The following is a 134,932-nucleotide window of genomic DNA, read 5'->3' on the forward strand; positions in this document are numbered from 1 at the left end:
GCAACATATGGGGAAAGCTGTAGGCTGGCTGCCAGAACTAGATGGCGGGAGAAAGGGCCTGCAGTACAGCATCCTCTCGCATTTCTGCATTGTCCCGCTTGGAAAACTGGGCACCCGTGGGGCTGGATGGGGTGGGTAGTTGTTCCGTGCAGCGAGCAGCAGTTCCTACTTTGTTCTGACTGAGATTTTGCTCTTCTGATTCCACTCCTCCCTCCAACCGGTGCTGGGATTGCCTCCCACTCCTATCGTTGGGGCTGCTCTTGGACAGATGGGTGCGTTTGCTGGCTTGGACTGGGTCCAGTGAGGGCGAGCAGTTATTTGAAACCCTCCTCTGCTTTGGTCTGCTGTAGAGTGGCAGCCGTCTGGCCAGAGGAAACACCTCGCACAGGAGATTTCCCGTCGTCTTTGCTGTTCCTTGTTGCGGGCATTCCTGAAAGTTAATCAGGGTGAAAATTGCAGTCAGTCATGTCTGGAAGCCACCAGAGGCTAATCCCGGAGCGCTGCAGATTCGAGCACATGGGTAGGAGACAGTCTCTTTATGTGTGGGCTGGCTGACTTGCTGCCAGCGGAATAGCTTGCTTCTGGTTTTTGTCACCCTTGGGCGTTAAATCATTCCCTGTTTAGGTTTTTCTGCCTCTTGCTCCACTACAACAGCTCAGAAGGAATGCAGGCTCCTTGGGTTTACAGAGGATCCGCTGGGGTGTGTTCCAGCACAAAGAGCCCTGGCTAATGTGGTTTCCCAGGTCTCCGGCTGGTGCTGGTGTGTTTGAAATGCTCCCTGTCTGTTTGAATAGCTTTCTCTAGGTGTGTTTGCCAGTGGCTGTTAGCTCAGAAAGTGAACTTTCCGGTTTGTCTCTAATGCGTTGGCTTCTTCCCAGTGCATAGATGTGGATTGTGGAGGTTCCAGCACCAAATGGAGCTGAATTATTCATGTCTGACTGTGTGTGTGCAGCATTCCCCAGTGGATAACTGTCTCCCTGAAGAACCTCTGCTCCAGGCCCTCTCTTAAAATGCCTTGTTGGCAGGTTTCCAGCCTCACAGGTGACCGCATGCCTTTTCTGTTGTGTAGGGATCAAGCCTGCAATGGGAGGAGGTGAGGGGAAGACTAGCTGTGGCTGCATAAGCCTCTTCACTGTTTTCTGTGATTCTGTGATTTCTTTGTCTCTTATCCTTCTCCCAGAGGAGGCAGAGTTTCTGATGGGCACCTAATGGGGGCAACTTGCCAGGAACCAGAGGGCTGTGCATAATGGGCATCAGTAATCAAGTTGTAATGAGAGTCTTCCTGAGTATGGAGGTGCAGCCTGTGATGAGTACAGGTCCCGGCATGCACCGCTTGCTCTGCCTCAGAGCGTGTGTTGCAGCCCGGACCTGTAGTCTGCACAGGCTGCATTCTCTGTGTCGGTAAAGGTGTCCACAGAGCCAGACTGTTAGTGTCTCCTGATGTGTGTACTGGAAATTCCATATGTCCTCTAGTTCAGTTGTCAGCCAGCACAGTGTGAGGGGTGGACATGATCAGCGCCCCCTGAAGTTCTCTGCTTTGTCTTGTTTACAGGGGTTTTCTCTTCTTTCTCCGTGCTGGGGGACAAGTCCTGCCTTCAGTTACACTAGTACAATCTCATGGGCGTCCGTTGGGTTGCATGGGTGAGGCAGAGGGCACAGTGTGCATTGGGTAGTGTAGCTTGAAAAGGAGCATTTTCATGTGGGCAGACCTGCCCCTGCTGGGCACCAGCTCATCAGCTTTTGCAGGCTGCCATAGATAAATTGCCAGTGGCTCCTAGTTGCTTGGCTGCTGTGAGTCTCACTGAGTGACTGACTCTCTGAGGGCTATGTGTGCGTTCATTCCAGCTCTGCCCTGAATCTGTGATACTCTTCTTAGGCTGAGAAGCCACATCAGTGAGCTGGCAGCTCTTCATCGATGGGTTGCTCCGTTGGAGTGGGACCAAATCACTTACCATCTGATGGCTAAGGTTAAGTTGGAACCTGGAGGGTAGAAATTGGGGGGTGATTGGGACTGAATGATCGTGCTGAGATGGAGAGGGCTGCTTTAGTTTAGCTGTCAAGTCATTCTGTGTACATAAGAGATAGTGGTGCAGGATAGCATAAAGGGATCTCAGGCCGTGTGAATTGCTCCTCTGGGGTGGCTCTAAAACATCCCTGCTGTTGGATGCCGGGGGAGATTTTCTCTAGTGAGTGAGGTGTCTTCATCTCCCTTTCAGCTGGGTTCTTGCCTGCATAGCACTTGGAGTTACTTTGCTTTTCCTACCTTTAAAAATACAGTTGAGAGGGCATAGAAATGAATCAAGCAGGAAGCTCTCTGATCCCATCATAGTGGCCAAGAGCAAAGCACAGGCTATGGAGCTGTACATGCACTGTCCTTATTGTAACATGGCCATGTGAACTACAGGTCCCAGCATGCAATGCTCACTCTTGGTTACATGGCCTTACCCTCGCATCAACATGGAGTGTTGCATGCTGGGACTAGTAGTTTTTACAGGCTGCACCTCAGTATCAAAAGGAGGGGGGACAGCTACTGTGTGATTCATCTGTGAATCAGGTGCAGTCCCTTGGAGTCCAGACAAACTGTTTAAGAGGCCGTTGGTGTAGGGTAACTATTGGGCTCCCTGATGGGGAGGCTGGTCTGTATTTCACCAATAGTGCCCCATAGCCATCATCACCCAGCAAAACCTTGGTCTGCATGTGCCGTTCTGCACGTGGGAGGAACAGAGGCTTTTGGGCAAAGGTCTGTTACTATATTTGTTATCTCTGAAGTGACCTGGTGGGATATCGTGCCCCCGGTCCTTGGGCTGATCCCATCCCCAAGAGGGGCCTTTGTGGCCTAACAGCTTGGGCAGTCAAACTCATTATTGGCCTTGTGCATCTGGACAAAGAAATTGCTGAGGGCTGGCAGTACAAAGGCGATTCTCTGCACGTGGCGCCTGTGGTGGCCAGGAGCTGGGGGCTGGCAGGGAGGTTTTGTGCCGCTTTGGATGTGAAGAGCTTCTCCTTGTTTTGGAGGGAGGCTGGGGGGAGTGAGGTGAATTGATCATTGCACATCTCCGTCCCTCCCCCAAGCTGATCTGTGCAGGGAGCAGCCTGTTTGTGATCTCAGCTGGAGGAACAAAGCACAAATGGCACTATCTGGCAGGGATGGATCGGGAAAGTGGCTCTAGAGAGGCAGGTAGATCTGAGCAGCTGGTGGGTTAGAGCTGAGGATGCTGACTGTTGTGCATGCTCCAAGCTGGGAAGTGGGTTACCCGGGGTGGGGTGGGGGGGGCTGGGGCAAGGGAAGAGGGAGGGAAGAACACACATGGCGGCTTTTGAAAGCTGTTAGTGACTCCAATGCTTCATGCAGCGTTCTCCTGATTCTGCACTTTCTCTGCCATTGAAACAAGAGGTCAGTGCTTTTCATTTCCAGCTCGCGTGTTAGCCCCTGGCTCCTGGGGTTAAAAATCTCTGTAATGACCTGTCAGAGAGTGGATTATTAGGTGTACAGAGCCAGGGATGCTGTGGGGAGCAGATGGAAAATGGTCTGGCTGCTGCAGCCCGTCTGATGAAAGACTCCTTGGCATTTTTACAGTGTTTGTGTCTCTGAAAACGCACCACGAAGCTGCTTTCCAGGCTCCTGCCTGCTGGGGTTTAAAATAATGTATTTTTTTAAGTCACCTGCTTTTGGAGTGTTGCTCAGAAATAATACAGTGGATCTGTGGGCCGTGTGCTCAGCAGGAGGAGGAGGAGGAGGACAATGGCACTCAAGAGGAGCCGCATTGAGAGGGGCGGCCAAGGGTTTCTCAGGAGAGCCTGGAGAGGGGTTTGCTGGGGCTGAGAGCCTGGCTGCTGGGAAGAACACTGTTTCATGTGTTAATTATGTCTGGTAATGCAATTGCCACTAGCTACTTTCCATGAGTGACTCGGGGGCTTTTTCTCCCCTTGCTACACAATTGCTTCCAGGGAAATGTGCAGTGCAGAGGTCTGAGTGTCTGCCTCGCATTCTAGGGATGAGGGAGAGAATGCTAGGTCTGAGGGGGGGGGGGCAGCAGAGCGTGGGCATGTGCAGTGACAGCTTCCTGCATGCAGTGCTGCTAGTGCCCCTCAGACCTGATCTCAGCCCTGGCTCCTACACAACACTGCCCATGCCCCTCAGTCCTGACCTGCAATCCCCCTGCTATTCCAGCCCTGAGCTCCCCCTACCTCTGCTGCAGTTCTGCCAATGCCCTTCAGTCCTCACCTGGAAGCCCCCACTCCTCTTCTGGCCTTGGGCCTCTCCTGATCAGTCAGTTGTGCTGGGTATTGTGTGGTGGCTTTCGAGTGTGGGAGCTCTAAAGTGAGCTGACATGTTGTGGTCTGTCACTGGAGATCGGAGGTGAGCTCTGAGCTCTGGGGACAGAAATCTAGTCCCTGCCATTTGGCCCCGGCTGATCCCGGTGGCTCTCACCTGGCTTTAACACTGTGCTCATTCTGAGGCTAGATGTCGGATTCCCACCAGGGCACTAAACTTCCCTGGTAGGTGACTCTGGTCTCATGCTGCACAGTGTGTGTGGGGCACACTGCTCTGATCAAGGTTCCCAAATGCCACCCCTGGCCCTGGGGGGCACAGAGGGGAGGGGTCTGCCTCCATCCCGGGGCTGCGTGCAGGGAGTGCTCAGTAATTCAGAGGGAAGTGGCAAGCAGGGAGCGAGTGAGTAATGTCTTGTTGACGCTGAGAGCTGTGACCTGCCGGGGCCTGTATCGATTGAGGGAGTGGTGCCAGATGGCGGCTTCCACAGGGACAGCCAGGGTGCTAGGGCCTCTTCCGAGGAGTCCCGCGTTGGGACCCTGTGAGGGGCCAGCAGGATGGCGTGATGGGGCTGTGGCAGCCAGAGGGCAGGCTGGTGAGTTTCATGTAGCAGATCACTTTTCCAGGGCAGTGTCTGTGGTGGGGGCTGGAGGGATGGGGTGTTGCGGATTGTTCCCCGCACAGGCAGTGGGCTCTGGTCAGCTTCAGTGTCTGAAATTGTGTACGTTCATGTGAGTGTTTCTTTGGGGTGAAACAAGATAGGTGTGGGCAGCTGTGCCCATGGGCTCGCGTGGGCTGGTAATAGAGCACAGGCCCCTGCGTCTGTCATGGGGTGTGTTTGTGTGAGAGAGAGAGAGAGTGTGTGTGACAGCGTGTGAGGGCGAGTTCAGCTCCCTGTGTCTGTGGTGGTGAGTGTGAGTGACCGTGTGTGTGTGTGTGTCTCTCGAATGCAGGCTTCCTGTGTGTGTGTGTGTGTGTGTGTGTGTGTGTGTGTGTGTGTGTGTGTGTGTGTGTGTGTGTGTGTGTGTGTGTGAGAGAGAGAGAGAGATGGGAGACGGGTGAGATCAGGCCCCATGTATCTGTGGTGGGGTGTGTGTGTGTATGTAAGAGAGGGGGTGAGTTCAGGCTCCGTGTCTGAGGTGTGCATGTGACTGTGTGTGTGTGAGTGGATTCGGACTCTGTGTCTGGTGGTGGGGTGTGTGTGTGGGGAGTTCAGGCTCTGTGTCTCTGGTGGTGTGTGTGAGTGAGAGACAGCGTGTGTGTGAGAGTTCAGGCTCCGTGTGTCTGTAGTGGGGTGTATGTGTGTGACAGCGTGTGTGTGGGGAGTTCAGGCTCCGTGTGTGTGTGTGTGAGAGAGAGAGAGAGAGAGAGAAAGAGGTGGGGGGGAGTTCAGGGTCCATGTGTCTGTGGTGGTGCACAGGTACCTGTTGAGCCCCTGTAGTGGTGAAGGTGTGTGTGCCTGTTCCAGGAAGATCACTCAAACAGGCTTCCTCGTGCTGCTCCGTGTAACACCTGTTCTTGCTCTCCCTTTCAGCGATGATGCCCTCACCTGGGCAGACCCTGACCACTGGAGGCCTGAGGACATAGCTGCAGCTGCTGCCTGGGATCCAGAGGCGTGGAGGCAGGGAAGAGCCTGGAACTCTGAGGTGGGCTGTGAACTCTAAGATGTCCTTGAGCAGCGGAGTTTCCGGAGGGAAAGGAGTGGATGCGAACCCTGTTGAGACGTACGACAGTGGGGATGAGTGGGACATTGGAGTAGGGAACCTCATCATTGACCTGGACGCTGACTTGGAGAAGGACCAGCAGAAATTGGAAATGTCGGGCTCCAAAGAGGTGGGGTTGCCGGCGCCCAACGCTGTGGCCACGCTGCCTGATAACATCAAGTTTGTGACTCCGGTGCCGGGCCCTCAGGGCAAGGAGGGCAAGTCCAAATCCAAGAGGAGCAAGAGTGGCAAGGACAGTGGCAAGCCAGCCCCAGGAACCTCTCTGTTCACTCCAGGCGAGGGGGCCAGTGGCAAGAAGGAGGTTCAGGGACGCTCTGGGGACGGCGCCAGTTTGGGCGGCTTGGTGGCTGCTGTCATCCCGAAGGGCACTGAGAAGTCGGCCAAAGCATCTCGCAGCGTGGCCAGCTCCAAAAAGGAGAAGGAGGGCAGCTCATCCAAGAGCAAGAAGGAAAGGAGTGAGGGTGTGGGGGCTCCATCAGAGAAGGAGCCCAGCGTGCTCCAGCCTCTCGCCCTGGCTGTGAGGGTGGGACAGTACGATGCGGGCCAAGGGCCAGAACCTGCTGCAGCCGAGCAGCTCGGGAATATAGCTATTGACACGGGAGCTGCGCTCAATCCTTTGGGAGTTAAATCAGAGATGGAGGATGGGGAAAGTGAGTGCCGGCAGCCGAAAAAGGTCAAAGCAGAGAAGGTAAGAGGCAGGCGAGTTGCCACCCTGCTGGGGTGGGGTGGAGGGACATTGCTGTGGAGAACAGGCAGCCTACGCAGCCCCATGTCTGCTCCCCATTCCAGTGGAGCGGTGCTCTGTACATGTTCTTCCCCTAATGCTTTGCCAGGAGCAGTGGGACTGCTCCCCTTCAGCAGCAGGAGATGGAGGCAGTTGCTTCCAGTGTCCTCTAGAATGCACAGGACTTGCTGCGTGTGCTACACTAGGTTCTGGTGAGCTGTAACGGGAGGAACTGGGAACAGCAAAACGTAGGCTGTATTTTGGGCAAGTTGCTTGCCAGCAAGATGCGTTGGGCCATGAAACGGCTCCCTGGGCCAGGGGTGGAAGCTGGTTCTGGCCTCTTTAAAATGGACTGTACAGTGAAGAACTGTCCTTCTTAGCCTCTGGGAGATGGGACTCTCCAGATCCCCAGTCCACAGCTTTGAGTCGCAAGTGTTTGAGATGAGGGAAGAGCATCTTACCATCCACTGGTCCTGTGTAGGATTGTTACTGACAGTCAAGGTCTGGTGTACTTTGCGGCAAGTGGGAAAGCCAGGGTACATAGTTTGTGTTTTGTCAATGAGAAGAGGATGCAACTCTTTGCTTCCCCCTTTGTGGGAGGGCTGAAGGTGGCTTGAGCTCCTAGCTCCCCAGGAATCCTCAACAGCCATGAACGGCATGCCTGAATGCACCAGAACCTGTGATACTGGAGAGCTGTTCTGGGCAAATGGCTGCAGTTGAGGTCTGGAGCTAAGTAGGCTCTGCTGCTGCTGGTACCACATGGGTGCTGTGCTGCCCTGGTCTCTGCTCCTCCCACAGATGAGCTTGGTTAATTGGTAACAAGGTATGCCAGCTTGTGGTGGCTTTGGCTTGGGGTGTTTGGGTGCAGGGCTCTGCGCTCTCCATTCCTCCTGCAGCCGAGCGGGGCAGACGGACTGGCTCTCTGAGCTGCCTGATTGGCCGGGGGCGCTCTGTGCGGGCTCACCTTGTGTGGAGCTGGTCCCAGCAGCTGATGTATAAATTGATTTCTCTATAATTACATCAGTTGCAGCAAGGGAGATGATGTCCATATGTAAGTGTTAATAAGGATAGAATTTGTCCCAGGGTGTGGCAGAGAAGCTGGAGCTGGCCTGCTCTTGTCCCTGCAATGCCGGGTGGGGTCATGGGGCCTTGTTCTCCCTCTACCCAGGCCTGCAGTTTGTACATTGGCCTAGTGGTACCGGTTGTCATCGTCCGCGTGTGGGCATCAATATGTCTGTGGCTATGGGGAGTTTTCCATGTTAAATGCTATTTCGCATTGGCCTACCCTTGTGGCAGCTTTTAGAGATTATCATGGGTGAGCTGGCAGGGCTGTGCTGGGGGTGGGTGGGTATTGCCCCAAAACTACCCCCTTCTCTTTCAGATCAGCCTTAGGTGCTAAGATTCTGTTGCTGCTCCTGGCAACAAACACGTCTGGCTCTGGAGCTAATCCGTCCACAAAGTGGGGCTGTGGAAAATTGCGGGCTCTCTTCCTGCGCAGTTCCATGATCCTGCTGCCTTGTTCCTGCTCGTATGATCTTAGATTGCTGTGACACCAGTGGGAAAGCCGCTTCCTCTGGCTGCCATATGCAAGTAGTTTAACTCTTGAGTGGCCTTGTCCTTGCAAGATCTCTAGTGCAGAGTGCAGGATGAGCTGATGCAGCTCTTTGGAGGCATAAGACCATTCCAAGACCTGGCTCTAGAGGCTTGTCTGCACTAGACAATTTGGACATTACCACCACTGCTGCAACCCTCTAGCACACCCATAAAGCACCACATGGCCGCACACAAGCACTTGCAGTGGTGGTGGCCAAGCCTGTGCACCACCACTGGGCTTGTGCTGTCCCTGAACATCCCGTGGAAGAAACCGAATATGGTGCAGAAAGATCATATAAACCACACGCTTCACACGCCAGCTCCAGGGAGCGGTGCCATGGTTTGTAGACCAGGTGCAATGGTCCCAGGCCTGGCAGTGTGTGGAGGAAGTGCTGCGTGTGGGTTCAGTGTGGGCACTTGGAGAAAGAGGCCCACTGGAGTGAGTTGCAGTGCTCCACTTCTAGCGTGGCTGCAGCCTCCAGTCCCCAAGCAGGTGTTTCTGCTGATCAAATCCATGCTCTCAAAACTTGACTATCTTCTTTCAGGAGCCAGGTAGAATCTGTGTGCGTGGGGGGTGGGAGCAGCTAACGCTAGGTGGCTGTGAGAGCTGCTGAGGCCCTGCCTCATTTGAAGGGCTTTATGGAGCAGGCTGCTTGGTGCTGCTGCGGAAATAAGTCCCAGGCAAAACCTTTAAGCTGGAGCCCAGCTTATCAATGCCTCTGGTACTGAAGGATGGAAACGTAAGTGACCTACCAGGGGGAAAAGACATGGGGTTGTGCCCTTTGTCATGTCCCTCTGATGGATTAAGCGGCCTAAAATGTTTCTCCTGCACTTTTTTTCTGATTGTTTCCATTAGGAGTTCAGCCTTTGAGTCTGCTTGCAGGGAATCGTCCTGGTGAAAAGCTCGTCCCTCTAGACGAGATTGGCTGGGGACACAGGCAGGAGCAATGGCTGTAAGACGGGATATTTTACTGGGATAGCAATGTCAGTTTGGGGGGAGGGGGAGAGGGTGTTTACTGATCTAGTTATATTGGTACGGCCCCTCAAGTGGGTGCATTTATATCCACATAGCTCATTCCCCTCCCATACCGGGATAAGCGATCCCAGTATAAACGCTTCTAAATGGCTGTAACTGCATCCACACTATGGTGGGGTAGGGGCTGTAATTAGAGTTAGTCTTTTGGCTGTAGACAAGGCCTTGGAAGCTGGAGTTCCATTTTCAGAAGTGACTTAGGTGCCTCAGTCTCTGTGAATGTAGGTGAGTTTAGGCGCCTAGGTCATTTAGGGACATTAGAAAATTCTACCTGGTCTCATTTGGCTCAGACTTGCCAGAAACTCCCCAGTGCAAGGCCTCAGCTGTGAAATGTTAGATGGTTTTGTTTAGGTTTGGCATTGCTGGAGGGAGGGTAAAACACAGAGGCTTAGAATGGGAGGTGCAGAGACAACCCTTAAAGCTGGGAGTGTGGGTGGACAGATGTCTGGGCAGCCTGCTCTCGGAGTCCCATGGCTATGAGTAGCTTTCCCTGGCCAATGACAGTCCGTGTGAAACAGGTTTGGCCCAGCGATTGTCAGAGGCTCATGTTCTGTGGGGTGAAGGCTAGGGCTGGGGATCCTATGGACGATGAAGGTCTTGAAAAGAGGGCTGCAGACAGCATGGGGAGAACATGAGAGGGCGCCTGCTCCTGAGAGAAGGGAGTGTGCCCGCGATGGACGAGCAGGGCCTCGGGAACTGGCTGTCCTCAAAAGCTGCAAAGTTTTGCAGTAAAAGGGCTTGTTCTGAATCAGTGTGTCAGGCTCTGTGGAGACCGAGTGGAGAGCAGAACCGACTGAGGGGGGGACTGGTGGGTAGCAGGAACGGGTACGTGTTCCTACCGGAGCCCTGTGCAGCTCCCTGCATAGCAGGGGCAGGATTGGGAATGTTATATTGCCCACTTTGCAGGATCAAATGAGCCCAGGGGTGCTCTCCCAGCATCCTTTGTGTCCCCACGAGCCGCAAGTGTGGAACCTTTGTTTATTCTCCCAAATGTGCACAGCCCGGACAGGGTTGGGGTATGGTGTGCTGTTATGGTGTGCTCTGCCCGGGCAGCAGCCAGCCTTCATGGGCAGGCCTGGACAGCTTGGGAACGCATGGTTGTTCTTGGGGAGAGGGTTTACCCAGCAGAACAGCTGTGCACAGTGAGAAATGGCCTGCAGGCTCTGAGGGGTTGTTTGCCGGGTGAGCTGCCGCCCAGTCACTGGGGATGGCTCGCTGGGCTGGGCTGGGAAGGGTAGTGAATGACGGATGTCTGTGTGGCGCTGCTCCTTCCACCCTCCCTTTACTCATCATCTGTCCATGGCAAGCCCTTGCCACTCTCTCTCTGCCCCTGCTGCCGTGGCTGGCGGCTGCTCCAGTGCAGAGCTCGCTGCTCTGTCTGCATGGAGCCCAAGGGGGAGGGGGAGGCGCATCCTGGCAGATGCTGCCTGCTGCCATTGTCAGCGCAGCCCTTTGGAGCTGCCTCCTTCCTTCTGCTCCCCTCTCCACACGGGGGATGGGGTGGGAGGGGATATTGAGCATTAAACAAAAGCGCCTCCCAGCTCTGCGCTGCTGCCCTGGCTTTGTTTTGATTGAGAGCTTGTTGAGCAGGATGAGTGGCCAGATGTGACGCTGCTGCAAATGAAGAAAAGGCAAACATCAGCGGCTGGGAAGTCCGCGCTAGAGAAACCCCTTTCCATATTGTGTGTGGGGTGTGTATAGGCGCAGGGTGGGGGCTCATCACCCTTCCCTTCAAGGCCTGTGGTTACGGGGCTGCAGATGGATGTGCCACGCCCCCCCCCCCCAGGTGAGCTCCCATGCTGTCAGAGCTCAGGTGGCATCTGCACTAGCCTTCTCCCCCCAGGTCCCCCACCATTGCTGATACTGAAGGGATGGGGAAATCTTACAGTGGGGGAGAAGCTGGAGTAGGCAAGGCCTGTAATACGTTAGCCATATGAACACATGGCTGAGGCTCAGCTGTGCCATTGCACGATTCCCTCTTGCCGGCATGGGGCACCTCCGTGTTCAGGGGCTGGGGTGGGTGCGTCTGTTTTGGGAAGCTGAGTGCCCATCTTACAGGAACAGCTAGCAGGGGTGCACTGGAGGGGACGTAGCTCCGTTGGGTGAATTTCTCAGTTGTGCAGTTGGGAACGGGCTGGCAATATTAGCGTTAGATGGTTAGCTGCAATGGTGCTAAGCAGCTAGCTTGGAGCAGGCTTCCTTGACCCATGCCCAGTCTACACTAGGACTTCCATTTGTTGAACTGGCGGCCTCAGGCAGCTGTTCTGATGCAGGCAGCTTTTCTTTCTAATATATACACACAGGCAGAAAAGGTGCTTCCTGAACATGGCTGTAAAGCTTTGTTCTTGTCTACACTGCCAGGAGTAGCCATTTTAAAGGAGAATGTAGCACAGATATTAGCAGCGGCACTCACAGAAATGTTTCTGTTGATACGCTCTTGCCCCAGAAATCCACGTGTCTCGGACATTTGTAACAAGGTGCCAAGTGTGGATGCAGATGCAGCTCTGTCACCACTGAGCTTGCTGGACCCGATTGAAAATATTGCACAAGCTCTAATGTGGACAGGGCCAGACTGAGACTGGAGAAGAGCGAGAATCCCAAATCCCAGTCTCTTTCCCAGACTTCCTCCCCTAAAAATTCCCACCACTGATACCGGTTTTGTTATCAACATGGGCTGCTGGTGCTTTAACTCCCATGATCAGATCAGAGAAGAACTGCTAATCACTTCCAGGGAAGCAGCGTAGTGCAGAAGGCTGTGGAGTTGTATCCTGCAGTCCTGTGGTGGTCCCTCAGCTCATCCTATCAGCAGGTGAAGGCCACTCCTGCCTTGGCCCTTTCTGCTGCTATATATCAGCAGCCTTCAACTACTCACCATCCTCTGGGTGTCTCTTAGTGCCCTTGAGACCTGCCCTGCTCTCCTTCACTAGCTCACAGCAGTGGCAGGAAAGCAGCGTAACAGAGTCAAATACCTCTCAATAAGAGTTTCCAGGTTCCCTATTCCAGCCAACTCCCCATCCCCATCTGTGTGTCACCGGTAGGACTTGATGTTCCACTGCATGTGATGGGCTAGTTATTCCTCTGAACTGCGCTCGAGTACAGGATGGTTCAAATGGCTTCTCTGCTCCAATCCCCACGACTCCCTGGAGAACCAGGCTGGTAACAAAAGAAGCAAATGGGTTCTCTATCCTGCCAAGTACTAGGCTGCGGCTCCTCATCTGTGTCTGTTCTGCTCTGAGTCCTGGAGGTTGCTGTGTCTTAGTGGGCACTCTATAGCTAGCTGGGCTGGTTGCATATCCTGTGGGTTCCAGAAAGCGCTCTGGAATGCACTCATGTTTAGCTGCTTGTTTCTGAGGCATCTTTATATTAACGGCCCTTAGAAATGCTCTTTTAGCCAAGCTTTGGTCTTGCTATGTCCATCTAGCTCTGAATTTACTTAGCAACAGTGCTGCAGTATAGCGTTGATGGTGATATCCTTAACTTGTCCAAGGCATTTGACTTGGTATCGCATGACATTTTGATTAAAAAATTAGACTGATATAAAATGAACATGGCATACATTAAGTGGACTGAAAACTGGCTGATAGGTTTCAAAATGTAACTGTAAATGGGAAATCATCATCAAGTGGGTGTGTTTCTGTTGGGATCCTGCAGTTCTTGGCCTATGCTATTTAATATTTATCACTGACCTGAAGAAAACCTGAAATCAGCACTGATAAAGTTGGCAGATGACACCGAAATTGGGGGAGTGGTAAATAATAAAGCAGACAGGTCACTGATACAGAGCAATCTGAATCATTTGGTAAACTGTGCAGAAGCAAACAATAGGCGTTTTAATACAGCAAATTTATACATCCAGGAACAGAGACTGCAGGCCACACTTACAGGATGGGGGTTCTCTACTGGGAAGCAGGGACACTGAAAAAGATTTTGGGGTCATGGTGGATAAGCTGCTGAACATGAGCTCCCATCGTGACACTGTGGCCAAAAGGGCTAATGTGATCCTGGGATGCATAAATGGGGAAACCTTGAGTAGGAGCAGAGAGGTTATTGTACCTCTGTATTTGGCACTGGTGTAACCGCCGCTGGAATCCTGTGTCCACTTCTGGTGTCCACACTTCAAGAAGGATTTTGATAAATTGGAGACGATTCAGAGAAGAGACAGGAGGATGATTAAAGGATTGGAAAACCTGCCTGATAGAGAGAGACTCAGAGTTCAATCTATTTAGCGTAACAAAGAGAAGGTGAAGAGGTGACTTGATCACAGTCTGTAAGTACCCACATGGGGAGCAAATATTTTATAATGGGTTCTTAGTCTAGCAGAGAAAGGTCTAACACGATCCAGTGGCTAGAAGTTGAAGCTAGACAAATTCAAACTGGAAATGAATTCAAACCACAGAACAATTTACCAAGGGTCATAGTGAATTCTCTATCACTGGCAATTTTTAAATCAAGACTCGGCTCTTTTGCTAAAAGATAGTCCCTAAAAATTATTTAGAGGAAGTTCTCTGGCTTGTTCTATACAGGAGGTCCGTCTAGGTCATCACAGCGGTCCCTTTGGCTTTCGAATCTGAGTGTTTCTATATGCCCTTGCTTTGCAAATTGCCCTGTGTAATGCAAAACCAAGACAAAAACAGAACAAAGCATGACTGCCCCATGCTCGTTAATATACCTTTGAGGGACCAGGTTAAGCAGATTAAAGTTGGGGAATTTGTAGCTAGGCCTGCGTTGGATCAGGCTGTGTTCTGAGTCTCCTGCAGAAACCCCGAGTGGTGGATGGAGTGGCCCTTTGAGTTTGGGATGCTCTCTTGCCAGCATCCACCGGCAGTTTGAGGTACCCCCGGTGCATGGCAGAGCAGCGGCGTCCATCCCATGTTCCAAACGCATGCTCGTAATGTTGACTGAGACTTTGAAACCTGTTGGCACAAGCAGCCTTGTCACGTGATGGGCAGTGACTCTCGGGCTGCTCTGTTAGGGGACACATGCAGCTCTCAGTTTAACAAACCCCTTGGAAGCTTGAATCTCAACTCTCTTGTATATTTCCCCGCATTGCACGTGTGCACTGGCATGTCACTGTCAGTTTGTTGTGGCTGAAGGGCATTCCCCTCTGGCTGCGGGATGCTTGTTCACAATGGATTAAGGGCACATGCTTGCACCCAGAAGATTTGGTCTCATGGTGACTTGGGAGTGCGTCCTTGTCCCCAGGGGAGAGGAGGTTGGCCTTATGGACATTTGGGGTTTCTTAGTTATGCCTGTGGGCTGGGAGCTCCTGGTGATGGTTGGGGGAGCTTGCTGACCCTACTGATGGGTGCCAGTTATTATGTGATAGGCCTGATCTACCAAAAATGTAGACAAATGTGATGGCCTCCCTGATAGGAGTGAAAGCCCTATTTTGAGTTCCCCATGCTGCTTTTGTCCCTTGAGCTGTGCTTGGGGAGAGGGGCTGTGCTTTTGGGGGACTGAGGGCCAAGATTTTTCAGTCTGAGCCGTTTCCCACTCCCTGCTTTGTGTAGATCTCTGCTCTCTTCCCAGGGAATGGCAGTTGGAACGGCTTTCACAAACCCAGCCAATCTGGCCAAGCAGGCAGGGCCAAGGGTTTCCGGGAGGCGTTGGGGAACATGTATCAGCAGCTGCTGGCTCGTCCCAGCTCCTCTCACTGTGGTTTCCCTCTTCTAGCCACGGTTGAGTAAGCTGCCTCCAGAGCTGCTGACAGGGCCGCGTTTGGAGGCCTTGGAAATTACACTGTTCATTTCCTTATCATTCCCTGACCTGCAGTGCAGAGCCTTCTGGTGCAGGAACAAGGCAAGAAAGCGGCATGCAGCCAACATGTGTCAGGAGCTACAAAGGAGGAAATTGGACTTGCTCACTTAAAACCATGGGGTTAGGCTTTGATTTTTGGCTCCCACCGAGAGGTTATTTCTATGTACTGCTTTTAAACTGCTAGATGTGGCAGGCTGTGGATTTCAGCTGATCCCACCTCTGGAGTTTTATAAGCAAGGAAGGCAGGGAAAATTGCATCTCTCTCATGTTAATTTCCCAGTTGTGCAATTGGGAATGGGCTGGCAGTATGTGCATGGGGAAGGGTAAGTTAAAGGACCAGCGCATCTTAATAGGCATTTATTCTTTACTGCTGTACCCAGTTAAACTGTCGTCAGCCCTGCAGTGTGGTGCTGCCTTTGCTGGAGCAGCAGCCTGCACCCCTTTGGGAACAGGGATTTGGGGACACCCTTGAGGGCGCTGGCGCACAGAACAAAGCTGACTGGCAATGCTGAGAAAAGGGATCAGTGTTTGCCAAGAGGGAGAGTGGAATGTTGCATGCAGTGGAAAGGAGGATAAAAGAGGCGTAAAAGCTCCTTGTGACTAAGTTTACGCTCTGGTTCCAAGTTGCTTCCTCTCCTTGGGGCAGCTGTAAATCTGCACCATATGCATGCTTTGCAGCTCCCTGGAGGAGTTGTGATTAGAGATTTGAATGAAGGGTCCAGCTTCCTAGTGTGTGACTCGGCCTCTGACTCTCCACACCAAAGGAGATTTCCCAGCCAGTGGGGACTGTTGGAGAATGGGTCAGATTGTGAGTCTGAATGGCTTCTGTGGCCCCTCAGTGTTCTTTGCTTTGCTTCCAGTCTGGTGGTGGCTGTGTGTTTGCTTAAGGACCCCATACCATGCAGGGCACATCTGTCTGACTGTTTCCCTAATGCAGGCAGCCCCTCCCATCCCTCTAGCACTGGGAACCCCAAAAGACTTCAGAATGAGACAGGTTGGTCTTACAGTGTTGCGGGGGAGCAGGAGGAATATGCCAGGTCTCATCTGCCAGTGACTAAATCTGCTCTTGGAGCCGTGCTCCTCAGGGACCTTGGAGTAGTTCCCACACTTACTAACGGAGACACAGCCTCATCATTGGGTGCAATGAGCATGCTGGTTCACCTTTCTTGTTCTTAGCTGAGCCGATGGAAGGGCTGTGTTCTGTTTGGGCCATTGTTGCCAGGCTGGGTTGCAACATAAAGAGTGGTGCTGGTTTGGGGGACTTGTGATCTGATGACCTATAATCAAACAGCATCTGAGTGTTTGGGAAGCTATAACAAGGTGTGTAGAATGGGGGGAGGCCTGTTAAACACTCACTTGTTCCACGGAACAAACTCCCGTCTTTCCATGCCCTAACACAGAGCTACTTCTGCCGCCGGGGCACGGGAGCATACTACTTTCCTGGATTCTCCATTCAGCAGAGTGCCTTACCGTGTGTGTCTGGGAGGATGGAACAGCAGCATAATGTACAATGCCTCTTGGGACTCTGCTGTCTTTGTTGGTGGAGACCAGGTACTTCAGAGGAGTGGTGCGTTTGCTGGGAGTGGGTGGCTTACCTCATGCTTGCCGACAGAGCAGGGTCTCTGATGCTGGCTTTGGAAAGGACTGTGCCTCCTTCCAAACAGCAAGCAGGTCTGGGGGCCTGTGTAAGAAAGTGGCCATCCCCCATTGACTTGGTGGGAGAGAGGAAGCGATTCTCGAGCGCCGGAGCAGCTGCGCTAGAGTAGATCCTAGCTCATTTTGGGGGATGGGGGAAGCTGCCACCTGGATCCCGCTTCACAGAAAGGGGACTCTCCAGTGGATCATGTTGGAAGGAGAAACCTCTTCCTTACCCAGGAGATGCTCATCTGTCCTTTCATCCTCTGAGGCTGGTTCCTCTTGGGCCAGGCTCCTCTTTCTCCAGGCTCACTGCAAGCACAAAGCCTACTACGTCCCCTGATTCCAGGTGTTTGCTAGGCTTGTACTAATGCAATTCTGTGGGTCCTCTGCTCCAGGCCTCTCATCCCCAGACACCAGTGGAGGGGTGCTGTGGGAGAGCCTGGTGGGGAGGGGAAGGTGGACCTGGATTCTTTACTAGGGGAAGGAGAAGGCCACAAGCCCCTTCCATGTCTGGGAGAAGGGGTGGTGCGTGGAGCACAGCTGGGATTGGGAAGGAGGCAGGAGAGGTATAGGAGACCCCGTGGCAGCGGGGTGTGGCTGTAGTGGTGGCAGGGAGAAGAGCTGTGCCAGGTCACTCAAGGAGTGGAGGGGAGGGTACTGTCTTGTAGGGAGGTTGCAGTGCTGAGTTGGGGGGCCTCTCGCCCCTTTCTGTGGCAGCAGCGTCCTGGGGATGGCCTTGCTGCATGGGGGGAGCTTGGAGTGGGGCTGCTTCAAGAGATGGAGTAACAGCGTGGGCGGCACAGCACAATATCCGTCACGGGAACTAGTGCCTAGAAAAGCTCTCCTCTTCCACGGGGACTTGCCTGTTGGGGCCCTGGTTGAGGAAGAGGCAGAAGCCGCTGCTACAGTGTTTGCTTTGGAAGGGGTTGTGTTTGGCTTTTGGTAGATTGATGTTTGTATTGGCTTCTGTGGGCTCTGGGGGTGTGGGTGGGGTGCATGGAACTGTGAGAGGGCCTGACTCTGCCGTTGCGGATAGATTTGCCTTGTGCAGTTGGTTCCTGTGTGTTTAGTTCTTGGCTGGCTCCTGTATTCCCATGGCCCTCCCAGAGTTCCCAGGGACTGCTGAGCTGACCAGAAGAGCTCTCTGCTTCCTCCCCCTTCCCACTGCACTTGTCCAAGGAGCTGCTTGCGATTGCTTTCTAGGCCAGTGGGAACTTAGTGCTGCGTGGTTCTCTCCTTGGTGCATGGCTGGTCAGACAGTTCTTCCTCCCACCTTTCCCCGTTGCAAGCAGGGTTCTCCTGTCTCTGTCTCGTCCTCAGTGTTGGCTGCCTCTCAGCCAGCTGGCCTGGTAGGAGAGAACTAGCTCTCTGATCTCATAAAGGGCTTGGGCCTGTAGGGCTAAACCCACATGTGCTGGCTGGAAGCAGAGCCCTGGTGGGGATTTTCAGACCTGGATGCAACTACTTAACCACCCATTAACCTGGGGACGGGGGGGCTGGGCAGCCCCACTGATTTCAGGGAGTAGGTTTAAGAGCTTCTGTGTGATGCCACTGGGGAGAATTAACCTCATGTGAGTTGGAGGAGCAGGGCATGGAGCCTGAACTGGTTTAAAGTCCATGCCGGCAGGTGCCTGTGCAGAGGCAGTGCTGGAGACTCCTTTGCCCTGCACAAGAAAGGGGCAGATGTGTGGCCATTTTATCTGGCGTCGCTTTCCCAGGAAACCTCTGCTGTGGGTGTCTTTAGTCTGGCATCAGGATGAAGGACCTATTGACAGGACTCGGACTCGTCTTGGGTGTCATGGGGGCAGGTTCCCAATAACGACTCAGAGGAGGAGCCAAGAACTGCCTCACTTTATTTCTTCCTCGGGTGACTGCCCTCCTGCATATCCTCCTTCCCGGTGCCCAGCAGAAAGCTCTGTCTCTGGAGTAATGGTCTTGTGCTCTCGTTGGGATGGCCCCCGTCCCTTGGAGTTGCCAGTGTGTCCTGTGCTGTGAAGGCCACACTCCCCGCACCTAACAATGTCATGCTCTACTGCTTGATTTCCCCCTTCTCTTTCCTTCGCCGCTGCCTCTGCTCTTAAGACTCCTCCCGCTCTGTGTTTCTACCCTGGTGGCAGCAGTTCTAGTGTCCAACGCTAGTGATGCTGCCCCTGAATGCCAAAGGCTGAGCCGCTGGGTGAGGATTGTGCCCCCAGATGCAGTCCTATGGCCTGAAACAAACGCTGCATTGGCATGACTTGGCTTTTCCCCAGGCAGCTAGCACCAGGAGTATTTGGGAGAATGCCTGGGATATGCCACTGGATACCCGTTGTGTTAGCTGGGCAGCTTGCGGCTGTTAAACCCTGTGCTCTATGGGAGCTGGCACTAGATGGCCACGAAGCCTATGCCCAGCCCTACGAGATGTCCAGGGCTCTCTGTGTTAGGCAGAAGTCACTCTGCTTGGAAGGGTGAAGGCTAGAGCTTGCCACGTCTGAAACTCGCCTGCAGCGGCTCACCAGTGGCAGGTGTCTGTACAGCCTACCCTTGCTGCTTCCTCCTTTCTGGTTGGCAGTAGAGGGCTGTTGCTAATGGTGGTGGCCTTGGCTTCTCATAAAACATTCCCGTTTCTGTTATCTATTCAGTCTCTGATCTGAGGGCTCGAGAAACCCACTGTACCCAGTGATACAGAATGCAGCCAGACTCGCCTTATTACACACACTGTCCCTGCTGGCTTATCGACCAGTGGCTCGAATTCTGGCCGTTATATGACAGGTCCCAGAATGAAGAAGCTGGTTTCAATGTGAGAAGCCCTGTTACCTAGTGCTTAGAGCAGGAGACTGGCTGTCCGCACGCCTGGCTTCTGTTCCCAGTGCTGACGTGCGTGCTTGAGTAAATCCCTTCATCTCTCTGTGCCTCCGTTTCCTGCTCTGCAGTGTGCAGTGAGCATCCCAGTGCCCCCTGTGGGGCGTACGGGGCTTGCTGAATGCTGGGGAATTGCTTTGCAATCATGATATAGGTGGGTAAGGCATTACTATAAATACAAACATGTCTTCCTTTGCCAGGCTGGAGAGGAATTGAATTCCAGGGAGCCGGCTCCCACAGTTAGCTATGGAAATGAACTGTTGTGAGTGTCCCCAGAGCTGCTCTCAGTCTCCCTGCTCACTTCTAGTGCAGGGCCTGCTCCAGTTATTCTTACTCCAGTGAGCTGCCTTCACCTGTGTCTGGAGCAACGCCTCCCCTTTGTGGCACCCTTGGCTGTGGCTTGCTCTGGAGTGAACTGGGTGACTTGTTTGTGGCTGGCTGCCTTTCTCAGGCTATCCTCCTCTGCATAGCTCCTTGGCTGCTGGGGTGGCTGGGAAGCTGTGTCCTTTGGCTTTGCCTCAGCAAAACAGTCTGGGTGTAAAGTGTGACCAGGGAGATCTCTCCCGCTAACTCTTCAATGAGAGGAGGTGGTGGGGAACTTGGACTGTGGCTGAACAGCTTCATCAGCTGCCCCTCTCATCCCAGCTTCAGTAGCCAGGAACAGTCATCCCTGTGTTGGTAAAGGGTCGCTTGCTCCCTCGGAAAGGACCCATTATCAGAGCTTCCAGGGACATGCTGGAAGTTAGAGCCTAAAGCATGTTAGCTTTGGGAGGTGCTGTGAACTCCACTCCTCGTCTTGATCTGCACAACAGCTCCTCGGGGGTCTCCACACCCTCTGCCGTTTGGACCCAATGCTGGAAGAGCCTGTGCTGTGCATGTTCCCAAGCGTGTGTGTAAAAGAGGCTGGGAGAAGGAGACGTTATTTTTGTAACTGTTCCTGTCACTTGGCTGAGTAACTGAGGGTGGAGGGGTAGGAGAGAGCGAGAAGGGGGAAAGCAGACTGGAGACTGTGATCCAGGCCCTAGCCTTGAGATGAGGGACAGCTGGGCCAGGCTTGGCCTGTGAGGAGGCATAGGGAAGATCCGTTTGGAAGTCTGAAAGGTTCCTGTAGGGAGAGGACTGGCTGCATGCCAAGACACTCTTTGCGGTAGTAACTGACTCAGAAACAAGAGCTGGCATGTGTCTCACGTCCCAGCTGCGGGGAGACAGGCAGATCTATAGGGTGCCTTGTAAGTAGAAGGGTGTTTTAGTGTTTAAAGGGCTGTTGGCTGGCCTGTGGCTCGGAGGGAGGAAGGGAACCGTATATATATCCTGGGGCCCAGAAGTGTGCTAACAGGAAGGCTGCTTCTTTGCTTAGCATTACCATTTCAAGGTCCAGGAACTGCTGAGGTACGTAATGTTTCATGGCCTTTCCAGGGCTGGCTGTTAATATTCCATTCTGCCCACAGGGCCAGGGAGCTGGGTTGAGCTGCTGCATCTCCAGAGCGGGGTGGGGAGCCCTCGAGCACTAAAAGAAACCAATGTTTTCTCTGTAACCCTGCTGTAACCAGCATCACTGGCCTGTGACTGCCAGCGCTGAGAGCTGGAATGCCTGGCCTTGGGGAGGGTAAGCTCTGTCCTGGGGCACGAGGGGGCTGCTCTCTGCAGCCATTTCTGTGTCTGTGCTTCAGAGATCAGATCCTGCTTTTGACAGTACCTGTGGTGTTTGCAGGTTTGGCTTCTGGCCATCAGGGGTCCTGACTATGTCCCGGACTCACTGGGTGACCTGGCGTAAGTCACTTCCCGCTCTGTGCTGGTTGCTCTATCTGTGGTAATCATTTAATGATTGCAGATGCTCTGTGCAAGTGCCAGCTACCCAAGTCCTGTTGTCAGCCATGCTCAGCTGTTCTCTCTAGGGGTGCTCCTCGGACAGCGGTGGAAAGTGATGAGACGGAGGTGAGCTGACTTGTCTCTGGGTGCACCAGGTGCAAGGCCATGCTGGGATCAGAACTCAGCACCGCCCATCTCCAGCCCCCTGTTCACTGCACTCTGTGAGATGGACATAGCCTCCGGGGGCAGGGTCGCTGACTGCTTGCGCTCTGGTAGTGTCTTTCGGGTAAGGATTTCAGAGTCCTGGATTGCCTCTGCTCTGGCAAGGACAGCCTGGCACTGCTGGGGTCGGGTGTGGTTTTATAGCTGCAGAGGCTGGTGCAGTTACAGTGAGACTCGTGCAGGGTTCCCATTGCCCTCCTTCCATTGAGGGATATAAATCTCCTTAGAGTGCTGCAATGTCGCTCAGAGGCCTCTGTAGCGAAGATGCCAGCCCACATGAGAGATTGGAGCAGAAGAGGAACATGTCAAACACTTACAGGGGAATCACCCTCGTCTCATTGGTGTCTTTGGGCTGCTCCGATCCCTGCAGCCAAACACCCTGAGAACGGAGGAGCCGCTAAATCCTTCTGCTGCCCACTCCGTCATTCAGCCTTTCCATCAAGTTATTCCCACATCCCAAGTCAGTAGCAGGAAATGCCTGCTCCTTCCTGAGAAAGTGCTCCTGCCTGAGAAAGCGCTTAAGGATTTGTCCCTTGGTGAGGATTCAGGGCAGCCTGGAGATGGAGTCTGGCTTCCAAGCTTACCATGGCATTATGGTGAAAGCTCCCGTTAAGGCTGCAGCAGACTACTGGCCTGCACGTTTGCCTGGCGAGAAGTACTGGTCATCTTGGATGCTGCTTCTTGGTGGTGGAGTTCCTCTTCCCTTTGGCCCTCTAGATATTTTGGGGTGTAGTGTAGGTATAATGTGAGCATGTTCTTTAGGCTGCTGAGCTTTGGGAAACCAGTGCCCCACAGCCTGGGAAATCTCTGAACGGAGAGGAAGGGCCTGCAAGAACCAAGCAGAGTGTCTCAGCGTGATTCGTCTCTAGGTTCTCATAAAATGGTGAGTATCTGCCAAAGATGCTCCAATTGAACTAGGATCCTGAGCTACTAGAAGGGGAACCAAGGGTGTGTTCTCAGGCAGGGAAACTGCCTCCTCGTCCTGGGGCTGTACTTGCATTTGTGACTGCATCATTCAACTGGGCTCAGTTCTGCCCAGACTCCACTTCCCTGGCTTTGTTTGGTCATGGCACAGAGGATATGGTGTGCTGGGGGAGCACTTTGGTTGTGATGAGCATTACGCAGCATGTTCCAGTATCAGAAAGGGCTTGATAGCTTCCTGAACTTATGCATGCAGCAGTATCAGAACCGGGGTCTTGTAATCTTCCTTACCACAGGTCACCCCCATTCTAAGGCTGGCAGGAGGCAGTGCCCAGGGATCTATCTTAGGGTGTGTTGATAGGTCAGGGATTGGAGGAATCATTACCAACAGGACCATTAAGAACAGTCTCTCTGGGGAATTGATGGTCTATTAAGGGAGACAGAGAATCTCTTTCCATTTGCCATTTGTCCTAACGAGCGTGTGCTGGGAGACACAGATGCCCAGCCTGTGTGTGGTTATTAAATCTCCCACTCAGTGCCGATATCTGATCTTTGAAACGCAGCGTTTCTCAGTTTCTAGGAAATCAAATAAAGGAAAAACTACTTAGGAAGATTTTAATCAAAACTTGGCAGAAGAATTTAAGGAAATCCAAGAAAGCCTCTGAGAGACAGACTTCACATGACTGACTTAGATTGTGGATGAAAGGAAGTTCAGAAAGCGGTGTCAGGGCCTGGGCTCTAAGTGATTGGGTGGGTAGGATTTCAGCTTCTGGCATGTTAATCTGATTATGTTAGTGTTCCTGCCCCTGCTTGCCATGTGATAGAAACAAGAAAACAAGCCTTTTTCCAGAGCAGTGGAGACTGGCTGCCAGCTAGAACTATGAGGCATAGCCTTGGGGGCGGGGGCTGGTGAGGAGAGGCACCCCAAATCCCTTAGAGATGGCCAGCCAGGAGTTTGGGGGGAGCTCTCACCTCTTTAAGTTGTTGTCCTGTGTGAGGGGGCAGGGGGCACCTTACACTTGGCTTTCCAGGAAGCAATTAGGAGTGATGTTGAGCATTATTGGCTATGGGGGATCTTGGTGTGGGGGTTCCATGTTCAGCAGACTATTGGAAAACACATTGGCTCAAAGCCAGGAGTTTGATTGTGACTGCAGACTCTGTAAAGGGTGTCCCCTTACAGATCAGTTTGGGAACCCTTGTTTATGTCACTGTGACACTGTTCATTGTGTAAATGGCTGTTCCAAGCCCTTGTTTGTAGTTGATCGTGACTTTCCCAGAATGTCTTTGTGGCTGAAGTGTCTCATTCTTGGTCTTGGCTAAGCTGTGACTCTGTCAATTTTATTTTGGAAAGTGATTGAAAAGCCATTGAGCAGCCTGAGCCATTTGACCATTTAGGGGCAGGAGGGATGCTGCAGCATTTTTCAGATGCCTCTCCTACAGATGGGTAACCCAAACGAGCTTCTGTTCTCAGACCAGGTCTGGACAGAAGCCTGGTTCAGGAGTGTGGGCTTTGCACTGTTTGGGAGGCGGGGCGGGGGAGGAGGGGTAGGGGAGGGTACGTTGTGGGCATTTGCTAATAGCCTTCTGAGTCTGCCTGTACAGTTTTCCTATTGATGTACCAAAATGGGATTGCTTCTCAAAATGCCTTTTCACCCAGGAGAGGGGTAGGTAAGGGAGTGGGGACTGCTCCTGTATACCAAAGAAACCTTTGCTATCTGACCTCTGCTCAGTACCTTTTCCTGTCAGGCGCTTGCTACTATAATGATGGGCAGAAGTATAAACCCCGAAGATAGCATCCGTCCTTAACTTTCCAACTTGCCATCTGCGTTGGGGCTTATGAAAATATAAAGCAAGCAGTATAACCTATGCAAAGACTCTTGCATATAAAAAATGCTTAGTTGGGTGACCGTATGCTAATCAAAGAAGTCTCAGTAAGTTGCTGTTGAAAGGACAGTGGCTGAATGTTTGAAAGAAGGTGGCTCAGGGCTTGTCTACGCTTGAAATGCTACAGCGTCAGCGCTGCAGTGCAGACACTACCAACAGAAGGGGTTCTCCCGTTGGCATAGGTAATCCACCTCCCTGAGAACTGGTAGCTAGGTCAACGGAAGAATTCGTCTGGTGATCTAGTGCGGTCTGCTCCAGGGGTTGGCTTAACTGTGTTGCTCAGTGGTGTGGATTTTTCACACCCCTGAGCGATGTAGCTATGTGTAGATCAGGCCTCAGTAAGCTTGATCTGATTTTAAAGGGGGTCAGCAGGCTGCAGCCTGGTAATATACATTGATGTTCAGCTTACCATCTACATGCAATGAGTTGCTTTTTGCTGAATGAGGACAATGAGACTCGGTTCCCATGAGTTAAAACACGGAGTAGCTGACATAATGTGTAGCTGGCATAGTTCTGGGGCGGTGATGAGGGTATAGTGATGGCTGCAATGGTGTTTCCCTTACTTATCTTTAAAGTAAATTGTATGCAAAAAACCAGCAGTAAGGCTTTGCTTTCAGCCTCTCTGAAGTCGGGATATGCAGAGTTAAGATGACCACAGACAGCCTTAATTTCTCTGATCCCTTCCTTGGGTGCCTTTCAGCAGTATTTTCACTACAAGAACTCACAGCTTCAGGCTGTGACTGTGCTTGGCAAGTACAGTGCAACGGAAAGGAACTGCACTTTTTCCTGAACTAGAAATGTATGTGCGTAGCGTGCATTCTTCCCACATGTTGTGTGCTCATGAAGTCAAGTAGTTTCTTCATGCCCTATGCCAAGGGGGCAGACTTAGAACTGCTGTGGAGAGCTTGACTCTTTCCTGGCCTCTTCAGCCTTGCACTATATACAGTAGTTCCTTTACATAGAGGCAGGGAAATTGCCACATCAAGTCACCCCATGGCCTGTCTAGTACAGAATTTGTCTTCCATAATAGTGATCAGAACCGTGCTTCAGAGGGCAGTGCTAATGCTAGACATTTAAGGAATTACCTGGAATTCTCTATTTGTATGGTGGCTGAGATATGGCCTGGAGGCTGAGGGTTCATGTCCCTTATACTTATCTAATGTAAATGTTCATAAATCTAATCCTTTATTTAATCCTGCTAACTAGTTTGCAAACCAGTGCATGAAATATCTAAGGTAAGGCCTGTAGTTTCTTCCCTAGTGCTCAGACACAAAGCCTCAGGAGCACTCTGGGTAAGGAGATGCAAATAGGCACAGCAGGTGTCCAACTTGACTTCAGAATCCTGCACTCAATGATATCTGCTGAGTACGTGGGAAGAGAACCCAATCCTCAGTCGTTCCCTGTTTCTAGCTTCATTACCATGCAGGGTCCTGCTCAGAACAAGGAGGAACATTGCATGCTGGGACCTTAGGAAACTACACCTCCATAGTAAAGGTGAGAATCATAGAATCATAGAATATCAGGGTTGGAAGGGACCTCAGGAGGTCATCTAGTTCAACCCCCTGCTCAAAGCAGGACCAATTCCCAACTAAATCATCCCAGCCAGGGCTTTGTCAAGCCGGGCCTTAAAAACCTCCAAGGAAGGAGATTCCACCACCTCCCTAGGTAAAGCATTCCAGTGCTTCACCACCCTCCTAGTGAAATAGTGTTTCCTAATATCCAACCTAGACCTCCCCCACTGCAACTTGAGACCATTGCTCCTTGTTCTGTCATCTGCCACCACTGAGGACAGCCGAGCTCCATCCTCTTTGGAACCCCCCCTCAGGTAGTTGAAAGGAGTTATCAAATCCCCCCTCATTCTTCTCTTCTGGAGACTAAACAATCCCAGTTCACTCAGCCTCTCCTCATATGTGCTCCAGACCCCTAATCATTTTTGTTGCCCTCCACTGGACTCTTTCCAATATTTCCACATCCTTCTTGTAGTGTGGTGCCCAAAACTGGATACAGTACTCCAGATGAGGCCTCACCAATGTCGCATAAAGGGGAACGATCACGTCCCTCGATCTGCTGGCAATGCCCCTACTTATACAGCCCAAAATGCCATTAGCCTTCTTGGCAACAAGAGCACTGTTGACTCATATCCAGCTTCTCGTCCACTGTGACCCCTAGGTCCTTTTCTGCAGAACTGCTACCTAGCCATTCTGTCCCTAGTCTGTAGCAGTGCATAGGATTCTTCCGTCCTAAGTGCAGGACTCTGCACTTGTCCTTGTTGAAGCTCATCAGGTTTCTTTTGGCCCAATCCTCCAATTTGTCTAGGTCCCTCTGTATCTGATCCCTACCCTCCAGCGTATCTACCACACCTTCCAGTTTAGTGTCATCTGCAAACTTACTGAGAGTGCAGTCCACACCATCCTCCAGATCATTAATAAAGATATTAAACAAAACCGGCCCCAGGACTGACCCTTGGGGCACTCCGCTTGAAACCGGCTGCCAACTAGACATGGAGCCATTGATCACTACCCGTTGAGCCTGACGATCTAGCCAGCTTTCTATCCACCTTACAGTCCATTCATCCAGCCCATACTTCTTTAACTTGGCGGCAAGAATACTGTGGGAGACCATATCAAAAGCTTTGCTAAAGTCAAGGAATAACACATCCACTGCTTTCCCCTCATCCACAGAGCCAGTTATCTCCTCATAGAAGGCAATTAGGTTAGTCAGGCACGACTTCCCCTTGGTGAATCCATGCTGACTGTTCCTGATCACTTTCCTCTCCTCTAAGTGTTTCATAATTGATTCCTTGAGGACCTGCTCCATGATTTTTCCAGGGACTGAGGTGAGGCTGACTGGCCTGTAGTTCCCCGGATCCTCCTCCTTCCCTTTTTTAAAGATGGGCACTACATTAGCCTTTTTCCAGTCATCCGGGACCTCCCCCGATCGCCATGAGTTTTCAAAGATGGTGGCCAATGGCTCCACAATCACATCTGCCAGCTCCTTTAGCACCCTCGGATGCAGCGCATCCGGCCCCATGGATTTGTGCTCGTCCAGTTTTTCTAAATAGTCCCGAACCACTTCTTTCTCCACGGAGGGCTGGTCACCTTCTCCCCATACTGTGCTGCCCAGTCCAGCAGTCTGGGAGCTGACCTTGTTTGTGAAGACAGAGGCAAAAAAAGCATTGAGTACATTAGCTTTTTCCACATCCTCTGTCACTAGGTTGCCTCCCTCATTCAGTAAGGGGCCCGCACTTTCCTTGACTTTCTTCTTGTTGCTAACATACCTTAAGAAACCCTTCTTGTTACTCTTAACATCTCTTGCTAGCTGCAACTCCAAGTGCGATTTGGCCTTCCTGATTTCACTCTTGCATGCCTGAGCGATATTTTTATACTCCTCCCTGGTCATTTGTCCAATCTTCCACTTCTTGTAAGCTTCTTTTTTGCGTTTAAGGTCAGCAAGGATTTCACTGTTAAGCCAAGCTGGTCGCCTGCCATATTTACTATTCTTTCTACACGTCGGAATGGTTTGTTCCTGCAACCACAATAAGGATTCTTTAAAATACAGCCAGCTCTCCTGGACCCCTTTGCCCTTCATGTTATTCTCCCAGGGGATCCTGCCCATCTGTTCCCTGAGGGAGTCAAAGTCTGCTTTTCTGAAGTCCAGGGGCCGTATTCTGCTGCTCTCCTTTCTTCCTTGTGTCAGGATCCTGAACTCGACCATCTCATGGTCACTGCCTCCCAGGTTCCCATCCACTTTTGCTTCCCCTACTAATTCTTCCCTGTTTGTGAGCAGCAGGTCAGGAAAAGCTCTGCCCCTAGTTGGTTCCTCCAGCACTTGCACCAGGAAATTATCCCCTACACTTTCCAAAAACTTCCTGGATTTTCTGTGCACCGCTGTATTGCTCTCCCAGCAGATATCAGGGTGATTAAAGTCTCCCATGAGAACCAGGGCCTGCGATCTAGCAACTTCTGTTAGTTGCTGGAAGAACGCCTCGTCCACCTCATCCCCCTGGTCTGGTGGTCTATAGCAGACTCCGACCACGACATCACCCTTGTTGCTCACACTTCTCAACTTTATCCAGAGACTCTCAGGTTTTTCTGCAGTTTCATACCGGAGCTCTGAGCAGTCATACTCCTCTCTTACATACAGTGCAACTCCCCCACCTTTTCTGCCCTGCCTGTCCTTCCTGAACAGTTTATATCCATCCATGACAGTACTCTAGTCATGTGAGTTATCCCACCAAGTCTCTGTTATTCCAATCGCATCATAGTTCCCTGACTGTGCCAGGACTTCCAGTTCTCCCTGCAGGTTTCCCAGGCTTCTTGCATTTGTGTATAGGCACTTAAGATAACTCATCGATCGTCCCTCTTTCTCAGTATGAGACAGGAGTCCTCCCCTCTTGCTTTCTCCCAGGATCCCATTTCCCCACTTACCTCAGGGCTTTGGTCTCCTTCCCCCGGTGAACCTAGTTTAAAGCCCTCCTCACTAGGTTAGCCAGCCTGCTTGCGAAGATGCTCTTCCCTCTCTTCGTTAGGGGCAGGTCCTATTGTAGAAATCTGTGCACAGTGCTGTAGTTACCCCTTTCATAGATCATTGGGGATGGTGCGAGCAGATGACTCTTTCAGGTGGCTGCGAGCAGAAAATGGATACAGCGTGGCACCTCATTGTAAAATCATCAGGGCGGGAAACCAAGAGTGATTGCCATATCACATGGAGCTGTTGTGCAGCATGCAGACCAGGGATGAGACTCTGATAAATTGTGTCTGCAGCGGCTTTAATCGTGACACAACCATCGATGAGCAGCATTTGTGTGCCCACGCCCTCATGCTGCCCAGCTGCATGGATCAGTGCACAGTGGGACAATCTGGACAGCTATGTTCTAGAGCAGGGGTTCTCAAACTGTGGGTCGGGACCCCTCAGGGGGTCATGAGGTTATTACATGGGGGGTCGCGAGCTGTCAACCTCCACTCCAAACCCCGCTTTGCCTCCAGCATTTATAATAGTGTTAAATATATAAAAAAGTGTTTTTAATTTATAAGGGGGGTTGCACTCAGTCTTGCTATGTGAAAGGGGTCACCAGTAAAAAAGTTTGAGCGCCACTTTCCTAGAGCCTTAGGAGCAAACCGGGCACTGTGAGGGCACCTCGTGCAGCAGCACTGCGGGTTATCTCGCTGCACGGAGGCTGGGAGAAAGGACCAGCCAAGCTGGGCACACAGGCACCAGTAGGGGGTCCATCTGTGCTGCACAGAAGTGTTAGTCTGGTTCCAGGGCAAATGCTGCTAGCTGCCATGGTTACTGAGCATGGGGTGAGAGGAGCGCAGAGTCACTAACTGGTTACAAACTCAGGGATAATCTCGCACATGTGGGGCCTACTCTGAATGAGAGAATCCAGCGCAAGTCTGGTGCGAGGCACTGTGTGAAGGGAAATGTCCCACTGAGTCCCGGCCCTGGTGGTGCCTGTGGGGAGAGAGGTCTGGGAGAGCTGCTTGTCGCAATGGGAGTTGGCAGCGTGATCAAATGGGAGGAGATGGAACCTGGGTGAGATTCACAGGCAGCCCCGTAGAGCTGGACAGCATGAGGCAGGGCCAGCGAGCACAGTCAGGTGGCACCAGCACCCAGGGGATCCCTAGTGTGCTAACTGTTCTAACGCAAAAATGTCTCTTCCCTAGCAAAGCCCTAGTGCAATGGGGGCAGGGCTTGAACTAGTAACCACAGGACTGGCCAGGAGAACGTGTGGGGTCTATAGCAGGGCCCTAGTGAGAAGGCCATTAACGCTGCTGTCCCCACCACACACACATAGGGGCTCTTGCATGGGGTACATGAAGCTCCCCATTAGGACACTGCCTGGACCCTACTCTGGGTCTCTGTTTTGTGAGTGTGTTGTGTCTGCTGGATGGCTGAGGTACCTCTCTGCCTTTCTTGGCTGCTGAATGTAGAACCCCTGCCCTGTTGCTGCGAGGAATCTTCTCTTCCTCCCCACAGCTGCTGTTAGGGGAAGTGTCTGCCTTTCCTCTCCCATTCCCTCTCAGCTGCCAGGGGGAGGAGCTTCACTGAATCCTGCCCCAATTCTGCCTTCTGAAGCTGGGGAGGGGAGAGTGGAAGCTCTCCTCTCTCCCCCCTAGTTTTTCCTTATTCCCACTCTTTCTCATGCTGTGATGTTTGTGGTCTCACTGGGGATCTGTTGTAGCGTGCAGCACCTCTGTTACTGGAGATACTGCACCAGACAGAAAGAACCCCATGTGGCTCTCAAAGCCCAGAGGGAGTTTGCAAATTTTTCCTTGTAAAGTGAACAGATTGGATGTGTAAGTGACTGTGACAATAAATACGGAAGGTGACTTGCAGATTAGAATGACACTGTAAGGATGAGGATCGTCTTGGGCCAGGCAGAGCTTTACAGGTAGCCCGTAGGTTGCTCTCCCCCAGCCCCATCTGCAACAATGTGGGTTACCTTCTAAATGCCTGCTGACTGGAAGTGAGTCATCCAGCAGCAGGTCTCCAGATTGCGTGGCCCCCCAGTGCCAGTTACTGTTACCTCTTGGTATCGCAGAGAAATGCAGGATGGCCAGCCATTCCCCCACACATCAGTGAGGAAGGACTAGGGAGAATTGCTTCTATTAGATGCAAATTGGCGGCACTGGGAGACCAAATCCTATTTCTCCTGACTAGTGAGGATGGATTAAAAGCTTGGTTGCATTGATGATCAGAGCACATCACCTGAGACCCACAAGGAGAGCTCTGTCTCCCTGCAAATGCCACCGGAGAGCAGACGAACTGGGTGCTTTGCCCCCAGCCGCCATGTTGGTAGATTCCTTCCCAGGCTCTGCTCACCAGATGCTGCTCTGTGGGAAGGCTGCATGTGGTGAACTAAGCACAGCTACAGAGAGGCTTGTGGTAACCCTGTTCTCTTGTTAGCTACATTTGAGAACCAGATTGTCACTGGGTGAATAACTGTGAAGTGGGTGGTTTTGTCTTGGAGTAATTCCAAACTTCTCTCTCACTTCCTGTTTCCAGACTGAATTGATCAGGCTTCCTTTCTCTTCTTCAGCACCCCTCCCCAAGGGGAGCTGTTCTTCCCCCCTGCTGGAACTCCACCTCCACGGACTCTCCTCTGCCTGTTGGCTCTTGGCTTGTTGGGAAAGCACAGGCCTGGACGGAGGGGTTGGGCCCAGAAGAGGGAAGGCGGAGGGAGCTTGCCCAGCCGCATATGTGACCCACCCTTGCATATCAGCAGTGTACAGTGTACAGGAGTTCCTCTCCCCCCCCCCCCCCCCCCCCCCCCCCCCACACACACACACACACACACACTGCCCCAGGCACTAGGGAATCTCTTGTAACAGCCCCCTGGGCATTGGTTAGTATTTGATTTTGCCCTCCTGGGAGCTGGAAAACTTTCTTCCAGTGTCAGTGGAAGAGTTTGGTGAGCCCTCTCCCTGTCTGGGGTCCCAGAGCACCCTCTCTGCATGCCCTGGGCCACGAATGGGGTAGGAATGCTGCTCCTGGTGTTTCTGGGCCGTGACCCGGGGAATTCCATTGGGGCCTCTGCCAGTTGATCCATTTCATTTTACTACTGGGAAGCCCAAACTCGTTGTAATGGGAACAGGCGTGGGGAGCTGTGGTTTTCAAGGGTGCAGTTTGGTGTGGAGAGCTGCCTTTCCCAGCTGTTCTCTCTTGGGACCGCTGTGGTGCAATAGAAAGACTCCAACATGCACCCCTTTCCTGGGCTGCCCCCAGCTCCTGCTGCCAGTGGATTTGTCTTCAGTAATCCCTAGTAAGCTGTTAATCTGTATCAGCACTGATAGTTATTACAGCGGCAGATAAAACTCAGAGCTTCATACCCGGCAGGGTCCCCATGCTCTCCAAAACAAGCGGTGTGGCTGTGCCATCTTCTGAGGGGCTATGCTGGTCTGCCCCAACACCTGGAGGTGGTGAGGTCTCTGCTACCAGCAGATGGATTAGCCACTGACTCTGGAGGAGGCATCCCCTCCTGGTCCATAGACTCTGCCATGCCTGATTAGATTATTGGTCCACCTAGTTTTATGTTGGCCCTGGCCCCCCATGTGCTGGGGTCAGATGGATCACCCAGCCCAGTCCCTTGCTTCTGGCAGTAACCAGTATCTCGTGTTTCTGAGGAAGGTGAGCCCCCCAAATGCAACAGGACAATTGCATGCTCCTCTCCGTGGGACTGAGTGGGGAACATCCTCGCTGGCAGGAGATCTGCTTCAGGATGTGAGCTGGAGGCTGGAGCCCGTGTCCGTGGGTTAGCTGACATTGCTGCAAATGTTGTGACCTGGGTCCTGGTGCGTTTACCAACACTTTGGGCAACCTAGTTCTTGATAGCCTGGCCCTGGACAATGGACAAATGTGATGCCTTCCTTGATCAGAGGAAACTGCCAGAAGGAGAACTATAAAATGTAACTAACAAGAAATAAACGTAAAACCATCTGCCCCTGCAAACCAGGTTCCCCCGCAGCCCAGCCACCCTGCCTGCACTCTGCTCTGTTGCTAGTTTTGTTGGTGTTTACAAGTTCAGTTGTAAGCTCCCCAGGGCAAGGACCTTTTTTCTCTTGCCTGTCCAGTGCCCTGACACACCTGTGGCACTCTACAACCTGCTATGTCATATCCCAGCACTGCCCAGCAGGGCGGGGACTCTGCCCAGCAGGCTGCTGTGGCACTCGCTGGCCAGTAGATAAAGGCTGTTAGCACCTCGGAGAGTTGCACCCCTGATTGAGTTACTGGCCATGTGCTTTCCATGTGCATAGCAGGCAGTGCACTTAGGTTCTTGTTGTCTTTGGTTCTCTCCCATCCGCCCCCACAGCTTCTCCCCAAGTGCACAGGTCACTATCAGGGTTTGCCCACAGTTCTCTCATCAGCAAAGCCACAGCTAATCCTTCCCTTAAATCCTTTAAGCTGTCAGCAAACAAACCCTTTCTTAAACTTCTGGCACACAAGCCCTGTGCCGGGAGGGAGCTTGGCTCACAAGCCCCATGTTTTGTTCAGCTCTTGGTCCCCCTTCCTGCCAGCACTTGAGCCTTGCACCAGGCCATCCTGGCAGAGCTGAATGCAAAGGGTTGGTCTGTTGCAGCATGGCCCAGGGTGATGTGCCCCGTGCAGAGAGATGCAGGCTCCTTATTGCCTAAGGATAAGTTACCTGAGTGCCTTGCTCTTCCAAGTAGCAGGGAAAGAGATTCCTTACAACGGTTAAATGGGGCTGAAGTCCCATCCTTTCTGGAAGTCTCAGAGCTCCCTATTGCAGAGATTGCAGGGGTAAGCTTGCATCGCTGTTGCCCAGCAAGGCAGCATGGCCCAGTGAATAGGGTTCAGGAGTGAGGAGACCTAGGTCCTATTTCTGATTCTGCTTTTGACTTGGTGTATGATCTTGGACGAGTCATTTCATTGCTTTGGCTGGAACTTTCAAAAGCTGCTGGTGAGTTTTGGTGCATCATTGTTCAGGTGTCTGATTTTTCTGAAAGGGCCAACCACCCGCTCTCTGAAGATCCTACTCCTCTAAGGCAGCTCTTGTTGGGCAACCAAAAATTGAGGCACCAGAAATCACTAAATGCTACTGAAAATGTAAGGCCTTTATGTCTTGGTCTCCACATTGGTACAATTTAGCTTCCTTTGTAGACTGCTTTGAGATCTGTGGATGAAATGCTTAGAAGTGCTGTGATTTGTTATTTATATTTAGTTTCCAGTGCTGTCAGTTAAGCACTGTGAACAGTCTCCTAAATTTTCCATGTGCCCCCCATCTAGGAAAAGAGCAGAGATCTATCCCAAAGAATATAAAATGGCACCTTGTTTAGAGCAGTGTCTCTCAACCTTTCTAAACTACTGTACCCCTTGCAAGGAGTCTAATTTGTCTTGCGTACTCCCAAGTTTTACCTCACTTAAAAACTACTTGCTTACAAAATCAGACATAAAAATACAAAAGTGCCACCGCACACTGCTTCTGAAATATTGCTTACTTTCTCATTTTTACCATATACTGTAATTATAAAATAAATCAATTGGAATATAAATATTGTACTTACATTTCAGTATAAACAAGTCATTGTCTGCATGAAATTTTAGTTTGTACTGACTTTGCTAGTACTTTTTATGTAGCCTCTTGTAAAGTTAGGTAAATATCTATATGAGTCGATGTACCCCCTGGAAGACCTCTAGTTATCCCCAGGAGTATGCGTACTCCTGGTTGAGAACCACTGGTTTAGAGCATTTGTTTCTGGTGATATATCAGTGAAACAAAATGAAGTGAAAAGGTTAGGGTAGATCTCTTATCTCAGTAAATTAAGCTGTGCATCCAGGACCTGGGGAAGCAGGTACCTGCTCTCCTCCCCTGCTGCCCTAGTGCACATATGTGGGTTACCTGGTGGGCCGCAGACACAACTGCTAAAGGGTGGAGCTCTACAAAAGCAGAAGTGGGTAATAACCAGAGGCCAGCTTCTCCGGATGGAGAGCCAGCTAGGGACATGGACCAAACTGAGTGTAACCTCCCTATGGACACCTCGCAGGGAGAATACTGCCACATGCATTAGGAACTGCCCCTTCCTCCTCCACCAGGGGGTGGGGAATTGGGTAAGATGAGCCTGCTACAGCCAGGATGCTCAAGCAAGGTCTGCTGTGGCTTGGAAGCACTTCTGCTGAGCTGCACAGGGAAGTCTCTGCGATCTGTGAAGGTCAGGTAGTGGGGGAGTAGTTCTCTATTACAGATGATCCACTCAGCAGAGGCATCACCTAGATGACTGCTCCCTACATCCAGTTGTGAGAGTAGCCAGATGTACAGCACACTTCACAAGTGAACAAGCTACTGGCATCGTACGCTGGCTAGGAAGCTCCTGGAGTGGCCTTCATGGATGCCTCCCCCACCTTTTAGATGTTACCAGCGCCATTAGTGGAGCCCAGTAACTCTGTGAGCCAGTGCTCTCTAAACCAAGATGGCTTTGTTCAGTAGCCACTGGCTGAGATGGGTGGGTAGTTTGTCATCTTTCCTTGGCAGTTGTCAATCTTGTCCAACAGTTCAAACAAGATTTGAAAGGAAATGCTCTGAGCCTCAGTCCCTCCCTCCCCACCCTCCAGCTGTTCATGAGAGCTAGGGAGAGGGCATGTGAAGAGGGAGGGGGAGGTTTGGGAAAGCAGCTGACCATTTTTTTTTTGCATACTACCGATTTGTTGACTAAAAGTGCTGCAGAAGTGTAAATACTGCCCGCTGACTCTGTTAGTAGCTGGAAGGTCGATTTTTATTTTGCCCCTTAGCGCTGAGTGTCTGCTTGTCACACCAGGTATGCCGCTGCTTGGTTCCCTGCCTGGCTGTGTGGCAGCAGTGCCCATGAGACAGCTCTCCTGGTGCCAGAAGTTCAGCTGAGGGCAGGGTCGGTTGGCATCCAGTGAAGCAGTCCCTAGAGCAGCCTGCTTACGCTGCGAGGGCAGTGCTGCTGTTAGTGGTGAGCCAGGCCTTGCTCGGGGATGAGGTGACTGCTCTGGGCTCTGTAAGCGCTCTCTGCCTGCATGGAGGCCAGGTGGGGCCGAGGAGCGGCTCTGGAGTTCCCGTTAGACATCTTCTCTCCTTGCCAAGAGGGCGAATGTGGAGTAGCCTCTCTGGGTGACTTTGTTAATGCAGGCTGCCAGGCTTGCTCACCTGCCACAGGCAGGCAAAGGCTGAATAAAGCTAACCTTGTGCATCGCTACTCTTCCGCAAAAGAGCTGGCTGACCTTGGCTCGTTGGTGCGGCTTTGCTGTTGGCACTGCATCTCGCGGAGTGTGACAGATAATCAGCCTGGCTCACAGCCCACCTATCAATAGGTGACCTGGGCTGGCATGTCTTCCTCATAAATCATCACCCTGCTGCTCTTAGTGTAATAATAATGCTGTGATCTCCTGGGGCCTCTCATCCAAGGATTTCAGCGCCCTTTGCAAAGGCGCTGGAGCATTATTGTCCCTACTGGACATGGGGATGCGGAGCCACAGGAAGCTGGAGTTATTTACCAAGGCGCGTCATGACAGCCCTGACTTCTAGTCTCTGCTCCAGCCGTAAAGTCTGCTGCTTCCCAGAGGGTGTTAAGCCACAGTTCGTAGGAGGCCTGCCAAGGCACTCCGGGCCCTGTATGGAGCAATAAAATACCCAGCCTCATGGAAGGAGCCCACCTCATTGAAGTGAAATCCACCCCCAAGAGAGACTGAGCAGGAGGGTAAGAACTGAGGGGCCATCGAGGTCCTTCTGAAGCCTGGTCTGTCTTTGAGGGGGCAGTGGGGTGAAGAGAGGAGAGAGCTTCTGGAGGGGCTTTGTAGACGTGAGGAGCAGTGGACTGAGGTGGATGTGAGGAGATGAAGGTTCATACCCTAGGATTTGATACAGCAAAGGGGGAGAGTGGGATCCTGAAAAAGCAGGTGGTATGTGAGCATGGATCTCCATGAGGCAGAGGAGGGAGGTTGCTCCAGCGTAGCCAGGGCCTACACGCTCATGTCAGGATTGTTTGTAGCCTGATGGAAATGTCCAGGATAAATCCCCACTTATCTGGAGGCTGCCTGGGGTCCCCCAACTTTCTGCATTGGACAGGAACTTGGAGACTCTTGACTGGTTGGAAGGAGGGGCAGATTCTCAATGGGTTTCTAGAATGTTAGAAAGTGAGGATTGTAATAAACGCTCAGCCCCCTGGCCTGGCTGCCCTTGTCTCCCTGGGAGAGTACAAGTGTCTTGCTTGATGGCACCACCGAGAAGAATTGGGCAACTCCTCCAGAGCTCAGCAGGGCCAGTGACCCAACCAGAATCAATAGCTTAGTAGAGATGAATTGTGATTGGTTAAACAAACCATATGATGCTCTGTAGATGAGAGGGGAGGGGGCTGCTGAGGATGTTTGGTGGCGGTTTCACTGTAGCTAGGTTGATGGTGGTAGCTCTTCCCTAGTGCTTAGGTTTGGGAAATCCTGAGCTCCCTGAACTAACGCCCCAGCCCTGGGTTGGTTCTGAGCTGTCGTTCTGCAGTGGCAGGCAGTGACCCAGCTGGGACGGATCTGGAAGGCTGGAGGTGGGATTGTTGTGAACACTACAAGCTGTGAGTGTTTTCCCACTACTAAAACCAAGGGAAATCAAGGGAGTAAAATGACCTGGCAGCTTCTTTATGGTTGCCAGTCAGGCTGTCCCTGCAGGCTTCTAGGAAAACAACCCCCACCTGCAGCATAGCTGAGCTCAGACTTTTAACAGGCCACTTCCTGATCCAGACAGATTGGGGCACTTCTCAGAAACTGGCCATGGGCCTAGTGCCCAGCAGCTTTCAGTGGTCCTGAGCCTACTTCCTCTGAGGTCAGTGCAAGCTTCGCCATTGACTCCACCAGGAATGGGCTTGGGCCCAATGTTTAGCGGGCCCCAGGAGGCTCCACGTACCATCCAGTACTTTGTGCACCGTTGCTGTGAACTGCTAGGCCTGAAGGAATTAAGGAGAGCCCAGTGTAACACGTGAGTACCTTCCTTACCTTTCTGTGCATGCCACTGAGGGCAGCATGGAAATAATCAGTGAGCCAGGCTGAGCAGGTGGAGTGGTATAAATATTGCATGTGCCGTCTCCCAGTGCTAATATAGGAGCATACGTGCTTGTAATGCCTAAATTAAATGGGGATGTATCAGCTTTGTCTTCCCTTTATCTTGATAGGCCTGTGAATGAGTTGAAAGCCAGTTTATGCTGCTGATTGAACTGCAGTGGGGTTTGTGGGGAGGGAGCGCAGTCAGGCCCTGAGCTTCCCAGGCACCCACACAACCTAAACAGAGCAAGTGTAGCCATGCCAGTCCCAGGGCATTAGTGAGAGAAGGTGGGTGAGGTCCTGCCTTTTATTGGACCATGGAGCTCTTCTCTGTTTAGCTCCTAAGTTTCTCTCTCACCAACAGAGGTCAGAGCAAGGACTGTCAGTGCTTTTGTACCAGAGTCACCCCGAGGTCAGGAAGTGAGGCTGCCTGCCTGCACTAGGCTGGGGCATGGGAACACCACTGCAGAGAGAGTTGGCTTTGCTTGGGAGGGAAGCTGTGTAATGCTGGAGTGAGGAGTCACTTAGCCATGAGGGGGAGGGTTAGCTGAGGACACAGCAAGCCAGCTGGTGGACAATTACCACAAATGCTTCCCTCATCTGTGTCTGACTTCCTTCCGCCTGGCTCTTCCTGCTGGGAATCTGACACGCAGTTACCGTGTGATTTCCCTTCTTTTAAGGTTTTCTCTCCAGCTGTCACCGCTGCTGTGCGAAGGTTTTTCTTTGAGCATTCGCTCCTCGTTGTTAGCGATGCCAGGAACCTATTGGATAGTTTGGCCCCCACAGAGGCCATGTTCAATCAGAAACTGGTACTGCATTCCATCTTCTCCTCTCAGGACAGCTTCAAGAGTGAACTCTGGCCATGCAGCTCCTTGTGGTGTGAGCTCAGCCATGGGAATTGCAGCCCCTCACAGAGATCTGTTAGCTCTTGTACAGAGTTGGGCTTTAATCACAAGGATTGCAGCACCTTTCCTCCAAGGGAATTCTAGACACAGGCCAGAGCCTTCAAACCTGGGGGCCTCAAGTGCATGCCTTGTTGAGTGCCTGCAGCTCCACTGAGAGACAGAGCAGGGGGCCTCTGGGCCAACCCCCCTGGACAGAAGTTAGTCATCCAGGTCCCCCCTTCTCTAGAACCATTGAGAGGCTGGGGTTTGGAGAGGCCCCAGCTGCGTGGCATGCTAGAGCCTGTACAGCTGAAGGGGAGGCGGTGCACCTGGGCCTGGGGTGAATGCCTGAAGTCCCAGCACTGGGGGTGGAATTGTTGTACTGAAGACCTTTGGGAGCCCAGGGGGTGAAGGTAGCTGCTGTGCTTGGCCTGTGATTGTTTGTGAATGAGGCAGGCCAGGCTTGTTCTTGGCTGCACAGCAGCAGGAGACTTTGTTCCCAGCATCCACCTCAGTCTCTCTGCAGGCTCTTCCCTGGGCATTGCTAATTGCGTGTGCGTGTGCGTGTGCGTGTGTGAGTCTGAGCAGACCTGCCGTGCCTCGCTGCTGGGGGTCGTGCCCCACTTGCCTCAAGTGCTTCTGAGAGTCCCACTTGACACGTTTCTGTGGGAGGAGGGGTTGGGGGTTGACCGCTCTAAGCAGGAGGAGGAGCCACTCCTGGTGCTCTTGATGCTGCGCTGGAAATGCTCTGGGAGTTCAGGTGCAGCGGGTGTTGCTCTGTCCAGCAGCAGCAGCTGCTGCTGCTGTAAATAATGCTGCTGTCCTTGGGGAGAGAGTAAATTGTTTCCCCTGTCTTGCTTGTGTCCCTTTCTCTCCGCCCTGGTGCCCTGTCCCTCCTCCCTCTCTCTTCCATTAATTGCTTAGTGATTGCTGATGCAATTAAAACAAGATGTGTCTGCAGCCTCTGAGCTCCGCTGTCAAGTCCCCCTCTAGGGTTTTCATGTTCCTGCTAGGAATGGCTGAGCAGCTTATTCAGGAGGGGGTGGGGAAACCTGTGGCTGAGCACTGCTGCTTTCCAAAAGGCATCTTGTGCGCCTGGATTGAATGTTCTGCATCCTGATCCCTCCTGAGCTTCAGCAGTACAGGCCGTAGGATCGAGCCTGCGGAATGGTGCGTGTTAGTGGTCTGTGATGCGGTGGGTAGGAGAGGGCAGGTGAAGTAGCTGGCCTGCAGCTCCTGAATCATGAGGGTTTTTCCTGGCCAGAGGAAGAGTGGTCCTTACCCCACCCCCAAAGCAGGTGGCAGTGGGGGTGTCTAGCTGGACTCCAGCCAGTGTCCAAGGGCGTGCTAGGTTTGTACCCTGCCTTCATCTGGAGGCAAGGAGGAGGGTGGAATCTCGGCGCGCCAGCACAGGTGGCGTCTGCGTTCTAACACAGCTCCTGGGAGAGACCCGGACCGGGCTGAGCTTCCAGAGTGGGATGTGCACATGTAACAAGTGCGAAGTGGACATAAGCCTGGGCGTGATGCATCCTGTTGCCCTGGGTCGAGGGGCCCAGATGGAGGAAGGTCTGTGGCGATGCAAGAGGCTCACAGACCCCACTTAGGCCTGTAGCCAGGTAGGACAGCCCCAGCGTGTCATGAGGTACATGTCTGTGCTACCCTGTCTTCCAGCCCTGGTGCTAGCAGTGGCATCTGCACTAGTGTAGATGAGGCTCTGATGTCTTCAGTGCTACCATGAAACCACAGTGCTGGAAATGCTGCTAGTGCCGGCGCAGCTGCAAAGCGGGTCCAATGCTGCGTAGGCTGGGCGAAGCTGGGGAGTTCAAGGGCTGTGAACAGGGAGGCTGCTGGTCTCCCATCCCCGAGGGAAGTGAGCACATGCCAGGGCTGGGTGAGTTTTTGGCCAGAGGGAGAGACGCTTGAGGCCAGTTGCTCTGACTGCTGGAAAGGCAGGGAGTAAAGCTTTCCAGGCCTGGAGTGGCAGTGACTGCATCGTGGATTTTGCATTGCAGGCTGCTACACGGCTTCCTTTAACCTCCCTTACATGTGTCTGATGAAGTGGGCATTCACCCACGAAAGCTTATGCTCCAATACATCTGTTAGTCTTAAAGGTGCCACAGGACCCTCTGTTGCTTTTAACCTCCCTGTTTTATTTGTGTCACGACCTTGCATGGGTCACTGCCTCTCCAGCCGAGCTGAGGCCTGGGGCTCTTTCCTTGTGCTTCAGCGGAGTGTGTCTTGCAGCCACTTTGAGCGGGGTCACTTGATGGCTGATAGGAGATCTTGTGAGACTTGGTATCATTCGGATAGCAGCCCAAGCTGGACACCTGGTGAGTCCTGGTCTGCCTATCCAAGGAAGGAGAGTGAAAGGCAGGAACCATAGGATACTCTAGTCTACAAGAAGAGCACCCCATCTTATTAAGCTCCCAGAAAGGCAACTGCGGATGCTGCTGGCACAGAGGCCAGTACAGGCTGTCAGGTAGCCAATTTTATTTCCCCTTTCTATATGGGAATAGGGAAGCTGCTCCTTCCTGGCGAAACAGACATCCCATCACTGCATTATACCCCTGCCTCTGCACATCTCCCCCACCCTGATCTGGCCACACCCCACACCTTGCAACCTTCCCCCCTTCCTTCTCTTGCCCTACTCCCCCTGCAGTACCTGCTTTATCTCTGGCAAGCTCACCATAGTTCAGACTTCCTCTCCTGCTCCTCCCCCTGCTGGAAGCCTGGCTCTCCCCCTCCATAGCCTTGCTCTCAGGGAAGTCCCTCCTCCCACCCTGTGCTTACAGGTGGTCAGGAGAGGTAGTGTGTTGGCAGCATTAGGTTCTTGCATCTCACCTCTCCCCTTCTAAATTCCCCTCCCTCTTCATGTCACTGTCATCCAACGCCCCATTGGCTCCTGCCCACTGTGGTTGTTGTAGCCACGTGGGTCCCAGGATATAGAGACACAAGGTGGGAGAGATAATATCTTTTATTGGGCCAACTTCTGTTGGTGAGAGAGACAAGTTTTTGAGCTATGCAGAGCTCTTCCTTAGGTCTGGGAAACTTAAGCCATGTCTACACTACCAAATTGTCAACCTAAATTACATTGGCATACAGCTGCCGCAGTTATTGCATCGCTTGTGTGTCCACACTATGCTTCTTGTGTCAGCGGTGCACGTCCTCACCAGGAGACTTGTATCGATGCTGAGAGCAGAGCTATTCCACTGTGCAACTCACCCCCATCCAGTGCAGGGTGTTTTGGGAAGTTTTTGCAATGCCTCGTGGAGCCAAAATGAGTCGTGCAGGGGTGACTAGGAGCATGGGTTCAATATCCCATAATGCACTGTTCTGTATCCCATAATTTCATTTGCATCCCATCATATTTCACGCCTCTTCTCAAAATCTCTGCAAACCTGCGTGTCCCTCCTTGCTGTCTGCCATCTGTGACAGAAGCCTGGATCCTGCACAGCTCTGCACCATTGTGATGAGCGTTGTGAGCCCAGAGGGCCTGATCCTGCAGTAGTTGCAGAACTGGAAGAGGAGCTGCAGGGAACATGGTGATTCCTTGGAGGTTAGATTGTGGGACATAGAAAGAAACAATTCAAAGTTGTTGGTGGCGTTCACAGAGCAGCTGCAGACCGTGGAGCACCGCTTCTGGGCCCGAGAAACAAGCACTAACTGGTGGGATCGCATTGTAATGCAGGCTTGGGATGACGAGTAGTGGCAGAACTTTCGGATGCGCAAGGCCACATTCCTGGATCTATGTGCTGAGCTCGCCCCAGCCCCGAGAGCCACACTGACAGTGGAGAAGTGAGTGGCGATTGCACTGTGGAAACTTGCAATGCCAGATTGGTACCAGTCAGTCAGCATCAACTTGGAGTTGGGAAATCCACCTCTGGGACTGTTGTGATGCAAGTGTGCAGGGCCATTAATTGCCTCCTGCTATGCAGGACTGACTCTGGGCAATGTGCAGGACATAGTGGATGGCTTTTCAGCGATGGGGTTCCTGAACTGCAGTGGGGTCATAGATGGCACGCATATCCCTACTTTAGCACCAAACCACCTTGCCACAGAGCAAGCACTGGTAGATCACTGGAGACGCTTTACTGACATCAGCGTGGGCTGGTCAGGAACGGTGCATGATGCGCTCATCTTTAAAAACACAGGACTGTTCAGAAAGCTGCTAGCAGGGATTTTCTTTCCCGACCAACGGATTACCATTGGGAATGTTGAAATGCCAGTCGTGATCCTGGGAGACCCAGCTTACCCCTTCCCCCATGGCTTGTGAAGCTGTACACCAGCCACCTGGACAGCACCAAGGAGTGCTTCAACTACAGGCTGAGCAGGTGCAGAATGACAGTTGCCCCTCAATATCCTCCCCTCTAGCCTCTCATCCTTCCTGTGGCCCCCAATCATCACTGCCATGATGCTGCAGCCACCTCCTCTCAGATTTACTCTATCTCCCCCACTCCCAGTCCAAACTCATTGATCTTGCCCATCGCTTCAGCCATGTCAACCTCAAGGGGGTTGTCTTGTCTCTGCCTCAGAGACCCTGCATCACAGCCTTTGGCTGCATCTTGGACCTGGTGCCCTGTCGCACCTGTTCACCCATTCGCTCTTAATGACCACTGCCTTGACACCCTCTATCACAGGTGTCTCTGCATCTCCTTCTGTGCTGTCCCCAGGCCTGGAACACCCTCCCAAACCCTGTGCACCAGGTCTCCTCCCTCACCATCCTTAAACCTCTCCTCAAGCCCACTTCTCACTTCCGCCTTCTGACCTACAGGAAGTGGGGAGGCGGACACAAAAGGACTGACCCAAGGAGATGTGCCCAAGGCTTATTGAATGGGATGTAGACTGTACGCTTGTTGGGGCAGGGTCTGGCTCTTCAAGTGTTGTGAGGTGCTTGGCAGGCTTCAGGACCTGGGATAAATAATTGCTTTGGCCCCACTCACAGAAGGATCTTGGCATGCTTTTCAGACAGGTGACTGAAGCTTGTAGCCACCATGGGAGGTTGGACACTGCAGGGAAATGACTACTCTGAGATCACACAGTCACTGTCAGAGCTGAGAACAGAACTCACATCGCCCGACTCCCTGTGCTGTAACCACTGGACCACATGTCCTGTCAAACGTAGGAAACACCCATAATGTTCAGATCTCTCCCCAGAACAATGCACTGGCAGGTTTTTGTGTTTGTTCTTCGCACTAGCTTCGAAATAGTTATGAGCAGGGTGGATTGATTTAAATCAAAAAGCAGGAAACCTTGAATTAAATCATCTATTTTAATCCTATTTTACTTTTGGACTTTATTTTCCTAAAGAGAGGTTGTTTCTCATTAGCTGGTGTGATTTGGTACTCTCCGATAGCCAGGACGATATTCTGTATCTATATAAATATATTTAAGCAATTATGTAGCTGAACATATTTTTTTTCAGATTCTTAATCTTTACTTTGTTATGTTAGAAAATGCTGAATGATGCACTTCTTATATATTAGATGAGGATGACAAATTTTTTACCCATGATGTGTGTCATGTTGCATTTGGTTGGAAATTGGAATTAAATGAATGCACAAAACCAGCATTTTAAAATTGTTAAATAAAACTACCTTAAATATGTCAGATACGTGAGAGAGCAAAATATGTTTTGCAGTTAAAAACTAAGCAAGTATAATTTGTAGTTAGTGAATTGAACTGATTGTTTCTGGTCATCATGTCCTTCAAGATTTTAGAACGTGTAGATCTCATCCTCTCTCACCTAGTTTTTAGTCACAGATTAGAAGAGGAAGAAAAGCTTTTCTGCTTTTTCAACTTCCAACTGGTTTCTTAACTTTGAATGACCTAGTCATTGAACTGAACTAATTGAATATACTGACTGAGATGAAGAAAATGTTCTCTCTGCACCTGCAGAAGAAGCTACTACTGTCAAAAGCTGGTTTAGCCCTTCAACAAACTCTAGTTCTAGGTGCTTAACCAGTTCAGTGGCTTGATGTTACTTAAATCTTCAGCAGCAAACATTTACTGCTTGAATATTTAATTGAATTGAATTTAAATTATGTTAATAGATATTAAATTTAGGGCTTAACATAAGTCATCATAATTTTAAGTTTAATTGTAAATAGTTTATTTAAAAAAAGGTATTTAATTGAACTTAAATCTGATTTAAATACAAATTTATTTATTTTTTTAAAGAATCATGGCTTTTAATCTATCCTGCTTGTGAGTAATGACAGACGAGGAGCCTGCCAAACCTGCTTCAGAACCTATATCCAATACAGCCACAGCAACACAGACAAAGCAGCCCATTAGTAAATCTATACATGCATTTGTTACTATCTAATGTCGATGGCTAGACCTATTCCTAGCTTCTGATTCTTTTTAATCAGCAGAACAGTACTTTTAGCCAGTAAGCCTGTCTCTGAAGCCATGATGGATGGGGGGCAGGGAAGGTGCAGTAGGAAAGTGGGAATACCTCACCACAGAATATCCCTCCCCTTGTGAGCTGGATAGAGCTGCTTTCTCTTAGGGCAGTGGTCCCCAAACTTTTCACGTCATGCCCCCACTTGCCTCTGTACACTCTTCCCTCCCTCCCCCCCGAGCCTTGGTCAGGAACCGGGAGTGGGTGAGGCATGGGCAGAAGTAATGGTAATGGGTCTCAGGCTGGGGGCCGGGAGTCGCAGCTTGGGGTGGGACAGGAGAAGAGCTGGCAGGAGAGCAGGGCTGGGTGGCGCTCGCTGTGCCCCCCCCCCCCGAATGTTCCCTCCCTGCCCCTTAGGCGGGCGTGCCCCACAGTTTAGGGACCTCTGTCTTAGGGTATGTCTACACTTAAAACACTGCAGCACTTCAGTGTGGACCCTACCTAGGCTGATGGGAGGGGTTCTCCTATCAGCGTGGAGTGGCAGTGGCTAGGTTGCTGGAAGAATTCTGTCTGCGAGGGACTTAGTTCAGTTTAACTATGCCATTCAGGTGTGTGGCATTTTCACACCCCTGACTGATGTCACGAAACTGACCTAATTTTCTAGGGTAGACCAGCCCTTAGCTTAGACCATATCTACAGCAGGGCAATGACCCATCTCTGACAACCACCATTAGCCCCCAGCCGCGAGGTGCTGCAAACCATCTACCAGTTGAAGGCATTCTCAGTGCTGTTCCAGAGAGCCTGATTGAAGACTTGGGACGCTGGTAGTGCTCTTCTCTGCCAGTGCCGAGAATGGGTTTGTCTCGTTTGCACTAGCAGCTAGGGGTGGGTTTTTCAAAAGCATTCTGCTCCCATTCGTTTCAGGGTAGACCAGTGCTGAGCACTTTTGAAAACCCCACCCTGAATGGCCTTCAACTCCACATGGGCTGGGGGCGAGGCAGTTCATTGCTGGCAACCATTGTCAGTGCAGGCTCAAGTCCCTTGTGTAGCCAAGCACCGCCTGGGGCAACTGGCTCTCATCCCAGCAAGCTGCCTGGTGTCACGGAACTACCTCTTGGCAGTCTTTGTGCCTTTCTACCATTAATCCAGACTCTGCGCTTCCTGTGGATTTTCAGTTAAACAAACCCTGCTGCCTCTTCCACTGCAAGGTTTGGCTGTTGAACTCCCTACTCCAGACCTATCCTGTGTTCCGGTTTCCTCCCTTGTGAAGCGAGGCCAGGGAAGCCAGTGGAGAGCAGGGTGTCCCCATGCAGGGTGAGCCCACTAGAGCAGCAGTTTGTCCCCGTATGCTTGTCCCCCGGGATGCAGGCACTGAGCACGCTCGTGAGCATCAGCCTCCTGTGTTCAGTGTCTGTGACTCATGTGATAAGTGCCTTTCAGATTCTAAACTCCCTTGGGCAGGGCTCATGCCATCCTCTGTCCTGTAGAGCCAGGTATGCTGCTGGCACCCCGGTAATGTTTAGCCAAAGGGGATTGCCTTGTGATCCAAGAGAGAGGTTTAAAGTTCAAGTCCCTGGAACCACAGCTTCAGATCCCGGCAGGGTCATTGCCCTTCACACTTTTGGGTAGAGAAATATATATCCATGTAGCTTACAGCGTGGGCCTTGCAGAGGAGACCTTAATAATAAAGGTCCTGTCTGATTTGTAGGGGTATTAAAGATCCCAGAGCACTTCTCGGGGAGGGTTTCCTGTCCGAAACATCCTGCTGTGGTGTGGGCTGGCTGCTACCCTCTACCCAGAGATGACTTAATTAGTGTGCTGCAAGCAGGTGATCCTCTGAAGGGGCTAGAGAAATGCAAGCTCTGATTTGGTCAGCTGTGTGGGGCTGGGGGTGGAGGGGCAGTATGTTTGCATCAGGGCTATGAGGCAGAAATGTTACACCTTTTACAGTGCCAGCCGCCTCCAGGAGCGTTAGCCGAAGGCCTTTCTACACTGGGGTGCTGCACAGTCTTACGCGTGTGCCTGGTAGAGCTACCCAGTTAAAAGAATAAGCTTCCTGGCTGGCTTAGTGGTCAGTGATCTGCACTGCCAAACTGAAGAGCGGGATTTGGTCCTTGGTGCCTGTGCCCAGAGGGCTCGGAGTGCTGCATCAGGGCATCTGCCGGGGGCGTAAGGGGATCTTCATTGCTTGATTTTGACTGGGGAGGGGGCACAGCCCAGATCGCAGTGGGCTGTCCCCCCCCAACAGGGTGTAACACTGGCCTGTGCCTAGCACAGAGGAGCCCTAGCTCTGACTAAGCACGGGGGGTTGCTGGTAGGATTCTGCAACCACTGGCCTGTCGCAGTTGTCAGGGGTATTCTGAGATCTCTAGGCGCGAAAGAGCTTTTGTAAATGACATCGTTTGGAGGAAGCTCACAAAGGGAAGTATTCAATGATGGAATTATCCCAGAGCCGGTCGAAAGTATAAAGACTGGAATCCAAAGAAGACCAGCCACAATGGACCAAGCCAGGCCCTCAGTAGGGATCAAAGGACAATAAACATGTATGTGGGACTCAGTATTGCCCAGGAAGGAAGGTAATATGGCTGTCTGTTTAGTTCTAGGGCAGTGAGTTTATCTATGGATGGGATGTCCCATACTGTTACACCAGAGGTTTATAGACAGGACAGGGGGATTATGCCACTGAGCAACAATAGAAAATCTCCCAGCCAAACCACTTTATAGGCACCCTCTACATCAGAAGTGGACAAACTACGGCCCACGGGCCCTTGAGCTCCCGGCCAGAGAGGCTAGTCCCCGGCCCCTCCCCCGCAGCCACACGGCTGTGCGGGCAGCACTCTGGGCGGCAGAGCGGCGCGCTCCTGCGGAGCAGAGCGGCAGCTTGTCTAGCTCCGGCTGGGTGGCGCGGCTGCCAGACATGCTGCTCTGAATGGCATGGTAAGGGGGCTGGGGCCGGGGGGTTGGATAGGCGTGGGAGTCCTGGGGGGCCTGTCGGGGGGCGGGGGTGTGGATAGGGATCAGGAGATGGGGAACGGGGGGTTGGATAGGCGTGGGGTCCCAGGGGGCCTGTCAGGGGGCAGGGGTGTGGATAGGGGTCAGGGCAGACGGGGTGGGGTACCAGGGGGGCGGTTAGGGGCGGGGGGTCCCGGGAGGGGACAAGGCGCAGGGGGGTTGGATGGGTTGGTGGCTCTGGGGAGGCATTCAGGGGGCGGATAGGGGGTGGGGGCCAGGCTGTTTGGGGAGGCACAGCATTCCTTACCCGCCCTCCATACAGTTTTGCAACCGCAACATGGCCCTCGGGCCAAAAAGTTTGCCCACCCCTGCTCTATATACTCTGGTGCTGCAATTTCGAGTGCCATAGAAAAGCTTACAAACTAACTACCCAGGCTGTAACCCCTTGCCTAAAAGGCAGGCCGGAGTGTTGGTTCAGAGCGCTTGCTCTGAGGCCAGGGTTCTGCAGGCTTGGGGTGGTTGGTTCCTGGAGAGCACTGCTGTGCTATTTGTGAGAAGGGACCAGAACTTTCCAGCCAGACGCGCTCGTCTGAGTGGCACGGTAAGGGGGCTGGGGGGTTGGAGAAGGGGTAGGAGGTTCCGGGGGGGCAGTCAAGGGACAGGGAGCAGGGGGGGTTGGATGGGGCGGAGGTTCGGGGGGGCAGTCAGGAGCAGGGAGAAGGGGGGGTTAGATGGGTCAGGGGTTCGGGGGGGCAGTCAGGGGACAGGCAGCAGTTGGATAGGCATGGAAGTCCCAGGGGTTTGTTAGGGGACAGGTAGGGGGTGGGGCCCTAGGGGGGAAGTTGGGGGGTGTCTCCGGAGGGGGCAGTTGGGGACAAGGAGAAGGGAGGCTTAGATGGGGGTGGGGTCCCGGGAGGGGGCAATCAGGGGACAAGGACCAGTGGGGCTTAGATAGGGGGTGGGGTCCTGGGGGGCAGTTGGGGCAGGGGTCCCTGGAGGGGGTGATCGGGGACAGGGAGCAGGGGGGTTGGATGGGTTGGGGTTTCTGTGGGGGGCAGTTGGAGGGAGTGGATGGGGGCAGGGTGGGGCTACCCTCCCTCCCTGTGGAGTGTCCTATTTTTTTAATGTTAAAATATGGTATCCCTACCCTTCCCAGTGCAGCTCTCCATTCACAGCAGGCTGCAGCATGAGGTCTCAGCTTCCTCACTCCCTCCCCCTCTTTCCTGTTGGTAGTGGCCAAGGGAATGCTGGGAAATGTAGTTCTTTCCCTGCTCCAGGGCTGGCTCTATAGGCAGGGAGCTAACCAAGGAACTACAGCTCCCAGGGCCCCCTGTTGGTTCTCAGCTCCCATGCTGGATCCCTGCCGCCCCTGCAAATGGGCTGCCCCAAGCACGTGCTTGCTTTGCTGGTGCCTAGAGCCGCCCCTGGCCACACTGAAGCACAGTTGCAGCACTCTGCTGTGAGGCCTGTGTAGACAAGGCCTAACCTTCCACATAGCCTCTTGGACAGATGCTGTTCTTGGGAATAAATTCCCTGACCTTCCTGGGGAGGGAGATGCTCTGGGCTGGGAGGTTTCAATATAGAGCTTTGTCTGCTGGTGGCCCTCATAGGGCTAGACTAGAGTCTTATGTGTGAGGGGTACTGAGTGAGGAAAAAGGGGGTCCCTGGCAGGGGCATGGAACCTTTCCCACCTCCAAGGAAGGATGGCTCTAAACCCCAGAGTGCCAGTTGGGAATGGGCTACCTGGCAAACATAAGAACAGCCATACTGGGTCAGACCAAAGGTCCATCTAGCACAGTATCCTGTCTTCCGACAGTGGCCAACGCCAGGTGCCCCAGAGGGAATGAACGGAACAGATAATAAAGTGATCCATCCCCTATCACCCATTCCTGGCTTCTGCCAAACAAGAGGCTATGGACACTAATAGCCATTGATGGACCTATCCTCCATGAACTTACCTAGTTCTTTTTTGAACCCTGTTATAGTCTTTGCCTTCACAACATTCCTCTGGCAAGGAGTTCCACAGGTTGACTGTGCATTGTGTGAAGAAGTACTTCCTTCTGTTTGTTTTTAAATCTGCTGCCTATTAATAAGAGAAAGGAAGAGATTAACCCAGCAGTGAACTCTGCAGCTCACCTCAGGAAGGCAGGTGCTGGGTCAGAGCATGTGCATTAAACAGATTCCTGGTGCTTACTCCCTTGCAGGGCACAGGGAAGTGTGGGGCGGTTGGGCTTTACCTGCATTGTAAGGGCTAGTCCATTATTCAGGCAAGACGGGATTCCTCGCTGCTGCCTCTGTTGCTAGCTCTGAGCCCTCAGTGCTTCAGGGTGAGTCTCCAGGTTTAATTATCTGTGGAGGGACAATTAGCTTGGAAAGCCCTGGAGAGCCAGTACTGTCTCTCCGACCCTTCCCTCCACACCTCTCATTAAGGGAGGAAAGCCAATCTGAACTGAGCACAGGTATCTGGAGTGCGCATGTGGCAGGAGGGAAGCTGCAGGAGAAAACACACAGCCAGCAGGTAATTAAACCAAGCGTTTGCTCCTTGTTGACTTTCTCTCTCTGAAAAGCTCCTTGCGTCAGTGGAGAGCAGCTGTGTGCAGAGCTGGCAGTCTCTGCAGGGGGCTGCTTCTGTCTGCAGTGGGGTGCTTCAGCAATCCAGCAAGTTGCGCTCACCTCTCTGGCACTGAGGTGGTTCTGCCAGCCTGCCTAGGGTACTTACAGTGCATCCCTAGCTGTGCCAAGAGCCCCTGTGTTTACCCCACAGAATTGGATTTGGAGCAGAGTGCTCCAAGAGCAGACGTGCCCATTCAGGGCTAGGCACTCACAGACGTGCTACGTGGACATACTCCTCGGTGCAGCCTCCTGGCGTCTGCGTGTATCTTTGGGCTTAACCTGAATTAAGCAGTGCGAGCTGAATGCAGTAGGTCTCTGGTAAGGAGAACAGTACCTGGTCAATCAGTGTGTGCAGTAGGGAATGTGTTTTATACTAGTAGTGGGAGGGCTTGTCAGGCTTCCGTTTGACACCTTGGAGCTGGGTTTATAACTGGCCAGGGACAGATGAATTGCAGCTGATTTTACATGCAGAACAATGTTTGGTAGGGTAGGGTCTCATACATTTTCCTCTCAGGCCACGTTCATTCAAATCAGCTCAGCCAGTGAAACCTATTGCACTTGAGGGGAGGCTCATCCTCTGCAGGGCTGTTTGTCCAGTGGTCTGTCCCCTTGCACTCAAACGACTATCTCTGTATCTATGTCTGGCCATCTTGTCTAACAATGGGACTGCTGCTTCCTGCTAGGTTGGAACAGAGATGATATTATTTGTGTGAAGGTGCTTAGTTAAACTTGAAATGAAAATTCAGGTTTCAACTGGGAAAAATTAACATTGAAAAACAGCTCAGTAGGGTGCTGGGGGAAGTGTCAGACTTACTGGTTATTAATGTAGCAGAGTCTTTGTCTTATTTTAGGGGGTGATGGTTAGAAACTCGCTTGGTGAAGTTCACTAGAACACAGCCACGTTCCCTTTTTGGTTTGACTGTCAGCAGCATCACTGTTGGTGCACCCTCTTCCACATCCATTTATACATGCTGTCTGAATGCATATGTATAGCCCCTGTGCTTGTCTTCCAAGGTACAGTGGCTGCTGTTCAGGACAGCATGTACCAGCTGTTCTTGTCTGGGGGTATCTGACACGCTGTTTCCCTCTACTTAAAATAGGAAGTGCTATACTAATGTGGGTACCACTGTGTGGTATTTCCTGTTCAGCATGTCAGAGATCTCTGTGTAATGACTGGTAAATACTGATTCTTTGATGGCAACTACTTCCTGTCTTGTTAAAATTGGGTGTTAAGGGTTAGGCTTCAGCTCAGTGTGAAAGTGGAAGAGCTCTCATTTTGAAATGTTTGTTTCCATTCTGTGACCCATGACTATTCTTTGGGTGTCCCTGGGTTAGGGGGTGAAAAGCTGTAGGAAACTTTGATTTGACTGGAACCAAACTCAAATTTCTAGTTGTGTAGGTATTAATGGAAGCTGTTCAACTGCCCACCTTTGTTTGTGGCTAGTCCATCTAGACAAGCGACTTAAACTGGGTCCCTTGAAAAGAGCAGCCTGGAGAATTTTGCAAAGCAGCCACTCTAGGATTTAATCCATTGACTTTACAGCGTGCAGACAGGAAGGCACTGTGCCTGCTTAAAAGCCTGTGCTTTTAATCTCAAGTCTGTTCTCTCCCCTTAGACCTGCTAGAAATGCATCCCCCTCATCTCCGCTCTTCCCCGCAGTCTGGTTGAGTAGGCAGTCTGCAGATAACAGGCCCTTGATAGGGTGAGCTACAGCCTGCCTTTGCTCTAGCTAATTTATATCCCCACTGACACTCAGCTTCCCTATTAGCAATCGATTCTGCACAGTTGGGCTAGTTGGACTGTTGGTGGCTGTCAATTGTTAGCATTAACCCACTGAGTTGGCTGGACTAGTGAGACCCCCTCGAGCACTGAGCAGTGTTTAGTTCCCTGTCCCTGGGATTTCTGTGCAGTGGCTAGGCACAAGCTCCGTGCTTGGTGATATTTTTGTGCCCAGTGTTGCCTGCCCCATCAGCTACTCTGGAGGCATCAAGAGGGATTTGATCTGAAAGAGAAAATGGAGAGCCTGGGCCAGACACTTGGCTCTCACCTCCTGAGTCTAGGATTTAAAGCCAAACTGATGTTACATGATATGAGTTTGCTGGTCTCCGCTTAGGCTCTGGTGTGGTCAAGTCTCTTGTGACTCCTGTCTGTTGATTTAAAGATAGTCTAGGGCAGTGGTCTCCAAAGTGGGGTGTGCGCACGCGGATCCTTGGGGGTGCGCGGCAGGAGGAGCGCATTTTTTTTTCTCTTTTCTTCGTCAGGCGGGAGTCCGAGCGACTTTTTTTTTTTTTTTTTTTTGCTTTGGCAAAAATGGTAGAGCCGGCGCGGCAGGGGGTGCAGGCTCAAAATTTTTTTTACTGATCAAAAAAGTTTGGAGACCACTGGTCTAGGGCTCTGGGGCCAGAGGGATGGCAACATGTGCAGGATGCAGTCCTTGAGACTCCCCCAGCTCTGAGCACCAGGGCTGGGGTTAAAGGCAAAGAGGACACGAGCTTCCACAAGGTGATGTTCTGTTGTAACCGTTCCCTTGGGGGAAGAGCCTCCTAGTTCATGTACACAAAAGAATGAAAATGCTGAAGGGGCAGGCAGCAGCCAGCTGCAGTTTGTAGGCAGGGAGCATGTGCAGCGTCTGAGCACGTCTTGTAACAGGAGGCAGGAGGTGCTGTCCTGAGAGCGTGGGGGATAGAGACACGTTGATCTGATTCAAGTGAACAAAACCATCCAAAACCCACCCTGAAGAGAACTTCCCACCCAAATCGCTCATCCCGCAGCGCTGCAAACCTTCCACCTTCAGCAGACAGCAACCAAAGCAAAATGCCAAACCAGCTGGCTTGCTGTCCGAATGCTGCTGTGAGTGTAGCAATCTACAGCCATACAGCCCCCTTCTCCCTTTGTTTCTGGTCATTTTATTTGCAAATGTGTGCACCTCGCACCCTCCACCTGATTCCTGTGGACATGTGCCTGCCTGAGGAGATCAGTGTATTAGCTCAGGCATGGTGGGGGTGGATGAAGTGTGATCCCAAGATGTGCTAATTGGTATGTAAAAATCATGTTCCTTTTTAAAAAACATACATTCCCAAGCAGAGTCTGGACCAGGGATGGAGCTGCTGGAGTGCTGGCTGGAAGGCATGTCTTTGAGGGATGAGAGAGAGAGAGGTGTAATGTGTAAAGTGTCAGGGAGCTATTCCAAGTATAGGGCACAGCCTAAGAGAAGTAGTGAGTCTGTTGGAGAAGAACATAGGTCTCTTGAATCCCAGCCCTCTGCTTGCTCTTAGAACACAGCTTCTCTTAGCTGTGTGTGGCCGTATCTGGAAGTCACACTTGTGTGGGGTATGCACAGGACTCCCCAGTACATCATGTGATTCAGCTTATTTCTTGCTCACCCTCCTTCCCTAATCTCCCAGTCAATCAGACAGAGCTGGCTTTGTGACTGGAAACCAATAGAATCTCGCCTGGCAACTTGAGCAGAACCTACAGAGAGGAAGAGATAAGAGAGCAAGCGGGCAGCCTCCTAAATACGCAGCCTGCAAGGACTGGAACGTGCAAATCATACCAAAATTTGGCTCTTTAATATTTAATAGATGGAAGGAAGATGTCTTCTCTCGCCTGAGGGATAAATAGATCTGAAACGCCTTCTAGACTTCGCCGCTTATCGCATCTGAAATACACACGTCTCCCTGCAGCTCAGAAATTATCCATCTCCTCGTTCCTAGCCATATATGTATATGGGGTGTGTGTGTGTGTGTGTGTGTGTGTGTAAAATACCTTTCAGTATGTTTATGCTGCACCTGCACAGTGTACTAAGAATTCTTCACACACAGGACCCAGAGGAAATCTCTCTAATTTGCTTATAGATCTGAAGTGTGGGGTTCACACACAGTGTCTGTATGGGGAGGATGCTTCGCTGTCTAAGATGTCAGGCTGAACGCGGATATCAGGGGATCTCCTATTGCCCATTAAAGCCAAGTTCCCCCGAGTCGTTGTCATGTCATAGGATCTCTGCCAGGTGACCTGGGAGAGACAGCTTTGTTCATGAGGATTTATTTTAAATGTCTTTTTATTAACGGTTTTTCTAGCTCTTCTGAGAGGCATCAGTGTTGAGCACCGATACTTGGCACCTGATGCCCTAAAGCCGCCAGTCTACAAACCCTTAAATACATGTTGTTTTACCCAAGGGCTATCAGATTTCTTCAGCAGGGAAGCCATATTTAAAATACCCCGGCTAACCAGCCTCCCTTTGTAACATAAAATAATACGTCAGTTGGGGGATTTTCTTTTGTCCTCCTCTCCTTGGGGTTTATGCTCCCCATGTCCAACCACAAAGGCATGTTGCTTTACTGTGATACCACAAAAGCAGTTTCAATGGGATTCTGGATCATGGTTATGATGTAACATGGAAACTCTCCGAGGGTTCCAGCAGAGAATGGTCTTGCAGAAAAGCTGCCAGACGGAGACTTGGGATTCCAGGATCGATTCCGAGCCCTGTGCCTGAGCTTGGGTAAATCACATGATCACTCAGTTCTCCCTCAGTAAAACGGCAGTAATAATCCTTCCCTGTCTCACAGGGAGGGTGAGGATAAATCCATTAGTGCCTGCAAGATGCTCAGCTGCTGTGGTGGGGGCTAGGGGGGGGGCAGAGAAGCCCCAAGATACAAGTAGGACCATTCCGCCAGTGTATTTTAGGATTTGTCCATTGTTCTCTATAAATGGGCAGGTGACGAGGGCTATTCCTTGGCCCAGCAGATTGCACGGCCACGAAGTTTTGCCTAACTTCCTTCTGAAATACTCCCTTTCTTAATTCCACCCATTTCTCCTATTTACCTCCTCCTCGCATCATCCTAAATAATTCCCTCTCTCCTCTGGTGTTTACATCCTTCCTGTGATATAGATTAGGATCACATCCCCACTTAGCTGTTGCTTAACCAAGTTATCCATATTTAGCTCCTTTAATCTTCGCTTCTAAGTCAGTCTCTTCAGCATCCTTGTTATTTCTGTTCCTCTTCTCTGAACTCCCTCAAATTCGTCAATATTTTGGGTAATGAGGGGTCCAGAACTGAATGCAGGCGCTATCTCCTGAGAACCCCCCGGAGCAAGGCTGCTTGTTCTGTGCCGTGATGCTCAGATTGCATTGGCCTCCCCCCCCAGTCTGTCCCAGCAGTATTGCTTTCTAGGTTATTCCCACCCAGATGTTAGTGAGTGGTTTAGATAGAACATCCTATTATTTCCAGCCCTTGATCCTGGTCACTCTAGGTTTCGATAGACTCTACCACTGTTGGCAAATCTTCGCAGATCAAACTGCGGTTGAGGAGTGCTTGGCTTGGCTGAGGCTGGGTGAAGCACACAGCGGTACTCTTTGCTACCCCTGATCCTGGGGCCTCTTTGCGCTGGTCCAGTTGCCTGGTGCAGACTGCTCTAACCCGGGCCGGCTGCCTGCAGCCTCAGTGGTTTGTTGTGGGCTGGCAGAGAGGAGGGTTAAGGCATGGGGAAGTGCTAGGCATAGGGCTAGTCTACACTGACAATGCTAAAGTGCTGCCATGGCAGCGCTTTAACGTGGCTTGTATGGTCGCGGCAGATCACTGGGAGAGCACTCTCCCAGCGCTGTAAAAAACCACCTCCACGAGGGGCATAGCTCCCAGCGCTGGTGCACTGTCTACACTGGCGCTTTACAGCGCTGAAACTTGCTGCGCTCGGGGTGTTTTTTCACACCCCTGAGCGAGAAAGTTGCAGCGCTGTAAATTGCCAGTGTGGACAAGCCCATAGTCTCTTCCCTGGCATTGGAGCTAGTGCCAGCAGCTCTGTGCCAGCTGAGGATCCCCCTTGCAAAGGGAGATTCTTGGGGGCTGCTTTGCATTCATGGTGCTGCACAAAGGAGTGGGTGTGCAGCCCAGGGCTGGGGCGTAGCATCACCTGCAGGTGTCATTGATGTACAGTTTACTCCCCCTTTCAGATCAGGAATGGAAACAATAAGTACGATTGTCCCTAGCCCCAACTCCTGTGGTGCCCCATGTGATACCTCTCCCCATACATGCCAGCTCAATGTGTCACTGCTCAACATTCGCCTTAATCCCATCTCCTGTCCAAGTGACGGTGCAAAGATCCACCTCAGTGTAATATTTCAGCACAATCTGTATCAAAGGCATCTTGAACACCACATACTCAGTCCACTGCATTCCCTCCACACACCGATTTGATAGTTCTATCAATAAAAGCAATGCAGGGTGTCTGGCAGACTGACTTTATAACCCTCAGTGCAGCCTCTTTCTCCTGGGGCTTTTACTCTCTGGAAATCTAGTGGCCTTTGTATCTGCAGTTATTTTACTAGAGGGTAGGAGTTGGATTTACAACAGAGAAACAGGACCACTCTTCGTGTGCCTTCAGAGCCAAGTTTGCCATTCCCACATCAGGCTTCCTTCAGCTTCTGCAGCTTAGGAGGCAGGACCAGGCTGGTCAGTTGAAGGGCAGTGGACACAGGCTTAGCTCCACTTACGTGAGAGGAACTCCCTGCTTATCTTCTCTCCTTGTCTGAAGACGAAATGTTCCACTCCCTCTTCTCCCATCGTGTTATCTCTGCTGTTGTCTGTCACTTCTCAAGACTCCAGTAATGGACTGAGTTCATTAGCTAGTGCCCTACGGTATGGTATGGCCCCTCGGGCTGACTTGGGTGTGCTGCAACTATCCAGGGATCCAGATTTCTAACCGGTAAGACACTGGGCTGGATGGGTAAGGGGCCCGTGGAGCTGTTGACCAGTAGGTCTGACTGCAGGCCAGGTGGTAGGCTAATCATTGGCTCCTGTGTATGTGATGGAGCTGGTTCGCTGCCCATTTCTTAGGGGATGTGATCGCCTCCCCAGACACTATTACCTTTGGCACTAATTGTCCCCCTTGCAGGGGCTGAGGGCTCCAGCTGGGGGTGTGGGCTCTGGGGTGGGGCCAGGGATGAGGGGTTCCCTGAGCTCCTGCATGGTGCTAATTAGGCTGTTGCACAGCCATGCAGCTTAGAGGGAACTTAGGTCGACAGACTCGGGCTAGTGGGGCTCAGGCTAGTGCTCTAGAAATAGCTGTACAGACAGCGCTTTGCAGTTGTGGCTCAGATTCTGAGACCTAGGGAGTGGAGTGTCCGGCAGCAGAAGGGACCCTCCTTCATTTGGTGCCTTGTAGCCGTAAATGCTCAGAACTTGTAAAGCCCCCAGTTAATGCCCTCTTCTCCCACCAGCAGGGCAATGCTAGGATGAGCCAGCTGTGGGTGAGCAGCCTGTGTGTGTTGGGGCAGGCCGATCAGGGCAGAGAGAGAGGGTTGTGCTGTGTTCTCTGTAACATAATGGGACCCAGAGCCGTCTGTGAGCACAGAACGTCCAGCGAGCCCTGCCCTGGTCTAGGAGTTATCTGCATTTGCTTGTGTGTCCTTTATACCCTGTTAATCCTGATGGAGATTTGCAGTTCAGTTTTGGACTCTTCATCTCCAAAAAGCCAGCCTGTAGCTTTTTATAATCCTGCCTGTACTTAAAAGGGTGCTGTGCTCTCGCTGACTGCTTGAAGGTGAGCAGAGCCCAGAGCAAGGTATCTGCCAGAGGGGCGGTGCTTTCTGAGCAGGGCTTAGGAGGAGATTTGTGCAGGATGCTTTAATCATGGCAGGAAGCCTGCTCCTGGGGAAGAGCAGCTCTGTGTGTTTGCCTGTTAGCTCTTTAACTGGGGTCATCGTGGAAGCACTTACAGAGTGTAAGGGGATCGGGCTTTAACTTTCTATTCAAGCGTATTATCCTCCTCCTTAAAACAGAGATTAACTGCTTTCCTCCCAGCCTCCCGGGAGTTACAGGATTGCCAGCATTTCTTCACTTGCTGACCAGTTGATCTGCCTAAAGGAGATAGTGAGCCCCGTTGGGAAATGCAGCTTGTCCCTCCAGGTCAGAGGGACCCCAGTTCCTGGTGACTGTCAGTGCCTGCTGCTTCTGGAGTTAGCTCGATTACCAAAATTATTGTTCATCATTTGTGTTAGAGCAGTTACTAGGGGTTGGGACCCCATGGTGGTAATCGCGGTACAAACATGGAATAAGAGTGTCCATGAAGAGCTTACAGTCCTAGTGACCTTGCAAGGTTTCAGCAATGCAGGGACTGTCTGTGCCACCTGGGGTTTGGGTTTATCTTTAGTTTGGCTGGTAACGAGCTTTGAATTCTTAGTCATTTCTGTTGGTGACCACCGAGCATTAGCGCCCTTCCAGCGTGGTGTAGATGAGAGAGGCTGGATCAGTACGAGTGGAAGGGTCAAACACCCTCTGGAAACCCACCCCTAACTTTCTATAAGATCCCAAAACTACCAAAGCCATTGGAGGAGCAATCAGTTTGGAGCTGGAGACATTGGCTAGAAGGTGCTTATAAAATTATCTAGAGCAGGGGGTTCCAGACATTTTCCCCAGAGGCCCCTATGCAGCTGCACTAGGCCCTGTGGCCCACTAACAACACTTCTGGAGGAACGTTATTAATTTAATTATTACAAACATATGAATGATACATACCAGCAGGGGGCCAGAACTTACAGGTTTGTCTTTCCCCTTCCGAGGTGCAGCCTGAGGGCAGGTTCCACCCCTCCTCCCACAAAGCAGTGTACCCCATTGATGCCCAGCACCCCTTCCCTTGCAGAGCCAGGGGCAAAAGCCCTGACCTCATCCCCCCCCCCCCAAATCAAGCCAAAGCGCCATGTTCCCCTCTTACCATAAGCTAGGTCCCCCTGGCCTCCGCCCCCCAGGGATGCTGGTAGGGGGTGACTGAAGTCCCTTGGTGTTGCCTGTCACCGGTGGCAGGCATGGCACATTCCGCTCCGCCCTGGGACTCCACAGCTCATCCTGTATGGCCCGGTTCTCCTCCAGCTGGGGAGAGACGGGAGGGCAGAGAGAGGAGGCAGAACCTGTTACCCCAGTCAGAGCAGGGGTTCAGCCCAGAGAGCCCCAGCCTGGCCATGAGGGCTCAGCCACACTCCAGAGCAGCAGGGACGAAAGTGTAGGTGATGGTGTGAGACACTGACAAAGGAGCAAGTGCGGCTGGCGCATGGTGTGTGTGGAGGAGGCATGGGCTGGTTACACCAGAGCAAGCAGTTGGCATGTTGCGGGGGACCTTGAAGCTGAGGAAGAGAAACTTCAATGTGGTAGATTTGAATGGGAAGCCAGTGGAGGGATGCAAGAAGTGGGGAGGTGTGGTCGGAGCATCAGGCCATGGGGGTGATCTAAGCTGTATGTTGGATGGCTGAGGAGATCAGAGGGGACAGGGTGGGTGTTGGGGAGACTAGAGAGCCGGCAGGGGCTTGCATGGGTAATTGATCAGAGTTTACCAAGCGGTCCTGCTGCACTACACAAGCAGGAATAGGCTCCAGCAGAACTGATGGCAGACTGGCTGTGCAGAGCTGAGAAGGAGGGAACAGTTTTACATAGTGTCTCTGCACTTGAAGGATCTGTGCTTGCTCCCTTGTCAATGGGAGGTGCTCATGTGACGCAGTAGGGAGCGGGGAGGACTGACCTGGGAATGTCGTCTAGCTTTACTGGGACTGTCTGCATGGGGGATGGGAGAGCAGGGGATGACTTTATGGGAGGGAAGATACCTGAGCCTGTAACCTGAGCCAGAAGGAGGGTGGGGCCAGGTGACACCTTGGCCCGGGAAACTGGACAAAGGGAGAGGAGGAGCCGGGGGGAGGGGAGTGAGTGGGCTGGAAGGGTTTTTGGTTTCAGTTTTGGGCTGGCTGGGAAGACACAGGGAACCCCAAGTCTGGGGTCTAAGATCCTTTCCCCCCCCCTCCCCCGAGGGACCTGGCTGAGGGGTCCTGGTTGTACCTACAAGCCCTGCTTGGGTCTGTGTTCCTGTCGTCTAATAAACCTTCTGTTGTACTGGCTGGCTGAGAGTCACGGTGAATCGCAGGAAGTAAGGGTGCAGGGCCCTGACTCCCCCACACTCCGTGACAGCTCAGCACAGTGCAGGATGGGTCCAAGGGAGGCTGGGTCCCAGGAGTCTACGTGTTGGGTAGCCCTGCATTGATGCTTGCAGCACTGCATCGTAGATGGCATGGAGCCGAGACCTTTGTTTCAAGAGCTTCCTCCTTTAGTGGTTGTGACGAACTGGGACTGTTCTTAATGTGGTCTTTGAATGCTGACAGGGGAGTGTGGCTAGGATAGTCTGCATTGGGGGATGGGAGACTGACCGAGGGAGAATACCTGAGCATGTAACATGAGAGCCCAGGAAGGGGTTAGAGGCCAGGTGACACCTTTGCCCGGGAAACTGAACAAAGGCTGTGGGAGGGGTCGCTGAAGGCAGAGTCTCAGGAGCTGGCTGGGGAGCTGGCTGGGAGGTAGACGGGGCTCTGACCTCCCAAGGGGGCTGGGGCGCCCTGGGACCCCAAGATGGACCTAACTGAGGGGGGTCCTGTTGTCTGTGCCTGCAAGACTTGTCTTGGACTGTATTCCTGTCGTCTAAATAAACCTTCTGCTTTACTGGCTGGCTGAGAGTCATGGTATAAATAATAAATAATAATTAATGGAGATATCCCATCTCCTAGAACTGGAAGGGACCTTGACAGGTCATCGAGTCCAGCCCCCTGCCTTCACTAGCAGGACCAAGTACTGATTTTGCCCCAGATCCCCAAGTGGCCCCCTCAAGGATTGAACTCACAACCCTGGGTTTAGCAGGCCAATGCTCAAACCACTGAGCTATCCCTCCCCCAATCGCAGGAAGCCGGGGGTGCAGGGCCTTGTGTCCCCCCACACTCCGTGACAGGAGCCGAGACCTTTGTTTCAAGAGCTTCCTCCTTTAGTGGTGTGCAGTACGTGTGCCTGCGTGGGACTCCTCCCTCATTGCCAACCTGAGTGACTCTAGGAGCAGCGGTGCTGGGTTGAGTCTGCTTTGCCCCCTTGCTGCTGCAGCCACACAGTAGTAACGGAAAGTCAGAGAGTTCCCAGAATTCGCAATGAAGCGAGTAACCACAGTAACCAGCAGCGATGCCCTATGTCCACTAATAGGCCTGCTCTGCCTCCAGTGTCCCCACGTGGTCAAAGCAACAGGGCACAGCCTCCTTGCTGGGATGGCAGCAGGTATCTTTCCATTGTAGTTCGTGGCTACATTGGAGCAGACTCGTTCACATTTTAATTTGATAAGCAAGGGAAGCCTCTGGCACCAGGGCAAGTGCTGGCTGAACCCGGAAGCCAAGAGGTGCTCCTGTTTCCCATCAGAAACTGTTAAAACTCTCCTCAGAGCAATGTGAGTTCTTCACCAGCCCATCAACTGACTGTCTGCTTCACTGAGGGTGTGTCTGCATGGGGAGTTATTCCTGATTAACTCCCTGGGTGGACGCTCTTACTTCCCCACTCCTGCTGCTGTTCTCAACTTCTGCTCTCACCTGGCAGGAGATCTCTTCTATTTTTAGGCTGATGGTGTGGTCTGCTCGATAGAGCTGGTGACATGGTGTGAGCATTGCTACCATGGGTTCTATCCCTGGCTTTATTGCAGGCCCTTACACTAGGGAAGAGTTTGTGCTTCGACAGAGTCTGCCATCTGGTGTTCTCAAAGCATTGCAAGCAGTGAATTGAGCCTGTCTACACTGCAGGGGAGGAACTTATCTCCACTTTCCAGCCCAGAGAGGGGAAGTGACTTTCTGAAAGTAACAGCATCTAAACTAGGAATAGTTTTGCCCCTAGTGTAGACCGGGTTTAGCACCATTTAAAAACATGTTAGCTGGTCCCTAGGGAACATAGTCAACCAGGACCAACCAGCATTTTTAGGAGTATTAAGCCCTGTCTACACAATGTATAAAGGTTTTGTTGTTTGAAAAAATTACGTTATGTTTAAACACATTTGTGAACTTCCTAGTCTAGCTGGGGCCAGTGAGTCGGGGCCAGTGAGTCAGTGCCAGAGATAGAACCCAGATCTTCTGGTCCCCAGCCCTGTGCTCTTACCTTAATCCTAGCCTGCCTCTCTAATAGACTGTGTGACTTCTAGGAAGTCTCTGAACCTCTCTGCTCACCCGCCCCCCACCCCCATCCATTAGAAGGTGTGTCTGCATGCTGGGAATCACCCCAGAGGCATCTTCATGTTGGAGTGTCCTAGACACTGTGTCCAAGGACAGGTAGTGTGGTATGGGGTAGGATCTGTCATATTTGTCACCCCACTGACAAATCACAGACTGGCAGCTAGAGTAGAATCGACTGCCTGTGTTAAATACTGAGCTGCTCAGGGGGTCCTACTGCCTTTGCCAGGCTATTTCCTGTGATCTTTCAGCGGCTGCTCGTAGGTAGGGGATGGCCCTTCCCCCATCCCCTTCTTTCAGGTTTGAAGGGCTCGGGTGTTCTTCAGCTAAGGGCAAGAGAAATCGCTGGGTGGTACATAGGGGCTGGAATGAGGAGCAACAGGATACAATGGAGAAATGTAGACTCTATATCAGGCAAATCTGCCTGCTGGGGGGATGGTCTCCCCATGGAAGGAGCTGGAGCCCCTCCCCCGGGACACTTGGAACAAAGTGAGAGAGACAGGGAGTGTAGGGTGTTGGCACAATCCAGCACTGGACATGGGCTGATGCCTGGAGGATTGAGTAGGTCTTCCCTGTCTTCAGCTCCTGGAGTTGATTCTGGCAAAGGACAATTGTTGGATCCCAAATTCAGAGGAATCATTGGTGGCGGGGATGGCTGTTCACATCCTCTGTTCACATCGGCTCCACACCCTCAAGGGAAAGCTCCAGTGGAACTCAAACTCGGTAGATGTGCTTGGAGAAGAGCTTCCAAGTCATATGGTCATGGCCAGGGCTGTTCCTCTCCCAGCTGAGGCGAGGGCTTCTGTGAGACTTGGCTGGCAAGCTGGCTGTTGAAGCAGCTTCAATTCTGGGCAGCAAGGGGTCACCTTGCCAGGCTGCTGAGTGCTGTCTGAGCTGAAGCAGGGATGTGGCTGTCACTGATTTAGAAGCATTTGATGCCTGATCCAGTCAGAGAGTCTTTCCACTGACTCCAGGATTGGACCCTTGGCACCAGCCGTTCAGCACTGCTGCCGCCAGGAAGTCCAAACACCCGCCCCTGACGGTTGCGCACTGGTTGGGTTGTAGTTAACAGATGTGTCCCCCAGTGTGACCATGGCGCTGTTCCCAGTTGCAACCAACCAGCACAGCAGTCCTGTGGCGCGATCCCTGGCGAGGACAGTGTGATGCTCACGCACGCAAGTAAGGTGGCATGTTGTGGAATTGCTAGGAAAGGCTTTGGCTTTTGTGGTTGCCTCTTCTCCTACTGTTGCTGCTAAGGCAGGTTTTCCAAGGTCTGATCCCAGCCTCCTCCTGAAATGTCTTGCCGCTTCTGACGGGTAAGAACATTGGGTTCTGGTGAGGCTATTTTCCCCTGGTCTTGTGTTGCGCTGCCCATGGTATGGAGCCTGTAAGATGGGCTTGGATTGTCTTTGTTAGTGTATCTTGGGGTGGTGGAGGGGCTCTGCTTTCCCTTGGGAAAGTGGAGCTGTTTCCTTTTGGAGTAAGAGGAGGTTTCTTTGAGAGTAACTTCCTGTGTGTGTGAAGCAGCTTTGGCCAGCTGCATCTGCACAGTACAGTCAAGCAGCTGCCTCTTACTGGGACATGCACAGAGAGAACTCTGTCTGTAGAATGGGTGACTGTGTTGTGTAATGGTTATAGTAGAGGCTCGGGAGTCCTGTGTTCTATTTCTGACTGCCACTGACTTGCTGTGTGACCTGCGGCAACTTCCTCTTTGCCTCAGTTCTCCCATCTGTATAATGGGGATAATCCCATTCCCTCTTCTAAAGTCCTTTGAGATCCTAGGACCAGAATGCTACATGTTAATTGCAAGCTGCTTCTTTTTGTTACTAAGGTTGTTAGTGTGAAAAGCTAAGTCTGTCCTAAGATCTCATCCACTCCTGCTGCTCCTGACACGCTCAGAAGGGGTTGCTCTGCACAGGTTGTCAGAGCAGGGTTCTAGGTGTGCAATAACTGTCCGTTGCAGCTGATCTCTTAGAGATCTTGTCTCCAGAGGTGAGCTGGGGCTCTCAGATGAGCTCCTAGTGAACAGATGTGCAAGTCATCAGACTCACCAGGACCATGGGCACAGCACTAATGGCCCTTCTTGTGGGCTATCTCCATAGAGATATCTTGGAGACTGATCCCTCGTCTGCAGGTGGCCTGTCTGGGGAAGGGTATTGGTGTGTGTAGAGCCAGCAGGCAATGCTGTCTGAGCTCGCACCAGTACCAGCTGGGTGAAGTGGAGGGTTATGACTCCCTTTTGCACAATAAACAAGAGCAGAGTGTTGTAGAAAGAAGGACCCAGGGCACAGCAGAGGGAGCTCAGCAGGAGGTGGGGATAGGGAGAGCTGGGGAAATGAATGCAGCGGGGGAAAGACCTTTCCCAAACTCTTCAAAAGCTGGTGAGCTAATTCTTGTGCTTCCCTCTGAACCAGGCAGAGGATGTGAGGAGTTGTCAGCCCGGTGGGGGATGGGAAATACAAGCAGCCTCTTGCAGGCAGGGCCCTATCATCATCCATCAGCTGCAGAGTTAATGGCCTTGTTGATGGGAGATGCTGTGAATCTCAAGCAGTCTGAGGGATTCTGGGGTGAGAGCAGGCAGTGACAAGCACAGTGGGCAGACTTCATCCAGCAAAGCCTGTGCCACAAGAACAGACGCAGGAGCAGGGAGGCAGAGGCTGAGCCTAGGTTCTGCGATAAGGTTTTTCTTTCTCCCTCCCTCTGTTTGTAAGGGAAACAGCCAGGTTCCCAGGTGCAGTGCAGATCGTAACCATCTGGACTGGTGAGCTTAGCTTCTCCATTACAGCACGCTGAGGAATTTAGAGCTGGCACGAACACTGCTTGTGCTCTACCTGCTGGGAAAGAAATCCTAACTGCTCCCCCTTTCTGCGTTCGCTTCTCCTCCCTGCTCAGTGCACTCGGAGCAGAACATGGCAGGAGCTGGAGCAAGTGCCCTGGGTTCTGTGGTTGCAGTGCTGGGCTAGCTACCGGCACTCATTGAGCAGATGTTGTGTTCTGATGTCTATCGTATTCATTTGGAGAGCAGTATTGAACTTTGCTCCATTTGTGGCGGTATTGGCATAAAAACTGCACTTTTTCTCTGACTCTTCCTTGCTGTGGTGTTTACTGCTGCTTACTACGGAAACTATGATCCTCTTTTGGAGCAGCCACAGTGAAATCTGCAGCCATTACAGACTCTCTGTTAACAGGCTTTGTTGCTGTTCAGTCCAGTTTTTAAAAACTGCATTGGAGCTCCAGCATTGCTTGTTACAGATGTAGCATAGTAAGGATATGCCTTGCATACTTGGAACATTTAAAAACTCCTGCCTAACATCAGAACTGTTTCCTGTCCTTGTGGACCATGCGGAACTTGTGTGGCTGAAGTCCCAGTATTCAGTGTGTGCAGATGGTATAGATTTGGGGATATAAAATGTATGTGCAAGAGGCTTGTGATCTGTGCTCATGGTGCACAGGGTTCCTATGTAGGCATGGGTAGGCATGGGTGAAAGTGTTCACAGCTCTGGCTAATAGTGAGAGCTCTTTTCTCTCTGAATATCCCCGTATCATGGGGTGTGAGAGCTCTACTGGCCCTAACCACCTCTGCAGGTGGGACAAGTCACTGCATCCTTCTGTGCCATGGTGCCCCCCAACAGGGTTAGCATTAGTGACGACATTGCTCTTTTTGGCTGGGTCAGAATAGAACATTACACTTGTCAATCAGTCCATGAGGTTTAATGGCCTCTGCATGCGTGGCGTCCCAGGGCCACGGGTTAGCCTGCCTCCGTGATGAGTTCTGCAGTGACTGCACCACTGCTGTATAGTCAGGCATGAGCACTCCCAGAAGACACCGTACTTCACTGGCATTCTGTGGTGCTGACAAGCTTTGGTTGGCTGCTTTCTTGTTAGGATCTGGTGCTATTCCAGCTGCAGAAAAGATGTAGCCAGAAAACACTAATGAGGATTTATTGCACTCACGTTTAGCTCCATGTAGGGTGAGGTGGTTCTCCTGGAGTCTTTTTTAAATACTGCTTTGAATGATCTGTCATGTGCCTCCCAAGTGTGTCAGATGTCCTCCCTGGGGGTCTGACTCCAGGGCTGCCTGGCAAAACCTGCTAGAGCAGGGGTCGGCAACCTACGGCACGCGTGCGATTCTGAATGGTACGCTGCCTGCTGGTGAGAGGAGGAGGGGCGGAGGGGCCGGAAAGCGCCACGCTGGGGGAAGAAGCAGGGGAGGAGGGAAGCTTGGCTGCGGCAGGACCAAGCTTCTGCCTCCTGCCCCGGCAGGGGAGAGCGGTGGGGGGGGGTCCCGGCCCCCCGCCCCACTCAGCCGCCCCGCCCACCGCTCTCCCCTGCGGGGGCAGGAGGCAGAAGCTTGGTCCTGCGGCAGCCAAGTTTCCCTCCTCCCCCGCTTTTTCCCACAGCTTGGTGCATTCCGGCCCCTCTGCCCCTCCTCCTCCCTCTCCCTGCCGGGATGGCCCTTGCGAGGGGGGAGGGGGAAGAACGGCAGGCTGCACACAGCTCCGTAGAGCAGGCAGAGAGAGGTAGGGATGGGCCTGGGGGTGGAACAGGGCATATCCTGCCCAGCCCCCTGCCATGAGCCGCTCAGGGCAGGTGGCTGGGAGCACCCCAGCCCTCTGCCCTGACCTCCCCCCAACACCCACCCAGCCTTCTGCCCTGCACCCCCCACACACCCAGCCTTCTGCCCTGCACCCCCCCACACACCCCTGCCCTGACCTCCCCCCAACACCCAGCCTTCTGCCCTGCACCTCCACACACCCCCAGCCGTCTGCCCTGAACCCCCCCCCCACCTAGCCTTTTGCCCTGCACCTCCACACCCTCCCCAGCCCTCTGCCCTGACCTCGAGTCCCTCCCCAACACCCAGCCTTCTGCCCTGCACCTCCACACACACCCCAGCCCTCTGCCCTGATCTCGAGTCGCCCTGCTCAGCCCACTGCAGGCCTAGGTGAACAGAACCCCAGGCTGGCAGTGGGCTGAGCAGGCTGGCGGCGTAAGATCAGCATTTTAATTTAATTTTAAATGAAGCTTCTTAAACATTTTGAAAACCTTGTTTACTTTACATACAACAATAGTTTAGTTATATAATATAGACTTAGAGAGAGAGACCTTCTAAAAAACGTTAACATGTATTACCGGCATGCGAAATCTTAAATTAAAGAGAATAAATGAAGACTCAGCACACCGCTTCTGAAAGGTTGCCTACCCCTGTGCTAGAGTGTGCTCTGGAGCACATAGGCAGTGGAACAGGTGCCAGCATTGAGTCTTCTGTGTGCTGAAGACCAACGTGCATTGACAATATCATAACATACCTTCATGTTGTTGATAAGCAATGTGGAGGTCAGGCTTGGAGTAGACTCTGGTTCCCATTTGAGGTTACTGACGGTACCATCCACAGTGGGTGGAGCTACCACCTCCCAGAAGACAGCAGTGTGTGGGAGATGCATGTCGTCACACAGTGTGAGACTCTGGGCTCTGAAGTTCTCACGGTTGGCGATATCCATGGGCTCTATGGAGGAGTCCATGTGTCCGGTGGCATGTGAGCTCAGAGTGGAAGCCTCCGAGCGCCTCGGTTTGGGTATCACTGGAGCAGTTGGTCAGTGGTAATTGCCACGTGTCTGGAGATGTTTGAAACTCCTCTGACAGTGTGAAGGGATGCGAGTGCTGAGGCCCTCATCTCTGAGCCAAGATCCAGCAGTGCCTTGCACAGTAAAAACACTGCTTTAGCGATGCTCGTTCAGTCTGGGCCATTACACGTAATGATGCTGGGAATCCATAGAGGGGCTGTCTTGCTGAGCTATGGTTCAAGCTGCTTCTAGGCATTGTTATCCTGAACACTGATACTGACTCCTGAATCAGCACCTGGTGGGGAAGTGGCAAATATAATTCCAAGCTTCCATTGGCTGGAACATATGGAGCTGTGCATTATATATGCATGGGCTGCCGGGGCTGGAACGAGTCATATGGTGAGTTCAGTCTCCCAGATTGTGTATCTGAACCAGTCCACTTGTTCAGGCGTATGGTCTGGAGAGCCTGTGTTCTCCCCAGAGCACCGTGTTATCTGGAACCTCAGGGTTCCGGGGTCGCGGGGGTGGGGGTGGGGAGTTCTCTATGCTGTGAGAAGCAGCGGTGTGCAGTGGCCGGCCTTGCAGCAGGATCTGCAGATTGCTGCTCTGGCAGGACCGGATGGCTGTCCCTCCTGGTGATGGGCGGGGTGATTACAGTTCCAGCATCCTGCCTGGAGAGAGCCTGCATCTGCCTTTTGAATTGCAGCTTGCGTTGTGTTGATGGATTGCGGCATGTTATCGATGCCTCCTGCTTGTGGGTCTGACGCTCTAGCAGCACGGGCAGCGGGTGTCTCAAAGCTGTACCGTGTTCTCTGTACTGACAGGCTGCTTGCCCCAAACCTCCCCCTCCCAATCTCTTCACCTGAGTGTCAGTTCACACCTGCTGCTCCTCTCCTTTCCCTTGACTCCCTCGCCCCCTGCTCTTTTCTTTGCATGTGGCTGATCCCCTCCTCGCTACACCCACCCAAAACAAAGATTGTGGAAGTACAGTGATGTTTGCCACCATCCCATTGTTCACTGTGCTTGTGTGTTCCACCCTCCCCAGTCTGTCTGGTCTGTTTAGACAATATTGTTCCATGTTTCCTTGGACTCCCTGGTCCATCGGCCTGTATTCAGCTGTTGTCTCTTGTCTTATACTTAGTCCATAAGCTCTTTGCAGCAGAGGCTGTCTCTTTTTGTGTTTGTACAGCACCTAGCACAGTGGGGTCCTGGTCCATGCCTGGGGCTCCTGGGTGCTATGGTAATACAAATACTAAGTTTCAGAGTAGCAGCCGTGTTAGTCTGTATCCGCAAAAATAACAGGAGTACTTGTGGCACCTTAGAGACTAACAAATTTATTAGAGCATAAGCTTTCGTGGGCTACAACCCACTTCTTCGGATGCATAATCCATATATATATGCATCCGAAGAAGTGGGTTGTAGCCCACGAAAGCTTATGCTCTAATAAATTTGTTAGTCTCTAAGGTGCCACAAGTACTTGTCACGGACTCACAGATCGTGCCCACTCTTGGCCCCGTGCGGTCCGTGGGGGGTGCCCCTTTTAGTGAGACAGCCCTTCTCGGGGGTCCACTCTCTCTCGGGGTCCGGCCCCTCCACCTCCTGGATCCGCACCTCTCTGAGCCTTAGCACGTCTGTCTCTGCCGTGGGCCCCCTCAGGGAGTCCACTTGCTCTGGACCCCCGGGGCCTCCACCCCCGAAGGGGTTGATGCAACCCTGTTCTCTAGACCGGAGTGACTCTCAGCCAGCATGAAACAGGAGGGTTTATTGAGAGTTGAACACAGCACAGGAAACGCTCTGACCCTCAGGCCTGGCCTCCCTCAGCCCAGCACATCCCAGTCTCTCTGCATCCAGGGGGGCTCTGCCTGCTTCCCCTCTCCAGCCCAGAGCCCCCCTGCTCGCCGCTGGGCATCTGAGATCCCTGGCCCCAGGCCCCGCCTCTGTCCATTGTCTTCCCTCCAGGTAAACAGGGTCGTAAACCGGGGCCTCCTCTCCTCACTTCTGTCCTCTGGCTGGAACCAGCTGGGTAGGTCACTGGGTCCTCACTCTGCAGCCCATTGTCCTCCCACTGGCCAGAACCGGCTGCGTCTCCTCAGCTGGGCCTCTGGGTCACCAGGTCGCCAGGTCACCGGTCGCTGGGGTATCCATCCTCCCGGCCACCGGCTGGGTCCCCACGTCCTCTCTCCGGTCCTCTGCAAAACACACTCCCTCTCCCCTCACCTCGTTAAACCAGTAACACCCAGGGAAACTGAGTCCCACCCCCTCTGCATGCAAACCATTGAAACTCCACAGAAAACAAGAAAACCCCCCACTTCGTCACATCTTTCCCCCCTTCGAGGCTGAACGGAGCAGGGTCACTTAGCCAGTGACCTGGGGAAGTTCAGGGTCCCCACCCCGCGATAAAGCATCTGCTATAACATTGGCGCTCCCCCTCACATGGACCACCTCCCTGTCATACCCCTGGAGGAGCAGGGCCCACCTCAGCAGCTTGGCATTAGCCCCTTTCATTTGGTGCAGCCACGTCAGGGGCGAATGGTCGGTGTACACGGTGAAGCGCCGCCCAAATAGATATGGCTGCAGTTTGTTAAGGGCCCGCACCATGGCCAGGCATTCCTTCTCTATGGCCGCATAGTGCTGCTCCCGGGGCAGCAGCTTCTTGCTCAGGTACACAATGGGGTGTCTCTCCCCCTTAGTATCAGTTTGCATCAGCACCGCCCCCAGCCCTGTGTCCGAGGCGTCGGTGAACACCAGGAAGGGTTTGTTAAAATCCGGGTGTACCAGCACCGGGCCCTGGATAAGTGCCCCCTTCAGCGCACAGAGAGCCCTCTGGCACTGCTCGGTCCAGACCACCTTGTCCGGCTTACCCTTTCGACACAGCTCCGTGAGGGGTGCTGCCAGGGAGCTAAAGTGGGGCACAAACCTCCGGTAGTACCCCGCCATCCCAATGAAAGCCTGGACCTGCTTCTTAGTCTGGGGGGCGGGCCAGGCCTTGATTGCCTCCACTTTGGCCGGCTCCGGCTTCAGGTGGCCACTCCCAACCTTGTGGCCCAGGTATAAAACCTCTGCCATCCCCACCTTGCACTTTTCCGCTTTTATGGTCAGTCCTGCATCCTGGAGGCGACCCAGCACTCTCTTCACCTGGGACAAATGTTCGTCCCAGGTCTGGCTAAAGACACAGATATCGTCAATATACGCTAGAGCAAAGCCCTCCATCCCCCTTAGTAACTGATCACCAGGCACTGGAAGGTGGCAGGTTCCCCCTTGAGGCCGAAAGGCAGGACCAGGAACTCGAAGATCCCTATTGGGGTGGTGAAGGCAGACTTCGCCCTGGCCTCCGGGTCCAAAGGCACCTGCCAGTAGCCTTTAGTAAGGTCCAGGGTAGTGAGGTACCGGGCACCCCCCAACTTGTCTAAGATTTCATCAGTCCTGGGCATGGGGTAGGCATCGGACATGGTAATGGCATTGAGCTTCCGATAGTCCACACAGAACCGGATCGACCCGTCCTTCTTGGGGACCAGCACCACGGGTGAGGCCCAGGGACTGGCGGACGGCTGGATCACCCCTAAAGCCAGCATGTCCCCGACCTCTCTCTCCAGGTCCTGGGCTGTTTTCCCAGTGACCCTGAATGGGAACACCTGATGGGAGGGTTGGTTCCCGTCTCCACCCGGTGGACAGCCAGGTTAGTGAGCCCAGGCCGGCTGGAGAACAGCTGCCGGTATGAATGCAGCACGGCTCTGATCTCTGCCTGCTGGGCAGGGGTTAGTTGGTCTGAGAGGGGAAGTGATTCTAGCGAGGGGGTAGCCCCAGCCTCAGGGAGGAGTCCCACCAGGGGGTCCTCTCCTTTCTCCTCCCACTGCCCACACACAGGCAGCACCAACTTCTCCCTGTCCCAGTACGGCTTCATCATGTTGACGTGATACACCCGGTGGCTGTGAGCCCGGTTGGACAGTTCCACCACATAGTTCACCTCGTTTACCTGTCGGATGACCGTGAAGGGGCCGTCCCAGGCCGCTTGCAGCTTGTTCTTCCTCACGGGGATGAGGAGCATAACCTGATCCCCGGTAGCATATGAGCGGGCACGGGCTGAGCGGTCGTACCAGACCTTCTGCTTCCACTGGGCCCTTGCTAGGTTCCCCCTAGCCAAGCCCATGAGCTCCACGAGCTTTTCCCGGAAAGTCAGTACATACTCTACCACTGATTCCCCATCGGGAGAGGCCTTTTCCTCCCACTCGGCTCTCATCAAGTCCAGGGGACCCCTCACCCTCCTTCTGTACAGCAACTCGAACGGGGAGAACCCTGTGGATTCCTGGGGCACTTCCCTATATGCGAACAGCAGGTGGGGTAAATACTTGTCCCAGTCCTGCGGGTGCTGGTCCATAAAGGTTTTCAGCATCCTCTTTAGGGTCCCATTGAACCTCTCCACTAGCCCGTTGGACTGAGGGTGGTAGGCTGAGGCCCAGGTGTGTCGGACCCCACACTTCTCCCACAAGCACTGGAGCAGGGTCGACATGAAGTTAGACCCCTGGTCTGTAAGGACCTCCTTGGGGAACCCCACTCTGCTGAAGATGGTCAGCAGCGCGTCTGCCACGGTGTCTGCCTCGATAGAGGACAAGGCCACCGCCTCGGGGTAGCGCGTAGCAAAATCTACCACCACCAGGATGTATTTCTTCCCTGACCGGGTCACCCTGCTGAGGGGCCCCACTATGTCCATGGCCACCTTCTGGAAAGGCTCCTCTATGATAGGCAAAGGTCTCAGTGGGGCTTTACACTTATCCCGGGCCTTTCCCACCCTCTGGCAGGAGTCACAGGTCCTGCAATACTGTCAGATAGCGTCAAAGACCCCGGGCCAGTAAAAGTTCTGCAGCAGCCTCTGCCTGGGGCACCGGATGCCCTGATGCCCCGAAAGGGGGATATCGTGGGCCAAGAACAACAGTTTGCGGTGGTACCTCTGGGGAACCACCAGCTGCCTCCCGACTTTCCAAGATTCAGTTCGCCCTGAACCAGTCCATTCCCGGTGCAGGAATCCCCTCTCCCACAGGAATCGCTCCCGGCAGTCCTCCCCCTGGGATCCTGCACTGCCGTGGCTAGCCAGGGCCCTCAGTTTCTCCAGGGAGGGATCCACCTGCAGCTCCGTTTGGAATTCAGCTGCTGGGTCTGAGGCTACAGCCCTGGCTGGTGGCGCCTCAGTTTCCCCACCCTGGGACGGAGGCTCCGGCCCAGCCCTGTCGAGCCCTACCCTTGGCGCTTCAGCCCCCCCCCGGGAGGTCCCTCGCTGGCTCTGGCTCCGGGTAAGGACCAGGGCGCTATGAGTGTCATCCGGCCAATTCTCCAAGTCATTACCCATTAGCACCTCGGTAGGCAGGTGGTCGTGCACCCCAACTTCTTTGGGTCCCTCCTTAGCCCCCCATTTCAGGTGTATCCTCGCTACAGACACCTTGACGGGGGGCCCAAACACTCCCCTCAGGGTCAGGTAGGCATCGGGCACTAGCTGGTCGGGGTCCAGGACCGCTCCAGCGTCACCTCTGCACCCGTGTCCCAGAACCCCTGGACGCGTCTTCCCGCCACCTCAATGGGGATGATGTGGCGATTGGCCCCCGGGGCCTGTCCCACGCTCACCCGGCGGATTGGGTACGGGTGCTCTGGACCTGGGGCCCCGCCTTCCCCTGCTGGCCTGGCCTGGCGGTCCCCTCCCCCTGGCACAGCCCTCTCGACTGCAGCCCCTGGGCCCGGCGGTGCCCCCTCTCGGTGGGCTTCCACCCAGTTAACACCCCGCGGGTTCTGCTTGGCTGCCATTTCCTTCATCTTCAGGCACTGTGCCATCCTGTGCCCCTTTTGGCCACAGTAATTACACCTCATGTCCCTCAGGTCCCACGAGGGGGGTCGCCCTGCCCCGGCATTCCCGGGCACCCCTGAGTTGGGCTTCCTGGAGTCCCACCTTTGAGAGGGCTCAGGGTGACTCCCCTTATGAGTCCCTGATGTGGGTCTCCCCCCTGCCCCCGATCTACTGTCCACGAACTCATCTGCCAGCGCCCCTGCATGGCGCAGAGCTTTGGGCTTCCGGTCCACTAGCCACATCTTAAGGTCTGGAGGGCAGATGTCATACAGCTGCTCCAACCCCACCAGGTTATACACATCCTCTGCGGTAGTGGCCCCTGCGCCCTTCCCCCACTTGTGGAGATATTCCCCCAGCACGTTGGTGACCTCCTTGTAAGAGACACCTGGGGTCTTGCGCACACCCCGGAATCGTTTCCTGTACGCCTCAGGGGTCAGTTCAAACTTCAGCAGCAAAGCCTGTTTGAATAGGTCGTAGTCCCCCGTCTCAACACCATCCATTTGGCTGAACGCCTGTATGGCTTTGGGACCCAGCAGGGGGGTCAGACAGCGAAGCCTGTCTGCGGGGTCAATCTGGTTCAGTTCACAAGCCTTCTCAAAGGCTGTGAGGTAGGCATCAATATCCCCTCCCCCTCCTTAAACTGGGGCAGCAGTTTGGTGTCTAGATTCCCCACACCACTGGCGTCTCGGGGCCCTTCCCCACTTACCCCGCGGCAGGCCCTCTTGGCCCGCCTCTCGTCCATCTCCAACTCGTGCTTCCGCTGTTCTACACGGTCCGCTCGTTCTCTCTCTCTGTCCACCAGCCTCCGCTCCTCCAGCTCCAGCTCCTTTGCTTTCAGCTGCAGCTCCAGTCTCCGCAGCTCCTCTAGGGAGGAACCTGACTGGGGCCCCCCAGTGCTGACTGGGGAGTCAGGTCTGACCCACTCCCGGTCACTACACAGACTGCCCCCACGGCTACTCCCCGGCTCTCCGGGCACCCCGGGAGCCCCCCTGGGGTCTGGAGCCTGCGCCTCAGAAGGGTCATTCTCTACAAGCTGAGCAATCAGCCGCTCCTTAGTGAGCCTCCCCACGCTCAACCCCCTCTCCCTGCAGAAACGGGCCAGGTCGCTCTTACGGAGCTGGTTATAGGCCATTTCCAGGCTGGTTCCGTTCAATACCCTCGTTCTATCGCCGGCAGCCACTCACTGCAAAGCGCCTGCGCCCGCAGCCAACGTCTACAGGGTGCATCCACGAAGTATCCCACTTCCGACACCACGTTGTCACGGACTCACAGATCGTGCCCACTCTTGGCCCCGTGCGGTCCGTGGGGGGTGCCCCTTTTAGTGAGACAGCCCTTCTCGGGGGTCCACTCTCTCTCGGGGTCCGGCCCCTCCACCTCCTGGATCCGCACCTCTCTGAGCCTTAGCACGTCTGTCTCTGCCGTGGGCCCCCTCAGGGAGTCCACTCGCTCTGGACCCCCGGGGCCTCCACCCCCGAAGGGGTTGATGCAACCCTGTTCTCTAGACCGGAGTGACTCTCAGCCAGCATGAAACAGGAGGGTTTATTGAGAGTTGAACACAGCACAGGAAACGCTCTGACCCTCAGGCCTGGCCTCCCTCAGCCCAGCACATCCCAGTCTCTCTGCATCCAGGGGGGCTCTGCCTGCTTCCCCTCTCCAGCCCAGAGCCCCCTTGCTCGCCGCTGGGCATCTGAGATCCCCGGCCCCAGGCCCCGCCTCTGTCCATTGTCTTCCCTCCAGGTAAACAGGGTCGTAAACCGGGGCCTCCTCTCCTCACTTCTGTCCTCTGGCTGGAACCAGCTGGGTAGGTCACTGGGTCCTCACTCTGCAGCCCATTGTCCTCCCACTGGCCAGAACCGGCTGCGTCTCCTCAGCTGGGCCTCTGGGTCACCAGGTCGCCAGTCGCTGGGGTATCCATCCTCCCGGCCACCGGCTGGGTCCCCACGTCCTCTCTCCGGTCCTCTGCAAAACACACTCCCTCTCCCCTCACCTCGTTAAACCAGTAACACCCAGGGAAACTGAGTCCCACCCCCTTTGCATGCAAACCATTGAAACTCCACAGAAAACAAGAAAACCCCCCACTTCGTCACAGTACTCCTGTTATTTTTACAAATACTAAGTAATCATGTGCAATTTAGGACAATCTCTGATCTTAGCTCTGGCCCCGTCCGTGTTAGGAGACTTGCAGATCCTGGCTAGCTGGTCATGGTTGGTGTGTAGTGTCTCACTTGGCTTTTGCCGTGTTCAATGCTCTTCTTGGAGTCGGAGGATTCTCTGAGGCTCTCTGTTGATGAGGAGAGTAGGTCATGTTTAGAAATGTCTTAGCTAGTTCCTTTTACCTAACTGGTTTGGCACACTACTGTAGCCAGGGGGTTAACACATGTTATCTGGTGTAGTGCTGACCACAACCAGCTATCTCATTTGAAAATGTGCTAAACTCTGGTTATGCTAGTGTGTTAACATGTGTTAACACTACCTATGTTTCTAGTGTAGACATGGCCCAAGTTTCTTCACTGACACTGCTTAATCATCTCCAGTGTCAGATGTCTCAGACCTGTTGCCCTGAAAAGTGCCATCACACAGCTCACTTTCTGGTGTTACCAATACCTTTAATGTCTGATGCTATCAAGAAATTTCCAAAATTGGCTTGGTGTTTTCTGTCTGGGTCAACGTGATGTCGGGGTCAGGTATTATAATCCATCCTTGATGTCAATCCTGTTTGATTTTTGTACCATATACCTCTGTTTCTCCAGGTTTAACTAACTGCTGCTGTGTGTACTGATTAAGATGTGCTGGCCCTTTAATGTGAATTATCTTAAAGACACCACACGGTAGCATGGCTGCTGGAGGCATCTTGGCATGGGCTCAGGATGGCAGACAGCTGACTTCTGTGCACGTCCAGAGGTGTCTGGCCCTCCCTGTGTCAGCACCTGGCTGGAAGTTCCCCTTGCAGAGGGGTTTGGCATGTTGTCTGTGTGTGGTGAGCAAGGCACCAGAAACACCACCACTTTGCACTGGTAGCGTGTTTCCAGCAGCATGTCTGCTTTGAGCTCTAAGCCTGCTGCCAGGGAAAGGTTTCAAGATCCTTCCTTAATCCCCCAGTCCTGTTCTAAGATCTCTCTATGATCCTTGCAGCTTCTCGGGGCTGCATTTTCTGTCTTGTTTTCTCCATCCAGCAGCCTTTGTGTGATTTTCTGGGTCAGCTGTGTTACACTCTGGTGACTAAGACAAAAGTCTAAAGTTCCTGATGTTGGAGAAGAGACAGGGCTCTGGTGTTGTAAACACAAAGCGGGTTCTTCATTGTGGCTGGTGGACAGACACAGACTCTACCACTCTCTGGCTTGCACTGGGGAGTGAAACGTATGCTGCACGGCTATCACCCAGGGACTGTCTAGTGCCTCGGCCCCGGAAGAGCAGTCATTGAGCCCACAGACGTTAATAGCTTTAGCCTCAGGACCCCCAGCAGGCAGGATAGAATTAGCCTCCCTGTACAGAGAGGAACTGAGACAGGCAATGTTACATGGTTTGCGTGAGGTCACACGGGGAATCTGTGGCTGAGCTAGGAACTGAAGCCGGATGTGAGTCACATGCCGTGAAGCCTGCCTTAGAGGACCTGCAAGGTCTGTTATCTGCATCCTCACTCAAAACTGCCAGGAGTCTGAAGGGGGCTTTAAAGTGGTTGCTTAAGGGGTGTGCATGTTGGAGCGCTACCTAATGAGCATGCTTCCTGCTGCAAGTCTCCCTGCCTGGAGAGCTGCGTCTAGAACCGGACTGGCTGGTGCTGAAGTGCTGGCCTTGTGGTGGGAGTTTGATGTGACTAGCTGAAGGGGAGAGAAGCTTGTAGTCCTGGCTTTGCACGGCCTTCTGCTTGCTGCTCACAGTGGGGCTGGCTCCAGCTGTATGTGGCTCTGAGCCTGGGAGGAGATTCATGGCTAGTGACATCGCTGTGCTCAGGAGGAGGACACTGTAATTACTTCCCATGGTGAGACTAATGAGTGCCTGGCTCCTTCCTTTCCCACATCAGTCTCTTTTCACAGGCTGTCCGCCTGAGGCTTGTGCAGTGACCAGCAGGCCAAGCCTCTTGCCTTGTGTCGGGCTCGATAAAAGATGCAGAATGAAAAGCCCTGTCGCTGGGAGATAAGACACAGGTGTTAGGTGAATTCAGGGATTGATTTGTCTCCAGCGCTGGCCCACTTCTCAGCTCTGTTCCAAGTCTTCCCAGGACCTGGCTGCCAATCGCCTTGCTGGAGGGAGGCGTTGTACTCTCTCTCCTTTGCCTTTGTGGGTTTTTCCTCTCTCTCTCTCTCTCTCTCTCTCTCTCTCTCTCTCTCTCTCTCTCTTCCCCCTAATCTAAAGTTGCTGCCCCTCCTGGTTTCCCTTTTCTCCGGACGGCTGATAAATAAGGCTTCATTGGTTCCAGTACAGAGTGAAATATGAAATCCCATAAAGCCACCTCGCTTATTAGATGGGTCTCAGCGAACTGCTTATTATGCACTGTGGCATAACGCAGATTACAAATGTGCCCAAACGATAATTAGCAGAGCTGGAACTGTAATTAAACATGCCTGTGCTGCACTGTGGTTTCTGTTGCAAAGTGGAAGGAAGCTGAACGGTTTCAAAACCCACAGGTGCCCTTCCTTTCCTCTGCCACACAAACAAACGATCAGCCACTGCTCCCAGCGCAGACTAGCAAATGACACTCGGGGCTGAATGCTTCCCCACCTGACGCTCCATTTCTCCTAGTTCTGCGCTGTCAGCCAAGTTGTGTCAATTGCACATTGACACAGCTATTTCAGCTATTTCACTGCAGCGGACTGGCGTTAATTTGTAAATGGATGGGAGTTGGAGGCAGTCTCTTTGCTTGTGCTAGGGGCTCAGGGAGAGGGGTTTTCTGGAGCTGTTTGCTTTCTTGGTCCCTAGCGATTCCCAGGGACTCGTTGTTTACGTGGGATTTGCTGAGGTGCCGAGTGAGGCCCCCCCTCTGCACATGTGGCTCCGATCTGCCCCAGTGAAGATCAGCGCCCCCTCTTGGGCAGAGGAACTATGTGGAAGGCAAAATTCTTTCATCTCCGATCCTTCAGGGAGAACAGGCCCATGGGCAGCGCCAGAAGGGGCTTGGACAGCACAAGTGCGGGGTGTGGCAGTCTCTCCAAAGGGTTGCCTCAGAAATGAAGGCCAAGGACCTGGATCCTGAGGGATTTGGTGCTGTCAGCAGAAAGCCAGGCCTGCTGTCAGGAGAAGCCCTCTGCTGCTGAGTGGGGGGAGACTGTAGCTCAGTCACTGAGGAGGAAACCTTGGGGCTGTCTTTAATGCTTATCACATTGGATTCGCTTTGATGGGCTGTTCAGAGGAGACGGGGACAAGGAGCTAACTGCAGGCCAGCGGTGCTTTGCCCTGTCTGCTTTAGTAACATGGGCAATGGCAAATCCATCCACCCAGCTTCTCCTGCCAGCATGTGGTGAACTACTACATTTTACCCCGGTGCTGCCCACTGCCTTAGAACACCCCTTTGCCTCCTGCTCCTCCAGCATCCGTGGCACGAAGCTTGGCCCCCTCCCCTGTTCAGCCTGGGGACGCCTGCTCCTGAGAATTCAAGGGGGCTTTGCAGAGTGCTTGTTGGTAATGGAGTTGCAAATGTCCCTGAGGTGGGACTGGGTGTGGGGAGATGCGGGAACTTAGGCCCCACAGCAGAAGTCATGTGGAGTGAGGCTGGGCCTGATATGGCAGCTGAGGTTCAGTGTGTGGTCTTGTACTCCAGCTAACAGTTTCATAAAAAGGCAGGCTTAGCAAAGGTCTCTCTCTCTGTGACAACAGGCAGCTAAGGATAATGTTTTGGCAGCTGTTCAGGGACCAGAATTTGTCTCAATGGGAGTCTGAACATTTTGTGGCTGTTGACAGTTGAGTGCCACAAATAGCGATGACTTTATGGTTGGTAATGCCGGGAGGGCCGTCCCCAGCAGGCAGGGCACCTCCTGGCAAGCAGCTTGGAGACCTCTTCTTCCTGCCTCTCTGGGGCTGAGGACAGAGGGAACAGCCAAGCTTCCCATGGTTCTAGCTCCAGGGCTGTGCCAAGCAGCAGGCTTGCAGGGGCATCTCCTGGCTAGTTCGCTGCTGGATGCTGTGGAGGTCTGTCCCAACTCCCAGAGTGGCTGCGTTGCAGTTTGCGAGCTTGCTGGTGACTTGCACGGGAGTGGTTTCCTTAGTGTCTGCTGTTGCTTTGAGCTGCTCAGCATCTTATCAAGATCAGAAATCCTACCCCCGGGGAGGAGGTCAGAGCACAGCCCAACCAGCCAGCATGGGTAGTGCTGCAAATCCCCATTGCAAGGGTACGGTTGGAGGGCTGATTGAGTGTGGGTGGGAAGGCTGTTTTAGCTGGTGGGAGGTGAGAAAATGAGCTACACTGTCTGGGCACTGGAGACCCAGGCTATATACCGAAGCATTCCTTTGGCTGGCAGTCTGGACAGGGCTCTGAAATGAATCAGCCCTTTGACTTTTCTCCTCTGTCACACGGTGCAGGACCACGGAGCGTCAGCTGGGGTGACTTTCTAACCTGCTCAGCCATCTGAGCAGGCTGCTTGCATAGCCGAGAGGCTGTGAGCCTGGTTTACTGAGCTGGGGGTTGGGGTGGAAAGGGCCACAGGGTTTGTCTGTGCTCCACCCCGTTCAGCTGAGTTCTCTGCTTTCCATGCAGACCTACCCCAGCTCTGGCACTGAGGAAGTGACTTTCATGTGCGAGAGAAGCAAGATGGCTGGGTTTCCTCTTCAACATGAGAACCCCCCTGGGTCATCCCAGCAGGGCTCTGGTGCATGGAAAGCAGAGGTGTAGGGGTTAGTCTATAAACAGGCAGGGAGGTTGCTGGGGGTCAATCTGGCCTGGGGTAGAGCTGGGGAGAGGCCATTGGGATGGAACAGGTATCTGAAGGCTGCCAGCTGCCTCTCCTGCCTTGCCCCAGCCAGCCTGGCAGAATTCTGTGATTCCTTCCATCAGATCCAGGGCTGCTTTTCCGGGTGTTGACGTTCAGGCAATAGCCAAACCAGATCAGTCGCCAGGCAGAGTGACTGACTGGCTACGGGAGACTGGGAATCCTGTGCTGGAAAGACTTTTCATCATTGAAAGCAGCCCAGCCAGAGGCTCTCCGACAGGGCTGAGGTCCAGCAGGTCTCCAGCTGAGGAACATGGGTGGGGCCTAGACTCTGTTTGTTTGTAAAATGCTGTCCTTGCAGTGGGCCGTAGTTTATAGGCATATCAGGGCTGGAAAAGACCTATTAAGTCCTAGTCCTGTGATGGAGGATGGATGGGCTGTGAACCTGCTCCGAGCAAATAGGCCAAATGGGAGAGTGGCAGGAGGGGGGTGCCCTGATTTGTGTTCTCCTGGAAGGCAGGACAGCCTTGCTGGTGTTTGCTTTCTCCTTGGTGCTCTCCCCAGTGGTCACTGGTGTATTTCTCCTTCCCCGCAGATGGAGTCTCCAGTCTCCACGCCTGCAGTGTTGCCCTTGCATCTCCTGGTCCCAGTTGTCAATAATGACATCTCATCTCCATGCGAGCAGATCATGGTACGCACTCGCTCTGTGGGGGTGAACACCTGCGATGTGGCATTGGCTACCGAGCCAGAGTGTCTGGGTCCTTGTGAACCTGGCACCAGCGTCAACCTGGAGGGCATCGTCTGGCAGGAGACGGAAGATGGTAAGTGCCTTTGGAGAGCTTGTCTTTCCTCTTCCACAGTTGGATTGTTGTTTGTCATACCATTGTGTTTATTGCCAGGTGCGCACACACTGCTGCATCCCCAGCACTACCCTTCCAGGCCTAGGAGGGGTGGGGTATTCTTGGAGGACTGTAGCTGGGATGGGAGGAGTTCAGAGGGCATGTCTCAAGGGTCACTTCAAAGTGTCAATCTATACAGCAAATCCAGTAACAGTAACAAGTGTGTTCCCTTAGCCCATAGCCCAGACAGGGAATAGAAACACCCAGCGCCCAGTAGTGCCGTTGTCACATGAATTAAAGCAGATAAAGAAGGGAGCGCACCAGGCTGCCTCCCTCTTCCAAACTGAGCTTTGTTCATGTTCCTGAATCTCTCCCAAGGGCACACGTAACCAGCGAGGCAGCAGGAGGCTCTTGCTGAGTAACTGATCCAGTCAAGCTCTCACAACAGGCCCTAGAGGAGATCAGGGTTCCAGGCCAAAGGAGCCTTTTTCTGCTGGGCGCTGATCTGGTCTTGTGCACAAGGCCTGGCTTTGTGTTCCCAGTTCATGAGAGTTGATGAGGTTTAGCTGCTGTTGGACCCCTGCCAGCACCTCTGTCCCAGGTTATTTAGAGAGCTCAGAGCACAGATCTCTCCAGGTATGAGAGGCACAAACCTGTGCTCGTCCCTGAGGTTGAGACCAGTTGTCGTCATGAGCTCTCTCCACAGCACCATGTGCCTCTTTAACTGCCTCTGTAGGAGTGTGTAAATCTGGAGGCCGCGTGGTGAGCACAGACCAGAGCAGTGTGTGTGCGGCATCCTGGTAGTGCTGTGGGTGAGTTCAGCTTCCCCGCAGCTGCCATTGTTTAATGGGGCAAGGGAGGGTGCTCCAAAGGCAATGCAGAGGTGCTTCGAGAGGAGAGCCATTGGCGAGCCAAGGGAGTGGGCTTGGGCAAGCAAACCTTGCGAGACCCAGGGTGTGCATTCTCTTCAGGCCAGGTGCCAGGCTGGTTGAGTGATGGGATCGGCACCACCTTCTCTTTATGGTCTATTCCTAGTCTAGAATTACTACCTGTGTGCACAGGAGCCAGTCCTAAGGTACCTGCCCTTTTCCTGACTCCCTCTGAATTGGCTGTGTGCAGTGCTGGGGATTACTTTTCCGGGGTCAGTGTATTGAAAAGATCTCTGCTCCTCCCTCACTAATGTCTGTTGGGGACTGCGGGGGCATAGGTAGTGCTCTTGTGATTGCTAGTACAGAAACTCCCTTGGTTGGCTCAAATGATCATTACAGCTGAACTTAAACCTAAATCTCCATAGGCAGGGGTACGCTGCTGCAGTTCAGCCAGAGGTTGCTTGTTCCAGTGTTGCAGGCAGAGGTTACAAGCCACATCTACAGCTTGTGTGTAATTTTGCTGGAGTTCGTTGCTTTGTGTCAGTCTCCAGTACATAAAATGATACATGGGCAAAATCAGTTCTGTGCAGCCCTCAGTATCGTGTAAAGATCATGGACTGGGCCCAATTCCCCTACCATTTTTTTAATGTGTGATTGGCCCATGGCCAAATGGTGCAGCTACAACTGTGCAGCTTGTTAGTATGGAGCATATTCCCACTGGGATGAGAGCGAGACCTGAAGCAGTTGGGAGAGGGGGAGCTTTGTGGGGTGTCACCTTAGAGCCTGAGTCCCAGTGGGGTTTGGCCAGAGCGCTGAGGCAGGAAACCGTCTGTTCCGTGCCGCTCCATCCCCTCCATGGCTTTCTGCTCAGTTGTGTGGTTGGAAAGTTTCATCAGATTCGTGGCCAGCAAGGAATTGGAAGTGGCTTTCTCTGGTGCACCTGAGGAAGGAGGGAGTAACTATGTTGCAAAATTAAACCCCGGGGGGATTCCTCCTTTCTCAGCTAGTGTTGTTGGTGGGGAGGAGGAAGCAGATACAGACCTTGGGGCCTGGATTGTGGAAGTCGGTGTGTGCTGGTGGAAGTCTGTGCTTGCAGCTGTCATTCTGTGGCATAGCTAAACTCACTGAGAGTGCGTGAGCCAGCCGTGCTGCTGGCTGCCCTTTCCACTCTGTGCTCCTAGGATTGGATTGGGGAGAACTGCGGGAAAACATAGGGCTTTATGCTGATGAGCCCTGCTTTTGGGGTAATTTTAAAGCACTAGTCTCTGTTGAGTGTCCAATCAGCTGCCTGCCAAGGTCTCACTCGGTGAAGCAGACTTGGCAAACAGCCTTCGCTTCCCTCCAGTCTACACCAGGAGTCTGTGAGCCACTGCCTAGTCCCCACGCTTGTCCTCTGTCGCTTTGGTCCCACGTATCTATGCCGCAGTCATTGCCTCACATTTCAGAAAAGCCGCCTGTGCCTGCAAGGCCTGGAAGAAAAGCAGCTTGGCTGCACTGTGTGTAAGATCTCTTCCCTCTCACCTACCCCAAACTTATTTCCTGTCTGCCTATAGGATCATGATCCTCCCGCTAGAGTCCCAATGTCAGGCTCTTGGTTCCTATTAGGGATGTAAAAGGTTAAATGGTTAACCGGTTAACTGGTAAGCATTAGGCTTACCGTTAACCAACCTTAACCATTAACCCCAGCGGCCCCGTGCCAGCCGGAGGAGCCCCAGCCCCCGCCGCACCAGGCCAGCCGGAGGGACCTTGGTTAACGGTTTACCAGTTAAACGATATAATTTTGATAATTTAACCAGTTAACTTTTTTTTTTACCGATATTTACATTCCTAGTTCCTATAGAGGAGCAGGCATCTTGTGCTAGCCCTATTGTCAGCCTCTCACTCGAGATGGACTCTTCATTCAGATCAGGGCCAAGCAGGGCTTGACAAACCCACTCACCAGTGGTAAGTAGTAACCTCTTTCCTGGTGGGTGAGAGGGAATTGGGGGAAGCCAAGGCCATCGATTTCTGCCAAGTGTAAGCTTTCATAGAAAAGAGAAAAATTTGGGATACTAGTAAAGAAAACCATTCCAGTGTGTCCTGATGCAGTGAGTTCCTGAGTCTGCCGGTAGCCCCGGTGCCTCTGCTGCTTCTCAAAGCTTTCCCCAGGCTACAGCAGCATGAAGCTGACAAGACTGGTTAGTTCACTGCTTTTGAGAGCCCTGGGAGCAACCATGAAACGGACAAATTGGATCTCCCACTCTTGTGTCAGGAAAGCCGTGAGCAGAGGCAGCGCTGGAGCTATTCACAGGGGAGGGGAACGTAAAAAGAGTCTGGAAGCAGGGTTGAGTAGGGAGACCACCAACTTCACAGCAGCAGCCAGGAGGTTGAGGGAGATTAACCCACCCTGCCCCATGAATAGTCAAGAGGCTCTGGGGTGGAGAAGGAACAGATGAAAGCTCCTGAGTTCTTCCAGGATTCAGAGGAGGGGAAGGCCTGATTGCTACCCACAGCTCTCAGAGAAAGCTGCTGCAGCAGGCTGCCTGCTCCATACAGGTGGCCACTTTCTACTGCACTAATTTCCAGTCCTCTCTGATTCAGGCTTAAACAACTCCTTTAGCCTCAGTGCCTGGTATTTCTTTTTCACTCCCCCTCTGTTCCGTGCCTCTCCTGCAGCCTGTCTGCCTGTCCTTCCACATTATCCCTTTTTTGGCAACTATTGTTTCAGATTTTGCCTTGGAGGCATTCTGCAATTCCTGCTGCTTGGCTATTTTTAGTCTGCAGTAATTCAATGAACTCTGCAAAGATTCTTCTCAGCCTGGCTCCTGCCGTCAGGAGCGATGGCTTTGCTGCGAGGGCTGTGTACCTGGTATTCAGGGCTCAAGTCCTGTTGTCTCCGCTGGCCAGTCCCAGTCTTCAGTGCAGTGCTCCCGTCCTGTGTGTAGCTAGCAGACTTCGTATAGAGAAGAACTGACTAGAACCTCTTTGGATGAAGCTCTCCCTAAGAACACACCCACTCCACTTCTGTCCCCTTGCCTCTGCCCACAGTGAAAGGGTGTAGGGGCTCTGCTGTACTGCTGTAGGATTATGGCACACGCCTTGCTTACATGATATGTGAGGCTAGGGCTTGCAAAATGCCCCGGATGCATCTCGAGTGACTGTTCCGTGACCCCAGATGTCCCCAATGGTTAGAGGGAGCTCTTGCTCCCCTGCTGGTGGGTTGGGCAGCACCTCTCTTTCTCTTCCCCTTTTTAGTTGCTTGATTAATTTTTCTCCGCCTCCGCTCTGTGTTTGGTGTCTCTTCTTTAGTCCATCAGTGCTGATGCTGCCCCTAGCCCTGCCCAAGTGGAACTCTCCCGCATTGACAGTTTCACTTTGCTGCTTGGGAAGCACTCTGGGCTGCAGTAGCACCCATGGTACCTGTGCTTAACTCCCAGTAGCCACAGAGCGGGGGCGGTGCTTTTACTGTATGTCTGAAGCTAAAGTTCATGGCTTAAAATATCAGCCCCACATTTAGCTGATTGCAGGAAGTGTGTGATGTCAGCTACGTGGCTCTGTGACAGGGAGAGGGGTTTGTTGCAACATATGAACTGCTGTTCCCAGCTTCCTTGCACTGTTTCCTGAGTGGGGTTGATAGATTCGTATGTGCGTGGGCTGTTTTATGCCTGGATAAAGACTAGTCTAACCAGGCACAGGACTGAAAGGGCCTTGCTTCCTTAGCTTAACTGCTAAGCAGTTACTCCGGGGAGAGATGGCCTCTCCTGACGTCTGGTGAGCAGCACTCAGGCTGTTTCAGGCACTTAAACCCGAGACAGAGGTGGAGAGAAGCTCCTAGCAGGATCACTGCAGCCTGCTTCTGTACTTGGGGGAAGCAGCCAGATGTTCCCTCCCCACAGCAGCTACAGAACATTGTTTGCTCTGAGTTCACCGCAGTCCTCCTGAAGAAGCTGTCGTGAGTTCCCAGCACTGTACGCTTGTGGATTCTGACCCATGCCTTTCCCAAGTGGGTCTCGGGGCTTGTCTACACTTGCAGCACTGGAGCTGTGCTGCTGCCATGCTGTGCTCCCATAGAGTGAGAGATGGGTGGAAGGCTCTGACCTGGTGTGTGACAAGTCCCTGGCAAACTGGCTTTGCATCGGACTTGTCCCTCGGTAATCACTCCCACCTAGGCCTTCCTACACGCTCAAATCTCCCGCCCAGTCTGAGCTGCTTAACATCCTATTGTGCCAACCAGGCAGAGGGAATTTGGGCTCATCCAGTCACATAACTTCCTTCTTCCATTCCTGGGGGCTGTGTCTGCAGCCTACCACTGAACTGTCTGGGCGCTGTGTGCATGAACTCGTGGCTGGAATAGACTTTCTGTAGCATCTGGGCAGATGATACCCGCCTGCCTTGGCCACCTCGGGAAGGACAGCAGCAGGCACACAACAATGGAAGGAGGAGGGGATGTTTTGGCTAGAGCAGCCTCCCCTTCCAAGGGAGGGCATTGCCTCTCCCTGTCCTGTGGAGTCAGGAGGCTGCTTTTTAAGCGCTCATGGAACTCCTGTATCAGCCCAGAAGGGTAAAAGTTGGTGTCAGCCCTGCTAGGAGGTAACCCTGGGATTCCAGGGGCTCGGAAGGTTTTACAACTGATGCTTAGACATTCAGCCTTCCCCTCCAACTAGCACTGGCAGACACAGCCATCGCGCTGTAGGAGAGCGGTCCCTAGGAGCCCTCTGAAAGAGCTGGAAGAAACAGATGCCTGGCAAAGCAAACTAGGCCTAGAGCAGGCCGCTGAATGGCCATAGTTTACTGGCCTCAGTGTCCCTTGGAAACTCTTGGCTCAGGTTCATCCCTGTGATTTTAGCTGTGTGTGACACAGCACTCTGCTCCCTGCTGTATGGCAGTGGTTGTACTTCCTGGGCTCCTCACTCTGGGCGACCCCTCTTTGAGTGGCTGCTGCCCCTCCCTGCCTCTCTCGCCCGCCCCAGGAATGTGTTGTGTTAAATGCCTTTCATGGGAGCAGCTGTCTTGGCAGTTTCCCTAATTCTGTTAGGTGTGATTCCGATCTGCCGGAGCTATTAACAGATCTAATTATACTGGAAAGCAGTGCTCTGCTTGCTGCCTCGTTAGCTGCTGGGTTTCCTTTCCCTCTCGCTTTAATTAACTTCACCTGGAGTGGAGTGCGCCAGCTGGGCAGAGCCTCCTGGCCCCCACTCACCTGGATGTGATGGGCATGACCAAGCCAACTCCTGCAGTTTCCCATCCCAGTGCCATGGCGACTTGCCGTGGAAACACCTCAGCCAATAGCAGCTTCATTTTGAGCCAAAACAAGCCATTGTCTGACATGCAAACCTTCATAGCAACAAGGCTCACCTCATGGCAACAGCAGCTGCTGCACAAAGGAGACTTCAGAGCTCTCTCCCCCGATCTGTTTGTTCTGAGGGGCAGGATGAGGGCTGCTCAGGGAGGGATGCAGAGGGCTTTGCTTTCTCTCTTGGCCCCCCATTTATTGTAGGTGGCGATTCTGTTGATATTAGAATGGCAGTGGCTCCAGCAATACACCTGGGACCCAGGTTTGAATCAGTGCTGCTCCTCTTCCCGGGGCTCTGATGGCAGGGCAGAGAGCTTTAGGGACCAGCAGCGCAGGCCGGTGCAGTCAGGAACACAGCTGCTTACAGGGAGTAGTGAAAAGCTGCAGAGCCCTTGCTTGGAGCAAATTGCAAGGATGTGTAAAAACGTGTGGTGTTCTTCTGTGCCCCCACCTCCTCTCTGCCCGGACATGCACCCTTTCCCCTCAGTACAGAATGCGGCTCCTCTGAGCACCTTCCCACTTCTTGGTCTGACATGGCTCTCCAGCCCCACTGGCTTCCCTTTCTCCACTGCATCAAACTAGTGTCCTGGAGCCTTCCAGGCTCAGCGTACTGCTGCCTCTCATCTCCTAGTATTGCCTCCTACCCACCCACTCTGCTAGTGATGGCAGCCTCAACTTATCCCCTCCCCGCACTTGTCTGTCTCTATGCTTTTTTGCCTGCTGCACCGTATGCATGGCACACCTCTCTGAGCTGGCCTGGATTGCCTTTCCCTCACTTAGATCCCCCCTGGAGACCTACTGCTTCTGCAGTGCCCACAAGGTACCAGCTAGCTCCATCACGTGTCTCACCTGCCCAGCTCCTCCTGTCTATGGAGGGAGGGGCCCAGAGGGACACACAACTGGTGTGGGAGATTGAGCTGAGAGTTATGCAGCAAGGCTTGGTAATTCTGAACACAAACTAGCCATGTGCCTGTCCTTGCCTTCCCCCGTATCACACCATCTGTGTGGTGGGCTACCCGCAGCCTTCCTCTGTCTTTCAGGTTTGGGAGCTTTGCAGGGGCTGGGAGCATCTCCCTCTGTGTTTGGAAAGTGGCTAGCATGGAGCGGGAGTTGCTGAATTCGAGGGCCAGCATGGGATCCCCATTCTAATCATAGTGCCCAGCAGAGATGCAGCACTTGCTCTCTGAGGAGCTGTGCTGTCCCAAGGGGAGATGGATCAAGGCAGGGAAATGAAGCACAGAGCTGGGGGAGGGACTTCTCAAGGGTCGCACAGTCAGTGAGGAGCAGAGCCCAGGAGTCCAGGTCCCCTCCTTTAACTGCTAAGCATTGGATTACATTCACTGGGTATGTTACAGGGAGATCCGTGGCCCTAAATTGTTGTCCCATACTACTAAGCTGTTGTCCCATGCTTTTCCAGTGAGCTTGCCAGGCTGGGGACTCAGCTAAGCCGCGCTGGGTTCCTGTCGGCTGCTGTGGGACTGGAGCTGACAGAGCCATTTGGAGCCTGCTGGGCTGCACCATGCTGCTGCTTTCTGCCCTGCCTGCAGGGCCGTGAGAAGCAGAAGGTGCTGGCTGTGGATGGCAGTGGAGGTAGCTTCGGGCACAGTGCTCTAAATGGGTAAATGCCCTCAGGATGGAGCAGTTCAGCCTCGCCCCTGTCAGGGATGACTGGCTTACTTGTCCTTCCCCGAGCCCTCCTCTAGCCCCCACTTGCCCACACCGTGGCTGTCTGCACTAGGCAGGCTTGTGGCTGAGCCGAGCCCTCCTTGAAGTGAGATTCAATCCCAGCTTCCGAACTGGTGCTTGGCATGCGGTCACCGGATTCCAGCACTGGCTCAGCTGCGCAGGGCGCAGACACCCTTCGCCAGCAGTGGTAGGACGGAGCTCACAAGGGTTGGGCACCAGAGAACCGCCTGTGCAGGTGGCTCCTCAGCAGGGAAGCTGACTTCTGAGCCCCCTGGCCCCACGGCGACTAGCTGCAGGGTTTGGTAAGGGGTTTCCCTGCAGAAGGGAGGCGCTTACAACCTTTCAGATCTGCCTGGTACTAAAGGCCTGATTTGTGGGCTTGAGGACTGGCAGAGGGACATGGGAGACCAATTGCCTAGGCAGGGGTGTGTGAAGAAAGGGACTCCTTTCCAGGGGGTCCCACGGGGATCAGAGCTTTGCCCAGTGCTGTTTAATGTCTTTATCAGTGACCTGGAGATCATTACTGATAAAGTTTGTGTGTGACATACACATTGGGGGAGTGGTAAATAATGAAGTAACTGGTCACTGAGTGACCTGGATCGCTTGCTAACCTGGGCGCAGGCAAACCGTGTGCATCTCAATACAATATCTGGGACACAGACTGCAGGCCATACTGACTGGATGGGGGCTCTGTCCTGGGAAGCCAGGGACTCTGAAAAAGATCTGGGGGCTGTGGTGGATAATCCGCTGAACATGAGCTCCCAGTGTGATGCTGTGGCCAAAAGGGCTCATGTGATCCTGGGACGTGTAAACGGGAAGCTGACGGAGGAGCAGAGAGGTTATTGTACTTTTCTTTGGCACGGATGTGACCACTGCTGGAATCCTGTGTCCAGTTCTGGTCCCCACAATTCAAGGAGGATGGTGATAAATGGCAGAGGGTTCAGAGAAGAGCCCCGAGAGTGATTTAAAGGATTGGAAAACCTGCCTGATAGTGATAGGCTCAAGGAGCTCAGTTTGTTTTGCTTAACACAGAGAAGGTTAAGGGGTGACTTGATGACAGTCTGTAAGTACCCACATGGGGAGCAAATATGTAAAAATGGGGTTTCAGTCTAGCAGAGAAAGGTCTAACACCATCCAGTGGGAGGAAGTTGAAACGAGACAAATACAGAGTAGTGGTCATGGTGGATTCTCCCAGCCCCATCTGCACAGGTCTCATAGAAGGCAGCCCTGTGGTTTCCCTCAGCCCAGCCCGCAGACTGCGAAAGTGACAGTTGCAGTCACTAGCAGCAACAACTTCTCCTCAGCAGCAGGCCTGGCCCTCCTGAGCTGAAGGGGCCCTGATGGTCCCTGTGCTGTGGGCAGGTGACTTTGTCCCACAGTTGGGGGCGCCACTGATCCCAGCCCCATCCCCCTCAGATTGTGGGGCCCCCTGCTCCCCATTAAAGCTCATAAATCTGGCAGAACATCCCGATGGCTCCTTGTCCTCGCTGAAAGCCGGGGCGCTTTGAGTGTGTCTGCGGCGGGCTGGGGCAGCTTGGTGAGGGAGTCAGCACGGGGCCTTGGCTTTGGTGGTGGGAGCCTCCAGGTGAGGCAAAGGGGCTGGTTCTGCTCTGCAGCCCTCCTGTCCTTGCTGCAAGTGTGCTGCTGGGCACCAGGCCCAGCCATCAGGGTATCCTGTTTCTGCTTGCCCGGGGGTAACCAAAGCTATTCATCTCCCCCAATAACATGCCCACCCTGTTACATACAGCCCTGATTTACAGAGAGGCAGCTTGGGAGCCTGATCCAGCCAAGCGATGCTCTCCTAGCCGGGTGTATTCACTGGAGACTGCTCTGGAGGGTGGGACAATCACTTTGGCCCTTTGCTTGGCAGAATTGACATCCCCCCGCCCCCCAAATCCCTCCCTGGCTCCTCGGGAAGAACCACCAAACGCCCTGCACTGGTGAGCTCCTCACTGGTGCTTTGGGGTTGTGATCCCCCTGCAGCTCTAAGGCCTCGCTTACCTGCTGGTGCAGGTATTTCTTTTTCACTCCCCCTCGCTTACCTGCTGTACCCTCCTAGTACAGACGCAGCAAAGGAATGCTCTGGGTCATCCAGGACTGGGTATGTGACAGAGTGCCCTGCAGGGGCAGCTCATGCCTGTTCCCTCACCAGCCCTGCTTTGCTGCATCTACACAAGGGCTTTTGCTGGTGTAAAAATTGCACCCTTAACCAGCATTGCTGTCCCAGCAAAGGTGCCAGTGAGGACCTGGTCTAAGCTGTCTCTCCAGGCAGGTGAGAAGCTAGAAGGGCTCTAGAGGGGTGGATTTGAACTTGGGTTTTCATGAAACCCACCGAATAAATGACTGTAGAGCCCCTCCCCATGGTGGGCTCAAGAAGAGGCGGGCTGCGCTGGGTTACTGCTGTTGGGGGGGGGGGGGTCTCTTGCTCTCCTCTCTGGGCGCTCGCCGGTCCTGAGTGCTGGCCTTGCTCTTTCCTCCTGGTTCTGGTTATTGCTGAGGGTGTGGCCACCTGGATGTATCTCATGTTCTTTGGGATGGGCAGAGCACACCAGCCTGTGACCGAGGTGGGGCGAGCAGCCTCCTCTTTCCTTTCCTGGGCTAGTGGTTAGCCCAGAAGACTCTCCTGTTTGTTAGTGGTGGTACAGTGGCACCAAGGCCCCAGCTGAGCTCCAGGCCCGTTGTGCTGGGCGCTGTGCAAACCTAGAGTAAGAGACAGGGCTGCCCCAAAGAGCTCACACTCTAAATAGACACGGTGTGCAACGGGCAGGAGAGGATGGAGGTGCAGAGAGGAAGGGACGTTCACCGGCTCACCCAGTGAGCCATGGCAGAGCTGGCCCAGAACCCAGGGCTCTTGAGTTGATATCCAGTGCCCCAGGGGGAGGGCTTCTACTTAGGTGGGGTGTATGTCTTCACACATGTAGGGTGCTCTGCTATTTCCTAGGCCCCAGATCTCATACCCAGATGCCAGCCTGGGCTGCCAGATGCTCTCCGCTGGCAGCAGTAGCTCTCTAGAGAGGCTAATAGATGCAGTAGCACAGGATGCCTGGACAGCTTTCTCTGGAAGGGTTTTACAGCCATTCCTAAGCTTGCGGTGACTGTACTGTGGGGCCAGGCTGCAGACAGGTCACCTGTGTTTGTGTGTGTGAAATAATGAGGGTTGGTTTGGGTTACATGGCTTTCCGGAGAATCACGGGTCAACTGGTGACGGATCCTGTACTTGCTTCACTCTGTATTGATCTTACTTAGAAATCCCCCTCCATCCTTTGACACAGAGAAGGGGAGTGTCACGGTGACTAGAACCAAGCTGGCCTGGCCCCTAGGCCACACTGCCTCGGACCAAATCCCTCAGGAGGGCGCCTTTAGCCTGTGCACCTGCACATCCTGCAGCAGGCCCTTGGTCCTGGAGTTCAGGGGAAGTTTTGGGGGTGGAGGCTCCTGCAAGCAGGCAGGACTGAGGCTGTTGGTTTCTCCTTTCCCCTTTCCATTCAGACACTTCCATGGCCTGAGACATGGAGCAAAGCTGGAAATAACATAAGCCAAGCAGCTAGCCCCTGAATGAAGATGAACCCAGGGCCCACTCCCTCTGGTCCTGGTCCAGCCAGCTCTCAAAGCCATGGGCCCATTCAGACAGTTGCTGTTTGCAAGCTGTGAAATGATGACTGTGCTAAGTGAGAGCCGTCCCCCAGGGGCTGATCCATCACTGTCATCTCACACCCAGAAATCTGCAACCCCAAGCGCAGACTCAGGTGACCAGAGATCAATTCTGCTCTCAAAGATCATTGCAGGCAAATGGAACAATTTTCCAGGCGGGCATTGAGGCAGCTTCAGCTGTCAGCGCTTGTCTCGCTGGGTGCTGGAGCCCAGCTCTAATTAGCGCGCTTTCTTCTAGGCTTATAAACCAAGCCGCTGCCTCTCTTCATCTGCACTGCCTCCCCTGACCAACGGTGCGGGGAGAGAGCTCTGCACCTGGCTTGTTAAATGCAGGCTATGCTGGTGGGGCCCCTGCATATAGATCCCAGGAGGAAAAGGCAAGTGGTGCCAGCTTCCACCTTGCCAAATGGGCAGCAGCTGTGTGCTGTAGGCGTTCTCTCCATCTCTCTTCTCTCCTCACTCACCCCCGGCCTCCTCCACTCACCTGCCATCTCACCCGATCCTCTGTCCTCACTTCCCACCAGGCCCTGCCCCCGCACCCTCTGCCTCTGCCTCCATCTCCTGTTGCTTGAGTCAGGCCCATCTCTACTGCGCACAGGATGTCACTCGCTCTAAGGCCCTTCAATTGCTTAATTCTGCCCTGTAAACTCCCTGCCTCTCTGTGCTCAACAAGGACATGGGCATTGCCTTGATCTCTCTGAGCTGCTGTCATGGTTACAGGAATAGCTGCGCCTCTGCTCCGTTCTGGTCTCCCTGAACGCACCCTTGGGTGTTTGGCCTCTATCCCAGACCTGTCTGAATCTCTCCGGTTCTGCCGCTCACACCAGGGCCTGATCGTACTGACTGTGCACATCTGGCAGGCCCAGCCAAGTTCGGGCACCTGTGACTAGTGATGGTGGCCGACAACCTGCTGAAAACAAAGGTGTTTTATTTGCTAGGTTGTAGCAAAGATTGAGAGAGAGAGAGAGAGAGAGAAAAAACACCCACCCACCCAAGGATTTTAAAACACCCGCCAGCCAACCTGCATATTTAACCACATCTAATCTGCTTCCCCACAAGCTATGGGAGATTGGCTACAGGAACAGAACCGAGCCAGTGTGCATTGCTGTCACAAGTCCACATCCCCTGGTTTTCTCTCTGGCCCACCTTGCTCAAACCTTGGGGGCCAACCAGGCTCGAGCCATGATGGCTCCGCTCCCGCTCAGTCTCAGTGAGAACGGGCCTCCTCTCCCTTTCCTTGGGTGGGCAGGCTCTGCTCCTGTCAGCCCCCTCGGGTAACAGAACTGTTCCCATGTGATACAGACCCCCTATGCTGCCGTCCGATCCAGGGCCAACGTTCATTACCAGAGAGCACCCGCATCGTCACAGCTGCTCTGTAGGCTTCTAGCTAGTGGGTGTCCTGCCTCCTGCACAGGGTGTTGGTGTTACAAGGGGATGTTAGCAGAGACCATCTCTGTGGAGCTGGCTGCATAGCTGCACCTAGCTAGGCAGGAGGCTGCACTGAGGTACCCTACAGAGCAGGTTGCTCAGACTCTGACAGCGGGACCACGCTGGAGCTGGCCCGGAGCCTGAAGCCCAAGCACACTTTTGCACCTCCAGCCGCCTTGTGTAAGTGGCTCTAACTGCATTGGTTGGTATCTTCCCTGCTAGCTGCCTAGCAGCTGCTTGTGGGCTGAGTTCAGAGCAGTGAAGCTAGAACAGGGCCAAGAGAGAGCAAAGGGTTAGCTCTGCAGGCAGCACTCCTGGATCTGTGCTCTGACCCTTGGCACAAGTACAGGCCTCATCAGGCCATGCTCTGGGCACCGTGGGTGGAGGGTGAGAGCCCAGCCCTGTCTCTGTCATGCTGCCAGCGCTGGCCTTAAACCAGCCTTGCCTGAGATGTACCAGTGCTGGGGGGGGGGGGGCCCCACAGTCTGAGTGCTTTGCTTTTCCTGCCATGCGGGCACCGTGTCCCGTGGAACGTGAGTTCTGCTGCTTCAATCGCCACCTCAGAGACTCTCTCGGGTGTATGTGCGGGTTGCCTGGGAAACCTCTCTGATGTCATTGCTAATAAATCCCAGCCGATGCAGGTTGGGAATGTAACAGCCGAATCACAGGAGAGCTCTATTTTTGTTCCGTAACTTAATGGAAGTTCCAGGAGGCCTGATTTGCTGGGTTTGGCAGCCCCACAATATCTCCCTCCCTGGGGAGCAGGCACTGCTGGAGCTGCCGGTTGGCACCGGGGAGTATGATATCATGGTGCACAAGCACTTGTGTTGGAGAGAGGTGGATGCAAAACACAGCTCAGCAGAAAATATGAGTCGCTTCCTCAAGGGCTGAAATGTAGCCTGCCTTTGGGCTGGAGCGGGGCCTGAGTACACGGCGCCCAGCACCGCAGCATGCTGATTTCTTTTGTGCAGGTTGTTTCTCCTGTGCTGCAGGTGTGCACGGGTGGAAGGATGCAAACTGCCGACAGCCCCTCCTTATCAGGTCACGAACCAAAAGTGGCCGTGAGATGCTTCTCAGAAGTGCCCCCAATGGGGGCAGATTGGGCTTGGGGGTCCGAGCACAGGACTGGGACTCAGGAAGAGAGTGTAAATCTCCTAGCTCTGCCACTGCCTCACTGTCTGAGCGTCAGCATTTCACTGCCCCTCTCTGTACCTCAGTTCCCCAGCTGCAGATTGGAGATAACTCACTGTTTGAGGTCTGGGGAAGATTCAGAGAAATGCCCAGTGTTGTTACACCACTCGGAGCTGGTCATCCCTGGCACCGCTGCCTCACTTTGGGTCACTACTGTCTCCGGGACTTGCCATTTACACTTTTTCTTGCAGACTTGCCATGTTCTGCTGCTTTTGTCTCCCGCCAGGGAGTAGCTTGCCCTAGAATCAATGCCTTATTTTCTAAGCAGACCCTAGACAGGGGTCTCTCCATTTCCCTTTGTTCTGGCATTTCATTCTCCTGCCAGACACAACCCTCCCCTCCCCCGGCACCAGCATTAGCACTTAGCATCTGGGAACCCCAGCTCTGTAAGCTCTGAACACTTTAAGCAAGATGTCTTTGGCGGGTGTTGTTCATTCCAGAGAGTGGTTTTATGACCTCAGGAAGAGGAGAACAGGTGTCAAATAGATGCCTGTGAAAGCAGGAGCATCCCCGGTAATTCAGGTGTGATGCAGCCATCCCTATGATGCTAAGGAAGAGCAGCCTGGAGGACAGCCGCCACTGAATGTAGACTCTGACTCAGAGACCACACATCCTTTACCTTCTGTTCCCTGCCTGGCCTCACGGGCTTCTTGTCCTGGTGTCCACAGAAAAGCACTGATCTGGAGTAAAGAGGAGGCAGAGTCATGAATTGGAACCCACTTGAGATGCCGTCAGCCTGACTTGACATTGCCTCCTGGAGCATGAGGGAGGCTGGGTAGACGTGGGGAAGGGGATGCAGCCACTTCCGAGGGCAAGGAGCCAAGGGGCTGTGCCCAGATACATGGTGGGGAGGCACTGACTGCACAAGCATGTGCAGTGGCTGCTCTGCGCCCAGCCTAGGCCCGGGGAGCCTGTTGTGCGGAGAGGGGCGTGCAGTGGGGGAAAGGAGAACAGCATGACACTTCCTCACCCTCCACTGCAGTTCTCCGACAAACAGCTGGGAGGGCTTTGGGTTACCATAGACCCCTTGTCGCCTACGCTCCCCAACTGCTGAGCAGGAGGCGAGCACATACAGACAAGCCAGCAGCCAGGTTCGCTGTTTTTGTGACCTGTCCTTTGTCCTTGTTTGCAGTGGGATTGGGGCGGGGAATGCTGTGGCTGGCCTTATTCCACTCACAAACCCACTCAGGTGTAGCTTATGCCCCCTATATAGGGGAGGGACTAGGAAACCAAAGCAACATCTCTGTGGGTTCGTTTTCCTTGTAGCTGTGGCCAGGCCTCCATCAGTATGGATGAACAAATGGCTGCTCTGAAACACAGCGTTAGACTGCCCCTGCCTCCTGCAGAGACCGAGCCCCTGCCTCCTGCAGAGACCGAGCCCCTGCCTCCTGCAGAGACCGAGCCCCTGCCTCCTGCAGAGACCGAGCCCCTGCCTCCTGCAGAGACCGAGCCCCTGCCTCCTGCAGAGACCGAGCCCCTGCCTCCTGCAGAGACCGAGCCCCTGCCTCCTGCAGAGACCGAGCCCCTGCCCGCTTGATCAGCAATGAGGGCTCACTGCTGCACCTGTCCACAAAGGGCCGGCAGCTCTCCCACTGCATGGGCGTGTGCTATCATCCCTGGGCCGTGTGGAGCACCTTCGATGCTGCGAGGACGCAGCTCTGCTCCCCTGGCCCAGTCATCCCCAGGGGAAGCCACTTGAATGTCATGAGGCTCTCCGAGGACTCTGGCAAAAGCCTGGAGCAGCTCTGCAGATGGCTCTAGTTCATGCTAAAGATGGCGTGGTCCAGGGTGTGGAACGAGTGTGAGGAGCGGGGCAGACAGGACAAAGAGAAAGGAGCATAGCGGGCGGGGGGAGGAGGGGCAGGGAGCAGCAGCCAGCAGCACTGGGTGACTGTAGTAGGGCGAAATGGTGCCGTGAGAACCAGACAGGCAGTGAGATTCTGAGAACGGGGTGGACAAATCAAAGGGGAGAACCAGGCAGGGGCAGCACAGGGCCCTGGGGCGGGGTGAAACTGTAGCCACCGTGGTGTTGGGGTGGAGGGGGAGAGACACGGTACAGCCTGCGTGAGCCACCCAGAGCAGAATAGCTCCGTTCCCCAAGGCCAGTATCATGTCCAGGGCAGGCCCACACCTCCTGCCTGCATGGTCGCGTGCGTCACTGTCGCTCTCCATTGTGTTGACATGGCTCCACTGTGCTGTGTGCTGTTAGTGTGTGAGCAGTGAACCGTACTGGTCTCTGGGGGATGCTAGAGGGGGTTCCCGGAGAGGAGCCACCCCCTGCACGCGCTACTTTTGGAGTGACCTTGCTGGCTCCACAGCTGGCCCTGGTCACCAGGGCCGGCTCTAGGCACCAGCAAACCAAGCACATGCTTGGGGCGGCACATTTTCAAGGGCGGCATTCTGGACGTCTTTTTTTTTCTTTTGTTTTTTTGCTTCGGGCAGCAAAAGCCTAGAGCCAGCCCTGGCAGCAGCCGCCCTGGGGCCGCTGCGGTTCGCGCCGCGGGGGAGCAGCGCCCGCACCTTGTGGTGTGGCTGGGTCGGGCAGGCTCCTAGCGGGGGACACTCGGGCTGGGGGCTGCCCCGCGGGGCACACGGAGCCGCCTGCAGATGCCGCAGGGCTGGGGCGACAGGGGATGTGGTTGGGGTGGGGGTGAGAGCCCAGGGGTGGGGTGGGGGCGGGGGGGGCGGCCAAATTTTTTTTTGCTTGGGGCGGCAAAAAACCTAGAGCCGGCCCTGCTGGCCACCTGCCCTTGCAGCAAAGGAACAAGCTGGAGGCCTGTAGCCAGTTCCTCCTGTTGTCAGGGCAAGACAGTGTCCCAACACCCCCCCACCCAGGTCAGGATGTATGCTGGGGGAGGGGACCCTGCTCTGAGCCAGGGGCAGGTCCCCACCTGCCCAAGACTTGCTGCTCTCTGCAGGCTGTGGGAGGGAATCGCCACTCGGTCTCTGCTCCACGAGGCCTGTGCTGTGGGGCCCCAGCAGGCCTTCCTCCACTCCCTCCCACCCCATGCAGGAGGAGGGTGCCTCTGAGCCCAGAGTCTGATCAGTGGAAGGAGCACCTACCCCCCTGAGTAGGGACTGCAGTGCTGGGCTGGCCTCGTTCTGCTGCTTTACCGGGGCATCGCCTGAACCTACCCTCCATGTCCAGGAGCCAATGGGGGGAGGGCTCTGTTCTGTACCCCTCCTCAAGCACCGTTCCTCCTGCACCAGTGCGCAGGGAGTACTGTGTTAGCACTCATGGCCTGGGCCCCTGCACTGGCTTCCCTCTGAGCTGCTCCTATGGGGCTGATTCTCTCTCTTCCCCCCCCCCCCAAACTGGGCCCACTCCAGGCACTCTGAAGGGGAGGGGAGGTGGTCTGGAATTCCCACACCCCACTAGAAACACCCACAAACACAGAGCTCCTGCGAGCCCCAGCATCCCGCTGGGGTGGGCTGCCTGGGAATGGCTCCCCGGCTGCTGTTGCCCTCATCCCATGGTGGATGGTGGCATGTGGGGCTGCATCCTGCCTTTGCTGAGCCTTGCTGAGCCTGAGCAGCCTGTCTTCAGGGAGGATTACGCTGGAGTTGTTAATGCTCAGGAGAGGGCAATTGAAAGCTGTGATGGCTGGAGGCACACTAGTCCCAAACTGCCCGCTGCAATCAGACTGCCCCATGGGGCCCCGGGGACGCTGCCCTCGTTATCTGCTGGCTCGAGGGGATCTAACGAAGTACCCTCAGTGATGCTTTGCCATGGCGCTATGCTGTGAGTTGCTGTGGAAGGCAGGGCGGGATTGATGGCACTGGCTCAGCATAAAGCTGCTAACGAGCCATCCCTGGGGTTTACATTGTCCTAGCTCGTTGCCACTGGAGGAGTAGGGTGAGTTTTGTGCAGCTGGGTACTGTGGATTAAACGTAGGGCAGTGTGTATGAGAAGGGTTAATGGTAGCCCTCTGCGAGGGTGTCTTTGTGGAGGGAAAGGCGGCGGTTGCAGCCGCTGCTGAGGGCTCTGGCTTGCTTCAGCTCTCATCTCTCCCCTGTGATCATGGCAGCGGGAAAGCTGCCAGAACGTCCTTCCTAATCCACATGCCAGCCAGCGCAGGGATGTGAGGAGCCCCTGGCGTCTTGTCACACAATTAACTTCTGACGTTCCAGAGGAGAGCGGAGCAGGAAGCCAGTGCTTAGGCCGTAAGGGGCATGTTTTCTTCAAAGAGCTCTTGAGCTGGCGTGTGCTGAATGCCGGCTCCTCCTTAGGGACCTGTTGGGTGGGAGGCCGAGAGTAGCTGATCCTGGCTCAAAGGGACGTTCAGTTCCCCGGCTGATGGGAGGAGAGCTGGAAGGCTGTAATGAGCGGCTGGGGCAGGGTCTGTAACCACGCCCTTGAATTCCAGACCAGCAAAAGGGGATCCCTGTAACTGTGACAGTGCTAGAGGTCATTCCCCTGCAGCCCTACCTCCAGCTGCCTCCACTCTCTGAAGACACTGCCGGTGTCATGAAGGGCCTATTAACATGGCATCGGGAGCTATGTCACCCGGGTCCCGAGGGGGCTGAAAGCAGGACTCCCTCTGAGTCTCCGCACGCTGACTGTGGTAAAGGGAATGCCTATGGGATTTAGGCCCCAAGCTCTGTGCCCAGCCTCTGTCCCTCCCCCTGTGCTTAGGGGTCACAGTTCCATGCAGCTGTGCTGAGGCTCTCTGCCCACAAAGGGGGCCAGGGGTTGAAATCGTGCATCTAAGGCAGGGACACTGAAGTGTTTCTTGGCATAAGCCTGTAACAATGAACAGGTTAGGGGCCAGTAAGAGGCTGAAGATGGTGGTTCTAATCTCTGTCCTTGGGCCACTTGCCCAAGACCTTGATAATGAACATGGAGAGAACATGAGCTTCCCATGTGCGGTTCCCCACTTACACTCTTTACTCTTGCGTTTGGCCGCGGGGCTGGGAAACTCAGGTGGGCAGTTTCACTCCCTCTTTCTAAGCAGTTTCACTGCATGATTCTCAGACCTCACCAGGGTGACTTTGAACATTGAGGGACCCCCTAACATCCCCCCTTTTCCATCGAGCGTGGATCCCCCTTCCATTGAGCAGAATGGGCAAGGCAGGGTGGTTTTAGGCCTCCGGTGGAGAACCCCTGCGTTAGTGTTGTGCTGTTTGTCTGGTTTATAGGCTTTTCCCTGTATCTTTCTAGTATCAGAGTGCCTCACCGGCTAACCAGCACGCCCTGGCAATTCTCCTGGGAGGTGGGGAGGTCCCCTCTCCATTTGATGGGCGAGGGTCAGAGGAGTCACGCAGGAATTAATGGCAGAACCAGTCACTGAACATGGAACTTGAGTCCTTTATGCAGATCTTTCCTCCACCTGCTGCTGCTTGCGTTGCCAGTGTGATGCGGGAAAGGTTTGAAAGAAAACTAAAAAATGGCTTTTCCTATTGCACCCCCAACCCTCGAGCCCCTTCTGTTCCTGGGCTAGGGCTTTAGCTCCTTCCTTTCTCAGGTAAAATAAAGCCTGTGTTTTGGGTCTCAGCTATGTGAGTGTCCCTTGATTCACATAGTATTTCTCAGCTGTCTGCCGGCACATTATAACAAGGGAAATACGGACCCAGATTTATAAATGTGCTCCAGGCACAGCTGTTCAGGACTCGCTGAGCTCCATTCATCTTCTGATGCTGTGTGGCTATATATCTAGCTGCGTTCATGTGCCCTTGTAAATGAGATTTCTATCTCCCAAGTTCTACCTTGTGCAGATAAATGCGCTCCGTTCAATGGACTCTGCTCCTGTTCAAATTAGTTATGCAGTAATCGGAGCAGGCCATTGCTGGGAGGAAATATCCACTTGAGTTCTCTCTGCTAATGGCCCGAGATTATATAGTGTAATTGCTTTCTTATGGACGGACTTGCAGCCCGCTGGCCACAAGAGACCTGAGAAGATGGGATTGCTGGAGTAGACTCCAGGCTGGGAGTGAAACTAGCTGCCCCATGCAGCACGCAAGGCGAGATTGGTAGATGACTGAACGGAGTGCCGCTACCTGCAGCAAAGGCTGGGCAGCTCTCGCATCCCACAGTATTTCCTTCTGCTGACTCTACACTACCTTCTATTAGGGTGACCAAATGTCCCAATTTTATAGGGACAGTCCCGATATTCGGGGCTTTGTCTTATATAGGCACCCGTCCCAATTTTTCACACTTGCTATCTGGTCACCCTACCTTCTACAGCCCCTTTCAGCCAAGGGGGGCTGAGTGCTTTCCAGTGCTTAAGCCTCCTCATCATCCTCTGAAGTAGATATCTCCATTTTATAGGTGGAGAGTCCCTCTGGAGCTGGAGCCAGGCAGCCCAGGGGTGTAGGGCCGTCACCCAGTCACTTTGCTTCACTTCTCGCCCTGTTGGGGCCTCCCTGCCTCGGCTGCCTTTGGAACAGAAGGGCTCATGAAAACCGTCTGTGGCCAGTGTGATCACACTGTGCCCATGTGATGGGCTCGGTCCAGCCAGCGCTGCTGGCCTGGCCAGGTTTAGGGGCAGCCCAGGGCACACAATGAATTGCAGCTAATGATGGGAAGCTGGCCCTCCGCTGAATTTGGTTGCAGAGCATGACACCTAGTGGCCAGAAGACTCTGCGTTCACCAGCTGTTCACAATATCCCTTTTCCTTTCAGTCCCCCAACCATTCACACGGTGTCACCAGCCCCGAGAGATCAACAGCCAGGAGATGTTTAAAAATAACAAATGTTGGGTCTTGGTCTTTGCCTTCTGGTGTTTAAGCTATTAGGGGGTCACTTCCCAGCTTTCCTCCCCTGCTACAGGGCTAGCCTGCTGAGATTCTTGGGTATTCCCATGACTCCAGGAGCTGGGGCTTTCAGAAGCACCCTGTATATGGTGGGAGTTGTGCTAAGATGGTGTGTGTACCCCTTGGGCTGCACAACGGTGGCACCAACCACTGAGGGCTCTGGTGTGGTTTGTCGGGTGGGAGGAGGAGGAGTCAGTGTGTTCCTAGTTGTGGGGCCCTAAGGGGGGGGGCAATAGGCTCAGGAGCTGCACTGCACTCCTGTGTCACCCCCACACTCATGCTGAGCCAATTGCTTCTCTGGGCCCTGCTCCCTTTGTGTGTGTCCCCTGCCTCACCTCCCTATGGGGCCCTACCCCTTTGGTGGGGTCGCCTCCTCCCTGTGTCCCCAGTTCTGCTCTCAGCCACCTGTGACCACTAGGCTTTGCCATCACAGCTCCAGGGCGAGGAGGGAAGTGGGTGGGCCCTTGAGCTAACTTCACTGGTGATGCAGCTGAGGCCCCTCTCCAGCAGGCCACCTGCTCCCCTCCCTGCTCCCTGCTGCTGAACAGCCCGAGGTGGGCCCGAGCACCAAAGCAGGTGCCCTGTTCAGCACCTTGCCCACCGCACTGCTGCCGAGCAGCCTCGGGGACAGCAGGGCCTGTGGTGCTGGCCATGGTGCGGGGCGGAGCTGGGCCCTGGCTTGGTGCTGATCCCAGCTCCCACCCAGAGCACAGGCAGGCCTGTGGTGGGTGTGGAGCTCTTTGTCCCGGCCCCTGCAGTGTATAGCCCCCGTTCCCAGAGGGGCTGAGGGTGACCCGTCTCCTTGTCTTACAGGTATGTTGGTGGTTAACGTGACCTGGAGGAACAAGACGTATGTGGGTACGCTGCTGGATTGCACACAGCACGACTGGGCACCCCCCAGGTAAGCATCGGGAGACTCAAGTGCCGGTCCAGGGAGCCTCGACTGTAGAGTGTCCTCGTATCTCTCTGGGCTCCCCAGAAGGGCTTTGGAGCTGCAGTGTGCATGGGCAGGGCCCTCGCTGTCTGAGTCTGCGTCCCAGCCAGTCTGCAGGGCCCTCAGGCCCCTCCAAGCAGACCGACAGAGAGCATGGGCCAGCACTTCTCCTTTCAGCTGGCCCCACCACTACCACCATCTCGGGGACAAGAACAGAGGCTTCCTCTGCTGTCTCTGGGCCACTGAAGTTAGGCTTGACTCAAGCCATTCAATCTGTTCCTGGCGGGTCCTGTCCCTCAGCATCCCTCCATCGCACACGCAGGGTGGCCTGACACCACCCCGGCCCCCTGGAAGTGCACTGTGAGTAGCAGCAGCAGAACTCTGCTGGCTGGCTGCAGCTCCCTGCTAGCCATTTTGGGGAAAGCGCAGAGGCAGGCTCTGAGGGTTGCTTTTCCCCCCATAGTCCCGCTGGGTTTGTGGGGGAGACAGGGTGGTAGGTAATGTCTCTCAGCAGGGAGGCTGGGAACCAAGGGTTTCCCCAAGCACCCAGGCCCTCATTCACTGCCTGGCCTCCCTGCTCTGGACTTTCAGCCTTGATGGCCTGAGTGGAAGAGTTGGGGGTAGACCGCCAGGTGTGTGAGGGCCGGGGGCCGCCTGCCAGCAGAGGGGTCTCTGGCTCAGCTAGACCAGGCCAGGACAGCTGGGATGGGCAGTGCTCAGCCGGGCATCGTTCTTAGAGAACCTCCTGTCACTCGCCAGTGCCCATGTTGCCTTGGGCTTGGGGAGGCATTGACAGGCCTCAGAGTCAGCTGTGTCTGACTGTCCTCGGTGGGGGTCAGTAAATGGGGGTGCCCTTCCATTTCCCATCTGGTTTCCTTCCCGATCCATTGCTCCCTCTCCGAGCCAAGTGATTGTCTGGAGCCACATGACCCATGTGTGTCTGTCTAACGCCAGGCATCTCCAGTCCCCCTGGGCTGGCTCCCAAGCTCTTCTTGCTGGTGCTGTTTGCACTGCAGACCCTAGGAGTGGGAGCCGGTAGCCTGTTGACCTGCGTGTGGCTGTTGCCCCCATCTCAGCTGCCCCCACCCATGTACTGTAAGCCTCCTTCGCAGGGAGCGCGGGTGACTGCGCTGAGCAGAGACCAAGCTCCTTACTCAGGGTGCCCCCCCCTCTGGCCATGGCACTGGTGTGCCTGTGCACTGTCCTGCATGCCAAGCTCTGGCTGGTCCTGAGCATGTGTTGTTTCCTCCCCAGGTTCTGTGACTCTCCCACCAGCGACCTGGAGATGCGGAACGGCCGGGGCAGAGGCAAGCGCATGCGCCCCAACAGCAACACGCCGGTGAACGAGACGGCTGCTGCCTCGGACAGCAAAGGGACCAGCAACAGCAGCAAGACGCGGGCGGGGGCCAGTAGCAAAGGGCGCCGGGGGAGCCAGACCTCCTCAGATCACCGTCCCCCGCCCAGCGGCGCTGCCGAGGACGTGAAAGCCAGCCCCTCCTCAGTGACCAAGCGGAAAAGCAAGCCCCTTTCCGACATGGAGCTCAACTCCAGCTCGGAGGACTCCAAGGGCAGCAAGCGCATCCGCACCAACTCGATGGGCTCGGCGGCAGCACCCCAGGCCGGGGTCAAGGTGGAGCCTGTAGGCCTGGACAGGAACTGCCCCTCCCCCATCCTCATCGACTGCCCTCACCCCAACTGTAACAAGAAGTACAAGCACATTAACGGGCTGAAGTACCACCAGGCCCACGCACACACGGACGATGACAGCAAGCCGGAGGCGGACGGGGACAGTGAGTGCGGTGAGGAGCCGCCCCTTCACGCCGACGTCAGCAGCTGCAACGGCTCCCAAAAGGGCTCCCTCTCGCCGGCCCGATCGGCCACACCCAAGGTGCGGCTGCTGGAGCCTCACAGCCCCTCCCCATCTGGCAAGTTCAGCACCAAGGCCCCCTGCAAGAAGAAGCTGGGCGGGGAAGGCGACATGGACCCCGGAGCCCTGTCCAATGACGGCTCCGAAGATGGCCCCTCGGTGGCGGACGAGACGAGCAACGATGGTTTTGACTCGCTAGAGAAGAGATGCCTTGACAAGGAGAAGTGCAAGAAGCCAGCTGGTGCTAAGCCAGACAAGCTCCCTTCCAAAAGCTTAAAGTCCGCCAGACCCATTGCTCCTGCTATTCCCCCACAGCAGATCTACACCTTCCAGACGGCCACCTTCACCGCAGCCAGCCCCGGCTCTTCTGCCGCCTTGACCGCCACCGTCGTCCAGGCCATGCCCAGCAGCCCCCAGCTCAAGCCCATCCAGCCAAAGCCCACGGTTATGGGGGAGCCCTTCACGGTCAACCCCGCCCTGACCCCTTCCAAGGACAAGAAGAAGAAAGACAAGAAGAAGAAGGAGTCCAAAGAGGTTGAAAACCCCCTGACTCCTGGGAAAGTCTGCCGAGCGGAGGAGGGCAAAAGTCCCTTCCGAGGGGAATCGGGGGAGCTCGGGACCAAAGGGGAAGGCCTCCTGAATGGTTCATCTGACCCACACCAGAGCCGGCTCGCCAGCATCAAGGCTGAGGCAGATAAGATCTACAGCTTCACGGACAACGCGCCAAGCCCATCCATCGGGGGGGCCAGCAGGCTGGAGAATGCTGCTGCCACCCCAGCTCAGCCCATGACCCCGCTGCACGTGGTTACCCAGAACGGGGCGGAGGCGGGCTCGGTGAAAACCAATAGCCCGGCCTATTCGGACATCTCGGATGCGGGGGAGGATGGGGAGGGCAAGCTGGAGAACATGAAGGCCAAGGACCCAGAGCAGCTGGTCAAGGAAGGCGCAAAGAAAGCGCTTTTCCCTCCCCAGGCGCAGAACAAGGACTCCCCCTACTACCAAGGCTTTGAAGCATACTACTCCCCGGGCTACCCCCAGTCGAGCCCTGGGCCCATGAATCCCAGCAGCCAGGCTGCCGTGGAGAGCCAGCCCTTGAAGATGAAGAAGGATGAGGAGCAAGAGAGCCCGGAGGTGAAGGTGAAGAGTGAAGGCTGTGAGGAGAAGAAGGTGGAGCTCAGCAGCTCCAGCCAGCAGCCCTCGGTCATCCAGCAGCGCCCCAACATGTACATGCAGTCCCTTTACTATAACCAGTATGCCTACGTGCCCCCCTACGGCTACAGCGAGCAAGGCTACCATGCCCACCTGCTGAGCACCAGCCCAGCCTACCGGCAGCAGTACGAGGAGCAGCAGAAGCAAAGGCAGAGCCTGGAGCAGCAGCAGCCCCGCGGGCTGGAGAAGAAAGCAGAGCTGGGCCTGAAAGAGAGGGAGGTGGCCCTCAAGGAGGACTGGAAGCAGAAGCCGTCTGTCCCTCCCACGCTCACCAAAGCCCCTAGCCTCACGGACCTGGTGAAATCAGGGCTGAGCAAGGCCAAGGAGCCGGGGGCTGCCGACATGGCCAAGTCAGTGATCATCCCCAAGCTGGAGGACTCCTCCAAGCTCCCCAGCCAGGTGGCTGAGGGACTCAAGGTGAAGCTGGCCGAGGCCAGCCACCTGGGGAAGGAGGCAGTGGAGTCCAAAGCGGGCACAGAGTGCGGCAGGCAGGCAGAGGTGGACCCCGTCCTCTGGTACAGACAGGTAAACGCTGCTGCCTGGGGACACACTGAGGGCAGCAAGATGCTGGCAGGGGGTGGAGTAGTGGGCAGAGGGCTTTGGGCACGGATGGCCAGGGCAGTGCTTCCCTTCCATATCCTCCGCACCACGGTCCCTCCCTGCAGCAGCTGGAGCGTGTCCCCCTTGTCTGCTCCAGCGAGGAAGGAAGGGCGCTCGTCACAATGCAGTGGGGCAGCTGCCTGGCTGGGGCCCCTCCCCCGCCAGGCCATGGGGGCCATATCTCCCCTCTCTCTGGCTTTCAGGCTGTTTGGTGGGGCTGAACCTCCCCTGCCACTTGGCTCCCCTGCAGGAGAGGGTATGATCTGATGAGAACCAGTCAAATGAAAGAGTCCCATTCAATTACATCATGTAACGGCAGGCAGCTAAAAAGTGAGGAGTGCTTATATACAAATGTGCTTATATACAATTGCTAGAAGTCTAAATTATAAGATGGATAAACTAGAGTGCCTCATATTAAATGAGGCTATTCATATAATAGGCATCACAGAAACTTGGTGGAATGAGGATAATCAATGGGACACAGTAATACCAGGGTACAAAATATATCGGAAGGACAGAACAGGTCATGCTGCGGGGCGTGGGGGAGTGGCACTATATGTGAAAGAAAGCACAGAGTCAAATGAAGTAAAAATCTGAAATGAACCAAACTGTACCATAGAATCTGTATGGATAGTAATTCCATGCTTGAATAATAAGACAATAGCAGTAGGGATATGTTACTGACCACCTGACCAGGATGGTGATAGTGACTGTGAAATGCTCAGGGAGATTAGAGAGGCTATAAAAACAAAAAACTCAATAATAATAATGGGGGATTTCAACTATCTTCATATTGATTGGGTACGTATCCCCCCAGGGTGGGATGCAGAGATAAAGTTTCTTGACACCTTAAATGACTGCTCCTTGGAGCAGCTAGTCCTTGAACCCACAAGAGGAGAGTCAATCCTTGAGTTAGTCATAAGTGGAGCACAGGATCTGGTCCAAGAGGTGAATATAGCTGAACCGCTTGGTAATAGTGACCATAATATAGTTAGATTTAACATCCCTGTGGTGGGGAAAACACCACAGCAGCACAACACTGTAGCATTTAATTTCAGAAAGGGGAACTACACAAAAATGAGGAAGTTAGTGAAACGGAAATTAAAAGGTACAACACCAAAAGTGAAATCCCTGCTAGCTGCATGGAAACTTTTTAAAGAGACCATAATAGAGGCTTAACTTAAATGTATACCCCACATTAAAAAACATAGTAAGAGAACCAAAAAAGTGCCACCATGGCTAAGCTACAAAGTAAAAGAAGCAGTGAGAGACAAAAAGGCATCCTTTAAAAAGTGGATGTTAAATCCTAGTGAGGAAGATAGAAAGGAGCATAAACTCTGGCAAATGACGTGTAAAAATATAATTAGTAAGGCCAACAAAGAATTTGAAGAACGGCTAGCCAAAGACTCAAAAAATTACAGCAAAATTTTTTTTAAGTAGATCAGAAGCAGGAAGCCTGCTAAACAACCAGTAGGGCCACTGGACGATTGAGATCTAAAGGAGCACTCAAGGACGATAAGGCCATTGTAGAGAAACTAAATTAATTCTCTTTGGATTGGTCTTCACAGCTGAGGATGTGAAGGAGATTCCCATACCTGAGCCTTTCTTTTTAGATAACAAAACTCAGGAACTGTCCCAGATTGAGGTGCCAATAGAGGAGGTTTGGGAACAAATTGATAAATTAAACTGTGATAAGTCACCAGGACCAGATAGTATTCACCCAAAAGTTCTAAAGGAACTCAAATGTGAAATTACTGAACTGCTAACTGTGATATATAACCTATCACTTAATCCGTATCTGTACCAGATGATTGGAGGATAGCTAATGTGACACCGAGTTTTAAAAAAGGGCCCCCTAGATGTGACCCCGGCAGTTACTGCCCAGTAAGCCTAACATCAGTACCGGGCAAATTGGTTGAAACTACAGTAAAGAACAACATGGTTTTGGAAAGGGAAATCATGCCTCACCAATCTACTAGAATTCTTTGAGGGGGTCAACAAGCATGTGGACAAGGGGGAGCCAGTAGAAATAGTGTACTTATATTTTCAGAAGCCTTTGACAAGGTCCCTCACCAAAGGCTCTTAAGCAAAGTAAGAAGTCATGGGATAAGAGGGAAGGTCCTTTCATGGACTGGTAACTGGTTAAAAGATAGGAAACAAAGGGTAGGAATAAATGGTCAGTTTTCAGAATGGAGAGGGGTAAATAATGGTGACCTCCGGGGGGGTCTGTGCTGGGACGAGTCCTATTCAACATATTCATAAATGATCTGGAAAAAGAGGTAAACAGTGAGGTGGCAAAATTTGCAGATGATACAAAACTACTCAAGATAGTTAAGTCCAAAACAGATTGCAAAGAGTTACAAAGGAATCTCACAAAACTGGGTGACTGGGCAACACAATGGCAGATGAAATTCAGTGTTGATAAATGCAAAGTAATGCCCATTGGAAAACATAATCCCAACTCTACGTATAAAATGATGAGGTCTAAATTAGCTGTTACCACTCAAGAAAGAGATCTTGGAATCATTGTGGATAGTTCTCTGAAAACATCCGCTCAATGTGCAGCAGCAGTCAAAAAAGTGAACAGAATGTTATGAATCATTAGGAAAAAGGGATAGATAATAAGACAGAAAATATATTGCTTCTATATAAATCCATGGTACGCCCACACCTTGAATACTGAGTGCAGATGTGGTCACCCCATCTCAAAAAATATATACTGGAATTGGAAAAGGTTCAGAAAAGGGCAACAAAAATTATTAGGGGCCTGAAACAGCTTCCATATCAGGAGAGATTAATAAAACTGGAACTCTTCAGCTTGGAAAAGAGACGACTAAAGGGGGATATAATAGAGGTTTATAATATCATGACTGGTATGGAGAAAGTAAATAAGGAAGTGTTGTTTACTCCTCATAACACAAGAACTAGGGGTCACCAAATGAAATTAATAGGCAGCAGGTTTAAAACAAATAAAAGGAAGTATTTCTTCACACAATGCACAGTCAGCCTGTGGAACGCCTTGCCAGAGGATGTTGTGAAGGCCAATACACTAATAGGGTTCAAAAAAGAACTAGATAAGTTCATGGAGGATAGGTCCATCAATGGCTATTAGCCAGAATGGACAGGGATGGTGTCCCTAGCCTCTGTTTGCCAGAAGCTGGGAATGGGCAACAGGATGGATCACTTGATGATTACCTGTTCTGTTCAGTCCTTCTGGGGCACCTGACATTGGCCACTGTCAGAAGACAGGATACTGCGCTAGATGGACCTTTGGTCTGACCCAATATGGCCGTTCTTATGTTCACTCCCCTCTGATTTGAGTGGTTGCCACAAGCTTGGTCCCAGCTGGATTTACATCAGAAAAGCAGCTGGCCAAGGAGCATGGGAACTACCAGCCGGGTCAGCAAAGCAAACCTGTGCAGTCTGTGAGGATGGGCTGGGGGCCACAGACGCCAACAGACTAGTGCCGGGACAGGAACAGCCGGGTCCCCTGCAGGGCTGCATGCCACGCTGGCCACTTGGGCCCCAAAGGGACGGTGAGGTCGGAATTGGGACATGAGAATGGAGAGAAGCTGGCAGAGCCATCTGCCCTTTGGGGGAGACAGACAAGGCTGGTGGGGCATTCTCCTTCCACGCCCACACTCTGTTTGCCCCCTTGCCCTTTAAGGCTCCTATCACTTTGCAGGCCAGCGAGCACCAGACATGTTGGGGGGAGGGCGTTGGCTGCCCACCCTGTATGGTGGGTCAGTGGCTCTTGAAGTGGGAGGGAGCTGTGGGTGCCCATGGTGCCCGGCCTGTCATTTTGCTGATGGCAGTGTGATGGCAAAGCGCTTTGCTGGGAGTGGGGGGAGATGCTGGCTGGGAGAGGCCGCAGCCACCTTCTCCTTCCCTAGCCGCCGTCTGGCCCGCAGCCTGCGGTGCCCATCGTCCTCTGGCTCGCCCCGGGGAGCAGCACGGCGGTGAATGCCGGGGCCACGGCCGCACGGTGCAGCGCTGGGATGCAGCGACTCTGACGAGCTCTTTGGTTGACACAGGAAGCAGAGCCCAGGATGTGGACCTACGTTTATCCCGCCAAGTACTCGGAGCTCAAGAGCGAGGACGAGAGGTGGAAAGAGGAGAGGGATAGGAAGTTGAAGGAAGAAAGGAGCCGAAGCAAAGAGGCCGGCCCTAAGGAGGATGGGAAGGAGAGCACAAGCTCCGAATGCAAACTGACATCCCCTGAGGAGTCCCGCATGGTGGGGAAAGACCCCAGACCCAGCGTCCACGTACCCGTGTCTTCGCCCCTCACCCAGCATCAGTCCTACATCCCCTACATGCACGGCTACTCCTACAGCCAGTCGTACGACCCCAACCACCCCAGCTACCGGGGCATGCCCACCGTCATGATGCAGAACTACCCAGGTATGGGCGCAGCCGCTGTGCTGGGGGCTACCCGCTGGCCCCGGGCCCAGCCAGAGGAGTAGATTAGACAGCAGGCCGGGGAGAGTTCACCCCATGGGGGAGGCTTGCGTCTCCTCCCCTGCCCTGGGTGTGTGTCTCGGGGCCTGAGTCAACCATTGAGGGGCTGGGTGCAGCGAGCTGAGTGGTGCTTGTAGTGCAGTCCCACCATAATAACTCAGCCACCACACAGCCTCAGACTGGTGCCTCTGGGAGGGTCCCCAACGGCTGAGCTTGGCAGGGGTCCCGACAGCCGCAGGAACGGACGGGCAGCTCAGGGCAGGGCGGGAAGAGGAGGATTGAATCTGACTGGAATGGCTGCAGAAGTGAATGCCGGGGCGAGTGTGGGGCGGGGGGGGAAAGGTGGGTTCGGCCCTTCTCCAGGGTGCCCATGGCCCTGCCAAAGGCCCAGTCCCAGTAGCAGGGTGGCAGAGCGATGGTGCAGCAGCTTTTGTTAGCACTGCATGTGCTGCAAGGCAGGGGCTGCAGGCTGGTCCTCCAGCTGTCAGCCAGCCGGCTAGCTGGGCGGGCAGACGTCCCTGGGCACAGGAGGGCCATGCTGGCTCATGGCCCTCGTTATGGGTGGCCTGGGGGAGCGTCCCTGCCGAGCCCATGTGTCTGATTCTCTGCCTTGGCGCAGTGACGCATGCTGCTGTCAGCCTGGGCTCAGATGGCAGGAGCCCCCTGCCCAGCAGGCAGCCTGGGGGTGGGGAGGTCTGGGGGGGGTGGGGGGGGAGGCTGGCGCTGGTGTTCCCTCCCCCAGGCTCTGACTGGCCTCTCCCCTACAGGATCCTACCTGCCCTCCAGCTATTCCTTCTCCCCATATGGCAGCAAGGCCTCCGGGAGCGAGGATGGTGACAAGGCACGAGCCAGCCCCAGCGTGAGCTGCAAACCCAGCTCGGAGTCCAAGGCCCTGGACATCCTGCAGCAGCATGCCAGCCACTACAAGAGCAAGTCTCCCACGGTGAGGGTGGGCCTGGGGCCCTGATGGGAAGTGGGGTCCGAGCCCCTATGCCTGCAGCTGCCCTGGGAGTGAGAACCACACTCAGTGCTTCCTCCTGGCCTGGCTGCGGGGGGGCTTATGGGCCCCTTCTCTTGCCCTTGGAGTTACTCTGGCACAGCCTGTCCCAGACCCGCCACAGGGACCCCTGGAAGGCCCAGGACCCCAGCGCTGCATGTGCTGGCCCATGGCGCCCTGGGTGGTAACCCCAGTCTGCAGGGCAGAAACCAAGGCCCAGGATACCCAGTGAGTCAGTGACGGGGCTACTCCGTCCCATGCACTAACCACCAGGCATGGCTTCCCCTCCGGCCTTGGGGGAGGCTGGGCCCAGCTTGGGGCTGGGAGTCCCTGGGAACGCCCAGGTTTGTGGATCCCTCCTGGAAGACACGGGGAGACGTTCCTTTGGTGCGGCACAGCCCAGAGGCTCCTCCTGCGACTCGTCCTACAGGGGCTGCGGGTTGGAGTCGTTTACCTCCTAGTGATGGGCTCGCTGGGGCCTACAGGCCAAGCGGTGAACGGAGGGCAGGCGGGAGCTGCATTAGTGCAATCTGCCGAACGTGCCTTTGCATGGTGCTATATGGCCCACCCGCAACCCCTTCCCCCGCCACTCGGGGGAGCCACCCACTTCACTGCACAGCCTGTCGGACAGGAAGTGGAGAATACTGTGTCTGGCTAGGGGCACTTGTGGGGAAGAGTAGAATTGTCTCAGTTGGGCCAAAACACTGGGCTCTGCTGAGACATGGCCCCACTGGACTGGCAGCTCCCAGCGCCCCCTGGCAGTGCAGCAGGACCTTTGAGAGAAGTGCCCCAAATGAGTCCTCGTGTGGGGGCCTCCCTGGTGCGGCTTGGGCCAGGCCCTGCCCCGGGTGGAGTGAGCTGGCTGAGCCTGGCACTGTTCTGGCCTCGGCCACATTGTCGTGGAGAGCCGTGGGGAGGGGGTTGGCTGCTGGCTTGGCCGTGCTTTGCGCTCTGGACTCGGACAGCATCGGCTGCTCCGGCACGGCTGGCTGGAATCGTCTCCCACAGGGTGGCCTGTGCACCGTGCCGGCCCTTCTGATCTCACTGGGTGGGAGTCCTGCCGCTGCCGGCTTCCCAGGCTGGGCTCTTCCTCCCCTGCCCTCCTCACCGGGGTCTGTGCTCTCCTCTCCAGATCAGCGAGAAGGCATCTCAAGAGAGGGAGCGTGGCGGCTGCGGGGTGGTAGGGGGGGGCGGAGGCTGCAGCAGCGTTGGGGGAGCAACAGGAGGAGAGAGGAGCGTAGATCGGCCCCGGACCTCCCCTTCCCAACGCCTGATGTCAACACACCACCACCACCACCACCTGGGGTACTCCCTGCTGCCAGCCCAGTACAACCTGCCCTATGCAACAGGTGAGAGCAGCCTGTCCGTCTTGCGCGGCGGCGCGGGCAGCCCCTGCTGGGCTTGAGTTGCGGCACAGCTCCCAGTGGGAAGGGGAGGCACGCCGGCGTGTCTGCCTGGGGTGTGGAGCCCAGAGAAGAGAAGGGCTGGAGGGAGGATGGAAGGCTGGGAATACTGGGGTGGGGCAGCGGGTGTTAGTGGGCCTGCAGCTGGGGCAGTGAGGTATGCAGATACAAGCAGTGGGAGAGCGCCTCCTCCTGGCTGATCTCTGTGAAGCAGCGCATCGGTCTGGAATTGAGCTAGGGAATGCAGTAGTACAGACCTCCCCTGGATGTACATGGTGAATAGCTCCCAGTGTGGGGCTCTGCCAGCCCAGGGCTGAAGCAGGCAGGGGGCTGCTCTCGGTTCAGCCCCAGAGCCGTCCGCATCCTGGAGCACACTTCAGAGCAAGTGGCGATGACTGGAGGGTGGCTGAGCTGCCAGCTCGCCCCCTGGCACCGCCCTGGAGCTGCCACCTTCCCGTGGCACCGCTGTAGGCACCAGGTCAATTTCCGGCTCTGCTTCTCGCTGCAGGTCTCTCTTCGACAGCCATCGTGGCCAGCCAGCAGGGCTCTGCTCCCTCCTTGTACCCGCCTCCCAGGAGGTGAGAATGGTAAGGCTGCTGCATCACTCCCGCAAAGGGGATGGGGGGGAGAGAAAGACCCAGGGCATGGGAACAGCTGAGCAGGGAGAGCCTCGAGCCGCTGGACAAACGTAACATCGCAGTGGGGTCGGGAGAGCCTGGGGTCTCGGGGCAGAGGGTAGAACCAGGCAAAGTGTGGGCAGGGGCTGTCCTAGGTCCTTTGCTCTGCTGGTGCCCCTCACTCCTGACCCGCAGCCCCCTGCTAGCCCAGCCTGGGCTGCCCGGTGCCCCCATAGCTCTGCTGGTGCCCCTCAATCCTGACCCACAGCCTCTGCTAGCCCAGCCTGGGAGTTCCCTGGACAGCCATTCCTGACTGCTTAGTAAACACTGTTACAGGGCCTGTGTGAGCGGCAGCTGTTTGCTTTGCCCACCCGTCTCTGGGACCTGGGACTCTGCAGCTGCCGCAGGAGAAGGGAAGGAGGAGGAACCGTGTCTCCCGGTTCCTGTGGCTGGGGCGCCCCTTGGTGGATGCAGCAGCGTTGGCACTGGAGTGATTTCTCCTTTGATTTTTCTGGCAGGACGCGCCGTGATTGGATAACGGAGTCTGTACCAAGTCATGTGACTGGCTCACATGAGGAAGCGCTGGAAATTCCATTAGACATCAGTTGAATGGTGTTAATTGTTCTGTTTGACCGTTCCTGCCCTAATCTGAGGCAGACTTTCCTCTTCCCGATGGGACACACGGAGTCCCCGCCCCCTCCATGCCCCTTTCCTTGTGAGCTGGGGAGCTGGAACCTACAGGAATATTTATTCTTCTGCTCACCGTCCCTGGGAAGGGAAGTGACCCGCCTGCCTGGTGCATATGAAGAGGCAATGGAAGCAGAGAGGGTTTCCGGTGGATTTGATTCAGTGTCCCTCTGGAGGTCACTGCTTCGCCAGGGTCTGAGCAGCACAGCAGCGCAGGACACGGGGTGGGGAGGGAGCGCCAGTCGGGCCTGCTCAGCACGCAGCCCTCCCGCCAGCTGCACTTGGCTCCGTGGGAGCGCAGCCCAGATAGCTACAGTCGAGTTTCCTGGCCCCAGAGTCGCAGTCCCAAGCAAGAAAGTTTAAGGCTCTTTTCATTTGTAGTAGTGCTGATAGGGTACCAGCAAGGAGCATGGGGGGGTGCGTCTCTCGAGTGAGCGAGCCTGCGTGCGCCCACGGACGTGTCAATGCGATGTGGGGGTGGGCTCAGTGCACAGTGGGGGGACAAGTGGGCTCGTGCGTCTGCAGTGTGGGGAGGAGAGCACGTGTCAGTGTAGCGGGGGGGGCGAGCGTGCGTCAGTGCAGCGGGGGGGGGGGGGGGGCGTCAGTGTAGCGGGTGGCGCATTCACACTCCGGCCGTGTACTTGGCCGGTACCCCGAGTGCCATGCCCTGTGTTGGGCAGGTTTGTCTGTGTCCAGGCAGCGCAGAGAGGTGCTGGGCGCCCAGACTAGTCCAGCTGGGGGGTGAACAGGCGTCACCGGTCAGGGTGGCAATTGCTGTTCTGGCCCCTCCAGGTGCTCTGCTGCCAGGGGTTCTCCCCTCAGGCTCCCAGCGCCCCTGCCAGCCTTGTCTCTCCTGCCTCCTCCTCGCTGCCTCCTTTCCACTCATCTTCCTCAGACCTGCTGTACTGGCAGCTGCCATCCCCCCGCCCCGCCTTCCCTGCTGGCAGGGGGCACGGGTTGCTGTGGCACAGACTAACCCTGATTTGGCACAAACAAGGCCATTGGGTGGGCTCTTCCTCTCTGAGTCCTGTGAGCGTTCTGCCCCCTGCTCCACCTGCAGGGCTGATCGGCTGGGTGACCGTTCCTTCCTGCACAGGCCTAGCGCCCCCTATGTTTGCGTAGGCGGCAGTGTGTGTGTGCGAGCACTAGGGTGGGGGTGTGCCGGGCCTGCTCTCGGCACCGCACGTGGGGGTGGGGGGACCGGAGGCTCCTCCGACGCTGGATGAAGTCGAGTCTCCTCCAGAGGTTGGCCAGTCTGTGCAGATGGGGGACAGGTCTGCTCCGGGCTAGGGAAGCAGCCGGTGGCGGCACCAGCATCTCTGCCTGGCTGCTGCAGGGGCCTTTGCCTTGGGCATGCCAAACTCCAGTTCATTTGGCAGGTTTTGAATTTCGGATTCCCGAGCTGTGAGGGGCGTGGGTGGTGAGAGCACAGAGCAGTGGATCCGACGCGGCTGGGCCCATCCCCCTGCCCCTGGTGTGTGTGCTGTGAACTTCTCCCCCCCCATGGACGTAGATGCCCAGGCAGTGGATGTAGCACTCTTACCGCTTTGCCAGGCTCCATTAGCCCAACTGGTCCTTGCCCTCCCCCCTCAGCTGGCCTTGCTGATGTGCTGTAAGGACCGCGCTCCCTGGCCTACGGGCAGCATGGGGGTGCTGCTTCGAGGGGCTGATCTCCAGGAGTTAGCAGTCACTCGAAGCTGATCCCAGCCGGCCTGTTCCACCCCTCGCTCGTTGCTTTCACTCTGAGGCTTGGGAGGTCCCCAGTGGAGCAGGGGCTGGCTCGCTCCCCACTGTAGGCTCACCCCCGGCCTGTGCAGTGTCTGGTGAGCTGTGCTGTCCCTGCCCTTGGGAGCTGTGTGCGTGGTGCCCGTGTCGCCGTTGTCCCGGGCTGCGCGCCGCCCGCGGGCGCTGTACATACTGTAAAAAGGAATTGTTTGAAAGCTGTTGTTTTGGTTTTTGTTTCTTTCCCTGTGGGAGGAGCCCCCCCGCCCCCCGCCCCCCCCCGGGTGCAATCAAAGAGGAGCCGCTGTTCAATGTGTCAGCCCTGGTGTCCAATGAAGGCAGCGTGTCCGCGCAGCCCCGCCCCCTCCCGCAGTTGCCCTTCATTGGACTGATTCTTTTAACCTTTTCATTTTGTCTGTCAAAGGAACCTGGGCGCTTGCTCCCCTTACGGCCAGGCTCTGTCTGCTGGATGGGAGGGGCTAGCCCAGCCTCCCCCATCTCCCGCAGGGCTCAGCCAAAGGGCCGAGGGTGGGGTGGTCTTTCCCCAGGTTCTCGGGAGCGGGAGGCTGGGAAATGCTGCGCTGCCCCCCGGCACCTCCAGGACACCCGCAGCTTGGCCGCAGCCAGAGCAGAGAATCCACCTGCCACCGCCCAGAGCAGCTGCCCTCTGGTCACTTGTCTGGTGTAAGGGCCTGGGGCCCAGGTGGGTTTCCTAGGGCCTGTCAGGGGAGGGAGAGTGGGAACTGCCTGGCTGGGGTGCTTGGGAGGCAGAGCCCCATCCCTGGGGGAGTCCTGGGCCTAGCCTTTCGCTCTGCGTGTGGCCAGGCAAGCGTCTCCCAAGCTGCTGGCATGAAGTGACCCTGCAGAGCCACCGGGGGGCCATGGGGGCCCATGGAGCCCAATTCCCAGCAGGGGGGCGGGGACCCATTTGTGTGTGTTGGTACCAACCAGGGGGTTGGATGGTCCGAGTCAGGTGGCTTCGGGTTCCTTATGGTGGGGTTGGGGGTTGGTCTGTTCCTGGTACCTTGGGGTGGTGTCACCAGCCTGCTCCCCAGCCGCCCCCCACCAGGCACCTTGGCTCCGGCAGCTGGGAGACCATCGGGCAGCCTTGCCGGGCCTGGGATCTCCTGGGGCTGGGCAGCACCAGCTCCTGGCCTAGCCGCTCGGTGGTGGTGGGGGGCTGGCAGAGAGGGTTCTGGCATGGTTGAAAACTGAAGGGTTTGGGCTTTTGGGATGATTCAGCACCCTGTGACCAGCTGCTGCCAACAATCGCGGGCAAAGGGTTTCCCAGCCCCCCTTTCGGAAGTGCCACCTGCCCGTAGGTGTTAATTAAAGCCACGGTGTAGTAACCCATAGTTTGAGGTTTGACATTTTCAATGTTCCTAGTGGGCTCCTGCTGCAGCAGCAGCGCCCCCTGCTGGGGAGTGGGGTGGTCGGCTGGGTAGGACGCTGCAGGTCCCGTCCCTTGTAGCAGTGTCTGTACAGTGAGTTACTCCCCCCATGCCCTGGAGCACTGTGATCAGGGGTCCCAGCAGGGTGGTGAAGCGATGATGTTCTAGCTCTTGTTTCCGTTGGAGTTGCTGTGTTGGGTTTAATTTCAGTCTTCCTGATTCTGCCCTTCTGTAAAGTGTACATTATTACCAAGCTCCTTGTTTTTTATATATATATATAAATATATATATACACAACCTGCGCTCTCCCTGCCCGGGGCCAGTCAGGCAAGGAGAGAGAATAAATCTTTTTAAGAGACAATCACAAATATATGAGGGTTGCTTTTTCTTTCTGCCCATTCCCCACATGCTCCCCCACTCTCCTCCCGTCCGCCACACTCCTGCAGAGCTTGGGTGACATTTGCTGTTTGTAGCAAATTCCCCCTCCCCTCCCCTCCCCTCCCGCAGCTGCCAACCCGACGCTGCGGCGAATGCTCACGAGCCCTGCTGGTGACCATAGGCAAGACTAAAACCAGGAGCCCCATGGCTTTGTGCTTGCCAGGCTGGCAGGGAGCTTGCCTCAGCTGGACGTTCCTGGCAGGACCCACATGCGCCGAAGGGGTCATGTGACCAAGCTGGTCACCCCTGCGCAGCGGCAGAGCCAGGCTGCTCCTAAGAAAACGCTGGTCCCATGTCCAGCACGGCATGAGCAGAATGTGCCTGGCGGATTCCGGAGGCACCACTCATTTCCAAGGACTGTTGCCCACCTGCCTAGGACAAGGCCGTGGACAGGGAGCCTGTGGTAAGTGGCTTAAATCCCCAGGCAGGCTGGCTGCTTTCCAAGGGCTGGTGCCTTGCGCAGTGTTCCTGAACTCCAAGCCTCCCTGCTGGACTTCCCTTCCTTTCCAAAGGCTCTACCATGTTACAGCTGCTGCTCACCGTACAGTCGTCTTAGGCAGCATCTGGAGGCCATAAAGCAAGAGCTAAATGGCTAGGCCATGCACTGCTAGGCTCGGGGTGGCTTACCCCACCCCAAACTTGTTCAGCCGCGCCACCTCACCCCCAATTACTTGTCATCCAAAGTAATCCCTCACTTCCACAGTGCTGCCTTCAGAGCTGGGCGGCCAGACAGCAGCAGCTGCTGGCCAGGGCATTCATGTTTGTGGCACAGGAGGACTTTTTATTTAATCCCGCCCCACAATACCCACTCTATTTTTATCCCATTCCTGCTATTATGGCTGTGGGCCCCACGGGATCCCAGTTTCTTTGTTCACCTCCCTCCCACCCCTGAGAACTTCTTGCACCCCCCAGTTTGCGCACCGCTGGCTAACCCGCCGCTCTGGCTTTGGGCTCTTCTCCTGTCACCATTAGCCCTCATTTCTCATGGGCAGCTGCCATCTAATAGATGTCAAGGCCAGAAGGGACCCTGATGACCAGCCAATCTGGTCTCCTGCCTAGCACAGGCCAGAGAACTTCACCTAAGAATTCGTACATCTAGCATGATTGAACTTGGCTCCTTTTATAATAGATTCCAGTTCACAAACTGCCATCACCTTCCACTCTGCTGCCCCTTACATAGGGCCAATACAGTGGGCATGTCATCCCCCACCTCCCCCAGTCCTTCCCAAGTAGGTGCTGGGAAGTCACTTGCTTCCAGTCCTCCAAAGAAAAAACACTGCCAGCCTCCCTCTCATTCCTCTCCAGCACTCACACCACAGATGGCTATTGCACCATGGCTGGGCTCTCTCTGGGGAAGCGCAGCTTCTGGGACTGAGGTCGTCACCATCTATGGGGTAGTCTCTCCAGATGGGACTGGGTGTTCATGAGCATCAGCCAGTGCTGGAAGGGGAGATCCAACAGCTACGGCTGAGCCCTGCCCTTTCTGGGGAGGACACAGCTTGGGCAACTGCTGGTTGATCAGCACGGAATCCAAACCGCCACAGCTAGGTCAGAGAGAAGCATAGGCCGTGAATGCTTGGAGGAGAGAGATGCCCCCCATCCAGCCAAGGACTAGCACATCCAGCCTGATAAACCAGCTCTCCTGCCCCAAGAGCGGCTGTGCCACTGACGGTGCATGTCACCTTGTGATGCTCTCCTGCAGTAGGGCATGCTGCACAAAGGGGTCTGAACATTAGGTCAGCCTGACCTAATGTGTCTGTGATCCAGGAAGAGACTTAGGACTTGTCTACATGGGAGCATCCAGGAAAATTAATTCACATTAACCAAAATTGTGAATCTGAAGTGGATTAGTTAAACTGCATTAATAAATCTCTGTGAACATCCTCAGTCAGAATTAAAGTGGCTTTAATTCAGTTTATTTTAATTAACTTGCAAAGTGAATTAAATTTAACCAATTTAAGGCCTGGGGATTACAGTGGATGGGAAGCCGGATATGAGTCAGCAGTGTGCCTTTGTTGCCGAGAAGGCCAACGGCATATTGGGCTGTATTAGAAGCATTGCCATCAGATTGCGGGAAGTGATTATTCCCCTCTATTTGGCACTGGTGAGGCCACACCTGCAGTTTTGTGTCCAGTTTTGGGGCCCCCACTACAGAAGGGATGTGGACAAATTGGAGAGAGTCCAGCGGAGGGCAACAAAAATGATTAGGGGGCTGAGGCACATGACTTACAAGGAGAGGCTGAGGGAACGGGTTATTTAGTCTGCAGAAGAGAAGAGTTGGGGATTTGATAGCAGCCTTCAACTACCTGAAGGGGGGTTCCAAAGAGGATGGAGCTTGGCTGTTCTCAGTGATACCAGGTGACAGAACAAGGAGTAATGGTCTCAAGTTGCAGTGGGGGAGGTCTAGGTTGGATATTAGGAAACACTATTTCACTAGGAGGGTGGTGAAGCACTGCAATGGGTTACCTAGGGAGTTGGTGGAATCTCCTTCCTTAGAGGTTTTTAAGACCTGGCTTGACAAAGCCCTGGCTGGGATGATTTAGTTGGTGCTGGTCCTACTTTGAGCAGGGGGTTGGACTAGATGACCTCCTGAAGTCCCTTCTAACCCTGATATTCTATGATTCTAAGGCCACTTTAATTCTGAATAGCAGCATCCAATCAGGGATTTAATGTGGTTTAACTAATCCACTTCAAATTCACTCCTTTAGTTAATTTGCATTGGATGTCCCTGTGTAGACACGCCCTTAGCCTAAAGCTTGGTGGGGTATTTTAGCTGCCTTTTGCATGATGGTCCCTTCTCGAGAAAAGGCATCCACATAAAGTAACCTCGTCCTCTCTCCATGGAGAAAGTGACAGCTGGTGTCCTGTGAGTGGAGGCTCGCAGCTGGCTGTGGAGCTGGAATAGTGAAGATAAGGCCTCATAGCTCAGTTCATGTGAGAGCTACACAAACAGCACTGCAGGCTCTCAGGCAACAGCAAAGGAGCCTGAGAGTCCTTGACATGCAGGCCCCGGCTGGTACTCCGCTCTCACAGTCAGTCTTGGCCACGCAGAGGCCATGTGAAACAGGAGGAGACAGAGGGAATGGGTGCAGAACGTGCTGCCCTTGTAACTTCCATTTGAACACCCTACTGCCTAGCTGGAAGGGGGCCAGTGTGGCAGAGAAGGGCTGGGCCATGTGAGTCCAGAAGAACGGACGGATTCCCAAGGGCTTCAGCTGCTCCCTGAGGAGGCTGGGGCCGGCCCTCCCTGGCAGAGGCAGAGCAGGGCTGGATCTGAGCCGGGGCAGAGATGCCTAAAGGGAAGTGATCTTACAGCAGGTTTGGAACATGGACAGGGGAGTGGGATCAAAACCTGCCCAAGCCTGGAGGGCCCTGGGTACAGCTCGAATTGGCCCATTTGTTGCAGCTCCATGTGCTGAGTAGTTAGTTCTGTGTCCTTGGCTTGGGGCATGGAAGGGGTGTTGGCTGGGAGAATGGGCTGTGAATGTGGCTGGAGCAAGAGGAGCAGAAAGCAGGGCTGTGGGATCTGAGAAGTCGGAAAGCTGCCCCAGAACCTGACCAGTGCTAAACCTCTACCCTCACGGAGGGGGCACAGTGTAGCCAAGCCCGGGGCAGCTCCCCTCTGCTTTTAGCACCAGAGGATCCTGTGCTTCCCTTCACTCCATCGCTATCAGTGGGGGGAGGGGGGGGCATGTCCACATTGTCTCTATGGTGGCTGGAGAAGCCGAGGGGCTCCAGGAGGGCTCTGAGGAGCAGAGGGGAGTGGCCATGCATGACTAGGGAGGAGGGTCCATGGACTGGGGGGGGCCTGGAAGAAGGCGCCTGGGTCACTGGGCAGAGTGAAGCAGCTGAAATGGGGAGGGGCTGGTGGTGCTGGCAGAACAGGGGTCTGGGGGTGGGTACGTAGGGCTGTGAAGCTGAGCATGATGAAGTGTGAGCAGGGAGCCAGGCACAGGGGTGAAGTGATCAGATCAATGGGGCAGGGAGGTGACTGCGCTGCCTTGTACCAAGCGCAGGCCCTGGGGGTGGTGGGGAGGCTGCAGTAACACAGGCTGGAGAAGAGGGTGCAGGCTGGAATGTTTCCCATCTGGATTGGGAGGAAAGCTGCACGCTGGACTCTTGTGGCAGAAGGGGCTGGATTTCACCAGTTGCATGGAGTGAGGGAGGGTGCTGCAGGCCGCACACCCGATATGGGCCTGAGCACAAGGCAGATGGGGGCGCTGGCAATGACAGAGCGGGATAGGGAGTAGGAAAGACCTGCAGGTGGGCTTGGGCCATTCTGATGGCGAGGCAGCCAGGAGGGGACATGGGGCCAGGCTGGGATGTGGGACTGGATGGGGGAAGAGGCTGCAGCGAGAAGAGGACCCCCCAGGAGAGCAGATGAGGAGCCTGCAACTGGGGGGGAGAGTTTGCAGAGCAAGGAGAACCAGAAGTGACAGGAGCCAGGGAGGGCAATATCTCGGAGGGGGGTGTATGAGCAAGTCTCTCCCCTGCCACAGAGGGCAAGGAGCAGGAGGCTGGACTAGAGCCATCAGTGGCCTCAGGGAGAGCTCTTTCCGCAGAGTGGAGAGGCTGGAGGCTAGGGTGAGGGGCTCCAGGATGGAGTAGGAGGAGAGGAACTTGTGGCAAGTGCTGCAAATGGCCTGTTAGAGGGGTTTTCAGGGGGCTGGAGAGGCCCAGGTTGGGGGATGCACAAAGGTGTGTTTGTGGATTATGCAAGCTATCCCCCTGCAGGTAAATGCTGCTGGCCTGCAGTGGCCCCTCCATCCAGCAATCCCCAGGGATGGGCTTACAGACAGGCACAGAGCTGGGAGGCAGGAGATCTTAGGTCTGTCAGTTGGGACAAGTCACGCCCTTCTCTTTCCTTAATCAAGGAGACTATAAAGCATAGCTAGCGTGGTGGCGACTGTTGTAGCAATGCCTCTAAATAAACCGCATGCTTGTACACAGGAACTGCTCCCTGCACCACAAAATGCAGCCACCTCTGGGTTGGAACACAGCATCTTTTTAACAGCTACCTGTGATGGGAATTGTGTATCTGACTGTAATGAGCCTGCTGCATAGCTGGGCCTCCCACTGAAGCGGGTTAGAGGTTTGGCTACTCATCCCTCCAACCCCAGCTGGTGGTAATTTTGCAGAGATTTAGACTAGAAGCCCAGCTGAAATTGTAGGACTGGAAGCAGCTGATCTGGCCCAGGTTCAAGGGTTTATTGAGTGTAGTTTGGCAAACACGCAGCATTCTTGCCCTAACAGCTGCCCAGATCCCTTAGCTTGGCATTTCATTTCTAAAACATTAAATTGCTCCAGGGGCCCATGTTCCTGGGTTACGCTGGGAGGACTTTCAGCTCACAGAAACTAAGGCAGCAGTTGGTGCCCAGGGGGGCCAGTGTCAGTGGGGTTGGGACCACTGGAGGTCGGCACCATGGTGCTAGACGTATGAGAGCGACATGCCCCGTCTGTGTGTACCCCTGCGCGTTCTGCCATCCCGCAAGCATGGGGGCGCTGGTGCTGGAGCCCTGTAGTCCCAGACGGCCTAGGGCTGAGTGGGTAAGGGAGGTAATAGCATTTATTGGCCTGACTTCTGCTGGGGACAGAGCTAAGCTTTTGCGCACTACGGCTACCCGACCTGAACGTGAGCGGTGTCCCTTGGAGGCTAGGCCCTGTCGCCCACAGAAGTTGGGCCAATAAAGGCTCTGACCTCACCCAGCTTGTCTGATCATGGCATTTGCATCCGCATCTCAGCTTTAATTTAAAAAACCAAACAAACAAACAAACAAAAAATCAGGTCTAGCCGGTCTGTCTAAAGAAAATAACCTCAACAACCGAGACCTAAGTGTACCTGATGCCTGTGTAAACGCCTGCACCGAAACACTGGCTGAGCGGTGTGACCGGCCTGTCAGCTCATGCAAGGGGCCACGGATGGTAATTGTGCAGCTGTGAACTGTGGCGTTTTCCAGTGTTAGCTCCGAATCCATTATGTCCCTGCACCTACCATGAACTGTACCATCAGGGCCAGGCCCTACCTGCAGCTGTCTCTTCCCTGCACCTTTCCCCACAAGGCAGAGCTACATGGAGCCCAGTGCAGACCCTTTGCCCTGCTCCATGGGGCTAAGCTGCCGAGGGCCCAAGCAGTCAGGACTGGGGGGGGGGGCACCAGAAGTGCAGGTAGGGCATGTGGGCAGTTAGAGCAGCAGGTGCGGTGTAGGGCCCAGCAAAGCTGACCTGTTGAAGCTCCCCACACTTCCTTGGCACGCTGGCGGATGAGGCGGGCGGGCGTGTGGGCTGGCTCTGGGCTGATGGGCCAGTGTTGCGATGGCTGGGACCTCGGGAGCGGGTGCACACAGCTAAAGAACAAAATCCCTTTTCACCCATAAGCCTCCTGGAATGTTACGTCAGGGCGTAGTTTCAGCTGTGAGCCTGCCACAGGTGCACTGCTGTGTGTGTGTGGGGGGGCTACACATGAACTGTGCCATGGAGCAGGAAGGGGGTCTGTCCCACTTTGCCGCTGGGCTGGGGGTTGCCATTAGCATTGTGCTGCTTCCTGGATGCTGTGTCCCCGCTCTGGCTGCCTCCCGCCACTGCCGCATGGCCTGTGGCCCAGCCCGGTGCACTCCAGTGCGGGCACCCGGCCGTGGGGCTGGGCTGGAAAGGGCCTGGCAAAATGGTCCATCTGCCCTCAGGTCGCTCAGTCAGTCCCTGGGGGCTTTTGGGACACAAATAAATCCCAGGTGCTGGGAGCTGTGTAGAGTGCCCCCCCCCCCCCCCCCGGCACAGGTGTCAGCAGCAGAATTGCTCCCTGTGGTGTGAGCATGGGGGGCGTTGGCAGGGCAGGCTAGGAGAGAAACCGTAGGTGTGATGTAAGTTGAGCAACTGCCCTGGCATCGGCCCCAGGCATGTCGCAGTGCTCGCGTGCCCAGGTCCCATTGCAGCCGTGACCTGGGAGCCCCGCCGGCCCATCCTCCACGCTCATGCTTTGCCAGGTGTTGGGCACTAACACATGAGGGCAGGAGGAGGTGGAGGATGCACAGACCTGCCCTGGGCCACTTGGTTTGTGCCCCAGTTCAGATCCCCCGCCCCGTGCCACTCTTTTCCCTGCGTCTCTAGGCTCCCTCCCCCACCATGCGGTAGGATGAGTGGTGCCTGAGTGAGGTGCTCTGTGCATGGGCCTGTAACGCACGTGGGCTCTGCCTTTTACCCAGTCAGTGATGCTGGGTGCTAGCCAGGGCCCTGTGGCACTGCTCAGTGACTGGCCGGCCCAACGTGCCGGTCAGCCCCCGCTGACCTGGAGCACAAGCAGGACTCGCCACACAGGAGTGCAAAGGTTAAGAGGGTTTGGTGACGTCTGCAGCAAGGCTTAGTGGGCTGCAATCCCGTCAAAGTGCTAGCGCTGGCTGCTCCTGAGCCGCCCCGTGGAGTAATTAAGGCGCTTACCTAGCGTTGCGTAACGGGCTGAAGCCAGCCGCTCGCCCACCCGCCTATGTCCGTCCGTGGCGCACAGCCCCTGACGCCCTCTGTGCTTCTCACTCAGGTTCAGCTGGTGCCATTGCAGCAGCGGGAGGGAGGGCCAGCGCTTATGCCGTACTTCATGGGGGCATCCAGGCCCTGCCCTGCCCTGCTGGAATTGGGGGGGGGGGTTAGCTCCCCTCCATGCATGCACCTGGCTTACAGGTGGGGACAAAGGGAATGTTGCAGCCAGCAAGGCAGTAGAAAAACTGGCCAGTTGGCCCCACAGGGCAGCAGTGGGAGCACCGGCCTGGTCAGAGCCGTCCTGGGATGTTCCTGCCCAGCCCCCACACCGCACTCACCCACCGCACTGGTGTGCCGAGCCAGCGGACGGGGAGAAGAGCAACTGGCACCCGAGAACGGTTTCCTCACAGCCTGACACAGAGGGTGAGGGCGGAGCCACCTCACCTGGCCTGCCTGTGAGCCTGTGCCAGGGGACTAGCGGCCTCACTCTGCATGTTCTCCTCAGGGCTCCCCGACACTGCCCCCTTGGCAGTATTCCCTGAGCCTCTGCGCCCCCCCTCCTTGGTGCTGTGCTGCTGCAGGCTGTGCACCCTGCCCTCCCCCCTTGCTGGCTAGCTGGAGGTACCACTTCCTGGGGTTCAGGAGGGGCCATCCTGGCAGGCTGGCAGCATGGCTCTGTCAATGCGGCCTCCCATCGGTTTCCGCTCCCCTGGGGCGCTGGGGGAGGAGGCCAGGGGCAGACACTGGAAGTCAGTTATTGTGGGTTAACTCTGCCGCTGCATTTTATTCCTGAATCTTTGCTGCTCACACCCCCGTGGGGGCCGCAGGGTTGTGCCAGCCTCTCCCCCCAGAGCACCTGGCCACAGCTATAGGTGCAGACAGCTAGATGTGCACCAGGTACAGCAAGGTGTTAGCATCTAATGCACACTGCAGTGGTAGAGCTAGTGCCATTAAATAGACACACCCCACCTGCTCCCTTCCGAGGGGTTAGGCTCAGCACACAGAGGAATACATGCAGAAAGCAAGCCCCTCATGCACGCCACCACTTCCCAGCTGGGAACTATCACAACTGAACCCAGTCAGCACTTTTCATAGCCCCTCCTGAGCCACTGGGTGAGGAACAGCTGGATTCAGGTGGGTGAGGAGCAGCTGGATTCAGGACTCCACTCCACAGATCCTATAGCCAGGACTGTTTGGAATGATTGTGGACCTGGGCTTTCATCACGGAGCTTTAGGTGCCCAAAGTTTGGCTGCCGTTGTTCCTTACCCGCTCGTGTACTGCCTACACAAGAACCCCACCATGACACAACCCGAGGGAAGCTCAGGCAATCCCGAGCGAGCCTGGGGTGTGAGGAGAAGGACACAAGCCCCAGCAGAGGAAGAGGCAGTAGAAGATGAAGTTCTGTTGCAATAAGCACCTTCGTTTGAGCAGTGGGAGGTGAATTAAAGCCACACTGGGGATCAATGAGCTCCTGTTTTCCTGGCAGTTGTTACGGGCTAGGACAAGCAGTCCTGTTCCTGCACACACATTAACCGCAGCCACTCGGCCCTCAACTTCTGCACACGTGCAGTTTACTTGTGGAAGTGGCTTCTCATGCTGTCTCAGGAACTGATCAGCTGGGCTTGCCCCGTGCCCAGGACTGCCTTCCCTGCAGCTTCAGGACCTGACCCAGTCCACCTCCCTGTGATGCATTGATAAGGTGAAGGACTCTGCAAAGGGAGGTTTCCCACTGGACAGGCCACTTCTCTGAAGGTCCCACCTTGCAGGAGTCTCAGTCCGGTGCTTGATGTCCCTCAGTGCTAATCAGGCACAACTCCCTTAGCTCTTCCACTGCCAGACCCTGGAGGAGCTATGCTAGGGCCAAGGGGAAGTGAGACATCCTCCTGGCCCATGTCAGGTCAGGGTCTAGTTCCTCCCTCGCTAGCTCAATCCATACACACACCCCCTTAGGAGCAGCGCTGCCCCCCAGATTGGTGTCAGCACAGTGTCGCGAGCAAGCCCCAAACAGCCCCTCTGGCACAGGCAGGGGAAGTGCTGCCAGGATGCCGACAGGCTCACAGAAGTGGAACTAACACACTCTCAGACTTCTCAGCGGGGGCCTCACACAGCCAGGCGCATGGTGGATCAGTCACTAGGGCCTGAAGCTCTCTTGCTCTGTGAGCCGAAGTCACCCTCTCTAGAAAAACAGTCTTCCCTGAAAAGACCGAGCCTCACTTGCACTGCATGCTTCACAAGGAGCCCAAATAGCCCAAGGCATAGGGGGGATTTTAATGGGGAGTTTAAAACATTTCAAGCCCCACCAAGGGGCTGCAGTGGCCCTGCTCTGCCTTTCAGCTGTCTGGGATCCCCTAGAATAGCTGCTGGTTGCAGTGAGACAGGTGAAAGGTAACACAGGCAGGCTTGAATCTATACTCAGTCTTTTCTGCTTGGAGGCATAGAGCCTTTTGGGAGATAGCAGAGGGACCAGAGCCTCCACCCTGACCTCGTAGAGTGTGGTGGTGCTGAGAGATGATCTGGAGACCAGACTCCTCCAGATACGATTGGGGCCAATATGGGCCCAGGAGGTTCAGCAGACCTGCCACTGCAGAGTTTTGCCAGGACTTTGGCTACCAGCATGACTGGTGCACAAGCAATACCTGGTAAGGGGAGAAAAAAACTCCTCCAGCCCCATCAACGAACACAGATAGGGAAGGAAAATACTTTTCTCACCTGTGGTAGTCCCCTGTAACTCTAGCAGTCAGTCATTCCTGCTGTCTTGTCACTTGAACAAGCAGAGTGTGAATTTTATACTCCCTAGAAAAAACAGCTAGTGCTGTAGACTGGAATTTTCAAGGGGCTCACAGGGTTTGGAGGCTTAACTCCAATCACCACTGAGCAGGAAATGGGTGCCTAAGTCTCCTAGCCCCCCACCCCCAACTCCCCACCTTGATGCACTTCAAGTGCCCCCTGGGGAATAGAAAGGAAGGGATTGTTAGTTCCACCATTGAACACTTGAGGGTTTGTTTGTTTTTGCTGACCCCCTTTTACCCCAATCACTTGTCAGCTGGTGGGAGCAGAGCCGCTGGCTCGCCCAGCCCCGCCCCGGGGTGGAAGTGGTTTTATTTTGGCACCGGGAGAGCTCTCTCCCCACAGTAAAGAGCAGCCATCCAGCTCCCCCTACACTGGCACAGCTGCAGCGGCACAGCTGTGCTGTTGTAAGGTGCGCAGTGTAGACTTTATTTGCCTTTGCAGGTCCCCTTTAAGGGGAGAAGTCACACAGAAGGTTAAAGTAGAAAGTTTTATGCAACCTTGTTTGCATTTGCTAACAACTTCCCAAAGCTTTCACCTTTCAGGCTCAGATTCTCCAGCCTGTCCCTCCGCTCCCTTCACATCTACGCTCGTCCTATGGCTTTGCTTTGGGGTTTTTGCACCAATGTACAACCCCTGAACTGGTTACACTCAGCCATGTAAGTCACCAGGGCAATCACCCTCTTGCAGTCTCTCCCCCTTAGGGACTGCTCTCATTGGAGTCATTTATACCAGTGCCAACCCCCTTACTCCAGCCAAGCCCTAGCCTGGGCTGAGCGTGAGATTTCTGGGTGTTGGAAGTTGGAGTGGACACAGGCCAGCTGTTTTTGAATATGAAAAGGGGAGCATGGAGAGATGTGTTTCTGCATTGTAAAAATATACCTATGACCTCTTTAAACAGCCCTGCAGCTATAGAACTAGCCCGCGGTTAGAAAGGCATGAGAAGGTTCTCTTGAAAGCCTGTTTTGACTGGACAGTGGTGAGCCGTGGTGTATTGCACCGACAGTCTCTGTCCGGGTTTTGTTCTCAGAAAGCTGACAGATTTTGAGTCGAGAGGTCTGAATGCCTGTAGCTGTATTCCACAGAGTCTAGCATCAGTGCACATGGGCGACAGTGGAAGACACCTCACTGTTAATCACAAGCACTTTATGGAGTTAGTCAGCAGCCGAAGATGGCGTGCAGCATGGGAGACTACACCAAGCACCGACCCTTTTACTTGGCTGTAGCTGCTCCACAGATTGTCACTGTAAATGCAATTAGGATTTGGTCAAATTTAGCTTTAATTTAAATTGGAAAGGTGAAGGCAGGAAGCTTCTACCCTTTATAGGAGAGGGGGCTCCTGCTACAGTCTTCCAGTAATGTGTAAGACAGGCCAGTCCCAGGGGTATAAGTTATCTATAGTACTATCCTACTGCCAGTTTTTGAAAACCAGCAGCACTAAACTCCCTTTCATACAGGTCATCTAAATTCACAGCTATAGTACTGGCCTAGTTAAGGGGCCTGTATTGTAGCTAAAGGCTGTGCTATGCTTAACCTAGGTGAACAGCTAAGCTAGCTTTATGAAGTGCCTCCTACCATGAACTGCACCTTTGGAAGGGCTGCATTGCTGGATACAGACCAAGTGCCTGACACTCACTCAGGTGAGAAGTTCTTGCTATTTATAAAAAGAACAGGAGTACTTGTGGCACCTTAGAGACTAACAAATTTAAGGTGCCACAAGTACTCCTGTTCTTTTTACGGATACAGACTAACACGGCTGCTACTCTGAAACTTGCTATTTATGTTCCAACACCCCATCCCAATAGCAGCCAGCAGGGGTGGGGCTCCTTACCCCGAGAACAGATGTTAACCATACCCTATTTTCACTGTCACGCTGATTCACTAAGCATAACAAGTTACAAGCTGCTTTGTGTTTATCTCCAGCTTGTAGAAAGACTATGAAGTACTATATTTAGGAGCTAGTAGTCTATGACCCTTTCCTTACATACAACATGGTAATGCATATGCACAAGGGGACAAAGTTGCTCCTTAATTTGTCCAAAAAACCTGCTTTAGGTGTAAGGTTCTTAGATAGTGTATGAATTCCATGGCACTTGTCTTGACCAGGGCTGTGGCATGGAGGAATAAAGCCACAGCAGCTGGCTCCAGGCTTGATACAACCACACCGAGTGCTAGGAAGGATGTAGGATTGGAGTAGGAGTTATGAAACCTGCACCATTGTGCCTGCACATCTCAGGCCAGAGGGGGCAAGCTCCTCTAGAGCTCAGCCCAACACAACCTCATTTTCCTCCCACTGCAGGGGTTTAAGTTGGAGTTTAGCTGCATGAGCTGAAGTGCTGCCCACAGCTGGTTTGTAACGATTCAGAGGATGCAGTAGCTAAATACACAGGTAAAGGAGCTCCCCTTTGTATCGCATCATTCCTTAGAAAGACTCCTTTACTTTGCTAAGCTCCAAAAACACATGGCTGCAATTTCTGCAAACACTCCTAATGTGCTGTCATCAGTCATTTCCTCCCAAACAGGGCCATGCACCTCTAAAGACTAGTGTCAGGCCAAAGTCAACCCTTTTTTTTTTTTTTTTAAATGAGGGGGAAAATTTCCCCCCACTGAATGCTCAACCAACCCCACCCCCAACCTTCTGACCATGAGGAGGAATCACTACCCCAATATTCCCTGCATGAGAGGTGCCCTCAGTCCATGGCTTTTAGCCAAGCATTCCAGCCATTAGACCAACACATTTAAAGCTCTTGGTTTCCAGCCAGTTACTAGTGAACTGTAACACTACAAAGGTTGGGGAAAACCACCCTGCAGCCTCTACCACCCAGATCATGTTTTGAGAGCAGCTTAGAAATAAGGCACACTGAGCCCAAGCTACGCTCAGGCTGCAGAGAACCATTATTGCTCTTGGCCTGAAAGCTGGAAAAAGAATGCACTGAATTGGCACTAGCCTGAGGATTAAACCCTACTGATCAGGGTGAATGCCTGCAGCCTATTCCCCCCACCCCAATGCAAAGGAATAAGACTCCAGCTTCCCCTCACTGGTGTTTTTCTGTTTTTTCTTCCCTCTAATAAATCTTTTCCTATGTTGTCTTCATCTCCCCAGGGTGTGTTCTCTACCTCCTAATGTTTTCTCCCCTTCTACATCCCCTACATTTCCACTGGACTTTTCTCGTTTAGCTCATTACACACACCCATTTCCCCTAGGGTGTGGGCATTTTATTAGATACCTTTGCCAAAGGAGTAAGCAGAAGACGGATAAAAGAGGTTTGGTCTGTGGGACTGTCCAGGAGCAATCCCCAAATCAAGTCTTCTACCACCGTTGTGTGAAAGGAGTCCTTCAAGACCCTGCTTAGCAGCTCCATGTTTTACCTCAGCCTCTGGCTAGTATGTATGGTAAAGGTCAAACTCCTAACAGTTACTGGGGAACAGTGTGTTCTTCCAACGTCCCACACATCTCCAGACTGCTGTGAGAATGGGAGGTCTCCACAACTCTACCTCTCCTCCCCTGGATTCTACTACTGAGTCCTCCTTCCCAGTCAACTTACCTATGCAGCTGCTCAGCTCCATGGTACATACATCGTGGATCATTTGACGACTACAAATCCCGGTCAGGAATCACAATTTTTATGCAAGGTGGCAAGTTAACAAAGCATGGCAGAGTGCTGTATAGAAAGACACAGGACTGATGCTCATTGTCAAAATGCTGCCTCAAAGCCTCCCTGATTCAAATAGCCCCCCGTTGTGCCCCTCAAATAGCCCTCGTATCTGGCTGCTCAAATTCAGCAGCCAGGTGATCTGCCTCCACCCTGGGGGAAACTTTTCACCCTTAGCTTCACAACTATTGTGGAGCACACACCTGGCTGCTATGACCATAGGAATATTTTCCTGATTTAGGTCTAACTTGCCATAAAGGCAGCGCCAGTGTGCTTTTAATCTGCCAAAGGCACATTATCTGGTCATCTGCACCTACTTAGCCTATTGTTGAAGTGCTCCTTGCTGCTATCCAGGTTTCCTGTGTAAGGCTTCATGAGCCATGGGATTAAGGGATATGCTGGATCTCCCAGGATCACTATGGGCTTTTCAACACACCCCACTGGAATCTTCTGGTCTGGAAAGAAAGTCCCTGCTTGGAGCTTTCTGTATAGGCCAGTGCTCCTGAAGATGCATGCGTCATGCACTTTTCTGGACCACCCCACACTGAGGTCAGTGAAATGGCTACAGTGATCCACAAGCACCTGCAATACCATAGAGAAGTACCCCCTTCTATTGATATACTCCATCACAAGATGGTCCGGGGCCAAAATTGGAATACAAGTGCAATCTATCATCCCTCTGCAGTTAGGGAATCCCACTGCCACAAAGCCATTCACTATCTCATGCACATTGCCAAGAGTCACCATCCTTCATAGCAGGATGTGATTAATGGCTCTGCACACTTGCGTTAATGCAGCCCCAATGGTCAACTTCTCAACTCCAAACTGATTTGCAACTGACCGGTCGCAGTCTGGATTCGCCATCTTCCACACAGTGATCGCCACAAGCTTCTCCACCAAGAGGGCAGCTCTCATTTTGGTGTCCTTGCTCTGCACACAGTTCCTGGAAGGTGGCTTTCTGTATCCCAAAGTTCTACAGCCACTGCTCATCATCCCAGACCTGCATAATGATGCAATCCCACCACTCAGTGCTAGTTTCTCAAGCCAAAAGCGACGGTCCACCGTATGCAACTGCTCAGTGAATGCTAAAAGTAATCTAGTGTTGTTTCTTTCCATGGCACACAGCAGGTCAGGCAACTCTGATTCCTGTTCAGATTCAGAGCTCATTATATACTGCATGACCATCCGTGATGTGTTGATAACAGTGACCACAACAGTAGACAGCAGCGCGGGATCCATCTTTTCGCACAGAGATGGTGTGCGCACAGTAAACAGGGGCACATTGAAATATGCCGCAACACACAGTCGGAAGCCCATGGAATGCTGGGACGGAAAGAACTGAATCATGGGACAGAGTCAAAACCCATGACATACTGTGATCCACGCCGCCTTCCAACAACTCCTAGCTGCAGAAGGTGGCGAGTAGCACAGTGGGATAGCTACCCCCAATGCACTGCTCTCACTGTCAATGCTAGAACACCAACTATGAACGCACTCTGCTGACAAAAGGAAGGTTGTATGAACATGCACAAGCAACATAATTATACCGATTTTTGATTGTCAGCTTTTGTCGACAAAATTCGTTAGAGTAGACAAGGCCTTAAGGTGCAGTTTATCTTCCAGCTCTTTGAAGGTGATATTAGAACAATCACACGTGGCCAATCATCACTGCTTACTGCTCCAAACTTGGATGCTACACTATTCACACCTAGTTACAATTAAATTGTTGGGTGACACCCATCCATCACAATATAACTTTACACAGGAAGTTACCAAGCAATTTTATCAAGATCCAGAGAAAACCATTTAAGTAGCAGGAAAAAAACCCAAGGTTTTAAAAGCTGCCACATTTCATGCTATATGAATAAATGTAAGATACTTTTAACAGTGGAGAATTTTAGGTTTTGGAGAGAAATCTGCAATCTCCTCATTACTCAAGAAACTCTGCAAGACAAAATACATTGTTGGGTGTGTGAGTTAATACAGCGTGGAATTCCACTACACATTAAACTGCTCTGCCTGCTCATCCAGGAGATCAGCCAGTCAGTC

The 134,932-nt window shown here is 54.0% G+C and overlaps 1 protein-coding gene across 1 annotated transcript; it reads left to right on the forward strand.

Moving 5' to 3' along the window:
* Positions 1-5,938: 5,938 nt before the first annotated feature.
* ZNF609 (zinc finger protein 609) lies at positions 5,939-114,702 on the forward strand. The gene is made up of 8 exons (XM_065412117.1): positions 5,939-6,685; positions 81,560-81,785; positions 103,466-103,553; positions 104,841-107,187; positions 111,297-111,663; positions 112,488-112,663; positions 113,850-114,066; positions 114,629-114,702. The coding sequence occupies exons 1-8, from the start codon at positions 5,939-5,941 to the stop codon at positions 114,700-114,702; spliced, it is 4,242 nt and encodes a 1,413-aa protein (XP_065268189.1).
* Positions 114,703-134,932: the final 20,230 nt, after the last annotated feature.

This window comes from Emys orbicularis, chromosome 10, assembly GCF_028017835.1.
Source record: "Emys orbicularis isolate rEmyOrb1 chromosome 10, rEmyOrb1.hap1, whole genome shotgun sequence".
In the NCBI taxonomy this organism is placed as follows: domain Eukaryota; kingdom Metazoa; phylum Chordata; order Testudines; family Emydidae; genus Emys; species Emys orbicularis.

Excerpts from the sequence above, each read along its gene's own strand:
- ZNF609 (XM_065412117.1), top strand. The coding sequence starts at position 5,939 with ATGTCCTTGAGCAGCGGAGTTTCCGGAGGGAAAGGAGTGGATGCGAAC. Across the intron at positions 6,686-81,559 it reads AAAAGGTCAAAGCAGAGAAG|ATGGAGTCTCCAGTCTCCAC; the intron begins GTAAGAGGCAGG and ends CCTTCCCCGCAG. Across the intron at positions 114,067-114,628 it reads CAACCTGCCCTATGCAACAG|GTCTCTCTTCGACAGCCATC; the intron begins GTGAGAGCAGCC and ends TTCTCGCTGCAG.